Raw genomic sequence first — 121,896 nt, forward strand, 5'->3', positions numbered from 1 at the left:
TTTAATTTGCATTAATAACCTAGATTACATTCACTTATATTTCCACCATAATCTACTTTTTATGTGTATCATTGATACATGAAGAGAGAAGAGAATGCAAAACGCGAGTTTAAACGTCATATGACCCCTTTTACCTAAGTTTAATAACTAATTTGAGAATATCAAAAAGTGTTTACGAAATTGATTCTAATAAAAAAAAGTAATTGTATGGCATAACCCTAATAATTTTCAGTATTCTCTATTACCCCTCAAACAATTAAATCTGTAATCACAAGAAAATCGATGATAATTTAAGTTTGTTCTGTTTTGACCGTTTCACATTATCAATTATTATAACAAGCTAGGTTTGTTTGGTTGTTTAGTTTTTTTTTCTTTTTGTGAAAAAGAGGTCTCTAACATCAAATTAAAAAAAAAACTGCAACTATTTACAGGTACATAACAAAAGTCATATATGACATCAAAAATCATTGATATAATTTTTTGAATAAGAAATTAGGATCATTAACGTTACAGGCATATTGTGCAGCAAATGATTTTGATTCAATTACTAAAATATATATAGTTTTTTAAATTATTATTTTCACAAAATTATAACTGGGTTTCTCTTTTCGTCGTCATCTTCGAAGAAAGTACATTATGCAAATTAGTTTAATTTGTACGATAAAAAACTTAACCCTTTTTTTAACAACGATTGAATAATAAGTTCTATAACTTATATCAATCTCTTTCGTTGGCACGGATGTTAGCGCGATGGTGCCATTGATGTGGGAGGAAGCCTGAGTACCCTGAGAAAAACATCTGTCCAATCGGGCAACAACCATACCCTGTCACATACCACCACTGTCGATCACAAGGATCGAGCTCGGGTAGTAACGATGAAAAGCGACTGCATTGTCCACTGTGCCACTTGGACATCAACATCAGTTATACGATGAAAGTATTAGGTTTCATGAATCAGAGCTCTTTATATTCTTTTGAAAACTGTAAGAAAATATATTTTTCAATGACAAGTAGGTTCCGTTTCAATCGTTTTTCGGAATTTTAAGGCTATGGTTGATGAACTGTAAAGTACTTCTCATATCTCACACCCAAATATTTAACGTCAAGGATAATTGTAGAGATTTTTGGGGGGGTGAAAATTGCTTATTCATTTTACACTAGCTGACTAGCATTATATTTCTGCATGTTTCTCCTCTTGTTAACATTAAACATTGTCGTCATCTACTTTTTTTACGTATTCTGTATAGACCTATACCTTTCGATTTTAGATATTAACCATATAGCTATATTCATAAAGTTATTTGTATTCTGACCATACTAGTTTGTACTTTATAAAAAAAAATGAAAAAAAAGTACATTTTATTACATGTATGACTACTTTTTGGAAAAATTTAATGAAGTGACATTTTTCAATTCTTTTAAGTAAGGTCGAAATTTAAAACAGAAATAATGTTTATTTGATGATCGATCCAAAGAAGTAAAACGATCAGAATGGTTGTTCATTGAATTTATTATTATTTATGTGTGGCCATTTAATTGCTAAATTACATTTAAGACAAACTTCATGCATCTGGAATAAAAGAAAGAAACGAACGTTGCGTTTATATATCACTAATGTTTTAGAAAAATATAGATATGTTTATAAACGTTTTTTTAAATTTTTAGAAGTTAAATATTTTTTTCTTAATATAAAACACAATCTTAAACACTACACAAAAGAACTTTACTTATAAAGACGGGGATATAGTGTCTGGAACATAAAAAAAATGAATTGTTATAAAAAATAAATTCATATCAAAAAAACATTTAAATAACATATATATATTCCACACTGTTTGGTAAAGACCGCTTACATTTTTTAACAGTTAAACACAAACTAAAATGCTCTTTTTGTTATTCAAGTTATATAGAAGGATTGTGCACAGTCATGTACATTAATAAAAGACGTAATGCAAGTAAAATAAAATTAAATCTTTATCACTGGTTTTACGTCTTTTCGTGAGGACAAAAACTAATTTAAAAGCTTGTTTCTAGTATGTTGGTTTGTGACAACCAAATAATGATCAAATTTTTACCCCAAATTGACAGTAATTTAAGGACAAGTTCTTATTTCTAATAATTGTTTGATCAGAATACATGCATCAATTGTTTACAATAGATAATAAGAAAGCGATTATCATAATGATAAGAAAATATATGTAAAAACTCTATGATCTGTTGCTGTTAATGGAAAAGCACCTAATCCTAGACACACCTAGATAAAATTGCGTAATAATAAAGTGAAAAGGCGTTTCTTCTAGGTTTTCTTCCTACATAGATAAAGGTAAAAAGGAGAAAAAATACACAAAATTCAACAACCATATTTCTTTTCTATTTCAAAGACCTTTTTTGTATTGACTGCATAAACGTAACCAAACAAACCAAAACTAAGATCAGTGAATACCAACTAAGGCCTTGTGCTTTTAAATAAATAGTATCATTTTATTCGAACATGTTTAAAATGTAATACTCTTAAACGTGCTATATATATATATATATATATATATATATATATATATATATATATATATATATATATATATATATATATATATATATATATTTAATGTGTATATTTTCTGAAAGTTTTTGACTTCTTTATCAATATGGCTGATTGAAATAAAACCGTTGATCATATACAAATTTAACAGCAGGGACGGACATATCATATAAATTTCACAATTTAGAAGGTTGTTTTTTTTATCAACGATATATTGGTATGGCATTTTTCTACATTTTTTTAACTTTATAGATCAAAATATTATTTTAAGTCATATAGTTACTGTAAACGTATTACATTTGGCTGTGTATTCTAATTAGCGTTTTTGGCGGAATGCCACTTCCGCTTAATCAAGATAGATACATCGAAGAATGCGCTAGTTCAAATCCAAGCTAACCTGTTGAGTGTCATTTTCCGCCAAATATAGCACTCTCAAAATATAACACGTCTACAGTACCTCGTCTCTACATGTACGTCACATTATATTATTTGATCGTTTAGAACTTGTATGCACTTTTCTGTTTATCGTAGTTATTAAAAGTCACATAATGTAAAATCAAATTTGTTAGATTGATGAAGATATATTTACATCTACCGAGTATGGTTCCCTCTATTTCTTACAGACGTTTTAGTTAAATCATAGCTCTATAGAAACAGCCAGACAGGAATCTACACGCTGAGTTTATCTATTGATCGAAACTTAACTGAAACTGACGGGAAATTTGCATAACTGAAATCGTCACGCCCCGTTTTTTAATTGGTCAGAACCTACAGCGACCTGAGAAAAATCACGTACTCCACGAGATAATAAAGATGATGTTAGACTCAAACTCTCATTGGAGACGATTGGAATGTTTCTTTTTACTAACGCACTGTTGTAAATTAATAGTATTCAGTGAATTTCTTTTTACTTTTTACAATCAATTTATACATTTGTTTAAAAAAGATGTAAATATCAATAATAAAATGCTCTCTTTGATGATACATGCTGGTTATGAAAGTCGGGGTCATCGCAGAAAAAATTACACAACCCGCTAACTCGGGTTTTGTATTTTGTCCGCAATATCGTCACCTCCATATCCCGTATGAATCAAACCCCCCTCAAAAAAAAAAAGAACAAAAAAAACATTTTACTGTTTAAATATACACAGGATGAAGCTCTGACATTCAGCAAACTAAAAGTATACTAAATAGAATAGGATTAACGCACGTTAGAACAGTGTACACGCACGATACGATAGGATTGATACACGATACGATATAATAGGATTGTAAAAAATAACGTTGCGGGTACTGTAAAAGCATACTAAATGCTCACTAAAATGTAAATAAATGACAATGTTCTGCTGTTTACATGTAGTCATTTTTCCAGATATTTCAGTTAACACATGTGTGGTATAATATCTCCGGATCCTTTGAGTGGTATTCTTTACAACATTAATAAAAAATTCAATGACTCGTTCATTTCTATTTCAAACGTTTTTGTAAGTTTAAGGACATTAATCATATCTTAATCGTACATTTCCTGTGTTTGATAGATTGTAAAGTGCATGCTATTATCCCACAAACGACTGCATTTCTTGTAGAGTCTCATTTAATTTGAATTTTGAATTTTATGCATAAAGAGAGATCATTTAACTGGTAAAATTGCGCATTTCATTTTTACACTAACTGATAACATTGCTATCATTTAAGACAGTCTGCATGTTTCTTTTCACTATTTCCTTGATCATTTTGTTTGAATTTTTTAAAACAATATATGACTAAAATTATGAATATCGTTCATATACGAGGGTCAATCAAAAAATACGTAGACAATGTGGCTGTCTATCATATATTTTTCATGAAAGTCATACTTAACAGATTAATCTGTGAACCAACACTTAAGTTATTCATATGCGAAGTTTTATTCCATTTGATGAAATGGTATTTTTGTTACCCTTTTTTAAAAACAACATGTTTTGTCACCACGGCGCACGGTAACGTTCAAAACATGACGTCAAGATTACACATGCTTAGTTTATAGATATACCCCATCTTTATATCACGCTTAGTCTCTTGTGCCTTTCTCCTTACAATTTAAAATTGCACTGAACCACTTAACATCTTATTTGCACACATTTGTTCGAGAATCATAAGTTAGTTCTTCAAAGTTTTCATTTTCTAACCGTGTATCTCTTAGTTTACAATAAGGATAACCCTGAATGTCGGTTGACGTTACTTATTTTTTTTTACCAAATATTTACAGATATTCTACTCTCTTTCTGACTGTTTTATATTCAAAATACAATTACCACCACCCCCACAAAATTTATTACAATTAAACACAAAGTTGCAAATAATTGTTGACTTATTATTTGAATCATTGAGCATTTTCACAGCTTGTATCTGCTTTTTCCCGAGTTAAATCCATTTTGTATGTATTTCTCGTTGCGCCGTGACGTCTGGCGACGTCGATGTTTTAGTCAATTCTAAAGAGGACTATCTGTATATAGTTACTAATATCTCTTCGACAAAACAATATATCCCGTCTTTATTTGGAACATAGAATACCAAGACAAAACTTGATCTGAGGTTTCAATATTATTTGGTTTTAAGCCCAATTTAAAGAGATATTACTTTCAACATTATATGATGTATTGTTGACATAACACAAATATTGACCGTGCGCCGTGACCTAATTTTTGTAGAATTAGATTCTAAATAATTCTTAGAAAAAAAGGAATTTATTAACTTTTTTTTGCAAATTGTTTGAAACTATTGCTAAATTATGTCTACCAAATTTAGTAATGATATGACGTTAAGTAACATAGCTATGACAAAAGTCTTCGTATTTTTTTTATTGACCCTCGTAGATGAACAGACTGATTTGCATTGATCGCTATCATACGAGGTCGCACAAGTATATATTATTTAAACTTCTGGGCAAAGGTACATCTTATTTCATGTACTAAAACGTTCTTAAGCTTTTCACTAGATTGAAGTGATAATTATTCTTTTTAAAGCTGTCCAAGAATTACACGTAACTTTTAAAACTTTTATGAAATGATGAAACTCAAAACAATGTTGCTAAAAGACCAGTTTTTCATGATTGAAATAAAAAAGTGCAGAAAAAAAGAATCTCTTGATGTTATCTAAAATCTGTAATCATTTTCCCAAAACGATTTGCTAACAATTGCTTGATTAGATTTAAAATTAAAATATTCCTGTTTCTACATATTTGTGATATGTTAAAAAAGAGAAATGTTTGGAAAAAACCCTAATATCACGTTTCATATATCTATTAGATTAAGCATATTTCCGCTTTCTGCTATCAATGCATACAGTCAAAACAAAAACCAGGAATCAAAATTACTTTTTATTGTTCTTTGATATTATGACATCATTAATATTGCTTTGTTATGCTTTATTCTTCCTAAATAGAGTCTTGAATATCCTATTCAAAGAATTTGACGAACAAAACGATGTCAATATATACATGTATTGATTATGACAAATTTGAAAAGATATTAAAAACATTATGTTAAACGAATAAGATAAATAGATATCATGTTTTGTGAAAGTGGTCAGAGTTTTTGTCAAGCTATAAAACAAAGAAAACCCAATTTCTGAAATATTTGAAATAATTCAGTTGTAAGTGATGTCATTGTAAAATGATTCTATCTGTCCGGTCATTTATCTTCAAGTCTTATAGTAATATGCTGATTTGCTTTAAACATATTATTTAAGGTGGTATGGGACATCCATAGATATTAATGGAGAATAAAGTACATAATTATTGAAATACTTTCACTGGTTTAGATTTTTGAAATTTTACAATATTTAACCAAAAATAGCTTTTTGAGAGGTAAAAATTGTATTTAAAAATTGGTGTTGGATTACCATTGCCGATTAAAAATCTTTTAATATAGACGAATAAATACAATATTTATGCCAAGTCATGGCCAAATTAGACGCCGAGATGACTTTCAAGTTCAGTAATACATGTTCTGTGAATAGTGTTTGAGCTTCAAAAAACATGTACATTATCCTTATACTGATAATAAAATAATTACAACAGTTTAAAGATATTAACGCTATATGGTCTGTAGTTTACTATATGAAAGCACCTAATCTGTGACACACCCATAGACAACCACATTATGCAATATTTTTTTTTAGGGGTGCCGCTTCAAAATTAAAATTAAGAGGCGTTTCTTCAGGGGGTTTCCTTCTATATAAATGATGGCAAAGAAAGAACATTCACTGGAATTTAACTAGTAACTTCTTCATATACTGTGCTCTTGCATTTTTCATTAATGATGAAGACCATTGTAGCCTTGCTAGTATTGACGTTTCTAGCCTTGACGTCTGCTAAGAAATCGTCAATTGTAGATGTTTTACGTACGGTTAGAGACGCTGGTGATGGTGACTTTGAAATCGTTCTGCGAAGAAAACGCAATGTAGACCAATTACCTGGTGTCAAACCGTACTACTTTGGCCACGACAGTCATCGTCACAAAAGATCCGAAGAAGTCAAAGAAGATAGTAATGACAGCGACGAAGATAGTGATGGTGATAGCGATAGCAAAGAAAGCCATGAGTCGCATCAGCACGGACATGGATCTGGTAATCATGGTCGCAATTGCTGCTCGTGTAATTGCTGCAACAATGGGTGTGGACAAGGAGATAGTGAAGAGGGTTCCAATACCAAGGACGGAAGCAACGAAGGTTCTGGGGACAAAAGCAGTGAAGGATCTGGGAACTCAAACGAGGACACAAGCGACGGCAATGACGGATATGGTAGTGGTATGATGGGGAAATAGTCAACAGGAAAAACTGAAGCTCAAATGATGTATGATAATTATATTAAAATCTGCTGTAATAATAGGCTAAATAGTTCCAAAATTATGTATCAAATTCGTCATTGTATTAAATGTGTGTATTTTCTGAACATCGCTTATAAAAGAGAACCTGACAAGCATATGTTTTTTTTATATTTTGTATTTTGATTATATATTTCATTCAATATTCTTTTAAAAGGTTATAAATGGTATACACATGTATATACAATGTAAATGTGAACATTTAAACATTTGTAAAGCGTTTTATAACCGGAACATTTTAATAAAACAATTAGAATCATTCTTGAATTGTTCAGTGTTGCTGTTGGTAGTCGTCGCAGACAATATAAATAGTGCCGGTTTGGGAGGGTAACAGTTTCGCGTCGGTTTACAATGGTTTTGGGGGTTTTCAATTTTAACTCCCCCCCCCCCCCCCCAAAAAAAAAACAAAAACAAAAAAAACTGGCACTATTTATTTTATTATACTAAATGTCTCAATTTTAAAGAAATCTTTACTACATTGTTTGACGTGACCTCACTGCAAACCGTACGCATAATTTACGCGCATGTAATAAGTCGTTGTGTTGTCCGTTGCCATGTGTGTTGCTATGATAAAACGGATTATAAACTGCGTCTAAACTAATCAGATTTTAGTGTTTAACATAATATACATTTTGGATACATGTATTTTACGTGATATGGAAAAAGATACCTTTAATGTAACTAACAAATCGGTGATAGCTGCAGTTACAATTTCCTATTCAAAACACTACTATTTTATATGTGCTTCCTCTTACGTGCGATAAAAAAATGAAAAATGGACTTGTTGACGTCAGAGTTCTCATTGTGAACAGATTAGGAAACAAGAGGCCCAATAGCCACATCGCTCACCTGAGCATCACTGGCTTTATATGGGCGTTCAAAGGATACTGTGCCATGTGGCCCTTCAGTAGATTAACCAAAAATGAATATACGAATTTTACACTTATTTTTGCATATACTTAATCTTGGACATATTTACCTTTATGAAATACCATTTTTACCAAAATTATGATCATATGCAATATCTATACTACTTTATTAAGATAATAGACTCTAACATAAAAAAAACACAGAAACTGCAACTATTTACAGGTACATAACAATAGCCGTATATGACATCAAAAATCATTGACATAATTTTTTGAATAAGAAATTAGGATCATTAACGTTACAGGCATATTGTGCATCAAATGATTTTGATTCAATTACTAATATCTATATAGTTTTTTAAATTATTATTTTCACAAAGATATAACTGGGTTTCTCTTTTCGTCGTCATCTTCGAAGAAATCAAAGTACATTATGCAAATTAGTTTAATTTGTGCGATAAAAAACTTAACCCTTTTTTAACAACGATTGATTAATAAGTTCTATAACTTATATAAATCTCTTTCGTTGACACGGATGTTTGTGCGATGGTGTCATTGATGTGGGAGGAAGCCTGATTACCCTGAGAAAACCATCTGTCCAATCGGGTAACAACCATACCCTGTCACATACCACCACTGTCGATCGAGCTCGGGTAGCAACGATGAAAAGCGAGTGCATTGCCACTGCGCCACTTGGACATCAACATCACTTATACGATGAAAGTATTAGGTTTCATGAATCAGTGATCTTTATATTCTTTTGAAAACTTTTAGAAAATATATTTTTCAATGACAAGTAGGTTCCGTTTCAATCGGTTTTCGGTATGTTAAGGCTATGGTTGATGGACTGTAAAGTACTGCTCATATCTCACACCCAAATATTAAACGTCAAGGATAATTGTAGAGATTTTTTGAGGGGTGAAAAATTGCTTATTCATTTTACACTAGCTGACTAGCATTATATTTCTGCATGTTTCTCCTCTTGTTAACATTAAACATTGTCGTCATCTATTTTTTTTACGTGTTTTGTATAGACCTATACCTTTCGATTTTAGATGTTAACCATATAGCTATATTCATAAAGTTTTTTGTATTTTGACCATACTAGTTTGTACTTTATAAAAAAAATGAAAATAAAAGTACATTTTATTTTGACTACTTTTTGGAAAAATTTAATGAAGTGACATTTTTCAATTCTTTTAAGTAAGGTCGAAATTTAAAACAAAAACAATGTTTATTTGATGATCGATCCGATAAAGTAAAACAATAAGAATGGTTGTTCTTTGAATTTATTTTTATTTATGTGTGGCCATTTAATTGCTCAATTATATTTAAGACAAACTTCATGTATTTAGAATAAAAGAAAGAAACGAGGGTAAACAAACGTTGCGTTTATATATCACTGATGTTTTAGAAAATTATAAATATGTTTATAAACTTTTTTTTTTAATTTTCAAATATTTTTTCTCAATATGAAACACAATCTTAAATGTTACAACAAAAGAATTTTACTTATAAAGACGGGGATATAGTGTCTGGAACATAAAAAATTGAATTGTTATAAAAAATAAATTCATATCAAAAAAACATTTAAATAACTGTGGGCAGATTTAAAATTTACAATATCTAATTATTTACCAAGTTACGCTTGTTCTTGTGCGCAGGTGGATTGAGTTGGTGAACACTTTCTTTACTTTCCTATTGGCCGTTGTTCCCATTGGCTAGTATTATCGAATCAGATCATTTCTATTATTATAAATCCCGGTTACTTTTGATTTTGTTTCACTGTGGGTCCGGCGATTTTGTACACCAACACCTCGCACAAGGTATTTATTGTATTAATTTATATAACATAACTTTTCTTAGTATCTACATAAAGTAAACTAAGATTATAATAAAGTTTAAAGCTTTATTTAAACCGTAACGAATTATTGTGTATAAATTGTATATATATTTATGTGTTTATATTTATTTACAGAATCACCTTTTTGTACATATAAAACATCCTGAACACAGAACCGTGTCTTTATTATTTACTCGGTCACAAATGGCGTCGCCGGTATCTACAGTCAATGGTGATTCTTGTGTGAGGAAGAATGTCTACAAAATCCAGTGAGCAGTCATCGCTGAAAACAACTCACCTGTGAAAAGTAACCGGGATTTATAATAATAGAAATGATCTGATTCGATAATACTAGCCAATGGGAACAACGGCCAATAGGAATTGTAATTGTGATGACAGATGTTTTTACCAAATTCACACAAGCAGTGGCCACCCGTGATCAGAAAGCTTCTACCGTTGCGTTGTGTTTGATTCAACAGTGGTTTCATCACTATGGTGTACCGGATAGAATTCATAGCGATCAGGGAAGAAACTTCGAGTCGGATATTATTAAACAACTCTGCAAAATCTACGACATACAAAAGTCAAGAACAACAGCTTACCATCCCGAAGGCAATGGACAGACGGAACGTTTTAACCGTACACTTCACGATTTACTCAGAACTCTACCACCACAGAAGAAGAAACTCTGGCCAGATCATTTATCCGATGTTACTTTTGCGTACAATGTGTCTCCAAATTCCAGCACTGGTTACAGTCCTTTCTATTTATTTTTCAGTCGTAAACCTAAAATTCCAGTCGATTTTATTGTGTCGTCAACAGTGTCAGATTCTGTCTCGGATAGTGATGTGAATTACGATGAATTCATTCAAGAGCACAGAAATAATGCTAGTGAATTATTCCAGCATGCTAAAAGAAACCTGGAAAAAAAATGCATCACAGAGGAAAGATCGCTTCGACGCAAAAATGGTGGATCATCCGATTGGTGTGGGTGACGAAGTTTTCATAAGAAACAGAGGTTTTACAGGAAGACACAAACTTCAAGACCTTTGGAGTACAACAAGATACCGTGTTCAAACAGCCAAAGACAGTGTGTATACAGTTGTTTCAGACACTGGACAACAGCGTACCCTTAATAGACGTGATATCAAACGCGTACCGCCGAAATATATAAGCAGTGACAATTGCCATGCACGTGACGTTAAGCCATCCTTATCTCTTCGTCGGAGTTTGCGATTACGCGATAAACAGAAGAGTATGTGGGATTAAGAATCATAGACTGTGAATGTGATACGTATATTGAACATTTAATTTATATATGATATTATGTTGATTAGTGTGTGTTTGAATTTTGATTTTTATCGAGACGATAAAATTCAAAGCAGGGGAGTATGTGGGCAGATTTAAAATTTACAATATCTAATTATTTACCAAGTTACGCTTGTTCTTGTGCGCAGGTGGATTGAGTTGGTGAACACTTTCTTTACTTTCCTATTGGCCGTTGTTCCCATTGGCTAGTATTATCGAATCAGATCATTTCTATTATTATAAATCCCGGTTACTTTTGATTTTGTTTCACTGTGGGTCCGGCGATTTTGTACACCAACACCTCGCACAAGGTATTTATTGTATTAATTTATATAACATAACTTTTCTTAGTATCTACATAAAGTAAACTAAGATTATAATAAAGTTTAAAGCTTTATTTAAACCGTAACGAATTATTGTGTATAAATTGTATATATATTTATGTGTTTATATTTATTTACAGAATCACCTTTTTGTACATATAAAACATCCTGAACACAGAACCGTGTCTTTATTATTTACTCGGTCACATAACATATATATATATTCCACACTGTTTGGTAAAGACCGCTTACATTTTTTAACAGTTAAACACAAACTAAAATGCTTTTTTTGTTATTCAAGTTATAAAGAAGGATTGTGCACATGTACATTAATAAATGACGTCACACAAGTAAAATAAAATTAAATCTTTATCACTGGTTTCACGCCTTTTCGTGAGGACAAAAACTAATTTAAAAGCTTGTTTCTAATATGTCGGTTTGTGACAGCCAAATGATGATCACATTTTTCCCCAAGTTGACAGTAATTAAAGGACAATTTCCTTTTTCTAATAATTGTTTGATCCAGAATACATGCATCAATTGTTTACAATAGATAAGAAGAAAGCGATTATCATAATAATAAGGAAATATATGTAAAATCGCTATGATCTGTTGCTGTCAATGGAAAAGCACTTAATCCAAGACACACCTAGAAAAAATTGCGTAATAATAAAGTGAAAAGGCGTTTTTTCTAGGTTTTCCCCCTACATAAATAAAGGTAAAACGGAGAAGAAATACATGAAATTCAACAACCATATTTCTTTTCTATTTCAAAGACCTTTTGTATTGACTGCATACATGTAACCAAACATACCAAAACTATGATCAGTGAATACCAACTATAGCCTTGTGCTTTTAAATAAATAGTATCAATTTATTCGAACATGTTTAAAATGTAATACTTTTAAACATGCTATATATATTTATATATATATAATGTGTATATTTTCTGAAAGTTTTGGACTTCTTTATCAAAATGGCTGATTGAAATAAAACCGTTGATCATATACAAATTTAACACCAGGGACGGATATATCATATAAATATCACAATTTAGATGGTTGTTTTTTTTTCTCAACGAATGAATTGGTATGACATTTTTCTACATTTTTTTAACTTTATAGATCAAAAGATTATTTTAAGTCATATAGTTACTGTAAACGTATTACATTTGGCTGTGTATTCTAATTAGCGTTTTTGGCGGAATGCCACTTCCGCTTAATCAAGATAGATACATCGAAGAATGCGCTAGTTCAAATCCAAGCTAACCTGTTGAGTGTCATTTTCCGCCAAATATAGCACTCTCAAAATATAACACGTCTACAGTACCTCGTCTCCACATGTACGTCACATTATATTATTTGATCGTTTAGAACTTGTATGCACTTTTCTGTTTATCGTAGTTATTAAAAGTCACATAATGTAAAATCTAATTTGTTAGATTGATGAAGATATATTTACATCTACCGAGTATGGTTCCCTCTATTTCTTACAGACGTTTAAGTTAAATCATAGCTCTGTAGAAACAGCCAGACAGAAATCTACACGCGGAGTTTATCTATTGATCGAAACTTAAAGCAACTGAAACTGACGGGAAATTGGCAGAACTGAAATCGTCACGCCCCGTTTTTTAATTGGTCAGAACCTACAGCGACCTGAGAAAAATCACGTACTCCACGAGATAATAAAGATGATGTCAGACTCAAACTCTCATTGGAGACGATTGGAATGTTTCTTTTTACTAACGCACTGTTGTAAATTAATAGTATTTAGTGAATTTCTTTTTACTTTTTATAATCAATTTATACATTTGTTTAAAAAAGATGTAAATATCAATAATAAAATGCTCTCTTTGATGATACATGCTGGTTATGAAGGTTGGGGTTATCGCAGAAAAAATTACACAACCCGCTAACTCGGGTTTTGTATTTTGTCCGCAATATCGTCACCTCCATATCCCGTATGAATCAAACCCCCCTCAAAAAAAAAAAAAAAAAAAAGAACAAACCCCCCCCCCCCCATTTTACTGTTTAAATATACACAGGATGAAGCTCTGACATTCAGCTAACTAAAAGTATACTAAATAGAATAGGATTAACGCACGTTAGAACAGTATACACGCACGATACGATAGGATTGATACACGATACGATAGAATAGGATTGTAAAAAATAACGTTGCGGGTACTGTAAAAGCATACTAAATGCTCACTAAAATGTAAATAAATGACAATGTTCTGCTGTTTACATGTAGTCATTTTTCCAGATATTTCAGTTAACACATGTGTGGTATAATATCTCCGGATCCTTTGAGTGGTATTCTTTACAACATTAATAAAAAATTCAATGACTCGTTCATTTCTATTTCAAAAGTTTTTGTAAGTTTAAGGACATTAATCATATCTTAATCGTACATTTCCTGTGTTTGATATATTGTAAAGTGCATGCTATTATCCCACAAACGACTGCATTTCTTGTAGAGTCTCATTTAATTTGAATTTTGAATTTCATGCATAAAGAGAGATCATTTAACTGGTAAAATTGCGCATTTCATTTTTACACTAACTGATAACATTGCTATCATTTAAGACAGTCTGCATGTTTCTTTTCACTATTTCCTTGATCATTTTGTTTGAATTTTTTTAAAGAATATATGACTAAAATTATGAATATCGTTCAAATAGATGAACAGACTTATTTGCATCGATCGCTATCATACGAGGTTGCACAAGTATATATTATTTAAACTTCTGGGCCAAGGTACATCTTATTTCATATACTAAAACGTTCTTAAGCTTTTCACTAGATCGAAGTGATAATATTCTTTTTAAAGCTGTCCAAGAATTACACGTAACTTTTTAAACTTTTATAAAATGTTGAAACTCAAAACAATGTTGCTAAAAGACCAGTTTTTCATGATTGAAATAAAAAAGTGCAGAAAAAAGAATCTCTTGATGTTATCTAAAATCTGTAATCATTTTCCCAAAACGATTTGCTAGCAATTGCTTGATTAGATTTAAAATTAAAATATTCCTGTTTTTACATATTTGTGATATGTTAAAAAAAGAGAAATGTTTGGAAAAAACCCTAATATCACGTTTCATATATCTATTAGATTAAGCATATTTCCGCTTTCTGCTATCAATGCATACAGTCAAAACAAAAACCAGGAATCAAAATTACTTTTTATTGTTCTTTGATATTATGACATCATTAATATTGCGTTGTTATGCTTTATTCTTCATAAATAGAGTCTTGAATATCATATTCAAAGAAATTGACGAACAAAAACGAAGTCAATATATACATGTATTGATTATGACGTATTTGAAAAGATATTAAAAACATTATATTAAAAGAATAAAATAAATAGATATCATGTTTTGTGAAAGTGGTCAGAGTTTTTTTGTCAAGCTATAACACAAAGAAAACCCAATTTCTGAAATATTGGAAATAATAATTCAATTGTAAGTGATGTCATTGTAAATTGATTCTATCTGTCCGGTCATTTATCTTCAAGTCTTATAGTAATATGTTGATTTGCTTTAAACATATTATTTAAGGTGGTACGGGACATCCGTAGATATCAATGGAGAATAAAGTACATATTTATTGAAATACTTTCACTGGTTTAGATTTTTAAAATTTTACAATATTTAACTAAAAAAAGTTTTTTTAGAGGAAAAAATTGTAAAAAAAAAATTGGTGTCGAACTCACGATTGGATTACAATTGCTGATTAAAGTCTTTTAATATAGACGAATAAATACAATATTAATGCCAAATCACGGCCAAATTAGACGCCGAGTTGACTTTAAAATTCAGAAATAAATGCTCTGCGAATATTGTTTGAGCTTCAAAGTACATGTTCATTATCCTTATATAGATAATTAAAGACTTAGAACAGTTTAAAGATATTAACGCGATATGGTCTGTAGTTAACTATATGAAAGCACCTATTCTGTGACACACCTATATACAACCACATTATGCAATATTTTTTTAGGGGCGCCGCTTCAAAATTAAAATTAAGAGGCGTTTCTTCAGGGGGTTTCCTTCTATATAAATGATAGCAAAGAAAGAACATTCACTGGAATTTAACTAGCAACTTCTTCATATACTGTGCTCTTGCATTTTTCATTAATGATGAAGACCATTGTAGCCTTGCTAGTATTGACGTTTCTAGCCTTGACGTCTGCTAAGAAATTGTCAATTCTAGATGTTTTACGTACGGTTAGAGACGCTGGTGATGGTGACTTTGAAATCGTTCTACGAAGAAAACGCAATGTAGACCAATTACCTGCTGTCAAACCGTACTACTATGACCACGACAGTCATCGTCACAAAAGATCCGAAGAAGTCAAAGAAGATAGTAATGACAGCGACGAAGATAGCGATAGTGATAGCGATAGCAAAAAAAGCCACGAGTCGCATCAGCACGGACATGGAACTGGTAATCATGGTTGCAATTGCTGCTCGTGTAATTGCTGCAACAATGGGTGTGGACAAGGAGATAGTGAAGAGGGTTCCAATACCAAGGACGGAAGCGACGAAGGTTCTGGGGACAAAAGCAGTGAAGGATCTGGGAACTCAAACGAGGACACAAGCGCCGGCAATGAAGGATCTGGTAGTGGCATGATGGGGAAATAGTCAACAGGAAAAACTGAAGCTCAAATGATGTATGATAATTATATTAAAATCTGCTGTAATAATAGGCTAAATAGTTCCAAAATTATGTATCAAATTCGTCATTGTATTAAATGTGTGTATTTTCTGAACATCGCTTATAATAGAGAACCTGACAAGCATATTTTTTTATATTTTGTATTTTGATTTACTATTATATTCAATAGTCCTTTAAAAGATTATAAATGGTATACACATGTATATACAATGTAAATGTGAACATTTAAACATTTGTAAACCGTTTTATAACCGGAACATTTAAATAAAACAATTAGAATCATTCTTCAATTTTTTCAGTGTTGGTGTTGGTAGTCGTCGCAGACAATATAAATAGTGCCGGTTTGGGAGCGTAACAGTTTCGCGTCGGTTTACAATGGTTTTGGGGGGTTTCAATTTTAACTCCCCCCCCCCCCCCCCAAAAAAAAAAAAAAAACAAAAACAAAAAAAAAACTGGCACTATTTATTTTATTATACTAAATGTCTCAATTTTAAAGAAATCTTTACTACATTGTTTGACGTGACCTCACTGCAAACCGTACGCATAATTTACGCGCATGTAACAATTCGTTGTGTTGTCCGTTGTCAAGTGTGTTGCTGTGATAAAATGGATTATAAACTGCATCTAAACTAATCAGATTTTAGTATTTAACATAATATACATTTGGATACATGTATTTTACGTGATATCGAAAAAGATAGCTTTAATGTAACTAACAAATCGGTTATAGCTGCAGTTACAATTTGCTATTTAAAACACTACTATTTTATATGTGCTTCCTCTTACGTGCGATAAAAAAAAATGGAAAATGCATTTGTTGGCGCCAGAGTTCTCATTGTTAACAGATTAGGAAACAAGAGGCCCAATAGCCACATCGCTCACCTGAGCATCACTGGCTTTATATGGGCGTTCAAAGGATACTGTGCCATGTGGCCCTTCAGTAGATTAACCAAAAATGAATATCCGAATTTTACACTTATTTTTGCATATACTTAATCTTGGACATATTTACCTTTATTGAATACCATTTTAACCAAATTTAAGATCATATGCAATATCTATACTACTATATTAAAATAATAGACTCGAATTTTTGGGCTTTAGTACCGAGAAATCGGAAGAGTACTGTCTTTTGTTTTCTATATTTAAAATATCATGGGTACTTGAGGTTACCAATTTGTTTTTATTCTATTTTTAAATCAAGCTTCGCTAATTAATAATCAACGAAAATTCCTTTAAAACTTCGGAACTTATCTGGATTTTTTGGATTTTACAATCTTGCGCATGCGCATTACATTCACGCTTAATCACGGGAGGCTAAGTTTACGTTTCCATAATATCACATTTGCTTGGATAAACTTGAAACGATCCGTGTAAATTTTGATTGAAAATTTGCTATCTATTCTGTTCATCAAAGAAAATACAAGAGATATTTACATGATATTACATGTAAATACGTCAATTTTAATGGAGTTGGAGAAAAACACATGATGTATCGTATAGTGGTTTAAATCTATAACGTCATGGAAAAGTATATATAACGTTACACCTTTATGACGTCATAGTATACTGACAGAGCAATTGCGATTATAGAGATATAATTGCAGCTCCTCCTTATGGGCTAACAGTGGGAAAGAACAATGGAAATGCAAATATAGCGAAGTGACTTTCATTCCCCTGTGACTATATTACATGTTGTAAACTTGACGGATATAACGAATTACGCTTATAACGAAGCAAAATCGCCCGTCCCTGGTGCTTTGTTATAACCGTGTTTTACTGTATTAAGCTCAATTTACTTCACATAAACGGCACAAATATATTTTGGATGTTTCAAATATTCCCTTTGCACATAAACTGTTGCAGAATAACCAAATTAAATTCATTTCCGTTCAACTTCAAGATGTCTGCTTCTACCTCTGGTTTTCGATATATGACATATGACATATCGAGCCCGAAGTTAAACTGATTGACCCCCATTCTCTCTGTCTTATTATTATTTTCGTAAACTACTTAAATTTGAAACAGAGTTAGCCCTTAATTTTTGCAATTTATATTTTCCTTCCCATAAGGATGATTTATGCTAAATTGCGTTGTATTTGGCTCAGTAATTTGGTTGAAATTGGCCAAGCGGTTTTAAAGAAGAAGTTCAAAATGTAAAAAAGTTTAGGGACGGACAGACAGACGGACGGACAGGCGGACGACGGACAAAATGTGATAAGAATAGCTCACTTGTGCTTTCAGCTCAGACTCCGATTTTACAAAAAAAACCTGAAGTTTTTAGCTAAGTTTAATCTCAAATCCTGAGAATTTACTCAGCTGAGATTTTTTCAAACTGCATTTCACAAATCAAACTTAGTCATTTCTCAGCTGAGTTGAATTTTCTACTTAGCTGAGTCAAGAATTTTCATTGTCACAAGTGGCTCCGTATCACTTCTCCTGTTTTGTTTTTATTTATTCTTAATAAAAACAGTCGTCTGCTTATGTTTTCAACAGAGGAAATCGGATTAAATTAACAAAAGTCATAAAATTTTAATCAGTCATGAAATGAACACTTTGTTATGCTAAGTACATTGTATAGATAACATATATACATGATCTTATATATTAAATAGCAAACAAAAGACCACATTAAATACATTATCGTTACCTTAAAATCATTAGAAAGTAGAATCACTACACAGTTATTCCATTTAACACAAACAAATGAATTAGTTCCCTTTGTTTACATTTTTGTCAAGGGAGATAACTCCGCCAAAATTATTATTTTTTAATGAAAAAACTATTTTTCAAACCTGCATGAAATATTGCATATGCGCTTATTATTGAGTGGAATAGACCTAAGAAATGAACATTACAGACAAAATAATACTGTATTAATGATGATGATGACATATTCATATTTGAGATTTGACTTAAGTCTGCTGTGTAGGTAACTTAAGTTTTTTCTCAAATTTAGTAAAAAACACAAATAAGATTTTTTGGTGAAATGCAAAGATTTGAGTATTCTCAAATTTGAGAAAAAAGCTCAAATATTTGAGAAAAAAACTCAGACTTAAGTCTGAGATTTGACTTCAGTTTTTTTTTGTTAAATCTGCGCCAGGTGAGCTAAAAATTATTGGAATAGGGTTATTTATCTTTACGTTTTTATGTCCCCCCCCCCCCCCCCCCCCGCCTGAAATATCCCATTTTCGTTGATTCATACATGTCACATGGTATCAGAGATGATTAAAATTGCTTTTTAATAGAAATATCAAACTTTATGAATAATACATAAAATTTGCATGTTTGCTTATGTGTTTATAGCTTACCATTAACAACAGTAGTCAAGGTAAATTATCATATCTTTTAGAATCATATCATTTAATTTTCTAAAATAAAACATTAATATTATTTAAAATCGTGTTTAGGAACAGCCATTTAAAATTGAACTTTTCTAGTGCTGATTGATTAATCAAACAAACTTCAAATTATTGTGAAACATTTTATACCCGGCCATATCCGGTTTCAAACATATTTAGTAATTAAAAAAACAAACTAATATGCAAAACTCAGTTAAAACTTTTAATATGATTACATGCACTTTTCTATATATTCAAAAACGTTTTCGAAAAGCGGGCATCAAGCATTTTCAGTTTATTCGATGGAAGTACTATGCACCTTAGTCTATTCTTGTTTGCTTCCTAACAGAACATATTCTAGTCAAATGAGCAAAAAATATTTTTAAGGTCTTCCGTTTCCAACGGAAGACCTTTCTATTATTGTGCGGGAAAGATTATTTTTCTTTTTTTTTTTTTTCTTCCTAGACGCGAACTTTGAGGCTTCATATCTTGCTTATTTCTGAACGGTTTTTGCTCAAATTTTCAGGGCTAATGTACTTTACAAAACACTATCTTAAGCAATTCATAAAATTTAGAATTCCCTTTCCGTTAAAGAGTTATTCCCCTTTTAAAATTTGTTAGGGCCTTTTGTTTCCAGACAAAGGCTCCGAGACTATGATAGCAGGGAATGGGAATCCAACGAATTTGAATAACAGAGACATTGTAGTTGTGCACATCTGTTTTTGTTTTTAGATTACGTTTTTTATTTAGGAAAAGGTAGGGGGTCAAAAAACAGGATTCAAAAAAGTGCGAAAATTTAGACATATTTTCCTTTATATCTTTTAAACGAAAAATATTTTGTTAAGACATGTAGAATAAAAGTTGTGCAAAATATAGAGGGCTTTCATTTGACACCAATGAAAAAGGGCTGGCCCCTTAAATTAAGGGCTAATGGCCCCTAAAAAAGTTTGCTTAATAACTCAAAAACGGTTAGGATTTTGATATGGCTGTCGCTGGAAAAGTTGTTTGTTGGGATCTCATAAAGGTCGCTACAATGTTATTTTGTATGTGATTTGTGTAGTATGAGTGTAAAAAGCTTTACATGTTAACATGTACCTGTTTTCATTTGACAAGTTAACGAAAGTCTTTGCGCGTACAACTGGCATAAAGTCACCGCAGAAAGTATGCTGGTTTATACAAACGGCATTAATTCATAAGAATTGTTTTTTTTAGAATATACGTGCTTTTTTTAGGAGTTTAAGTCATTGTTGTTAAGTTCTTATAATGCTCAACCCTTAAAAACGGGATTTGGAAAACAAATCATTGTTTTTCTTTTCTAGTAAACCACAAAATATGGAATTTCAAAAAATCTATGCATTACATTTTAGTTATTAACTCCATACATTTAAAATCTACCTTGAATCAGAGCTGGTGTGTACCATTACGTAAGCTCTCCCTCGCCCGCGGCCGAGAAAATCGGTCACCATGGTCGCGGCTGGACTACCTAGCGGTCAGGGGTTATCTAATACACGAGAGTTGCGTCTCTCATATATGATTTTATTGATCCGCAAACCCAAGAATTGTTTTCGTTTTGATTACACATGTTTTTTTATGGATTAAACGATTGGGTGTCAATTAAGAAATCGTTCAGTTAATTAATAAAAGCAATGTCATTCTCAATCTAAAGCAATAATAGATATAGATAAATTGTGGGTTTTAAGTTTAAAATAAATAACTTCTATTTGATAGAGTAAGGTCATTATACTGCAATTTTCAAGGCTTACTGGGTTCTGAGCTGTGTGGGTCTGTGCGTTGTACCTTTACGTAATCTATCGTTCGCCCACGGCCGAGGATCTCAGCCACGGCTGCACTACATAGCGGTTATTTATACACAAGATTCGCACACCGAGACGCACACTTCCATGCATATGAACGTGTTTGAGTTAATATAGTCGTAAATACAAGAACTGTTTTAATTTTATGTTATAAAAGTTTGTCCATTTTGTATTTATTTAATTAAATTTGAGTGTAAATGAATATTAATGAACGATATTAACCCAAATCGGAAACATCGTCAGACATAAATTAATGGTTGGTTTGTTTATATAAAATATTTTATAAACTGTACAAATAATGTTTTAAATCAACAACAACACCCCCCCCCCCCTAAATATTAAACATTTAAATGATGATCATCCATCGCCCATGGCTGAGGAGATCCGGCACGATTGGACAAGTGATCCGCGGTCGGTTCGTGATCTTGTACCTTATCACGCGTTCATGTTTCATATTTTGGCATTTTGCACGGACACAACTATATTTTATTATGTTTTCAACTATTATTTTGGTTTAAGATGAAAAGATAAATTTATTTTACTTGTACAGTTGATTAAGCATTGGTGTATACGATAGCGTACAAGGTAGTTTAAAAATCAAATCAAATTATAATCAAAGTTCCATGTTACATGTTTGCGGTAGGTGCTAGCACGATAAAAGAATGTCCTGAGTTGAGGCATTCGATGATTATTTAAAAGAATATTCACATGAGTTTTAAACAACTTTAGATTAGATTCTGTCGGTCACATATTAATCACTTCTGTAGTTTTTCTACATGTTCGTTTCATTATGGAAGCGAACTCATTGCTGCCCCCCCCCCCCCCCGCCCCCCTTCTCCCGCCCCGCTGACAGGAGCTCGCGCTGTATTTTTTTTGGGGGGGGGGGGGGGCGAAACGATATCAAGATCTGTCGAAAATCATTTTTGGTGGCTTCTTCTTATGTGTAACATTTTGTTTCACTTTCCCACCCGTGTGTTTATTCGGTCAGTCTGTGTTAATTCAATCGCCACGTGCGACCGAGAATCTTGTGTCGCTTCAGCGCACACAGCTCAGAACATATATAGCCCCGGGTCATCAATTGTTATGTAATTGAGTAACAGTTGGAATGGTGCTTTTACTACATAAAATATAAATGAAAAAATCATCCAGAAAAAATGTTACCGTAACTCAATAGTCAATACCAAAAATAAAAATCCGTATGATTACAAACTGAAATCGGTTTTTCAGTATTCGGCGGGATTTGATTTTTTCTTCTAACATTAGTATTTTTATTGGTTTCAGAGAATACGATGTAAAAATACAAACAGGAAATAAATCTGATATTATTTACATTGATAATGTTGAAAAATATTTAAAATTAAATTAGTCACATTCGTTAGAAAACATTGTTATACAAACATCCGATAATTTTTTTCCTATGTCGTATCATTCGCGTAAATAAATATGTTCTGTACATATCCATGTACCTCAGAAAAAATTCAAATGATTAAACAAAAAAGAAAGTTGTAATTACTATTTCGGATTTTTTTCAAAGTAATTTAACATTGTATTGAAAAGAACAAGAAATAAGAATGATATAAATTTTTGACTCAATCTTCGTATATATTACCGGCGCTCCTTACATGTATAACGGCGTTCAGTGTATATAGATTATCATGATCTATTTGAATTAAGTTCCATTCGTAAAGATTCCCTTAATAATTTATTGCATGACTGTGTACATTGTAGGCAAATCCCTGTGCGTTAATTACGTCTTGTTTTCCGTTAACAGTGGTTTAAGTAATTAAAATAATTACTTGTAAAAATATCTATAATCGGGATTCCAAAGAACTTACTTCCCGCAATTCATAGAAATGATCAGTATGTTTTCTTTCTATGTTTACATTTAATTTTGTTCAAATAATTAATAAATTTTCTATCATTTAAATTGTGTGCTTCATCAGATACTGATTCCAATTACCTTGAAGTCATTAATTTTTCCATTGGCTATTGACAAAAAAAGAGACGCTTGACCATCCAATGAAAACAAATACACAGAGTTTGATTGACAGGTTCAGCCAGGTGCAGGTCTCACCCGATGTCCGAGGTTATGTGTGCCGCGAGTGGTCTCAATAAGAGTTATCGATGTAAATAAATTAAAAAAAGATATATGCTTATCAAAACATGCTCGTGTAAGTTAAAGTTGATTAAGGCTTGTTCCAACAGAAATCATGTTTTGCTAACTGTATTTAATATTTTTTATGTATAGCGAATTTTAATATTGTACAGTCATTTTACCGGTAACGAATCAGTATGCGGTTTCTCGTGCATGCAACTATTATTATCAAAATTCCAAATGTTTTTATTTTTTGTTTAAATCGCGTTTCTTTGTCCTTCTAAACTGTATCAAACTTCCGAAAATATAAAGGATGAATTACGGAGACAGTAATTTCAACACCCCCTCCAGTTTCCTAGTTTCGAATTCGTTTCCCAGTATCGAATTAAGCGCCCTTTATCACTTCTGACCGAATATTTTGAGGCGAATTAATTTCAAAAATATTCTAGAGGTACATGTTAATGGACTTATAAATGAACAAGGAAAAACGATTGTGGGAATATGTCATTTAAACAAATTATATGATCGTTATTTTTATCATACCGTTTTCCGGTCAAATTGAAACTGGACTTGAACAGTTTTCATTTCCGTTACTTTATAATATTGAATTTTCATAAAAACACTTTATAATAGTAATTGATGATAAGTAGTTGCCATTTTCCTTTGTTTTTCCCGTATATCTATCAATTTTTGCAGCCAAATAATACTGCTGTCGCAATGAACCGTAACTAGGAAAACTACACGTGGTTCTATTTGAAGTCGTAATTTCATTCAAAGCTCCATTATTATTTGATATGATGTATTATCTTTTTAAATGAATTATATTTACTAATTATTCACTAAATAGGGATCAATAACAAACTTATTTTCATAGTTAGGCTTAATTGTTTTCACACTTTCGTTTTTTCTGCTTTGAACATCCGGTAGCTCATATCTGGGGCACATTTTTAATTTGTAAACAATTCGGTAAATAATCGTGCAAATGGCAAACAACTTCACGTACTGATATAATATTTATTTCTGTGTTATAATAACCTAGCTAGAATTTTTTAAAACCTCAACTTTGTCTTCCACCAATAATTTTTCTAAAAATTATTCGATACTGGCAAATATTCGTTACCGGTAAAACTGTACCAGTACTGAAACATCGTATAAAAACGTTATATATACATGTACTCTGTAACTAGTCGTCTTTTAATACATATACCTTTCTTTTGTTTGTTAAAAATAAATTCAATTTTGTTAAAAGATAAGTATATCATTTCTTCTAGATTTTTTTTTTCATGAAAATACCTACAAGAGAGTTTTGCCAATCACAAACAGTTTAAAGTACATGTAATGTAAAACACGGGCTCCATTTTGAAACAAATTGTCAGAGAGTTCGGAATGAAATCTGATAAACGTTTCACATGGTTCTCGCACGCTTTGCTCGAAATGATTTAAACGCATTGTCCGAAATTCTGCACGCTTTGTCCGAAACGCTAAACGGTTTACACGAAACGCTTCACGATTCACACGAAACGCTAAACGGTTATTACGAAACGTTTTTCGCACGTAAGTCGCACGCTTTTTTGTTGTTGTATAGTAGTACGTTTCAGGGTCTGTAAACTTTGTCAGCACGCAACAATTCTAAATTGCACATTGTCTTCAAAAATTTACAAATATTTAAATAAAGAAGTTATCTTAGAGAAAAGGTTACGTGTTTTGTAAACGGGTTCGGTTTAAAAAAAAAACACAATTCCTGACATGACACATGAGTACATACTGTTTATTACAATGCTTGCTACCCTCTGAAAATTTAACTCGCCATTAAATATCTCATTTTTTAAATAATGTTTGTTACGATTACATAAACTGTGTGCGACAAATAGTTTTCCTAAAACATTTTCTTATTTTCTTTTTCAAAACACGTTTTATATGCAGGCTTTCAATCACAACACGTTTTTATAACAAAAGCAGAACTGAAAGTTTAGTAATTATAATCGTTTGACACCATATCACATATATTTTCAACTCGCAGGAACAACGGAAGACCTACTCGTGGCTTTGCCACGAGCTCTGCTCTAGTTTTTTCAATGACGCGTTAATTTTTAAATCAAAGTCAAAAGAATTTGAAATATCAAGGACATAGATCAACGGAGTTATTCTTAAAGTACAGTCTTGATGTTTAATGAACCGTAAAGTACGTTTTGAAATCCCACACTCTACTGCAATTCCTTTGGAAGTGCTATTTAACGTAAAGTGTAAACCCTAAAGAGACAATTACAAAAGTCGCTTGTTCATTTAATATCAGCTGACATGAACCCGATTTAAGGATGTCTAATTTTTTTACTCTTCTTACAAAGCTATGTCATTTTTGTTATTTTTTTTGAAAACGTTGATCTAATGAAGAAGGAAAAAAAACACATATTTATGGAGTAATTTAATTGTATTATCACCACACACGTTTGTATTATTTATTCTGGTAAAATTACATAATTATTTATTTGAAAATTAATTTCTGATAATGACAACGTAAATATCAAAATTATATCAAAGATCAAACGGGAGGTTTCGCTAATTATAAGCCATCACAAACCAACTACAATGTATCCAGTCTTTAAAGGGACATGGTCACGATTTTGGTCAAATTTTATTTTACTGCTTTTATTATTTACAATGCTTTAGGAATGCATTTCTAATGGTCAAATGAAATTTGGGTGACAGTCGATGAGTTTTAAGCAAGATACAGGGTTCACAATTCTTCGTCATGTAAACAAGGCTCGTGCCCTGTTTTTGTTTACATAGGTTCAATATACCAGTTAAAATCTTTTCAAGCTGATTTGTCTATCTTCTTATTCATTTTAAGCATAAATAAATAGTTACTAACGATTATCACATTTATTTGAGGTCTAAAACTGGAATTTTCACTTCACCATTCAAAATGTAAACAAACACTTTGTTTACATAGCGAAGAATTGTAAGCTCTGTAACTCGCTTATAACTCAACAAATGACACTCAAATTTTGGTTTCCTAATAAAAATGCCTTACTGAAGCATTGTAAACATTAAAATTGAAAGAAAAAATTTGACCAAAATCGTGACCATGCCCCTTTAAAACTCGTCCGAAATAACAATTATTCCTCTGATAAGAGAGATAACTTCTGTAGAAAATGTTCCAACTTTCTTTCTAATAACTCACAATTATCAAGGCATGTAACAACAAGGGAGACGGTACTCGGCCCCATTTTAGGCAGGAAAAAGGCGACATTTATCTAAATTCAAATTCAAACGGAACGAATTGAACCCCAACTTTTAACAGGGGGGGGGGGCAAAAAGTTAGAACAGTTTTACAAAAAATTATAAGAAACTAATCAAATTGATCAAACTTTTATGAGTTACATTGTAATATCAATATCCCTTCCCCTGTTCACCCATCCCCCAATGCATTGTTGTTGTTGTTTTTTTTTATCAAAAATAACTAAATTATATGTACTAGAACATTACATGACCAATACGTGTTTGATGTTTTGGCCAGAGAATCTTTAGATTGAAAATGTTTATTTATCTCTTAATACATGTAGCTCGTTCACTAAGGTAAATGAATTTAAATTGGGAAAAACATTCTAAAACAATTGAAACTCTAGACTTAATCGTCACCATTTGAACGTTATAACATTCTAAATGTTTAAAGTTAAATCATGTTTTTTTTTTGAAAGATCAAATATGGGAAAACAAAATTAAGATTTTATTCAAGATGATATATTGAAATTATGCAAATTACTGGAAGATCATTCATTTGATCGCCTTTTTGTGTTATAACAAATTGCTTTGGTTTACATTTGTAGCATTCTAAAACATATGGAAACATTGATGGAATCATTGACTATTATCTTATCCAAATTTAAAAAAAACAGAAAACATTTTCTGAAAAATTAGAAACTATGGTATTTTTATCATATTCTGTATGTAAAACCTTTAATAGATCATGATAAAGAAAGATAACTCTTGCTGATTAAATTTTTTTGTTGCAAATCTATACATCAAAGTGTTATTCTGAACTGAAAGAGCAGCGCTTCACTATGTTTTGTAAGATTATTTGACATTGTATGTAGCTATATATTATTTTCATATGTATGTAATATTTTTAATTTTATGCTGCGATGGTAAAATTTTGGGTTTTTTAATCACTATGTCTAATTTTCTTCACATGACGATTACACACATTATCAATGTTTAAGAAATCTAGCAGCGCTTCATCACTTTAACTTTGTTTCATTGGAATCTCTTGGTATTGACTTTGATGAAAGTTAAAACGATTTTTTTTCAAAAAAAAATATAGTAAAATTAATAGCAGAGGGATATTACACCTTAAAATTTCAAATTGATATTTAACACATTCAAATTCTATGTTCAAGTATCTCTGAAATTAATCTTAAGTTCAATAAGTTTTCACCCGAGTCATAGCTAGCTAGCTAGGTAGCTAGCTAGATAGATAGATAGTGGTCAATAAATTCCATAGGGGGGGGGGGGGCGAGACGTTTTGATGGAATACATCGCTTGCAGGGATGATTCAACGATTGTTTACACTGCCTTATTGTCATATGTTAGAACCTGTTGTGTAATATTTAAATCTAAGCTATAATGTTTGGTTTATTCTCGTTTCTCTTTTTTATATTTTCTCTCTCTCTCTCTCTCTCCTCTCTCTCTCTCTCTCTCTCTCTCTCTCTCTCTCTCTCTCTCTCTCTCTCTCTCTCTCTCCATAAATTATATCATCTTTAATAGAATTAAGTATCTTAAAAGCTCTTTCTGACATTATTTCCCCCCGGAAAAGTCATTCAGAAAAAAACATCGCGACTTTTCTTGTCCTTACGGGTCACTTTTCAACATGGTTGCTACACACCTTCCGAGAAATCCCGACAATCGCGGGGCAGAAGAACGAGCTGGGTGATAAATGGTTCCCTACATACCCCCGCATTAAATCGCCCCTAAACTACCTATATATGAGATAACGATTAATTCGTTCAACTGTCACAACACAACTTCGCCACGGTATGCATTTTTCTAATACCGACTACGGGCATAAATCTCTCCCTTGCCAAGACCGGTAACGATCAGAGGTGCGCTTTAAACGGCTGTACAATGTAATGTAAACAAAGTTTTGAACTTTCAAGAAGCATTTATTCGAAAACAATGGATTTACGAATGTTCTTGGTCGTTCTAGGTAGGTAAAATCTGTGTATAGCTTACCGCGTATAACAATTTTTTTTTTCTCGACGTCTTCAACATGTAAATTTCATGCATGGCTTATTCTTACGATTGCATGTCAAATTTAGGTTCAATTAACTATTCAAACTGCAAAGTTACGGAGAGTATTTAAATAGCAGTCTTTTTGTGATATCGATCGAAATATTCCAGAAATTCTTGTTTCAATAAAATGCAGATATGATGCCATTTTTATGAAATTGCATACATTTGGAACTGATTTGATCATATGTTATTGTGACAGTAAACATAATTAGATTAAGCAGCATTCAATCCATATATCAGTGTTCTTCATATTCGTCAACGCATGTCGTGCAAAGGGAAAGAGAAGGCTGCTTTGCAAATATATACATATGAAATGTATAAATTTTGTATGTGCTTGATAATTTTGAATTGTTCCATAGAACTAATATATGCATTGCCAATCTAAAAATAATTTGCAATTATAATGTCGCGTATGTTATTAGACGATTTAGCAAGGAATGAGAAAGAAAACAGCCCACACGAATGCATTAAAATACAAATTACCATAATGATTATAAATGCCGAGTAAATTCCTTCATAACGTGTTTTATTAGTTTAACGACAAAATAGTTGGGAAAAAATACGAAGAGAGGAAGATGGTGTGTCTTGTATCAAAAGTATAGAAGATGGGAATTCGGAGGGATTTGCACTGACACTTAAAAATCTCTCTCTCTCTCTCTCTCTCTCTCTCTCTCTCTCTCTCTCTCTCTCTCTCTCTCTCTCTCTCTGATAAATTATTGTCATTTAATAATTTTGAACTAGTGTAGTGTTCAGTTATCTTGCTTGTGAAATGTTTAGAATGATTCCGAAGGTCAGGGGTATATGTTTCAAAATATTCAATTAACTCAATAATTCACTTCCATTCCCTTTTTTTTTTAGATAAGGAGGGAAACACTAAAGCCCCATCCCTCCAGTTTTCCTATTCCAACACCGATTCAAAATGTACATGTATATATCTGGTAAGAATAGGAATGTGCAATTCCTTTCTTACACATGTTAATCAAAGCATGGTCAGTAATACAATGTACACGTTTAAAAACAGACGTCGAAGAAAGAGGCATGAAACTGGGGGAAATAGAATTGATGCAGAATTAGGGTCAGTATGGTGAGGGGGGTGGGGGGGGGGGCTTGCGATCGAATCGCCGACATTTTGCTACGCACAAAAAAGAGAATTGATGATAAATAAATTATTGTGAATGCATGGACACTTAAGAAATCTTTTAGTCAGTTTCTACACAAATTACCTTTACAAATGAAAACGTTTACGCTAGATATATTAATACGGCACTGTTGACAAATAGATTAACTGTAAATGTTTTTGTAATTATGTTTAAATTTATTCATTTTTAATTGTGTGACATATATTCTGTGGCGTCCTTCTGATTATCTGTACATCCAAACTCGCTTAAAGAGGATGCCAAAACATCTTGATATTTTTGTTCTTGTTCATCCGAAAAATGGAAGCGTTGCCAGAGAAATGTTAAATCGAAATGGGTCTAAATAGGAATGTAGGTTTATTCATCGGTAAAACATGCTTAAGCTGGTGGGACTGTTTGGTGAATGACTCAATGTATGAGAGAGAGAGAGAGAGAGAGAGAGAGAGAGAGAGAGAGAGAGAGAGAGAGAGAGAGAGAGAGAGCATTTAAGGATTTTAGGTTACACTAGAAATTCATTCGAGTTTGAAATCTCCCTTCCAACTCTCTCTCTCTCTCTCTCTCTCTCTCTCTCTCTCTCTCTCTCTCTCTCATGAACGTTTAATTCACCATCGTTCATCTCTTTGTTCTTATATGTTTAATTACAGTGGGTTAATGTCTCCATATAAACGATCGTCTGTATCCTATCTAGCCCCCGGGGGACAGGGCGACAGCAGAATCGCAAGCATACGCCCTTCACCTCTTGAATCTGCACATGAATTCCCAGTATGCGCCTTCGTATTTTCAGTTTGCTTTCAAGATATTTTTTTGACCCCTTGGTCAAAAATATGTTTTGCTTTGCATAAGATGATAAATGGGACCGAACAATGATAATGATACATGTGTATGGGATTGTCTTTGATAACAAAAACTAATAATTCATCATTAAGTCACCTTTTAGTGGCTAATTGGTATATTTTACCAACAGAAAAGTGAACAATGTACTAAAATAAAATCTCTCTCTTTCTCTCTCTCCCCTCCTTAGTTATTGTACTACATTTCTACATTTTCATTGTATGCATTTCAAAATGAAAGAATAAATAGAGTATGCTTTCGAGAAATTATATAATGAAAGAAAATTGTGCATTATTTATTGCTCTATAATACAGTCACAGTGCATCAAAATTAAATCAAAATCGGTTATGCGTTTAAATTAAACAGGTTGTTCAGTCTATCATATCTCCATTTTGTAGGTTTAGTTGCTAGGACATTTGGAATATCGGATCTAGAATTCGCAAAGGAATATAATAGTAAGGAAGGGAGTGTTCGAAGAAAACCGGAACTCAGGCTGGACGAGGCATGGCTGACGATCAACTCTAGCGTTAACTTTAACATCCTGTTGTTCTCTCTAAATGATCAGTGCTGGAAGGTAATAATTTTACAGCAATCAACTTGCTTTTTTATGTATTATACATTGTGGCATATTTCTGCCCCCTACATGCAAGATAAATTATGTCAACATGCAAGATGATTATGTCAACATGCAAGATGAATATGTCTACATGCAAGTTACAAATCTATTAAGGGAGTTTGATTATTATATTGGTAAAATCACTTACTAACGCCCGTATCTGACATCAAAGATGCAAGATGCAACAAAATTACGACAACATGTTTCATCTTATATCTGTGATGTTAGATACAGGCGTTATTAAGTGATTTAATGATTTCATTTCATCAAATATTTACTTAACAGATTTGTAACTTGCATGTCAACATAATTATCTTGCATGTCAACATAACTATCTTGCGTGTATACATGATTATCTTGCATGTTGACATAAATAAGTCGCATGTTAACATAATTTATCTTGCATGTGGGAGGGGGGGGGGGGCAGAAATATGCCATCATAGTGTTATTCAACTGTTGGTTCTTTTATGTACATGAAAGAACCAGACATTAAATAACGCATCCATATAAATGACTCCCACTAAAACACAGAATAAAAAATATAACGGCAAGCGCTGAATTATAACTGTTCAAAATTCTTTATAAAGCACTGAATAGCATATTTATAATCTCTTCCTGATGCCCAAAATGACACAGTTTTATCCTTAAGATTAAAACATATTTGAATTATATATGACATATATGTTCTTTTATAATCAAATTACTTAGTAATGATCATTAAAATATCAACGTTTTATGTTTATTGTAATTTTAATTTCCCCATTAATCCTAAATGATTACCTATTTCCAGTGTGATCCAGTTTTTGTTGACATCATCCCAAGGTATAGTATTTACACGCTAAAAGTAAACACGACATTTGGGACGACTATTTACCTCAAAGAGAACGATCTTACGGGGACACTTGATGAAACATTCTGCACGTAAGTATCGCGTTACGTAGATAACGTATTGATATTTGTCTTAAAGAATCTCTTAGACTAATACAAGTCCTACTAGTCGCAGTTACATAACGGGCCTCGTCCTCGTACAAAAAAGGAATAAAAAAAAACCCAAAAAACAAAACAAAAACAAAGACCAGCAAAGTAAAATTACTCATTGAGGAGGCTGCATAGGCAACAAAATACCTATCAAATCATCCTTGACTTTTTGGTACCATTTCTCCACCCATAAACTAACAAACTGTTTAGAATAACTTCAAACTTTTTACCTTTAATTTTTTTTTAAATCTTGGTTCAGACCTCTTCTTCTTATGAATATTGACTTTGTTTGAATATGATCATAGCCATCCATCCAGCCTTATGTTTGTAAAATTGACCATGACCAAATAAATTTAAACTCTTTTAATGCAAAGATATTATCATTGTCTTTAAGGAGACTATCATTGTGCATCGAAGAAATTGTAGTATCAATACAGTTATGAAATGTTGTAATGGATTTCTACAATCATCTACTTTCAGATTCCACAAGAAATTCACAGAATCTGGCGACTACTGGGTGTTTGTTTCAAACCAAGAATTCATCCACCATGATTGCAAGCTTCTACAAACGAATGACCCACTTCCGGCGGAAATGCGTGAGCGACTTATTTCTTAAATTCGTTATATTTTTCCCCTGAAGCTGCAGAGTATCAACTTTTGTCTTTTAAATTGTAAAAAAAAATTAGCATCATAACTCATGTAACCATATATTGGAACAAGGTAACAACTATATCATTTTGAATTGATTTTTCAAATAACCAATAATGATGATGATGATGATGATGATGATGATGATGATGATAATGATGATGATGATGATGATGTTCAAAAGTAGCGTTTAAGAAGATAGTGATTATAATAATGGTTTTTGTATTCAAATTAGAAGATGAATGGTAATAACTCCAATGTTTTTGTTTTCAGCTATTGTGTATGTGTTTGGCGGACTACTCATTATATGGGTCATCGGAGATATGGTGGTCAGACTGGACAGGTCAGTGTAATCAATCAGATTCTTATATTTACAATTTCATTTCTGGATGAATAGAGTTTTCTGTAAAGAACTACGAAGGACATAGACTTAGAAAATATGATTTGAAAACAAAAAATATCTGAGTTTATCTATAATTTATCTTTTCATTACTGATGATTTAATAAAATCTAGACAATATTTTTTTTAAAGAAAATACAACAAATCCCAGTCTGTGAACATCACGGACCCGGAGAACGCTCCAAGGAATCTACGCATGAAGGTTAATATCAAGATTCATTATCAAAAATACATATTTTATAACAGTGGTATTTTTTAAAAACAGTTAGATTGTATGCACTCATTCATCTTCTAGATATGGTCCACGAAAAGATCATATATATATCTCTCTCTCTCTGTCTGTCTGTCTCTCTCTCTCTCTCTCTCTGTCTGTCTGTCTGTCTGTCTGTCTCTCTCTCTCTCTCTCTCTCTCTCTCTCTCTCTCTCTCTCTCTCTCTCTGTTGTGTTGTTACAGTACATGTAAAGAAAACAAGCAGTTCCTATTCAGGACTACCAACTCTTAATTACTTTATCCAAGAAAATGACGCCAAAAACTATTTAAAGTATGAGTATGCCCATCAGCCGATAGCAGTACAGTGTATTTTAATTTATTTTACTGTAATTCAAATTATCTTAAGAATTCCAGTATTATTAAACTTTCCACGTTTTCTTTCCAATGTGTTTCAGAGTCTTCGACCTACACAGAACGGGTTTTCAGATATCAGCGAAGACAGTGGAACTGCGAATGACAGGAACAACTCTCCACAACAGTATTCTACCCACAACAAGCGAGAAAGGCTGAAATCACTTGATACTTTCAGAGGGTACATCACTGTATTCCTAGAAAAGATATATGTTCAGAGCGTTCAAATTAAGATATATGTTTGTAATAATTTTCATTCATAAAATGATTTAGCTTATTTCAAGAAGGCTGGATGGCCAACACATTAACCATTACGTCTACCTAAAATCTTACATATAGTTTCTAAAGCTATAAACTTATACATGTATTAAGAAAAATCCATGTATTTTACCTTTGAAGTTTGGATATTTTTCTATTTTTCATATAGAGCTCTTATTCTACAGGAGATCAATAGTGTCTTTAAATGGCCACGAACATCACGCCATCTTAATTAACGTGTTGATTAAGATATATTGATTTAATTTGAATTTTGAATGACTGCATTGGTATCATTGATATACAAATTTTCAGCCACAGGATTTTGTTTCGATAGGTTGAGTCTGATGATCATGGTTTTCGTTAATTACGGAGGCGGGGGCTACTGGTTCTTTGATCATCCTCCCTGGAATGGCCTGACTGTCGCCGACCTCGTGTTTCCATGGTAACATATTTAGATTAGTTTTTTTTAATTTAGTGCAAATATATATTTATTTCTTAATTATTCAGAGAGATCCTGGATAGAGTTTAACAGCAATATTGTATGAATGAAATTGCTGTAGCAATGCCCCATGAAGACAAGAATAGTTTTATCTGGGTTTTTTTTTATAATGTATATGCATTATTTACATTTCAAACGTTTTTTATTTGATGAAATTATTACATAAAGCCAAATAATCAAATATGTAACGTTAGTAACACACTCCATATTCAAACATGATTACGCATTATCATTTGCTTAAAACATTATATTGCTAAAATATCATGTATATTTATTATTTTTACTTTTATTCTTTGCACCACTATTTAATAATTAAAGTTTTTTCTTGAACTGATTCAGATAGGGAAAGTATCCTCTAGTAGACTAAGTTTATTTCTCTAATTGGTAGGTTCATCTTTATCATGGGCACGGCAATGAACTACTCGTTTCGTGGGATGATGAAGCGAGGTACTCCCAGATATAGGATGCTGTATAAGGTCCTGAGACGGGCCATTCTTCTATTCTTTATTGGGATTGTCCTCAACACCAACTGGGGACGTGAGTATAGCGGAGACTTCAATTAATTATAAGAAATTTATTAACCCCTCTATGCCGGGCGAATTTAGAAGTCCTTACTATATTTTTTTTTACTCAGTTAAACCCGAAAAAAATAGCTATGCTACAACACTGGCCACCAGTATTGAACAAGTTGTGTTTTATGCACAAATTACAACGATTTATATACATGTACATCTTTTCTCTTCATATTCAATCAATTATGTAGAACGTGAAATACATTTATTAAATAACATTTAAAGAGAAAATTTTTATTTAAGTTGCAGTCATGCTACTTGTCCTATATACGGGTCAGTCTGTTGTGTAATTTATAATTTTACGACGCGTACACTAGAACACACGGAAAACTCTATTCAACAATTTCCCCCAAATTAAGTCCCCTTATTTTTAATCTTCAGTATCATCTTTATGAAGATTATAGTTTTTCCTTTCACAAACTGTAATACTAATTAATGATCTCCTTCATTAAATCATACGTACGCGCGTATACTCCATAAGCCATCATGTCACAAGATGGCGATTTTAAATGTTTTGTTAAACACTGCATATTTTATTGACTTTATTACTTATATACTACTTACTAAATGCATCGTTCAATATAACCTTAATCAAGTATTTTTCTGCGGAGAACCTTTTTCAAGGTGTATTGAGCCACCTTAACATTTATTTGTTTACAGCTGTGAATCTGAAGACGATCCGTATACCCGGCGTGTTACAGAGGTTCAGTCTGACCTACCTGGTCCTGGGTCTGTTTGAGGTCTGTTTTTCTCGGTATGACACACCGGAAAAATATCAGGTACGTTATATAACAGATACCTTGAAACTCTTATTTTGAAATTTTTAAAAACATGGTACACTGTAAATTCCTAATCAATCGCGAATATTAAAGTCCGCGTTACATGTTAATTTTAAGAAGCACATTCTGCGAATTTTAAGTTTTGGGTTTTATTTTTGGCACATGTTAACAAAATGAAATAATGATAAAAAAAATGGCGTCCACGATTTTATATTTTTGTCACGATAAAATGCAAAATAAATGTTAAGAATCTACTGTATATGATGTGTCCTAGCCTGTAATGTACTGCATAATTTTCAGTGTAAGGTTTAAAATGATTACATTTATTAGAAGAAGATTAAGTACTCGCGTAAAATTAAGAATATACAGTATAATTTACAGTGTGAATTAAAATGATTACATTAATTACATTACTAACTTTCAGGTGATATAACTATAGAATTTGAATATAAAGTAAAGAACAAATGTAAGGAATTGCTTTTATCAAGATAAACTACATGTATATTGTGTATTTATAAATTTTCTGACTTTAAATATCGAAGAAAGAAAAATTTTAAGGCTCTTAAAGCATTAATTCCAACACAATCAAGGGGATTATCTACAAGATGGATGTTTTTTCCTTGATTATTATCAAACATGTATTTTTACCTTTGGATTTCTCATGCCCAAATACTTATATATATATATGGTGTTAAATTCTGACAGTTTGAGAGTATTTGTAAAATTAAACCAACATTAAGATCCCACTTACACGTTACATTTTTATGAAATTTAAAAAAAAGTAAAATTTTTTCAATAACATATGATGTTAATATTTACCTTCGTCTTTTGTCTAGACTGTATATCCTACCTATTTCATGTTTTTTTCCAGGGCAGATGCTGGTCTTCATTCAGAGACATCCTGCTGTTCTTACCTCAGTGGTTTCTGGCCCTGGGGATCTTAGCAGCGTATGTCTGCCTGACATTTCTCCTACCCATAGGGCCCTGTCCCACGTAAGTTCTTTTCCTGTCAACTGCATGAATATTCTCTCCTCTCAGAATAAAATATGTACTAAAAGCTGCAATTTTCGTTGATTTTGTTGTAAAGTCGATCCACGAAAATAAAAGTTTTTTGAAGTATAATTTCTAAAAGTACATTGTATTGACTGGATAATTGTTCACGGAATTATTTTGCTTTGAAATAGTGATTTTTATTGAATCCACGAAAAATGACCCCGATATTGACGAAACCACAGAATTATCTTATAAAACTGTAATCATTGTTTTCATTATGTGGATGTCTAGCAACCGTTAAAACTTTTACTTTTGGTTATTGGAGATTAATAATGATAATCAGTAAACTTAATATGTACAAGACACTGGCAACCTTTCCAATTTACTGTATACAGGAAAATATTTGTCCCTGGGCTTTTTTTTCGGCACTTTCGCCATCGTTGTCAGCAGGCAAATTTTAGAACTGGACGAATTCAAATATCTCAAATTATCTCATCAACTTTGTTTCGGCGAATTCAAGACAGAGCAAAACCGCTTGTAAATAAAGAAAGGCAAAATATCACAGGGCGAACTAACACTGTAAAAAATACTGTCATTATATTATTTGTTCAACCCTTGATATTGTCCTCCAGTGGATATATCGGGCCCGGCGGACTACACGACTCCGGTAAATACTACAACTGTACAGCAGGGGCTGCGGCTTACATTGACATCATGGTGCTGGGCAAGAACCACATATACGGCAAACCTACGCCTCACGTAAGTTACTCACATTTCTTATCGTCTTATAAGGAAGCTTGATGGTCAGCGAATCAATTATAGAATCTATCTTAAAAGTTAAAATTTGATATTTTTGATCATAAACTATTTTTAGTAAAGAGTAAATCCAAAGCTCGTGTAGCGACAATAGAAAAATTAGGAGCGGATCGAGGGTCTGATTTTAATCAGATTAAAATCCAAACGTTGTAACTTTAGAATTTGAATATTTAGAATATTTTTACAAAGCTTTCCTTCTTATTAATAACGTAAAAATAATAATAGTATACAAATGTGCACGACCATGCAGCCCTCTTTAATGTTCCTCAGCATTGGAAGATCTTTTATACCAAACCCGACCCTTATATACCAAAATTAACACATAGTCTGAAATAAGTTTGTAAAACACATTTCTTTTTGAAGTATCCAATTTTTTAGATCATCTATCAAACTACCACTCCGCATGACCCAGAGGGAATTCTGGGAACTCTGTCGTCCATATTTCTGTGCTTTTTAGGATTACAGGTGATGTATAAAGATACGTTTGTAACATCGGTGTTAAAACATTCTCTGATTTGTTCTTTTGTTGATATAGATTTTAATATTTGTAATAAATCGACTTTTAACTTGGAAAAATATAGAATCAGTACCAGAATATTCTACCCTTCAGATATATATGTTAAGATAAAATATTTGGCTACTGAATAACTTTCCCAAGAAAAAAAATAGTTAGCAGGTATGTCAAAGCCTTGAAGGTATTTGTGACAAAGTAACATTTTGACCTCTGAGTGGCTCCCAGGCTACTGAACATTAAGATATGTTCATCATACTGACATTTTCTTAGAAACAGACCTTTTGGAAGTTATTTTCTAGGTGTTAGATTTAAGTAGGTTAATTAAGCTGAACGAATTATTATTAGTTTTGCTGCCCATGTATATAACGTAAACAATGGTACTTGTACGTGTACAAGCACTGTATAACTATTCTTACATTTGTACCTGTGTTGTTATAATAATCAATATGTTTTAACAGAGCGGGCGAATTTTGATTTATTACCTCGGTCATGCCAGTCGAGTTGTAAGATGGCTCATATTGGCAATCATAACGGTAAGACCTCAACCTAAAGTGTTATCTAAATGTAATCATTTACAAACCTGTTCCAAAAATAATAGGAAAATTCCTTGCGGCATATATGTATTTTTAAGATTATTTAACAGCAATTTCAGCATTTTTAATTATACATTAGCATCTTGTCTTCAAAATTGTTTGATTTTTTTTCACAAAAGTGAGGAATGTTTAAAACTGTAATCATGATTTATTTTTATTTTTTGCAGGGTGGTATTGGAGGTACTTTGTGCAAGTTTTCCATAAATGATGGTTGGATTCCTTTAAACAAGAATCTATGGTAAATGTGTAATTGATTAAACACTTTAAACCTAAAACAATCTGCTAGATTTAATTTCAAAAGACTTTCAAATCAGATGTACTGGAGTTGTTCTTTTTTAATAAATCGACTATGCTATCTCCTTTCTAGCTAGATATCTAACATTTAATATAAAAACCAGCATCACAGTTTTAGTAAGTGAGTGACAGTTAATTATGTTAAAGTAAGTGTTGTTAACGCAATCAAAATTCAAAATTCAAAGTTAGTACACATGCAATAATTACATTGCCTAAATAACGCGATTCCATTAGGAAAATAGCGTATTAAATGCGTATTTATATTATATCGTTTGCATGCACATATTTCTATAAAAATGACGTACGTTAAATATCAGTTAACAATGGAAAATGTATGTAATCTTGTTTCTTTGGGCGTTAGAGTTAGTTATATCTTATTTCATATATTAAATGGATCAATCATATGGAATAGTCTAATTTAAAACAAAATTATGTCGTCTGTTTTTTTTTCAGGTCTGTGTCATTTATCATGGTAACTGCTTGTTTCGCCTTCATCTTACTTACCATATTGTATCTAATCATTGACGTTGCCAAGATTTGGAACGGGACACCATTCATATTTCCAGGTACGCCAGTCTGTCTTATATGTACTTATAAATTCATTCAAGAAAATGCGCTTAAAAACATGCTAACCTTTAAATTACTAGAAACGAAACTGAAACCGCTATAAGCCTGCATTTTGTATATTTTCGATGTATCTATAATTTACTGAGTTAACTTGAGTTATGGTGAAAAAAAAAGTGAAAAATCAATAAATCAAAATAAGCTGTATTTTTATTTTCTACGATAGGGATGAATTCCCTGGTAGTGTACGTCTGTCACGATGTTTTCTATCGGTTCTTTCCCGTGAATTGGTACATGGAGAACCCAATGCACTGGCACCTGCTGCTGAAGGCTGTTTGGGACACAGCTATCTGGGTTGTGTTGGCCTACATCCTCTACAGAAAGAGGATCTTCATTGCATTATAGATATCATATTATTCTATGTTTTTGAACAACGTGAACAGTTCCCAAACATTAAGACTATCATGAACATTATTGGATGAATGTTCAAGAAAATCTGAAAAAATTTTACATGGTGCTTTTTATTATTTACTTTCTAATCTATTCGTTTATTGATTGTTGTTTAGTTTGTAATTATTTAATAATTTTCAAACTTTTCTTGCCATGATATTAACAATTGAAACATTTTGTTTAACATTAGAAATAGAGAGACACATATCAATTTTAATGATTGCATTTTTTCAATATCTACATTTATATGTATTTTTATATAAAAAAAATGTAATATTGTATTATTAATTAATTAAACGTGAATACATGTACGTTTCGTTTTAAATTTCTTTCAAATGTTTTATTCAGCGATTTGCTGGTTTAAATCAGAACATTGTGTCTGTGTTTATAAAAGATTATTAATGATTACATTGCAGCCTTGTATATTAGAATCAAAATAGTTATATTTCTTATCAAATATCGAAATTAAAATAATAAATTTTATAACATTTTATTTCAAATTTACAAGAAGTTGGGAATTAAATTTTTATTAGCAAACTAAAAAAAGATTTTATGCATAGATTAATTTCGTAAATATTGATATGAAAAAAAATTCTCAAAAAAAAAATTGAGGCACATTAACCAGTAATATTCTATGTAGGAACATTTTTGTGCACGTTATATTCTTTATCGTTTAGGTATGACTTCAAAAACAAAATTGAACGACGTTTTGTTTCTTATTTTGTTTTAGCGTCTAATCTGCGACCAGAGAGAGAGAGAGAGAGAGAGAGAGAGAGAGAGACCGTGTGTCTTTCTCGTCAATCAAATTAAAATGATATAATTGCACAATTTCTGAGCTCCTGATAACGGTTTTTTTTTACTTATGACTATTCACCATCTAAATTGATAATAAAAGTGGTTTTTTTTCAAAATTCTAAAAGGGGATATACAGAACAGGTGTGCAAGAGTTTCAAACATTTAAAAAAGAATTAAAAATAGCAATAAACACTGTGCCGGATAATTATGTCAGTGTCAACGTTGCAATTTTGCACCCGTCTAAGTTGCATGTATCGAAAATTTCAAATATGCCATATGATAGACCATTGCTTACAGAGTTAACAACCACCTTTGATATCATTGTCTCTTACCTGTCAGGTGAGAAATTTACTTTTTTCAAAATAAATTCCTACAGGAAAATAATGTTTCCCATAAAAAAAATATTCCTTTAGGAAATTTTGAAATTTTGTATCGGAATACTAGGATTTCCTATAGAAATTTTAATTCCGATACTAAGTAGAATTTGATAGAATCTTTATGGAAGTTTGATTTTCCTGTAAGAAAACTACCTGCCTGAATTAAATTCCTACAGGGAATACTATTCTCCTATAGGAACTATAATCCCTATAGGATTTTTAGAAAATCCTATTGGATTGTCAGTATTCCATGTAGGAGAATCCTATCTCCTATGGAAATTATTATTTTCCTATAGGATATTAATTTGTAAAGGTAAATATCTCGCCTGTCAGGTAAAACATACTAAAAACAAAAGTGATTATATACTCTCTACATAATAGTCTATCATTTGGTATTTATGGCTATTTCCAAAACTGCATCTGAAGCGGGTGAAAAAAGGTCACCTCGGCACTGGCATAATTATCCGGTACAGTGTTAATACATGTAGATCTATTACTGATTAGCACGATGTAGTTTTTCTTTCTTTGAGCTGTATATGCGATTTTTTTTTCGATTTGTTTTGATACACTTCTTTATAGCTCACCTGAACCGAAGGTTCAAGTGAGCTTTTCTGATCACCCGTTGTCCGTCCGTCCGTCCGTCCGTCCGTCCGTCCGTCTGTCTGCCTGTCTGTCTGTCTGTCTGTCTGTCTGTCTGTCTGTCTGTCTGTCTGTCTGTCTGTCTGTCTGTCTGTCTGTCCGTCTGTCTGTAAACTTTTCACATTTTTGACTTCTTCTCAAAAACCACTGCGCCAAATTTAACCAAAATTGATACAAAGCATCCTCATGGAAAGGGGATTATAAATTGTATAAAAAAAAAAGGGGACAGCCCTTTTCAAAAGGGAGATAATTGCAAAACAGTGAGTATAGGGTGCGTGTCTTTAAAAATCTTCTGCCTAAGAACCACTGCACCAGAAAGACCAATTTTTACGTAAAAGATTGTATATATAGTGAAGATTCTAAAATGTAAAAATCGTTCAAAGTTTAACATAGAAATACGTACGAAAAATACTTTAAAAATATTCTTCTCAAGAACCACTGCACCAGAAATGCCAATATTAATACACAAGCTTGTATATATAGTGAAGATTCTAAATTGTAAAAATCGTGACCCTCGGACGAAAACTGGGGTCCCAGGCGGGGTTCAAAGTTTAACATAGAAATACATAGGAAAAATGTTTACATGACTTTTGTTCCATATATTCAACTAAATTGTGCACCAAAAAACCAAACTGTGTCTCCCTGATTAATGACAACTCATTGCATAAGTATATAAGGTTGTTTAATCAAGAAATGACGGATGAATACGATAAGGTGTAAAAATTCATTAAATGTAATTTTAGTTTATCGCTTACATTTTATTTGGATACCGTGCTCGATAAAAATAAAAATTAATATGTAAATTTATTTGTTATCGGGCACGGTCTCCAAAATAAATGTAAGCGATAAATTTATCTAACTTGTGATTTTGTTGCAATATTGCAGCTAGTTTGGTTGAGCATTATAGATACAGCAGATCAACGCACGTGGTGTGGATTTATTTGTAAACAACCATCTCAAAGATAATCTTGTTTTACACGGGAATTGAATAAATAAAAGTATGTTTTATTATAATTAGGGAAACACTGTTAATGTTTTTCCTTCGTTTACAAATGATGAACCCGTAAAATTTGTTCAAAGAGTGTTTAAAACAGAAAGAAGATAATTTTTTTTTGAACTTTGAAATTTCTTCGATTTTTGTAACCATGATGAGTTATAATTAGTTTTATTACAAATGTATCACTACGTATTTTATAAGGAAATATACTGTTGTGATATTTATGGACTTATTGTACGTACGACCTAACCCAGACAGCGCGTGCAGGGATCTCTATCTCGCGGGCTCCCTGGTCGAGGACGGGTGTGTCCTGGTGCATGGCGAGGGCTATTGTGAACTTTTGTTGATGAACCTATGTTTTATGTGTATTTGTATGTTGTCTGCTTGGCAATAAATATTATAATATGTACGAATTTAGTTACACAAAATATTTGATATTCGACTATTGGTACAGAAATTTAAATTAATGATACCTATATTTAAGAAAATGTCAAATTGAGGCCTTTGTGGGCGTTCCGGCCTTTGTTATGTATAGTGAAGATTCTAAATTGTAGAAATCGTGACCCTCGGACCAAAACTGGAGCCCAAGGCGGGGTTCAAAGTTTAACATAGAACTATATAGGAAAATGGTTAAAAAGTTTCTTCTCAAGAACGAATGCACCAAAAATGTCAATATTTACACAAAAGATTGTATACATAGTGAAGATTCTAAATTGTAAAAATCGTGATCCCCGGACAAAAAGGGGGGCCCCAGGAGGAGTTTTAATTTTACCATATATAGGAAAAATGTTTTAAAATCTTCTTTTCAAGAACTATAATGCAACAGTTCGGGATATTACTATGCATACATGTACATCCTATAATAATGTATATTCTTATTTGTAAATCGTGACTCCCGGACAAATAATGGGGCACCAAGAGGGGTTCAAAATTTAAAATTTTTAAAAAATATAAAGGACAGTTTAAAAATTTCCTTCTCAAGAACTACCATGTTATAGTTTGTGGAAATATTATGCATGCATCCCTGGCTTATGTAGACTCTTAATTGGTAAAATAGTGACCTCCGGACCAATACTGGGGCCCCAAGAGGGGGTCAAAGTTTATTATAGAAATATAAAGGTAACATGCTAAATAATCTTCTTCTCGAGAACTGCAATGCTGCAATTTGTGAGATTACTATTATGCATACAACCTTGGATAATGTAGGTTCGATAGTTTTAAAATAGTGACCCCTCGACTAATACTTGGGACCCAAGATGGGTTAATAGTTAAAGGTAGACGTATATATAGAAAATGTTTAAAAATCTTCTTCTCGAGAACTACAATTCTTCAATTTGTCAGATAACTACGTAAGCATTCCTCACATAGCGAGGATTCGAAATTATAAAAGCCGTGACCCTCGATCTAATACTGTGGCCCCAAGAGGTGTTCAAAGTTAAGCATAGAAATAACGAGGGAAAATGATTAAAAAATCTTTTTCTAGGGAACTATAATGCTTCAGCTTGTGAGATTACTATGCAAACATCCTTAGATAATGTAGATTCCAAATAAATAAAGCTTTGGCCCTGGACTAATACTGGGGTCCCAAGCTGGAATTCAAAGTTTAACATAGAAAGATATATTGAAAATGTTTTTAAAAAGTTTTTTCTCGAGAACTATAATGCTACAGTTTGTGAGATTACTATGCAAGGATCCTCAAATTGTGTAAACTCTAATGTAGTGGAACCAAGAGTTATCTTTCTTGATGTTGTTCTGTACAGTCTGAGAGGTATACCTCTTGATGTGGAACTCTTCTACGTTCAGTTTTTCAGGCTGTGTACGTGCGGTCCCGCCGCAGTGCTACACATTTTCATTCCTATGTTACTATTTATGTTGTTAAAGCCAACCATAAACCTTGGACCCATTAAGGGGTTCAATGTTTAAAATAGAAAAAGCATATGCTACGAAATAGAATGTTACAAGGAACCGCTGTTCAGGTGAGCGATGTGGCCCATGGGCCTCTTGTTTAAAATGATATAACTTTGTCTGACGGTTTGAAGACATGTCAGGTAACAAATACATGTACGAACAACTGTAAAGAAACGATGCGCAAAAATTCAATATCAATTTAGAGGACATACTTATGATCCTCAGAATTTTTTTAATACCGATGTTGTATAGCAGTTTTTCCCCCCGGAAAACCTACTATATAGTAGCCTTTCCCCCCGGGGGAAAAATCTACTATATAGTAGCTTTTCCCCCATAGTAGGGTTTCTCCCTCACGTTTTTGGTTCAGATTTTATAACAAATTTTTATGGAAATCCAGTAAGGATTAAAATCAATGTATCTACACTCCCAGGTTGCATACATTTATATCTGCATTCATCTGTACAGGTAAAGTTTCGTTTTGCCGATTTATTATTTTTATAGACAATGCTGCAAGTTCAACATGTGTGTAATGGAACTACACATAGAACTTAATTTATATTAGGTAATTTATTGAAAAAAGTTTTACAAGTTATACACTTATATGCATTATTCTGTGTTCTGAAATTGTATTAAACGAGAATGTTTTAAGATTTTTTTTTATAAATCTATCAATCTGTCTGTCTGTTTGTGAAAATTTCATCCAGGCTAAACCTCTGTTTTAGAGAAACTTTGTTTCCGATGTTTCAGAGCCCGATGTTTAAAATCCTATTATAATGATTTTAGTGCATATTCTTAAGGGTCCAATTTATCATAAACTAGAGCAGACCATATCACCATATTTTTATAGTGGCAGTGGTTTACCACTTGAAAATGATTCTGAAAATTTCAGCCCTCAGGGTAGGGGCCCTTGATGTTTCAGGGCGCGATGATTAAAACCCCATTATAATGACTGAATAGTGTTCTATAAGTGGGGACCCGAATCTCAAATTCTAGAGATGACCAATTAACCATATTTTCACAGTGATCGTGGTATACCACTTGTAGATGACACCGATAATTTAAGCCCCCATGCAGGGTAGGAGCCTTTGTTGTTTTTGAGCCCGATGTTTGAAATCCAATTATAAAGAAAATGTATTTTTAGGGCCCCATATCTCAAAAACTATAGATGACCACATGAACATATTTTTACGGTCATTTAAAAGTAAAAACATCATTTAAAAATACACAATCACTCATTTATATCTTTATCAAAATGATTGAAAATTACGTTTAATTCTGCTGCTTTTTTTTTTTAATTTACCAACAAAACGTTTTAAAAAGGTACGCGCGTAAAATTCATTATTTTTCAAAACATTTAATCAATTCATAAGATGACTAATGACATAATAAATAACTAGATAAATAAATCAATGAACTTTTATTCATAAAAGGAGAAACTGAAAATCAAAAATAAATAACCAACCTAAGCGCATATACGACTTTTTTACTTGTTAGTTGATAAGAAGAACATGCTTATATTTTTAAAAAAGTTAGCTCATCACAATATATGTGTTTGTTGTTTTTTGTTTTTTTTTAATTACCCTTGTTTAATTGTATGAAGAAATAATATGGTACACAAGTAAATCTTTATTGCAAAAATAAGAAACAAATAGTATAATTTTTTTAGGTAATGGAATCGTATATCCTGATTTATATAGCATCGTTTTCAAAATTGTATATTTATAAATCACGTTGCAAACTTAAAAAGGGAAAAATTAGCAAATAGTGAGTGACAATATAAACATAAAGTTAGTTCAGGCTCCATTTCACATTTTCCAAAGTAACCAGCAAAGATACCGACATTGTTCTGGTTGTGAAGACATTTCATTGTTTTTTAGATAGTTTACATGTACATCATAATATCTCGCGTTTCGTAGAAATGTGCTTAAAATATGAATATGCGTAACTTAAAAACAAAATGGTAAACACTAAATTTACACATGCTTTTAATACATAATTAAAATACCCTTTAACCATGACTAAGAACCCCATATCAATCAAAGTAAAACTAAAACATTTCAGTTTCTCATCATATCATGGCATCCTGTCTCCCGTTTGATATTTAGAAGAAGAAATATATACTAGTAATTGTTTTTGAGATCGTCAATTCTAGCTGTATTAATTTGAAAATTGATGGCCTTTTGGACGAAGGGAGTAATACATTTCAATTTTTTCTTCCCTTCCTCGATAAAATTAAGTCAAGATTGGTCAGTTAGTTCCCTGGGAGAAGCTTTCACATTGATGGTAATACATTGGAAAATTAAATTTTCAAACCGGCGTATTTTCACTCAAATGTGTTCTTATGTGTTCATAACGTCGAAGTCAAAACTGTAGATAAGCATTGATTAGATGAAAAAGATTCGAGGTATTCCGAAATCCGTGTAAAAGGTGTTCCAAAAAGGGGTGAGAAGAGGTGAAATAAACGATGATGACACTTGCATGTTATGAAGGCGCATGCCTTAGTTCATATTTGGGGTTGAAAAACCATATATTTTATTCTAGATATTAATAAATGCCATAATTATCCTTTTTTGTGAGAAATTACTATCATATCAGTTATTGGAAATTATTGTCACATATGGTCCGCAATTAACATGGCCGGAAAGTAAAAATGGGAGAAGATCCCCTATATAGTAGGTTTTCCGTGGGGGTAATCTGGCTATGAAAAAGGGGAAAGCCCACTATATAGTCAGCTTTCCGTGGGGGAAAAACTGCTATATAGCCATTTTTCCGGGGGGAAGAACTGCTATATAGCCATTTTTCCGGGGGGAAGAACTGCTATATAGCCATTTTTCCGGGGGGAAAGATGGCTAAGGGGAAAAGGCACTATATAACACCGGTAGTAAAACATGCAGGTAATAAAAAAATTGCAGCACTGAACGAAAAAAAGAATGCTTTTTGTTTCTTATTACATGTATTCAAATAACTACATACGCTATTCAAGCCGTTATAACTGTCCTTTTTAATTCAAGTAAATGTTTTCTTATGTGTCGACGGCATGCGAGACGAGGTTATTTTCTGTGCCTTCTTAGTGTAAACTAGTCTTGAAGAGAAAGGACCCCCGCTGTAAACAAGAATAGAAATGGGTTACCCCGTATCTGACTTTGAAATTACTTGATTTTTTCAATAACAATAACAAAACCCCCCAAAAACTCGAAAGAAAAAAACCAAAAAAACCCACACATTCATACCCAATTGGTAATAAACATTCTCTCTCAGAGGAAATTGTTTGTGATAATTAACGAACAATAATCACGGAAGAATAATTGTTGTATAAATATAAGCAATATTCATTGGTGAATAAATTGTCAGTCAAAGAATGACATATATTTTCGTAAAATAGACTAAGGAGGCAGTTAAGAAAGGAATATGAATACTTCTTATTTACATTTCTCGGGGAAAGTGAATTTAAAGGGAAAAAAAACATTTTACGTTCGTTCTGTGTTCTTCTACGTAATGCATACATACATCGATACTCTAATTATGTGTTGTAATGTTGTTTATGTATTACTGTGATCTGGCTAGGATTGATAGAAAATCATAAAACATGGTTGTGTGTATATACTGCCATTTATTTTTGATAATAAGAAAAATTAGGCAATAAGGGGAGGTGTTCAAACAGTCATAATATCAATTACCAGACACTGAATGTTAGTTATAAAAGGTGAGCAAATGACCTCCCCCATATTAAACAAAGATATATACAATATCAACATGTACCAAATATACATACGACAAAAATATTGTTGAACAAAAACACCCACCAAAAGCAAACAGCAGGTTTGCACAAAACATGTATTTGTGATCATGACTATAACTTTACTTTTTCAGAGCAATTGTGTGAAGAGTACCTGACTATAGTAAATCTGAAATAGATAATAAACACTGATCAAATATAAGAAAAAGAGATTTTTTTTCTAAATGTGCTGATAAGGTAAAAAATAAAATCATTTACAGATTGTTAGCATTAAAGATTTTATTCTTTACGTTAATTTAGTGCATCTGTGATTACCATGTAGGAACGGACTGAATTATAATGGGTAAAAAAATACCTTATACAGAGTTCTTCACAAGGTTGGTGGTCAAAAAGCTAACCTTCAGATATCGTTTCAACTTAAATTTACATGTAGCTTTAAAATTAAGTAGTTTCCTATATCTTTATACAGAGGTTTTCTTCTTACGTAATTGTAGCCATGACAATCAAGCCCTCTTAATACTTCGATTCAAGGTTCCTTGACACACAAATATTTTATTTGATGGAAAAATAAAGAATCTTTTTTTAATATGCATAATTGCACAAAACAGAGACTAATACCGGCTCTGAATTATTTTATGTCAAAATTCATGTATTTTTTTAAGTGAAACGGAAAAAAATGTTTTGATTGCGAATAAGGTATTTTAGATTTGATAAAGTCATCTGAATAACAATTACACCAGGTTGATGCTACCACCCACTAACAGCAGCCACTAATCCCTAGAAGATAACAGCCGATAAGGACAATCATCAAAGTACTGAGAGTGCTCGAACAGAAATTTATATTTTACTTTATCAAAAGCATTATTAATAAATATCAAGATGATCAATGCATCCATAAATTGTAAGAGCATCGACAACTTCGGAGACAGTAAGGCTCGCCTGCATAAGAATTATAAATGCATTTGTGTTTATTGCAAATCAATATTGATATATGTCTATAAGGGGTCATAAGTTATGAAAATAATGTTAACTAAAGTGTAGCCTTATTTTTAAAAAATGGGAAACAATCAACGCGTCTAATGAAGCAATATGAAACTGTATGATAATATATCAGACATGATCAAGTAATTTAAAAGGCGTATGCGGTCATTCTTGTAGGTTTTTCAACAATATACGGTGTGTTTTCTTACACAATCACAAATCTTTAGATATACTTTGTGAATTTAATGAGAACATTTTGGAGAAAAAAAATCCTGACAGACTTAAAAAAAAATGCTTACTTCACATTTCATTAGCCCTCTCCTTAAAAAACAAACAAACAAATACAAAAACCAAACAAACAAATACTCTATCAAACACAAAAAAGACAGACATACCAAAAGAAAAAAGAAAACCCGTCCCATCCAGTGTGGCAAGATAGTTTTTAACATCAAAGGTAAACATGTTTGTGTTTAAAAATTTATGCTCAAGTCTTTTCACTTCCTCGGAAACAACATGTATCAAATATCAAAAACATTTCGTAAATATAACATTTGTGATTTTATTCTAATGAAATATTAGCCAGTCAAAAACGGCGAAAATATTAATGCTAAGTTTAAATTGGGATATTTATGTCCCAGCCATGGTTTGATGTGAAGCTTCGAGGAAATTCAATCATGCCAATAAAAAAAATCCAATTTGCTCACCCGAAGTTTGTCATTTATAGCATTTTACAATGATATAGGAATGAAAAGTGACTGTGTATTTATGTCCCTGAATACAATAAATAACAGGTCAGTGTAGGGGACATATCGGCCTATTATTTCCCGGTTTCAAATCTGTGCTGTAGGGTACCACTAGGTAGTCCTTATGTGTTTGGGCTCATTTTATGTGTTTATAGCTCCCTTGGTTTTGATCACAAGAACTTAGAAAAACTAAGGCTAAGAAGAGGAACTTTCTAAATATTTATAACAATGATGGCTTTTATCATATCTAAATATGTCCATTTAGCTTGCTTGTAATAAATGGTGGACTGTGATCTCCCTTTTGTTTAAAGTATACTTCAAACGAATTACAGGGCAGTATAGAAGACCTATAGTGATATTATTTCAAGGTCTCAAATTAGGGATGTACGGGTACCAGCAGGTGGTTCCAAGAGGTTTATATTTGATTTGATTTTGATCACAAGACGCATTTATGTTTCTTATCCAGGCGATTTTTACTGCCTCCGAAGTTGTCAAAGCTCCAACAAATTGTTGATGAATTAATCATCTTGATAGCGAGCGCAGCTCGCCGGCGCGCAGCGCCGGCGCGAAGCGAGCTCTACCGGCAAGGCGTGTGTGAATAGAAAATTCGGACTAGTTGCACATTCATTCAACGGATTTTTTTTGGCGTCAGTAAATCGGACCAGTAATGCATCGTTTTAATCGTCCCAGTAGTTCCCTGTAATCATGGCAATTTTTATCACTTCACACTCTCACGAGAATCAGCAAGACAAATTTAGACAGTAAAAACAATAACGATGTAAGCGACATACAGTCAATGTTACCTCTAAAGTTCACCTCAGTACACTTTCAATCAAAAATAATCGTGTGACGTCACAAACGTTTACACATTGATCCGATATATTTTTTCGGAGTCAGTAAATTTTGACCCACAATTCATAGTACCAATGGTTTCCAACCTCACGTTCCAACATCACGTTCTCCCGAGAATCGAAGTAAAACCTTTGAAAAGCTTATAAGATGTGTAATTTTAAGAACATCATGCTTTTTAAGTAAATAAAACAGTATACTTCGCATACGTTTATTTCTCAAGGGAATTTTAAAGAGTAAGACGACACTTAACCAACGTCAGCTTTGACGTCACAATAAGCACTGATAAGGGGAAATTACTCTAATTGAAGTTATTGTAAATCTGCTGAAATGACCAAAATCCTCTCAAAATCTTGCAAAGGCTAAGATAAAGAACAGCTGACGAATAAGGACATTTCTTCAGATACAGGAAACAGTTGTAAATTGCACTTATTTGGATGAATGCTCACAAATATTTTATTCACTATAATTACGGTAATTTCCTGAAACGTAACATTATACATTATATATTTTTAAAAGGGGTGGGTGGGTGGATGGCAGCCTCATCCAAAAAATCTTTGCAAGCAAAAAGAAAAATAAATCATGAAAATTTTAATCCTTCAGCTCTTTAGCAGTTCAATGGTTCTTTATTTTCACTTCCATTTATTACATGCAGGGGGGGGGGGGGGGGACAACACCATGTTCTTTTAACATGATAAGCAAATATTTTTAAGCGTAAACTAAAAATAAAATTAAACATTAATCATTCTTTTTTAAGTGGAGGGGCAAATCCATGGTAAGTCGATTTTCTATGTATAAATTGACAAAAATGAAAAAAAAATTAGCATGGGGGGAGCTCTATGATGAGTCAAGTTTGATATGTAAGTTTAAGAAAAAATGTCTACTGCAAAAAAAAGGGGGAAATCAATCAATCAATCATAATCACAATCACTTTAAAAGAGGAGATGCAGTGCAATGAATATTTATATATTAAAATCTTTATTATTTAACAACATTGTATCTGAGATTAAACTATTGTTCTACATATAAATAAATAAATTATAACAAATCTTATAAACTATGAATAATGAAAATTTACTGAAAAATAGGTATGTTTTATTTTTTGGCATTCAAATTTCACGTTGTTAATTTTATTTTATTAATTTATTATAATTCATTGTTTGATCACATGCTGTGCTCGCCCTAACGGTCGCACCGTAAAACATATTATTAATTAAAGAATATCGATAATAAAGTAAAATATATTTTCTTTTCGAGTACTCTCAGTACTTTGACGATTTTCCTTGTTGGCCGTAAGCTTACTGGCTTAAGGTGGAATAACACATCATCACAAAATGGCTGACTGCTGATCAAAACGATATTTCGTTTTATTAAAATGATGTAATGGACTGAAGCATATAACTTACTCCATAGTCATTTGGATAAAGTATTGGACTTGTGATCTGTACATCCAGAGTTCGAATCCCGAAGGAGCTTTTGTTGTTACTTACAGCAATCATTTTTTTCGATATTCATTTTTATCCCCAAACTGCAAATTTTTCGCTTATTTGACATTTGTACAGTTTATTTACCATTATATCTTTCATTAATTTCCTGTTAATTTGAGTGACTTTCTTGGTGTGTTATTCCACCTTAATGGCAGCTATTTGTGACTTCTAGCCTCTGCATAGTTATAATGCCTTACAATGGAGTAAACTTTTCATAATTTTGGGTTCGTCAATCATTATGGGCGATGAACTTGCATACCAAGTAGTTTGTAGTAGGGGAAAATCGTCAGTGCAACCTTTATAATTTATGAACAATATCGAGTGTACTCTTTCATTGCCCTAAAACAGTAGTTTGTTTTTTAGTGTCTTGTATCTCGAAATAATTTAAATGTGCCTGCAATTGTTGTTTGCATGTGTATTTATATAATAATTTTAATCCCGACCTTAACTTGACTTAATATTCAAAAAAGATGTTTTGTTTTTTTATGGTAACTTTTATTCTATTAATAGATTTGAGCTTCAGTCATTGTAACTTGAATTCAAGGTCCCTTTTTTAGAATGTTTTAGTTTTTGCAATTCATAAAGTGTGTTTACTTGGATCAATTAAATCGACAGGTTTTTTGGATATTATGGTTCATCATTACGACTCAATGGCATTTAAAACGTTTTTAACTTTATTGAATTGTCAAAACAAGGTATGGTAAAAGCATTTTATTTTTTTCCTAAAACATTTTAAAAGTAATATAATAACGACGCTGAATAATGATTATCAGTTATAATCAAGTGTTACATTGCCACATAAAACAAATAGTACAAATGCATTAATTTTAAATTCTTTGCAAATACATCAATGTGCCTTTCGTCTAATCACAGTCACTTTCACTTTAAAATTGCACGGGATGAACTTCTGCTATTAAGTTACCTATAATGTGACTGAACGGTAACTGAAAGGTGACTGCATATCAATGCCATTCAATCACCTTTCAAGATCATTCATTTAACATTCAATTGACTGAATGGCAGATGTTCATCCTGTGTTTAACACCATATTCTCATCCACATTTTGCCTAAGAAATGATGTAAATATAGAACTCAGCAATCGATATTAATGTAATTAATGTATGTTGAACTATACGCCTTATATTTCTTCCCAAATTTTAACGCTTTTAATATTTCTTGTCTTTCAATTTTAACCATTGTATGATTGTTACACTTGACAACATAACTTATGCATGCTTTTTGGTGGCATTTTTTTTATCAGATAATATTTTGATATTTACATTCAGTGTATATTCACCCTTATGTTTGCATTGACAATCTGTGATGTTTAATTTCCTGAAAAAACACGGAACCTATTTACGACGCGTGGACACAAAAAAAAACGTCTTTGGGTGTTTTGAATATATCTATTATTGAAAGATTAATTAAAAATTCAAACTAACATGATAAATTGTACTTGTAAAAACTAATCACTAAATCATATCTATTCGTATTTTTTACAAAAATATTTTTATCTGCAAAGTTTTTGGCACTACATTTTTCGTTGTGGAAGCAAACTAAACAACATGAAAATATTACTGTTCGATGCTTGTTTCATGTAGCTGAGTAAGAGCGTATATATAATGGCTTTAAAGCGACAATACACAAAATTCATACAAATAAACATCAATATGAATATAAACATAAGGATTGAGTGCCTTTTTTATGTCGTTGGTCCTAGAACACACCAAGTATGTGCAGACGAATTATCATAAAGAGCTAACGCGTGGTATTCAATTTGTCTGCACAAAGTATAACTTTTTACACTCTAAGAGTACCCAATAAAACTTTTTGTAACTAAGTTTTACTGTACACTAAACTCTGTCCAAAGATACCATTGAATCACATTTTACTTCATAACTTGATATTCAAAAATACGTCAGGGTTTAAACGATGTTAATTCAAAAGTATGAACAATTTAAAAGAATTCTTTTTTAAATTGCCCCCCTGTAGCTTCAATACACGGCTAAAAATAAAGAAAAAAAATCTACTGGGCTCTGCATTAAACAATACCCGGATGGCAACGTTGAAAAATTGTGAAAGGTATTCCGAGACACTTACTCACTTTTTATGGAAAAAAAGATGTCCCATTATAAATCTCTGTTAGAAATATGTTTAAGTTCCTGTTTTAATGAGGATATCTTGTGTATTTCTACTTTTACCTATTTCAATTGCATTTCTGTCACAAGTATGTGTATGTTTACAAAAAAATGTTCAAACATGTTGCATATATATCTTTGGACAGACTATAATTTTTTTTTTCTTCCCACGGACTAAAATGTCGAACAACCACTTGGTTTAAACTGCCGGATAACTCTCTTTGTCCATCCTGTGAGATTAATATTCGGCAATATGACAGACTCTTTGCCAACTCACCGCTTAAAAATATTTGGAGTAGTTGTTGTGTGGGGTGTTTGTGTATAAACTGGTAACACTAAAACTCACAAAAACAATTCAAATCATCTGCACTTGTTTTTTCTTTAGAATTTGAACAATATTATCATGTTTTTTCTCAATAGCAGTTGTCATTGGGGAGGATCCATCAGTTGTACATAATTTGACATCGGCACCATTGTTCAGTAAAAGTTTCACGATGCTGAAATGTCCATATTGACAAGCTATACAGAGAAGGTTGGCTCCAATATCAGTACATAAATTAATACCTTCACCATGGTTCAGTAAAAGTTTCATAATTGTGTAATATCCCTTTGTACAGGCAATGATAAGAGGACTTGTGTCACTCTTGCTACTTAAATTGATATCTGCATTGTTGTACAGCAAACGTTTTACAATGCTCTGATGTCCGTATTGACAAGCTATATAGAGAGGACTTTTTCCACAATTGGTGCATAAATTGATATCTGCATTGTTGCGCAGCAACAGTTCTGCAGTGCTCTTATGTCCGTATTGACAAGCTACATAGAGAGGACTTGTTTCCCAATTGGTGCATAAATTGACGTCTGCTTTATTATCAAGCAAAAGTTCCACAATGCTCTGATGTCCGAATTGACAAGCTACAAATAGAGGACTGGTTCCAGTCTTGGTACATAAGTTTATATCTGCACCGTTAAGCAGTAACATGTGCACGGTATCCTGATGTCCGTCCTGACAAGCTATGTAGAGAGGAGTGACTCCACTATCATTACATAAATTGATCTTTGCACCTTTTTCCAGTAAAAGCTTCACGGTGTCCTGATGTCCTTCCTGACAAGCTATGTAGAGAGGACTGTTTCCAATATTATTACGTAAATTAACATCTGCACCTTTGACCAATAGATATTGTACACATTCGTTATATCCTTTGTGGCAAGATATAGAAAGCGGGCCAAGTCCGTCTTGGTCAAGTTTATTTACTTCCCCACCATCATCTAATAAAAATTGTATCATACTGTCTTGTCCATTTTCACAAGCGATTCTGAGAGGAGATAGTGCAGACTCTTCTTGTGTTTCTCTGTTATTCTCCTTATCATATTTTTTTGACTCGCTTAACTGCTCTGTTATATTTTCTTCTTTCACTGAAAGAAGATATATATAAGTAGATATGCAAGCATGAAAATGTACTATATCGTTATTTCGTGTAATTTTTTCTCAGGGGCGTTCAAGGTGAATATAAAATTACAAATACATGTGTTCTTCATGTAATTTGACAAATAACATATTATAGTTAATACGGATCTTAACAAATATCAAAAAATTCAATCTCGAACAAATAGATATAAAACAAAACCGGTAACAGTTTTTTTCTCGAGATACATCTAAAAGGTTATTATTATGTATTACGCCGACTTAGAAACTGATATCGTAAGACTTAATGTGAAATTACGTGTAAATTTGAGCATTGTTAACAAATTGAAAATTTAAAAATGCAAAATTTAATAAAGTGTTCTGTGTAAATTGTAAATGTTTAAAAAAAACTTTAACTTGAACGTCAAAGAACCGGTAGTCTAACGTTGGTCTTTCAGTCTCTTCAAGACGACCTTTTAATGCAATAATCAGCCATGGGATCCACGATTAGCAAAACCCATTGCGCATGCACCATCATCAAACACGTACGACCTATTTTGACTGAGACTTCAGATACTTTTTAAACCACATGAGTGTGTAATTTTTTTTTCAAATAGCAAAAGGTTATTCGCTAAAGCATTGAGTTCGTAGCAGTTAATTGACAATATGTTTTACACAATACTCTAGCAGAAGTGTTCATCCTTAAAATATCGACCTGTGCTGTACAATAATTTACACTTATGTTCCAGAAATTCAGAATATCAAATATCGATAAACAAAAAAAATATTTTGTAAAAACCGATTTATTGAACAGAAGCTGCATAAAAAAATATTAGTAGAACGATAAACAGCCCTTGTAAGGAAATAAAGTGTTGGCTCCATAAAGGTTGTCTGTCCAAATAACTGAAAAGTATTAATTACTGTCTTTTAATTTGAAAATTAAAAGAAATCAAGTGTGGTATAAAAACGAGCTAGTCATTTCAAAAAGGGATCTGCGGGAATATTGGATTTATAGTTCTTTCACTCCTATAACATTACATTGTAAAACCCTCAGACAAAAGAACAAATGACGAAACCCTGAATTTGTGTGCAAGATTCAAACTTTTTCTCAACAAATTGTTGTTGATAGGACACCAATGAACCTCCTTCAGATTTTTTCAGATTTGTAAATCTTCAAAATAATTCTGTAGCTGCGCAGTTCGACAGCTGTTTTAAGTGATTGAAAAGGCATTTTCCTGTTATTGTATGCACATATAGCATACAACACATCATGTAGATTTTCATATTGATTGCTTTTATATCTTTTGGCAACATTTTTGGTCTGTTTTGAGCAGAAACAAGCCAATTTAAGAATTGTTTAAATTCTTATCCTCAAATGTACAAATGGCCGCACACCCTCCCTAAGGTTGGCGCTAAGGGTACAGAGAAAACCCTGAGTGACCCTGAGAAAACTTTTGAAGTAAAACAATATTTGGCTTTGTCATATATCTGCTTCAATTTTAATCATTGTTTAAATAGTATTAAACCAAAACCAAATCGTCATTAAAAATTAATATACAGGAGATGTCTATCACACAAATCTTGATATCAGTCATCTTTGTTTAATAGCTGTTCATTTATGATGTCATTAAAATGGGCAAATTATCGTCATTTTGGAAATAAATAAAAGTATTGTCAATTGTCCTTCATATTTTGCCTTTGATAATATAGAGCCAAGGTCTGTTTTAGAACAATTATTATAAATGGTTTTTTATCTTATAATTTTATGCATCATTGTTTAAACTGTTACTAAAGCAAACATTTGCTCGAGGTTTCCTTGTCAAAATGCTTTGGAAAACACCTATTTTTTTCTGAAAAATTTCATTTTTAAAATTACTTTGATATTTTGAAAAAAAATTCTGGTATATGGTTCGGAATAGAAATCTTACCCTCCGGCAGTAAAATTAAAATTAAAGTTCCGACCAATACAAGACAAAGAACACGTCAAGATCTCTGGATCTAGTATATCAGGTAGCAAAGGAAGTCAAATGTGTATATCTTGATTTAAAAATATTGCAAACAAAAAACTTAAAAAAAATGCAATTTCTTTTTTAAGTTTATATCTAATGCCCTTTATGGAAGGAGTCTTCTTGTTATTAAGGTCTTCCGTTTCCAACGGAAGACCTTATAGTTTTCGTACTGTTTCTTATTATTAAGGTCTTCCGTTTCCAACGGAAGACCTTATTGTTTTCGTACTGTTTATTATTATTTTTTTTCTCCAAATTTTGTGCACGCGATTTCTCGAAAACTACTCAACCGATCTGAACAATTTTTTCACAGATGATGGGAAATTATCTGAATTTTATAAGTTCTTGAACTTTTTGTCGTCGTCACTTCCGGTCCGGATTTACGGTCGATTTTGTAATTTTTTACGACCAATTTTGTGCAGAGTTGATCTCAGAAACTATAAGAGATATGACTTTGAAATTTTCAGGATAGGTAGAGCATGGTTTGAAGTTGTGCACTATTGAGTTGTTTTGCACCAGTGGCGCTATTCCTTGGAACTCGCTTAGGCACAAAAATGGGGTACAGATTTCGAATCAAAATTTCCATATGTTTTGATCAGTATCTTTTTATCAGTTGATATTTTGACAAGACATATAGAACAAAAGTAGTAGAGAATCAAAAGTTCTATCCAATAAAATCAAGAAAAAGGGGCTGGTCCCTTTAATTAGGGACCAAGAGACTCGTAAATTCTATTACAAATAACTTGAAAACGATAAATATTTTGTTATGCATTATAAAAATCAAAGTTGTTGATATCTACATTATCGGTTTGAAAGAGTCATCGTCAGGCCCATGTCTGACGTAATTAGGGTTTTTATTCTTTTTCTTCAAATTTTTTTTTTTGGGGGGGGAGGTAATTTTGAAATTGTATCGATATCTCATGGTATCATTTTATCTCAAAAAAAAAATCGGAAGGAAGACCTACTCGTTACTCGTAACGAGGTCGTATCTAGTTATTATTATTTTTTTCCACGAATTTTGTGCACGCGATTTCTCGAAAATTATTCAGCCGATTTCGACCATTTTTTCACAGATGATTGCCAGTGGTCATAATTCTAGAAGTTTTTTGAAATTTAGAAATCGTCACTTCCGGTTCCGATTTACGGCCGATTTTGTAAGTTTTTACGACAAACTTTGTGCAGACATAAACTCAGAGACTATCAGAGATGTGAATATAAAATTTTCAGGATAGGTAGACCATAGTTTGAAGTTGTGCACAATGCAATTTTTTTACGCCAGTAGCGCCATTTCTTTGAGCTCGTCTAGGCTCGAAAATTGGGTACGATTTTCGAATCAAAATTTTCTTACGTTTTGATCTGTATCTTTTTATGAGTTGATATTTTATTAAAACATATATAAATAAAAGTAGTAGATAATCAAAAGTCCTTTCCAACAAAATCAAAAAATGGGGCTGGCCCCTAAAATTAGGGGCCAAGACACTCGTAAATTCTATTACAAATAACATAAAAACGATAAAAATTTTGTAATGCATTATAGAAGCAGAGTTGTTAATCCTAACAATATCTATCAGGTAAAATCATTGCCACGCCCATTTATTACAAAAATCAGGGATTTTGAGGGGCCAAAGAACTTAAACTTTGACGCAATATATCTAGATAAGTAGACATATTTTGTTAAGCATTGTAGAAGAGAAAATGTTTGCATTGATGATTCTAATCAATTCCATTAATCAAAATAACAATGTATGTCCCCATTAAGGATATAGAGGGCTGGCCCCTAAAATATTCAATCATTTGTATCTCAAAAATGATCAACAGTTTTAGATGGGTGTAAGAAAAAAAAATGTTAGAATTCTTAAGACATTTTCAAAGAAATCAAGAAATAGGGGCTGGCCCCTTAAATAAGGGGCCAAGACACTCGTAAACTCTATTACAGATAACTTAAAAACGATAAAGATTTTGTAATGCATTATAGAAGCAAAGTTGTTGATCGTTACAATAGCTATTAGGTAAAATCATTGCCACGCCCATTTATTACAAAAATTAGGGATTTTTAGGGGCCAAAGTACTTAAACTTTGATGCAATATGTTTGGAAAAGGAGACATATTTTGTTAAGCATTGTAGAAGAGAAAATGTTTGCATTGGTGATTCTAATCGATTCCGTTAATCAAAACACCAATGCCTGTTCCCATTAGGGATCTAGAAGGCTGGCCCCTAAAATATCCAATCATTTGTATCTAAAACATGAATAACAATTCTAGTGTAAGAACAAACAATGTTAGTATTTGTGAGACCTTTCGAATGAACTCATAAAAAAAGGGCTGGCCCCTTAAATTAGGCAAAAAGAGATTTTGCAATGCATTATAGAAACCAAGTTGTTGATCTTAACATTATCAGTTTGTAAAACTCATTTCAAAACCCATTGATGACGTAATTAGGGATTTTAGGGGAATAAAATCTTAAATCTTTAATGTGCTGTATGTGAAAAAGCAAAACTCTTTGTTAAGCATTTTAAAGGATATTGACGATGGTATATAATATCTGAAATGGAGTGGTTATCTCAAATGTCATTGGTATTTTAATCGTATCAGTTAAAAATTGAACGGAAGACCTACTCGTTACTCGTAACGAGATCGTATCTAGTTAGACATACTTCTTATATTAAGAAATTCATGAACATTTTACAAATTTAAACCAGATGATTGTATCAGTTTAATCAAATTTGACCATCTTGCTATCACATTAAGGTCCGGTCAAGGTCCCTACCTTTTTTTTCTTAACTAAAGAGATGACAAAACTAGATGTAGTTATCTGCAATTATGTAGACATCTGTTTAAGATATAAATATATTATTCTTCAATGAAGTTAAAGAATATCAGAAATTATATCAGCTTGTACTACTAGAGTGAAATAGAAATTTAAACTGAAATTGACATTTCTTAGCCTGCATTTCCTCTAATTTACTAAATGTTGTAGATAATTTCTATGCGTCAAAAATAAAATGTTCCTAATTTTCTACGTATTATGAAGAGTCTTCACAAAATGTGATCTGATCGACAGATAATGTTTTAAAAAGATGTTCTTAGACCAAAGTATCTAATTATTAGTTCTCATTAGTTGAAAAAAAAAATCAAAAAGTAATTGATTTAAAACTGCTTAATATACTAATGAATCTACAGCAATTCTGAACTTCAGAAACATGAGATATTTTCCTACGCCAATGTCCCATTAAAAATATAGTCCTTGTTAGATTCTAAACTTTGATTACTATTTTTATGCTAAGTTGTATAATAGTACAAAAGAAAGAAAATAGGATATTGTAATTTCCTTTTATCTTGATTTAAGGGACAGTTAACGATTTTTACTTTAATCAATTCGAAAACCAGTAAAGACTTCTTCCTTAACACGCTTTTTTAATTACTTATCGCTGATTCTTGATTAGATTCTATATTTCCAATTAAGATTGCTTTTTGTTAACTTTCAGAATGTTTTTTATTATTCTAACGGCTTTCGAAAAAAACAAATGAACCTGGTACGACATAGCTCTAACTAATCACATTTCAAACTATTTATTTTTGACACAATAGAAGAAAAACAATTTTTAAAAGCCAATATTTTCGACAGACAGACAGTGGCTGATCTATGAAAATTAAAAGTATAATTACAAAAATTGAGAAAAAAATCATATAGAAATACCAAAGATAGTAGGATTCGAACCAATCATGATTCTTATGAAATCGAACTATAAAAATGAAATCAGTTTGTACCTACATTTATATGTATACATGTTTTATGAAGCGAATTATCTAAAATTAATTTCTAAGTAATATTTTGATTGCAGCTCTTCCTTACTCTTTAATTCACCTCCATAAATATAGATAGATCATTGATAAAATGGTGAAAACTTTCATTTAATTTCATATACAAGTAATTTCAAAGTATGGTGAAGTTATAGGATATAACACAAAAACATTACAATTTGTAACAATTTAATATCCTTGAACTACACTTTATATAGATCAAATATATTGAGTACGACTTTAAAATATCTCCAAGCTTACTTAAAAAGTCGCAGTTTTATACTCAGCTTGAGTACGAGTTTGTTTGGTTTTTTTTATTAAACTCAATACCCTGAATACGAGTACAATTTGGAACATGGAGTACTACTTTGAATATGACATCGTACTCAGGACAGTTTTATAACATCGGAGCCGGAGTAAACGTTTATGTAACTATATACAACTTAATTAAAGCCCTTTTACTGCATATGCCCTATATCAAACATTCTGTCTAATTCTGCTGATCATGCCAAGATACATTTGAAAGACATTACCCCTGCCCCTGGTGTCATCCCAAACAAACGACCAAGTATCTTTAAAAAGCATTGCATCATGTATATGTTTCGTTCCTTATGTATTAGGATGCATCAAATGTTCTATAGGACTTGACCTTATGAGGTTGTTCTGGGGAAAACTCAGAAATCTTGAAAGCTGTTGAAATCCCTACAAAACAATCTATACCATTTGGACTGGGTTTCCGTGCGCGCCGAATCTGCTCAACAGATGAGGGATGTTTCAAACAACGAGAGAAATTTAAAACTAATTCACGCAAATGTGGATATTCCAACAAGGAGGTCGAGAATCAACTCAACCGCTCTGATTTATTGGACTACAGAAAATATAACAAAAAGTGTAACCGTGTTCCGTTTGTGTTAAATTATTCCAGAGGACTACCAAAAATTCATCAAATATTAAAGAAACTTCAAAAAATCGAATACTTCGAAAATTCTGACAGCCTGAAACTTGCGTTTCATCACACATCTGTAGTGGCATTCAGTAGAGACAAAAGCTTGAAAGACATATTTGTCCATAAGAAACATAATAACCTCTTCTTTAAGAAAGAACACTTATGCGAGCCGTGTGGTGCAAAAAATGTGTTATGTGTAAATATATTATTTGTTCTGGCCAAATTCAAGATTCTAAGGGCAAAACGCATCAAGTTAAAAATCATATCGATTGCAAGTATGGAGGGTAATCGTGTTCAAAAATCCAGACATGTAAACTTGTAAATCCGAATATGCAATCGTGTTGATGTGTGAGCCTGAGCATGAATATGTGTAATTCTGATCGTGTAACCTATAAAACTCGGGCATAAACACGTGTAAGATTTGACTCAGTTCCTTCGCATGATGCACATTTTGCAACTTTATTGTTTACATTAGTTAATTAAACCTTCAACGTTGCACACTTTCAATCCGTAGTTTCTGCATTTGTAACTTCGGGCTCGGCAATAGCACATCTGACATAATACAAATTAACAAATGTAAAGTCTACAAGTTTGTCGAATTTTGACATGACCTTATATGGAAACAGTGACGTCACTGATAGAAAAAGCTAGCTGCGGGTAAAGGCATGCCGTAATCGCCGGAATAGGGACGGAATAAAAAAATAATATTATTTAGGTAAGCCTATAATCATATTATCTCTAGATAACATTTCATAGAGTATTATTTTTCGGAAAATTAAATTATGAGATTGGTGTACATTTTATCAAGAGAATGTATAAAAGATGCGAGTAAAGAATTCGATCGGCTTCAGATATCCTCTTAGAACTGAAAAAAAAATATATTTTTAATGACTTTGTTTGAATACACGTGTATAAAGATATATACGCATTTTTATTCATAGGCGTCTGAACCGGGAGGGGGGGGCTAGGGGGGTGGGACTTAGCCCCCCCCCACTTTTTTGCCAAGTTAGACCTAACCATTAGGAACATAGCAACAGGGAGGATTCATCCCCCCCTTACTTTTTCCTCGCAACAAACAAAATTGTTCCTTAAAAGACCTTTAAGAGATATTAATAAGAAATATTAATAGCTGTAGCTCCCTGTCTGAAAATACAGATGGACGATCTTTGAGCTACAGTGCCTCCCATAGTAAAACTTCAATTTAAGGCGCACAAAAAATATGCACTAGTTTTTTTTAATTATTATTGAAGATTGTGTTATTATTTATCTTTCACTTACACAACAACAAAAAGTATGAATACATGTAAAGTAACATAAAATTTTCCGCGAAAAATTACCAAATCCTTGCAGGTCGTTTATTCTAACTAATTCAGAAAAATAACAAGAGTAAAAATGTGGTACTCTAAATGCAATGTTTTTGCCCAAAAATGACTAAGTTCAACAGCTGATATTTTTATAAATTATCAGAAATCAAAATCCTAGCAATTTGCATACTTCTGATGTATATGTATAAATGATCTGCAAAAGAACAACTTCCTATCTTGAAAACTGTTCGAGGAGTTAAGGGTACCTTTTTGACAGCCACTCGCCCGTCTGCAATTTTTACTATTTCAATAAACGGAAACCCGGTTAAAAATTCACTCTCAAAATTCTTAGAATTCAGAAGCAATGGGGTTACATTGGACCTCACGGTGGTCTTCGAACCCCATGCCGCTTAAAATATATTTACCTCTTAGGAAATTTCTTGATCTGTCTCATTTCTAGAAAAGAGTACGCATTTACTTATATTCCAGTTTAAATTACATGTCAAATTTTTTTTAGAGATATAAGATATTAGGCATTTCCTTTTATAATACCATGAGAATTATATTACGGAAATTAGCGCATTCGTCACATCGGCAACGATTTTTTTTCTACATGAACCTCTTCCTGTTTGGTCCAGTTTCAATCATACCTCAATTTTTTTTCTAAAAATAATACCGGTGTTTTCGATAGAAAAGGTGTCGTTCATTAAAAGCTTATTGCAACAGTTTAGCTGAATATTATGTTTATTTTTCGTTCATTCCGGTCCGGCGGTTACGGCATGCCTTTTCCCGCAGCAAGGCAGTTGCCATATAAGGTCATGTCAAAATTCGACAAACTTGTAGACTTTACATTTGTCAATCTGTATCATGTCAGATGTGCTATTGCCGAGCCTGAAGTTACAAACGCAGAAACTACGGATTGAAAGTGTGCAAAGTTGAATGTTTAATTAACTAATGTAAACAATAAAGTTGCAAAATGTGCATCATGCGAAGGAACTGAGTCAAATCTTACACGTGTTTATGCCCTAGTTTTATAGGTTACACGATCAGAATTACACATATTCATCATATGGCTCACACATCAACACGATTGCATATTCAGATTTACAAGTTTACATGTCTGGATTTTTGAACACGATTACCCTCCATATGCAAGTGAAGTAATGTTGTTTATGGAACTTTTGTTTTGTAAAAAGTGTAAAATATTGTATATGTTGAGGAAACGGGGGCGACTTCATATCAAAGACATGTTTTAAATTTATCACTGATAAGGAGAGAAACTAACGACCCTTTAGCTATGCATTTTATATATATATATATATATATATATATATATATATATATATATATATATATATATATATATATATATATTCGTTTCTAATGTATTTTGAATCATCAAATGGTATAATTTTAGTACATGACCCCAGGAGTTGTTTTTTAACCGACCCTCCCATCCCCATCGGAGATAGGAAATGATAATATATTTTGCAAACGGTTGAGATCTCCTGAGATTCTTCCTCTGTATGTCATTAAGCATCAAATTATTTATAGGCTATGCCCCAATTGAGACACACTGACTTTCCTGAACTTGAAATAATCGAGTACATTTAGTTTTTGATCCATGTTGATACTTCCTGGCCCAAAATGATGCCTGTTTTGTTTATTAAATTGTATAATTGACCCAATTACATATAACATTTTGTTTAATGTAAAGTTTAAAAAGCAATTTCCAAAACCTTTATTTACAAATAGAAAAATATACCAACCAAGAAATAATTGTTTTGCTGTTTAAATATTAAAATGTAATAGGAGACTCGACTGAATCTTTAGAACCAAATTTGATTTGATTGGAGGATGAACATTATTCTTTTAATTTTAATTATCAGGATTTTTTTATTTCGTTTTACTACGAATAAGATGGAACATCAGCTTCAGCATTTAGAATAGAGAAGCATTTCCGTAATTTACTTATCTGTAATTGTCTCACAAATGATTGTTTGTTATAGCCTCATTATAATTTAATCCTGTTGTGGAATATATACAATTTTTTACACTTGATACATTTATCTGTTTAATGAATTCCATTCAAAGATCATATGTTAGAAAATGGTCTCAATCTTATAAAATAAGAACCAACATTTTGTTTAAATACTACATGTATGTCCGCTTAACTTATTTAAATAAGTATTTTTTTTCAAGTATGAAGTTTAAAAGGATCAATCAGCTAAGCACATTACATGATATTTCGTAAATGTCACTATGTTCTGCAAAATGTATAAACCTGCACTATCTACGAACAAACGAGCATTTTTTTAAAGTAGCGTTTATAACAGAGAAAACAAAACAGAAGAAATAAAAAATACCTCTACGCCTTTGCAGTTCTGGTAGAACCTGTATGCACAAAGAAACTTGCACATGTACTTGCATAATAATCATGCTGTCTTATTTTTTTTTCCAGATTAGTCATAAATTGAAAATATCACTTATTTTGATAAAAGTAAGTTATAATACTTACCCAGCATATTTTGTTGTCGACATGATGTTTTTTGCCTAATCCACAATTTGGGCAACTAAGTTCTGTAACAGGAAATTTTGTTTGTTTTATGTAAAAAGTATCTTCCTCGTCATATAACATTCCATTCTTGCACTTATATCCTATTTCATAAGAGTCCTGTCTTTCGCTTAATGTTTTTTCGACAGATCCTTGTATGTAACTAAGAAGCTCTGGGTTAATATCTGCATTTTCTTTCGGAATCCATACTTGCAATTGTATCTGGAATTTACAGAGACACACTACAACAATACAATTCTCATAGGTAAAACATGCTACATTTTCATACCAGCAGTTTTCCCCTTTTTCCTTTAAAACTGACCACCCATCGAATTTTAGGCATTTCACAACTAAGCAGTAAAAACTATGAAATGGTAGTTGACCATGTTCTTCGAAATGAAAACAGAGAATTGATGATTTTGTAATTTCATTCTCTCGGTTTTTAAACTTTCTTGTATTCATGCTAGGAACATAATATGAGGTCAACTGTCCTTTCAGTGTGTCACATATTGCCAACAATCCTAGTTTTTCCATATATAACAGTATGTCTTTTTTGTGAGCAATAAATGTTTGTCCTTCATTGCTTTTTTCCCAAATTTTAGTTAGGTTTTTGTCTGTTATTTCTCCCGTTGTTTGAAATCGTACAGTTTCACAGTAAGTAGTTGCTTTATTCCCGTCTTTTCTGATTATACATTTAAATGCATCTACAAACCACTGGACATCAAGTATTATTGTTTCTCTCAACGTACCCTCGTCAAAGTATAACAAATTGCCAACTCTATGGAAAAATATTAACATTTTCGTAATGCTGTCGTCATTTAATCGAAAGTCCTTGCTTAATTCGTTGTTATAATCTAATAACGTTTTCCTAGAAATTATTTTTTGTTCCTTTTCCTCTTGCATAATATGTTCAAATATTCCCCAGACTGGTTGAATTTCATAAGAAAACCTCCGATCTTTTACAATGTCAGCAATACAGGTTTTGATTTCTTTTAAATCAGCTAGTTTGGATTCTTCTTTCGGAAATCCAATCGCAAACCATCGGTCTTCTCGCAAATGTTTTTGAATGTTGGGATTTTGTCCAAACGAGGCAGTAAATTTCTTAAAGAATATTTTACATTCCTGTAAAAGAAAAAAAAAGTAATTCTGAAAGAAAAAAAACCAAGCGCTAAAAAGAAACAAGAATTCAAGGCTCCAAATCATTCACCTGTGGAACAGTAGCTATAATTCTGGTAAAATAAGCTCTATATTACTAAATAGAAAATATCTTGACATTTCAGGTTTTTAAAATCTTGGTTTATAATACTAAATAGTACCCATTAATATTTATGTATTGTTTAAGTCTTAGAGAAAATGTACAGTAATTTCTCTGAGTATAACCGATATTCTTATTTAAAACCAAACTCTCCTCGTAACTCCTCCTTATCACAATGGTTTAAAATTTTAACAACATGAAATTACACACGTTTCCACCGACTGCCTAGCAAGAATATTATTTTTGAGATTTTTTGACTTCTAATTAATTAGATATGCAAATCCCTTTGTGGTTCTACCCTACCCCTGAGTAGCAATACTTTAACAACATTAGAGACTAAAGTACCCAACTACACGATGCTTTCACGAACATGTCTGTTATTTTTGGCAAATGATTTTTAATTTTTTTCTTAAATGCAAACCAAGTTTTAACATCAAAATTTAGATATCATTTTCTTCCAAAAGAGGGCATGGCTCTTTAAGGTAGCTCTATATTCGTAAAATTCTCTGATGAAAGTTAAAAAACCGAACTGATATCAATTTAATAGACTTAAATTTCATCAATTGTTAGAAAAAATATACATGTTATCACATTTTTTGAGATGCCAGATAAACATAAACTAAAGCATATTTTTGCATCAGAAAACCAGTTTTTTTTTGGCTAAAAGTTAAATTTTTGTAGGCAGAGATTTGTTTATCTTGTTTAATTTTATTGTCAACCTTATCAGAAAACTAAAACTACAAAAACGTTTTAAAATTAATCGTTGGGATAAGAAAAATTATAGTATTTAGACATAAAACTTAGAGAAAAGTTAAAAAAAAGAGTTATTTCCGCTTAGCATAGATAAAGTGTATTAAAAATTTGAAATTTAGGATAACATTAAGCTGCAAAAATATATTGAACTTAACAGTAATCTAATTACATCCACGTGATTATATTCACATACAATAAATAAAACAATCTTGCACAAATTTTAAAGAATTCAAAATTTTATAAAAAAAAGTATGATATCTCAGAACACTGGATCTACTTTAATTTAACAAACCTTGAATTGATATCATTCACCATAGAATGCTGAAAGACCGCTATATTACTTTTAATTTTTTAGCGTCAAAAAATCAGTGAAAAGTACAACACGATTAAACGCTTATTAAATTATTATTAGTATTAGATCTTTGCTTTAAACTTTATGATAATTGAATGCGTTTTACATGTAACTTATCTGAACAATTAGAATGCTAGTTTGTATTTAAACGGTTAAAAACATTAAAACTCATTTGTTGACTGGTTCTTTTAAAACTTCTTATTGAAAACAATATAATAATACTTAAATATATATCATTATTTATTGTAGGATATTTTGAAAAAAAAGGAAACGTTTTTAGCATTTTACTTTCATTTGCCATATTTTAAATCCCTGTTTAAGATTAAAAGTAATCGTTTAAACAATTTATGAATAAATCTTAACTATCTTTTAATATCAAACATATAACTTTTACCTGTCATGATCAACAGGTGTTAATATGAACAATATACATGACGTTTATTAATTAAAAAGTAGTCATAAAATTGTTTGTTTCCAGATGCAATAAAAGTTGCAAGTAAATAAAACTCTCGGTTTGGAGCACCATCGTAATTGGTAGTTTATCGTTAGCAAAAGTTTATTCTCATTAAACCAACAATAGCAAATTGTCCAAAATTTATCCCCATGATGATCAAAGTGTATACATTTTTTGCAGGCCAGTGAGTAACCGGTACTTGAATTAACGTTGTTTCCATCGGACTAAAATGTCGTACTTAATTGGTTTAAACAAAGCGCGTGTCTGTCTGATATATCTCTATATCCGTTTTTATCGGTAATAAGACCGTCATTGGCCGACGCTTTGCCTACTCATTTTGACATTTCATATTATCTAATATAGAAACCGAATAACGCAAGATCTTAAAATAATTGGAGAAACTGCCCTTTCATTTTTTTTAAAATTAAGAGTAAGTGGCCTTTAAATATTGCTGTCACATTCATGTGTCTGGAGCAAAAAAATAATATGGTAGGATCAATGTTTACTAAAATCTATGCAGAATGAAGAAAGAATAAAATTGAATAGCAAAAATTCATTCTAAGTAAACATGGGTAAAGCAAAGATTTTCAAAGTATTTGAAAGGTTCGATTGATAATTTTGAGGAGTTTCAAGGAGTTGAACTGGACGATGTAAAGCAACTTGTACAAGGGTTTGCGTAAAAAATAACTTCACTTCGAATAAATGCGGCACTTGATAGTCCCAAAGAAAAAAACCTGTTTGTTAATGACTAACAACATAAATACCGGATGGATCAATCTCATAGATCTAAATCCTTTGTAAAGTAATTATTTTGTGTATAGTATTCTTTAAAAAAATCAAAAATATTACATGTTCATCAATATTGAGATATGAAGCTGGAGAAAAGAAATTCGTCATAGTCTTCAAAGGTTTGTCAACGAAAATACAAGAACGTTATCAATTCCATAACAGATGAAAGAAGTTTAATGCAGACTGCATACATTTTTAGCAAAATAATATATTAAGTAATGCCAATCAATTTGATCCGATGGGCTGTCTTGAAACTTTTGTTTTAACATTTGAATCAGATACTCGCCTGATTCCTTAAAAAACCCCTGCCATACTGTACAAAGGAGGGTACATGCAGCTATATGAATGATGAAAAAGATATCTACGTTTTTTAAGTTGTTTTTACCTGACTGTACGATCATATGCAGTGTGTGCTCTTTAATCATCTTCAGTCGTGTTCAATAGGTTTGATGAAAAAAATGTATTTAGTTTATATCAAGTGCAATCTTCATCTTAGTTGAAATCAGTCGAATAGTTGTCGAGAAATCACGTGCACAACATTTGTGGAAAATATAAAAGAACAAGAAACAGTACGAAAATTAAAAAAAAAATTGTACTTAAGAAGTAAGAAACTTGTTCATATGAAATGCTGATTGGTGATAGATTGATAATTATGACTCTTTACGGGGTGATCACTGAATTCTATAGAGGTAAAAAATAGTCATTCTCATTAGTTTGATTGAGAATGCGTTAGTATTGATGTTTGTTTGGGAATCCATTACTGTCTATAGTACATGAGCTCGTGAGCTGTGTTGATTTTCACAAATTCCGAACATTTTTGTTTATTCGAAAAACAGCATATCTTTAGTTTAAAAAGGCGCGTATTTATAGTAATATACATGAAATCGCTTCTAAAGATTCTATAACATGTTTTGTTGGTATTTGTAGGTGGTGATCTGTTTAACCTACATTTAATAAATGTAATGAACGGCATGTTATCTGCAAAATTTATTTTTCAAATTCTGATTTAAAACAGCTGGATCTCAAATGAAACTTTAGAATTTAAAAATAACCTGCAAATCAATAGTCTTATTTAAATTGAAGTATGGTATAGGGATGTACAATTTTGTTAAGTCATATGCAGGTACATATGTAGCTGGGATATAGAAACAACCGTTGTATGGGTAAAATGAACATAAATTTAAGTATGACCATTGTTCTATATCTGGTAAATGATTTTGTCAAACACAGAAATATTTATGTAAATTTTACAAACGAAGAGATATGATATTTATATGTATATAAACTCAACAAAACTGAGGGTAAAAGAGTCTATAATAATTCTTAACAAACGACGATACAATTTTTTGGTATTGCAGTCCACATGAAGTGTAAAATTAAAAATCGAACTGTGTATATTGGCAATCTTCTAAAGCTCTAATGCAAAACAGAGCACTGAGTTATTATCTATAATACAGAACAGTTTTGTGTGCAGCGATATTACAATGAATTGTTGGTTAAAATACCTGTCCAGTATTCAAAGTAAATCCCTGTTGAATATCACATGAAATGATGAGAACTATGTTCAATGAAAAGTAAATTGCAATTAAAAAGAAAAGTTATTAAAGTCTTTAAGGTAACATTGTAAAAAATGCAAACCATAATTTTAGTACGTGTATACAATGTCCCTATAACAAAGAAGTAATCATCTTCAAATTAACTATTCGTTTAGTAACTAGATTAATCAACTACCAATTTGATATGAATTTTTGTAATCCACGCCAAAATTTGGCCTTTATCATTCATGTTATTTAAGAAAATGATCTTTCCCCCTCTCGGGAAACACACTGTATGCGCAATATCTTATTATTTTTTCTTGATGTAATTGCTCAGTTAATGATTTAGTTTTAGCCTTTCTCGATAAGGTGATCAACACTGAAAAATCTTGTCAGTAACTTCTGGAAATTCAATTTACTTTTGATTTTTAAATTTACATGTATTCCATGTAATTTTGGTATCATTGTTGTTGACAACATTGATGAAATATTTCAAAATATGAACTAAAGTCACAAGGCTAAACGATTAATTTGCCTAAAAAGATGGTACATATGCGGAGGATCGAATTGAACTTAAAATTGATTCTAACCTGTTAAATTTTGTGCTGGAAGATAATAGTGTATATCAAGTATTTTTTGCTATTAATTAATTTACGCTTTATTGGCAGAAATTATATCCAGTTTTGTTTGCTATAAGCACTTGTTAAGTTAAAGCACTTTTTGAATTACAGAAATTTGACCGACACTAGCAAAAGCAGTTACACATTTTTTTTTCAATTTTCGCAAAAGAGCACTTGTATATAACAAAGAGGTGACCTATAAGGTATTACTTTGAAATTTTCAGGATAGGTAATTTGAAGTTTTTCACTATTTCACGCTAGCTGCAGGTCTGTAGCTCCCGGTCTGAAAAAAAATGGATGGACAACCTGGGAGCTACAGTGCCTCCCAAAGTAAAAAAGGCTGTTTACGGCGTCCAAAAATGCGCTCGGTTTGGACCCATGAACCGTTTTTGCAGACAAACTCTATAAAAACAATTAGTACTATTATATTCATCAGGCAATATACTACTGGTATTGTCAATTTACTTGCCTCACTTTCTCTTAAACATGATAACCGATTTGGAAAATGAAGTATATAAATTCACGTCCAGATCAATTTACAGGGCTGGTGATAGTGTTTAAAAGACTATCAGAGGCAAATGAAGTAATGATATCTGTAGTAAAATATCCGAGGATTTTTTTGGGATCAAATATTTGTACAGAATGTGTTCATAAATGAGAATAGTCATTCAAAAACTAGCGCATTTTTTGTGCGCCGTAAATTGCAGATTTTTACTATGGGAGGCACTATAGCTCCAAGGTCGTCCATTCGAATTTTTTCAGACCGGGAGCTACAGACATGCAGCTAGTTCAAAGCGAGTGGCGCAATTTTCGAAAAATAAATCTCTGATTTCAAATTTTTTTTTTACAGATAATTGCTAGTGATCTAGACTTATTTTGTTTATCATATTTTTCCATCGTCACTATCGGTGTCGATTTATAGCTACCTTTTAGTACCTATTTCGTGCAAACTTTATCTCGGAAATTATTAGAGATATGAATATAAAATTTTCAGGATAGATAGATCATAGTTTGTAGTTGTGCAAATTGGTTATTCGTTAGAGACTGCAATGGATAGAAAATTGGGTACGGATTTTAACCCTCCACAAGATTTCTAAGATATGGCTCGATATATTTTCTTGAAATTTTTAGGAATGATAGAAAATAAAAATATCTTGTGGTATGTTTCTCAAAATTTAATCCTGTCGCCCGTTTCCTGCCCCGCGACAAAAAGCTTGTGAAATCAAGATCTTAAAAATGAGAAGGACTTGAGTATTCAGATTTTGTAGGTTTATAGACCAATAGCATGATCTGTGTTTAAACTATTCTGTTTTATTCGTCATAAGTGTCGGTCGTCATCGGAAGCACTTCAACAATCATATCTTTTCATTTTAATCATATAACTATAAATCCTAACACATGGCATCTATCCGATGTTAAATAAACAAAAAATTCAACTTCCGGGGAGATATCTTAAATATTTCAGACAACTTTTTTAAAACATGTGTTTAACCCGCGGAATCTGAGAGTAAGTCATGAAAACACAAAAACTGTATTTCTTTGACAATAAATTTGATAAACAATAAAGTTTAGCTGTCTAATGTTTAAAAATACTAACTTTTATTTTTACTGAGCGATTACTTTTGTCCGTTTCCTGTCCCGAAACAAAAACATTGACTCAACCAGATCCCAAAAACGGTGTCGATTTGAAAAACCAAACTTTGTGGGATGATCACCCTATATAAGTATATGTGTTTACATGTTTTGTTTTTTATTCGACGTGACTTTCTGTCACACCAGAAACACTTCCAAAATAATATTTTTTCTTCTATCATTTATCTATTTGGAATGAAAATATCAGTATCCAATCTTCTATATGTAATCTATACAATGCTCAATAAGCAAACATATTCTACTTCCGGTGAGGTAAATCAAATATCTGAGGTAGTTTTCCTTTTTTGCAAATTTGATACCCACTATATTTTAGTCGCTGTAAGTGATTTTATTAAATGATAATTATGTTATTGAAGATGTGTTAACAGGGTTTCATTTTGACGACCGTCACACCCGGTCCACAAAGGAAAGGTTCAAATAGTTCATATTTAGTCAAGTTTAACATATATTCTTGGGTGTTTCATCTAGCCTGAATAACAGTGATGTACACTAGGCAAATGTACAAGCAATACCAGCTTTTATTTTTATTGATCATTTTCGTTCGTCCGCTCCAATTTCGATACAAAAAAACCTAGTTTCAACATGGTTTCAGACAGATTTGGGGTAATGCTAAATGTAATGGTAATGCATTGCAATGCATATCATGCTTTCAAAGTAATACTAGTAATGTGTAATGCCACAAATCTAGCATTACAAGTAATGCTAATGTAATGCATTACTTTCCAAAATTAAGCGTAATGCTGGCATTACATGGCATTGCTTTGCATTACTTTGCTTTTCTATGCATGTTCATTTTTAAAAATTTGGATAAATTGAATATAATTGAAATTGTATTTGATTAAATATTTTTTTAAAGAAGAAAAAATATTCTTGAGATTAAGATATTTTGGTTGTATGATTAAAACAAATAAAAATCTATTTTTAAATTGTCAGTATAACTAGCTGTAACAACACAATTTCATAACATTTTAAGAGTGTTGTTATTAAGAATTTTATATCATTTGAAAAATCAACTTCAATTGGTTGTGCATTCAATTATTTTTTTACTGTGATGAATGTGTCAACAACACACAATGCCTAAAGGACAATCTAAGCGGTATCAAAACATTCTAAAATTGTTTTAAGAGGTGCTTAATATCCTGATCCCGCCCTTCTCTTAACACATACATCCTTAAAAACCCTCTGAAAGCTTAACAATTTCTTTTACACACGTACTCTCTCTCTCTCTCTCTCTCTCTCTCTCTCTCTCTTTGTGTGTTGTGTATGAAGTACAATAGTTTGGACTAATAGAAAATACAAGATTCATATATTTTCATATATTTTCTTCTATTATTGCCTGGACACTTATATCTTAGATTTTTAAACCCAATACTGTAGGATGCAGTTAAAAGATGAAACCTTTGAAACTTCAATGATCATAAAGTGACACAGCATTCTTGTTCAAGTCATTAAATTCGAACCTGATAGTGTCAATAAACCTGTAAAAATGTTTAAGCGTGTTTAATATTTTAAAACATTTGCAAAATCTTTTTAATCAGCTTTTAAATTACTTTTTTCAAAAAGTTATTGTCAACTTTTCACAAAGTAATGGTAATGTAATGTATTACTTCCAGACAATTAAGTAATGGTAATGGTAATTTAATGCCCAAATTCACGAAGTAATGGTAATGTAATGCATTACTTTTCAATGTAATTTGATTTGCACCAAACATGGTCTCAGATTTGATAGAGAGTATCGACATTTCATCGTATCAGCTAAAACAATTTGGACCAAAGACCTACTCGTTACTCATAAACGAGATGGTATCTAGTTATACGAGGGTCAATCAAAAAATACGAAGACAATGAGGCTGTCTCTCACATATTTTTCATATTAGTCATAGCTAACACAATAATTTATGCACCACTATTTATTTTATTGTTATACGAAATTTTAATTTATATGATAAAAAGATATTTTTGGTACCCGATTTTAAAAACAACATGTTTCGTCACAACAGCGCACGGTTCGTTGAAAACATGAAGTCAAAATGACGCACGCACAGTTTATAGAAATTACCCATCTTTATATCACCCTGAGCATATTGTGCTTTTCACCATATTATTGAAATCAGCACTATATCACTCGATATCTTATTTATTCACATTTGTTCGAGAATTATCTGTTTTCCTCGAATTTTTATTTTTTTACCGCATGTCTCTTCCATCATGTAAGAAAACCCTGAACGTCGAAGATGTTGTTTATTCTTTTGACCAAATATTTAAGATATTCTACTCTCTTTTTTACTTTTAATGTTTAAATTACATATAACACCTCCCCGTAAAAAATGAATAGAGTTACTTTTGACTTATTTTTTTCACCTCTGAGCATTTTCACAGTTTGTATCGGCTTTTTCCCGAATGACATTCATAGTATTACTGTTTATACTTTTCTTTGCACCGTCCGGCGACGTAAATGATTTCAGTCAAATTTAAATAGGACAATCTGAGTTTTAGTTTTTCAGGTCTGTTCAAAAAAACTTTATAACTCGTGGTTATTTTGTACATAGAATATCCTCACAATTCTCAGTCCGCGGTTTTAATATTATTTGGTTTTAAGCCTAATTTATAGATATATAACTTTAACCATAATATGGTTTATTGTTGACATAACACAAATTTTGACCGTGCGCCTTGACCTCATTTTTGCAGAATCTGATTCAAAAAAATATCTTAAAAATAACAATATATAAACTTTTTTGATTTCATATTGTTTGAAACGTTTGCCAAATTGTGTCTACTAGGTTTAATAGTAATATGACATTAAGTAACATAGCTAAGGCAGAACTCTTCGTATTTTTCTATTGACCCTCGTATATCTCGTTGGTTAGGATGTTTTTACGCGATGTGGTCCTTATTGTGGAAGGATAACTCAAATTCGGCGTTTGCTTCCAAAACGTGCATGATATCTTTGGAAGCAAATATCGACATGGCGATTAAGTTTATTAACCCGTTCTTTTACAACTTATAGGGCCATGGCGCTCACTTGAGTAACAATGACTATATATCGGCGTTCAATGGATGTTGTACCATATGACCCCTCAGTAGAATAACAAAAAAAATAGTAAAGTATTCGAATTTTACTCTTAATGTTACATACACGTAATCTTTGACATTGTACCTTTCTGGAATACCATTTTTACGGAAAACAAGAGGCTCAATCGGCCACACCGCTCACCTGAGCATCACTTGCTTTATATGAGCATTCAAAGGATATTTTGCCATGTGGCCCCTCAGGAGTTTAGCCAAAAATAAATATCCGAATTTTACACTTATGATTGCATATACTTAATCTTTGATACATTTACCTTTAGAGAATACCATTTTTACCAAAAATAAGATCCTGTGCAAATTATAAATAACAAAATTTTCAGTTGGTTTTAACGTTTAACTTCAAGTTCCCTTTATTTTAGCCCCCCCCCCCCCCCCCCCCATCACTTTATAAAACGATTGAAATACATGAGAGCACAAAGGTACATTTTCTAACTCCAGTACTTAATATTTATTGTATTTCATTATTAAAAATCCTATATGTGAAAGAAGAAAAGTGTATCTCAATGCACCGGAATAAATGCGCTCAATTCCTTAAATAAAAAACATTGAAAATTAAATTAGCCTTCTCCATTATAAACAAATGTCTATTACTAGGCATAAATTCATTTCATATGACGTTTCATACATATCCTTACTGACTTGATTGAAGAATAAACTTAACTGAACATTTTTGTCACGTATGTTAAAGAGCTATAATTCAAATTAATGTATTGGCAGACATGGCGCTCTATTGTACCAATTATTTCATCTTTATTACAAAACAAACAAATGTCCAAAAACAAAGATGATTTTCCGTTGCAATAATTTTTTTAAGAACATCGATAATGCTTTTATCCTCATAATAACAATGTGTCAGGACTATGGAAACTGTTTAATAGACGTCCTTTTCATTTACTTGTGTTCGAAAAACTATCAACACTGTGTGTAAATTTTATGCAATTCATCGTTGAAGAAGGGGCACCAGAAAGTGGTAACAGCATATCATCCTTTTAGCAAGACATTTCTATTGATCAACCAAAATTTCAGAGTGAATTGTAGAATTTAAAGCAAGGTACGTAAATTGGTTTGAGTCATGTTTTTGTTCACACGAGTTTATTACATTCAACTAAGATTTTTACACTTGGTATTTCCTATTCAGTATAGCCGCATTTTAAATATAAACGAACTAAAGTATGACCTCAGCTTTGTTTACAAACATACAGTAGCATTGTGCGCAAAGCTCTGTATCTTGCTTATAACTCGAAGCTTGACTCTCAGGTTAGTAAATAGAAATTTGTAAACAATCAAAACAAGAGAAAAATGCACTAAAACAAAGAAAAAACTCAATTTATTTTTCATCATATATATACTAAAATATTTCTAGCAGCGAGAATAATCTCCGTTTAGATTGAAAATGCTGAGCATCTTAATAAAACATGTTGCATTAATCAACCATTACGTCGAGATCGTACCGAATTACATGTACTACCATAATGAATAATATTCTATAATATGTTGTAAGTGCATCAGATTATGCGCAGGTACATGTAAACAATCAGCTGTCTAATTTACCGTTCTACACGTAAACATTTTAAATTCTAAAATAAAGACGATGTTTCCTCTCGAGTTAAAATACTAGACATGCTAAACACAAGCTAAACCTATCGTCACAATTGAAAATGTCAACGCATTGAGATATTTAACCTCAATTTACTTCACATAAATGGCACAAATATAGTTTGGATGCTTCAAATAGTCCCTTCGCACTAAACTGTTGCACAACAACCAAATTAAATTCATCTCCGTCCCACTTCAAAATGACTGCTTCTAACATTGTCTGGTCCTCTAAACTGGTTTTCGATATTAGAAATATCGAGCCCGAAGGTAAACTGATTGACCCCCATTCTCTCTGTCTTATTATTGTTTTCGTGAATTTTTCAATTTTGAAACAGAATTAGCCCTTTATTTTTGCAATTTATTTTTCATCATAAGGATGATTTATGCTGAATTACGTTGAATTTGATTCAGTAGTTCTTGAGAAGAAGATTTTTAAAAATGCACCCCCTTTTTCTACAGTTTCGATGTTTTCTCCGCTTTGAATAAAGATCGGCCTTTCATATCTGCAATTTATATTTGCCTTTCCATAAGGATGCTTTGTGCCAAATTTGGTTGAAATTGGCCAAGCGGTTTAGAGAAAATGTTCAAAATGTAAAAAGTTTACAAACGGACAGACGGACGACGGACAAAATGTGATCAGAATAGCTCACTTGAGCTTCAGTTCAGGTGAGCTAATAAGAAGGTCCTATGCAAGGTAAAAAAAACCTACTGTTAACCTGAAATTCCCGATAATTTCGTTCTGCCCTCCCCCCTCCTTCCCCCATTTTATAAAGCTATTAAAATATTTGAAAGCATATAGGTACATTATCTTCCTCAACTACTTACTAGTTATTATATTTTTAAAATTAGATATTATAGATAAGTATTGTATTTTATGAAAAAATAAATATATAGTTGAGAAGAGTAAATTTTTGCCTGAATGCGCTCGATTTCTCAAATTATAAACAATTAAAAATTTAATGGATCTTCCCCATTATAAACGCTTGTTGTCTACCTGGCGTGAAACTCGTATGACTTTTTAACCTTACTCACTTAAATGATTAAACCCTCGAATAAAAAAAATGTTGGCACAGGTCATGTTAGAAAGCTATTATAGTCAATCTATTTTCTCAGGCTCATCCACTATTTTTGTCTTTATTGAAAAAACAACAGATGGCTACAAACCAAGAAGATTTTCCGCTGTAATATTTTCTTAGGAATAGCGATAATGCCTTTACACCCGTAACAAAACTTGTCGGAAATATGGAAACTGTTCTAACAGTATCGTTTTTATTCACTCGGAATTTAATATGAAATATTAAGTTTCTTCTTAAGTCAACAAACTCGGAAAATGTCGACCAGGGTTTGCCTTCCTATAACAACTTATCAACAATCGTCAATAATTTCCAAAATACGCTTTGTTGTGCATCAATATTTGCGGTAAATACAGATACACCGGCCCTTAACATATCCTGAAAAATCCAATGATATTGGTTATTATTATCGACGTAAATTGAAAAATCTCGATCAGCCCCGGCTTTTATTTTGTCCCGGGCCGGGTTTGCCTACCCATTTTACCAAAACTCAATTTATATTTCCTTTCCATAAGGATTATCTGTGCTAACTTACGTTGAATGAGTTCTTGAGAAGATTTTTAAAAATGCACCCATTTTCTACATTTTCAAGCTTTCCTCCGCATTGAAAAAAAGATGCTTTGTGCCAAATTTAGTAGGAATTGGCCAAGCGGTTTTAGAGCAGAAGTTCAAAATGTAAAGATTTTACGAACGGACGGACAGACGGACGACGGACAAAATTTGATAAGATAAGCTCACTTGAGCTTTCAGCTCAGTTTAGCTAAAATCCAACTACTGTGTGCTATAGACCTTTCATGGAAGTGTTATTCTTCACTTTCAAAAAGTCAAGTTTAAAGGAATATATTGTAATATAAAGCAAATATTCAATACATTTTTTTAAGTTTGTATGCAGTTTATATTGAACAAATTTTTTTAAGAAATATGTATTCAACTTACGTCTTCCGACAAATTTTCAGCATGAGTTCCCACAAGTATTACTTCGGCGTCTTCGTCACTGTAACAGTCGACTGATTTAAGCCAATATGTATAGTAATCTAAAAAAACAGATGTTTTGTCAATCTTTATACTTTGTTATTCGCTAATCTAAAGCATAAGATTTTTTCATACCTTCATATGTCCAAGATTTGAATAAACTGCAGCATTTATCGTCTGTTTTAGTCACCATATCACCAAGATTTTTTGTCATATCCACAACCAAGATGTAACATGTTTTTGGACTGAAATAAATTTGATGAAAAGCATAGTACATGCTTTGCCCTGCAAAATCTAGGAAAGTTACCCTTGGACAAATATGATTTTCCATTGATAAATCTTTAACTGCATCCGTTAGTTTTGAACAATTAATCTGTTTTCTCTTGTAAGGCTGGGTTTTAATGTTTGCTCTTTTTTCTGCAACTGTCGGATTGGTTTTCTCTTCTTTTTCATATTGCTTGCAGCTTGGGACAAACTGTATCGATTCGTCTTGTTTTGTAGTCTCGTTGCATACATTAGATACTGTTTCGACAACTTCATCCACGTTTTTCAAGTTACTGATTAATGATTCTGTTTGAAAAGAGTACATATCAATTACATATATCTGACACAACAAAATACAATTAGACAACAGAAATGTATAAACTGATTAAAGGGAATCTTATGCAAAAAATAACCTCTTTCACTGAGATCATCATCTTTAAAAACATATTGTCCACTTTCTTCAGTCAGTTGTTCATTTGTGAATGATGTTTCGTCTATTTGCGTCGTTGCATTATTTTTCTTTAATAGATCTGCTGGAAATGTAATTGCTGGTAATTTGCTATCGGCGTTGGTACCTGAAATAATATACTATCATGTTTAGTTACAGTATGAAATTTAAGAAACATTTATTTATGAAATACTTATTACAATATTTAGTTTACACTATGAAATTTAAGAAACACTTATTTATGAAATACGTAATATAACTGGATACAAACATTTGCGAGCAAATGGTAAAACTACTGTTTTAATCTGATATCATGTCGTAGATATAGCCTAGGACTGACAGTAACGTAGATTTATATCGGATCAATAGAAAATATGATACTTTAAACATTTCAATCCTGTACTTGTAAAAGAAAAATATTATATGATTTTAAACTCTATAATGCATTAACACCAACTAGCCATATGCATTAAAATGTACATGCGACTTGTTTTTGAATTATCTTTTCATGCTTACAAAAAATATTGTAGATTGTAGGGGTTCTTTATGTTGTCCGACACCTAATTGCATATACATTTAAATGTATTATATTCTTTATAGACTGATTTTTTAAACTGAAGATGCTTATGTTATAATTTTCTTTCTTTTAAAAGATAAATAGGAACTAAAGACGAGCTCGTCGCAAGCAACGATTAGGTCTTCCGTAGTAGCTGCGTCATACTTGTGACGTAATACAAAAACGGATACCTGTCCATGGTACAATATTAGATATATAAACACTGAGTAAAAGAAACAAAGTACATGTACTATACTACATAAATTATATATATAAGCAAATACAGATCTTTTAAAGTTGTCTATAGTTTGATTCGCCGCATGTTGTTTTTTGTATGTGCAGTTTGTTTTGAGAAATTTTTCTTATCATCAAAATTGACTCAATATAGACAGAATATGGACGACGAATATATTCACACAGTGGGTATGCCCGGTATGAAGCTAAAAGACCAAACATTTTACACGCATTTTTTATCGAACGCAAACACCAATGAATCGTTTAGTGTATACATGTATGCGGAGATCCTGGAAATTTTACTAGCCAGGGGCTTTTGAAGAATAGTTTTGTTTTTTGAGGAAGGGGAGCATGCGCGGATCAGAAAAATTTTCCGGAATAGGGGCTGAGTGTCTGACGATTATTTGAGTTTGCCAGGGGATGTCTGAGGCATATTTTTGTAATTTTATAATGTACATGTAATTGAAAAAAAATTGCGGGGTGGGGTTGGGGTGGGGTCTGGAACCCTTCCCTTTTTCCTCTAGATCCGCGCATGGGGAAGACCGATGCCGGTAATCTTACGGTAATTTTAACCATTTTTATTTAATTAATCATTTTCAAAATTATAGGAATTCCAATCGTACCTTTAAACGCAGTTAAAACTTAAAATACGATCCATTTAGTTTCGGTGAGTATTCGGCCAACATGCGTCCGCGTACAAAAGAAATGGCAATATTCAAGAAATTGGGATGAACGATCAGGGTCGTAGGTTGTCCATACGGTTCTTTTTTAGACTAAGAGCTACAGACCTGCAGTAAGAGCTTGTCAAACTCTTATTGGATTATGTCAATTTATTTTGTCTCAAAGAATCAGTTTTTATATAAATAAAGTTTTACCTTAAAAAAGAAAGAAATCGGGCATAATTTTCAATGTTAGCATTTTACAATTTAAAGGTCTAATAAAATTTTGAATGAAGTTTCAAGATACTATTCTTCATTGCTTTATCCGAAATATTGCATGGAAAAAAGATTTACATTGCATTTTTTTTAAATTACAAAATGATATGCAAAATGAACTTAGATTAATCGCTAACAAACAAGCATAAAGAGAGACTGAGAACTTATTTCTTCTTTTTTTTTTTACATCAAGATGAATTCAAGAAAAACTCTAAAAAATTTCCTTTATATGCGTTAATGAAAACGTTGATCAGCAAGGGGTTTTATGTCGTGCAAGCACCTACATAATAGATTGTTACACGGGTCTACAACGATGACCAATATCGAAAAGGCAATAATGTGGGTGAAGGATGAATGTGTACTTTGTTTTTTAGGTTTATTTTTTTATAATTATATTTATTTGGATCAATTTTGTTTGTTGGTTTGTTTTGTTTATTGAAAAGGGGAATAAAAAAAATGAGTAATTTCCGAAATGAAGTCAAGCATATATTTTCATATTATCATTGACTTTAAAATGTTGGAAAAAAGAAATATTGTGTCAAGCAGTTAGTTATTATGCGCAGATCATGCATTCCTCTATGGTTATCACAATTACGTGTATCAGTTACTACACGTACTTACTTACGGAGAAAAAAATTTCCAAAGAGATGATATCGGTAACATACATGTATAGTTAACAGTAAAGTTCCAGATTGGCCTCTGCACATTCAAGCACGTGTGTAATCCTGATTTAAAAATAAGTATAATGGCCGGGGTGGGGGGGGGGAGGTAATTAATAATTTATGTTGAATTATTATTAACAAACAAAATCATAAATTTATAATAACATGCAGTTAACTGGAAGAACTAAAATGCCAGGGAGTTTTATTTTCTCTCTCTTCTGGACGCCATTCCATTCGTCTTAAATCAATAGGGTGTAAGGATGCCCGCCTACTGAATACACATGCTCACGCGTCAACCGATTAAAAAAGACTGTATTTTGGATTTATAAATCGTTCTAAAACATCAGATCTGATATATCGTTCTTAACAATTCAAAACTTTAAACTATTAAATTTGTTTTTATACCTACCCCTACCCCCGATTCATTCTTACCAATGGAAATTTCATTTACAATACTCCGCGCCAGATTGTCTCATTCATTAATTTTTCGAAGTTATAGTGGACGAGTCCAAAATAGGAAATTTTGAGACACATCATACAAAGTAAATATATACCGTGAATGCCGTTTACTTTGCGTCTTTTTTCTCATTTTGAGAGTCCTTTTTATCATGGCTTGGTCAATTGAAATGACGGAAAGCCCTTGAATATTGTTATCTTAATGTCATAAAACATGTGAAACTGTTTTCATTCCACCAACAAACTTTAAATAATAATTTCCTGACGTCATGACAATGCATATTTAATGTGTCAACATTTATATTCATTGATGAAAAAACGTATATGGGATGTAAAAAGCAACAATGAGCAAGAGTTTTCAAGTAAACGGGCTTTTCACCATGCATGTGTGTAATCCTGATTTAAGAATAGATTGCCATATTTGAACGTTCAAAAAGAGGGGGTGTCAACGCAACAAGACGATACACATTGTCTTTCACGGTACAATGTAAGTAATAGTTGGTATTGGATTATCATGATCATTAACAAAGAATCATCAATTTGGATTAATTAAAACAAATATATATTCATATAATTGGAATATTTACTGGAGAAGCTACGTACAAGTAATTCGCCGAAGTGGGCTGTGACCCGATTTTCGATCAACTGGGCGATTTCATTCATCGGGAAAAAAGTTTCACTCGCGTGTCGTACTAAATACACATCAAACAATGGCTAGTCAATTAAGTGTGTATGTTAATTCGATCGATTTCTTCTAAAACATTCAATCCAAAGTATAATACATGTAGTTCTAAGTTGACACTCTCCCTATGTATCTATGCCGATGGATTTATCTGAGATCTCAGCTGTTGCGTGACTACGCGCCATAATACATTGTATGTCTCATTCATAATTTTTGCTCGCTGATTTTTTGGCGAGTCCAAGTGGGGCCAGAGCACATGGTGTGTAGGTGGTCTTACCCATTTTTTTCGCTGCAGACATTTTCTTTACTAACCATATAATAAATAGAGATATGGATCTTCCACTTTTGTTGGAGCATGTAATAAATGAAACCAAAAAATAAGTAATTCTAATTGATTTAAATTGAAGTTAAAATGTAAATGACCCCCCCCCCCCCCCAAAACCAACGAAATAAGATTTTCAGAATTCCCCATTTTTTAAATTGCTTGTCAAGTTTTTGGATGAAGCTGCCCCCCCCCCCCCCCCACACACACACTTTCAAAAACGATGCCACATGTTCGTGCTTGACAACATGCCTTTGATTTTCCATCTAACATAACAAATTCAATTTTTAATTTGGGTGTTTGAGATTATTTGATACATGTGCATTCCTAAAATAATTTCAAATAATGAAATGATTTAATTTCTAGTGATATACATAAATTCATGTATATGCACTAGATCGAAGAAAAATATTGAAATTGCCTCTTTAATCTGCACGTTCAGTTTAATAATTTACGATCCGCAGACAAAATTAAAAAAAACATTTCTTATAAGATAACTTGATACATATGCATCTTCCATTGAATGAATTTAGGTAATGAGGCAAGCTTTTTTAGAAAGTTATTGCTTGTATAACATTAAGGTCAGATGCAACCTATATGTAACTTCCATTTTTTCCCATCTCCACAATGTGAATATTTCCACTTCGTTATTTCATAATTATATTTTTATGTAATATGATTCTTTTTTTGTTTGGATATAAAGTGTTCAAATGAAAATATATAGTATAACTTTACTTATAAGCATTCAAATGCATTTTGCGTGCTACTTAAAGGAAAATTTGAAATATTCTAGTTCCGAAACGAGCCTGGTAATGTACTCTGATTTTTTTGGTATTAACAGGTTTAAATGTTAGTAAATAAGGAATGAATTATCAAGGAAAATTATATAAAATTGAGGAACGTCTCGTCGGTCCTTAATGAAAATGATAAAAATAGACGTAATAAATCCCATATCAAACGAGATATTGGGACTTGAATCTGCGCGTCTTTTTAATAAATTGATGAACAGCGGCAAATTCTAAGGTAATGTTAGTCTGTATAGCCCTTTATGAAAAAATTCGGATGGTAATCAACATATATGCAGCTAAGGTAACTACTAAATAAATGCTTCAGATGAAATACTTTGTTTAGTGCTGCAAGGTTTTAAATGAGCAATACTTATTATTTAAAAAAAAATAACACCCGAATACTTTGTCTTACATTCGCTATTTGTAGAACAAGCAGAACTAGTATCAGTCCGACCCTTACGGTATACATTGTTCGAATTAATAGCCCTAGCATTGCATTGCTTTACATGTACACACTATCTTTTAAAAATTCAACACTCATATTATTAATCTATATGTACACATAGCGTACACACGTGATTCAAAATACCCCAAAAGGAAAACGGTAAAGAACTCACACATTGAGTCTACATTTTATCGAGTTTGTCTGCGGGTCTGAATGTTTGTTAATGTGTCAATCTATCAATATACAGTTTGTTAATTATTTTCGATTGCTACGGCTATAGCGTATTTGATGAACATTGAACAACATTTTTTCCATGCAATGTTTTCCACGGAAGATAGCGAGTACAATTATAAAGCACAATTTATTTAATTATCTCTTTAAAATTATGTGTATGTAATAAATAAATTATAAACTGTTGCTGAAGGTTGTTTGAGATTTTCGTTTGTAGATGTTTTGCAAATAAAAAATGCGAAATGCGGGACAAGTCATTATTAATATCTCTAATGATCGTAATATGAAGGGGCATGGTCATGATTTTGGTCAAATTTTATTTTTATGTTTTTATAATTTACAATGCTTTAGAAATGAATTTCTAATGATCAAATTAAATTTGAGAGTCATTAGTAGAGTTATAAGCATGATACAGGGCTCACAATTCTTTGTCATGTAAATAAGGCTCGTGCCCTGTTTTTGTTTACATAGGTTCAATATACCTGTAAAAAAATCTTTTTCCAGCTTATTTGTCTATCTAATTACTTATTTTAAGCATAGATAAACAGTTCCTAACGTTTAACACATTCGTTTTAGGTTTAAAACCGAAATTTTTACTTCAACGTTCAAAATGTAAACAAACGCTTTGTTTACATAGCGAAGAATTTCAAGCTCTGTAACTCGCTTATAACTCAACAAATAACACTCAAATTTCGGTTGCCTATTAAAAATACCTTAATGAGGGGTTCCGGTCACGTGATGAAAGCTGACTGACGGTTTTTTAGACGGCTCCGCAAAAATTGCTCTTTTTTGTCTCTTTAAAACTTTAAAGGCTTACTAAAAGCGCTGAATCCATAAAGGAACAGTAGGAAATCCGGCTGTTGCTGTATTTTGTGTTCTTTAAAGATATTATATTGTGAACTGTGAAGTTAAAATATTCGTAGTGAGTACCTACTCATCGGACTGTTTTGTGTTGGAATATGTCGCTGGTTATGGAGGGAAAACAAAAACAAGAAAAAAAGAACGAGAAAACAACAGACAAAAGGTTAGTACAATTGAGTCTGCATTCCGCCCCATCGTCTGTAAAAAACTCAACTGTATCTGACAAAAGACCGTCAAAATTACAGCGCACGAGTAGTTCAGATACGGAGGGCCACGCCACTGATATTTCCGATGAATTGAAACTCATACACCAAAGTTTGTCAGAAATCAGAACATCAATGGTAAAAAACGACGATATTTAAAGCATTGTTACGACGATTGTGTCCGAAATCAAGGGAGAAATAAAAAATGAAATCATCAAAGAAGTAAAAGAAGCGCTTACAGAGGAACTCACGTCTACCGTTACGGCCAAGGTGAGAAACGAGTTTGATAGTAAGATCGACACAAAAGCTAAAGAATTTGAATCTTGCACCAAAGACATTTCAGAGGGAATGAATATGGATCTAGACGCATTGAAAGAGAAATTCCACGAACATCTGAAAGAACTGCGATCTTTAAAAGATAATTTGAAGCGGTATCAAACTTTAACAGAAACTGCATATACATTAGCGAATCAAAACCAGCAGTATTCCCAAAAGAACAATATTAAGTTCATAGGATGGAAGGAGAAAGGACAGGAAAATCTCCGAGAGGATCTCTGCGCAATTTTGAAAGACACAGTAGGAGTGATCATCGACCCTGCCGACATCTTGGAAATCCATCGGATCCCGGGGGAACGTGGAAAAACTCGGCCTGTCATCGCCAAATTCAAAAACACAGAGGCAAAAGTTAATTTGATTAAACACAGATCAAATCAAGAAGTAAAAAAGAACTTTATTATGTTTGATCATATCACTCAACAAAATTCACAACTTCTTCGGCGATTAAACGACGACCAGCGAATTGACAGAGCCTGGTACTTCAACGGGAAAACGTTTGCACTGGACCACCAAGGAGTTCGGCACAAATTCGATCTACTGGATTCGGTGGACTTGAAGCTAAAATAACTCTAAATCCGATAATGCGGGAGCAACAATTCGATCGGGATCGAGGACAAAGAACAGTGAATTGATCGGGATCGCCATACCAAATAAATGAACGATAGGTGTGCTTTGTGGTGTGAATGTCTATGTGTGTGTGTGTTTTTGTCAAATAATGGGCTGGTAAGTGGTTACTTGCTGAAATCTAAGTCATTCTCTATTATGTTATTTTGCACTGTTTTTTATTTCATTACTTTCCACGATGCCACAGTCAGATAATATTACAATAGCTACGGTGAACTGTCAGGGGCTTGCAACTCTAAATAAACGTAAAGATGTCATAAATTACTACAAACAAAAACAATACTCGATAATTTGTCTTCAAGATACGCATTTTATACCTGAGCATGAACCATTCATTGAATCTCAGTGGGGATATAAATGTTTCTTTAACTCATACATGTCAAATTCAAGAGGTGTTTGTATACTTTTTAATAACAACTTTGAATTCAAAGTCCTCAGAGAAAGGAAAGACACAGATGGTAACTTACTTGCATTGGATCTAATCATTGAAGAAAACAAGGTAACACTTATAAATATATATGGGCCTAATATGGACACCCCTAGTTTTTATGAAAATATTAGGGATATTTTTCTAGATTTTGATAATGATTATTTTATACTATGTGGTGATTTTAATTTAACTCTAAATCCTTCTCTTGACACTTTTAATTACACAGGAGTTAATAACCCTAAGGCTCGTAGTAAAGTTTTAGAAATTATGGAAGATTTGCAACTTATCGATTATTATAGAGTTCTGAATCCAGATAAAAAAGTCTACACTTGGCGCAAGAAAAATCCATTGAAACAAGGCCGCCTTGATATTTTTCTTATTTCTAATAGTTTGTCAAATTTAGTTGAAAACTGCTCTATTAAACCGGGTTACAGGTCTGATCACTCCATTGTTTTGCTTGAGTTAAAATTTAATCCTTTCACCAAAGGACGTGGGCTTTGGAAGTTTAATAATACTCTTTTGTCGGACAAAGAATATGTGGTAAAAGTAAAAGATATTATTCAGTCAGTCAGTAGCCAATATCTAGACAATGTAGAGAGTGGTAATTTTCAATGTAAAAGTGGTATTGACGAAAGTCTTTTCTTTGAGGTGTTAATGATGGAAATAAGGGGGGCAACTATTTCTTATTCAACATATAGAAAAAAGGTCAGAAACAACACTGAAGAAAAGCTTATTCAGGAGATAGAGTATATTGAATCAAATTCTACTGTTGATATTAATACTTTGGATGAAAAAAAAGTGCTTTGGAAAAACTACGCAAGGAAAAGTTACTTGGGCATATGGTTAGGTCTCGTGCCCAATGGTTGGAGGAAGGCGAAAAACCTTCAAAATATTTTTGCAATTTGGAATCTAGAAATTATTTAAATAAAACAATAAAAAAAATTGAAGCTGAGGATATTGGAACGCTGCATGAACAAGGAGAAATACTAGATTATGTTAAGAAGTACTATGAAAAATTATATGCAAGTGTGGATACAAATTTGGTAAAGATTGATTTAGATAATATTATTTCTAATTACAATTCACTCAAGTTAGAAAAGAAGTTGTCAAATGGTTTAGAAGAGGCTTTCTTAGAAAAAGAGGTATTGAATGTCATAAAACATATGAAGAACAACAAATCTCCTGGAAGTGATGGGTACACTGCTGAATTTTTTAAAGTTTTTTGGAAAGATATTAAAAATTTTGTTGTACGAGCCATTAACTGTATATTTCTGAGGAAGGAACTCCCCATCTCACAGAGGCTTGGAATTATTTCATGCTTGCCTAAAGGTGATAAACCTAGACAGTTTTTAAAAAACTGGCGACCAATCACTCTTTTGAATGTTTTGTATAAGATTATTTCAGGGTGTGTTAGTTTCAGAATCAGGAAAGTTTTGGATTATTTAATATCTGATACACAGTCTGGATTTATCAAGGGAAGGTACATTGGAGAGAATACTAGATTTATATTTGACCTTTTATCTTATACTGAGTTCAAAAACATACCTGGTCTTTTAGTACTTATAGATTTTGAAAAGGCGTTTGATTCTATGTCGTGGTCATTCATATACCAAGTCCTTAAATATTTTGGCTTCGGGGAGAATATTATTCAGTGGATTAAGATTTTAAATACAAACTTCCATGCTGCTATTTTACAGTGCGGCCATTTATCACAACAGTTTGTTGTACAAAGGGGATGTAGGCAAGGAGACCCTGTTGCTCCATATTTATTTATCATGTGTGCAGAAATCCTAGCAATAATGATTAAACAAAACAAAGACATTAAAGGTATATTTATTAACGATAATGAACATAAGATATCACAATATGCAGATGACACTTCACTAGCCCTTGATGGTTCACCCAAATCTCTTTTTGCAGCTCTAGAAACCATAGAATTTTTTTCTAGTTTTTCTGGTCTTAAAATAAATACATCTAAGACAAAGATTATTTGGATTGGATCAAAAAAATTTTCAGATCAGGTCTATCATCACACAAGATGGAAATTGGATTGGGGGTCAACAACATTTAACGCTTTAGGAATTCAGTTCTCGGTAGATCTTCATAATATTGTCGATATTAATTATAATTTACTAATTCCAAAATTTATAGCTATGGTCCAGCAATGGAAACGACGAGTTCTTACTCCCATTGGTAGAATTACTGTTATTAAAAGTTTGCTCATTCCAAAACTAAATCATTTATTCATATCACTACCAAATCCAAAGAAAGAAACAATTTCATACCTTAACAAAACTATTTTTGAATTTTTGTGGAAATCTAAGATTGATAAAGTTAAGAGGTCAGTCATTACTCAGGACTATTCGTCAGGAGGGTTAAAAATGGTTGACATTAACAATTTTATAACATCTCTTAAGTGTTCTTGGATTAAAAGGCTTACAAAAGCACACAAACCTTGGATGGATTTTTTATTTACCATTTATGGAAATGATTTTTTACAGAAATTGTTTGATTTTGGTGATAGTTTTGTAATTGAATGCTTACACAAGGTAAACAATGATTTTTGGAAAGATGTGTTAAATTCATGGTTATGTTTTATTACTACCTATAAGAATCACCCAAAGGTAAAAGATAATTTTTTAAATACTCCAGTGTGGTATAACTCAAATATACACATAGCAAATAAATATGTTTTTATTAAAGCCTGGTACAAGACCGGTGTAAAGGTTATTCAAGATTTTTATGATGAAAATTGTAATTTTTTAGATATTGAGGAATTTAAATGTAAATACAGTCTCAAGGTTCTATGTAAAATGCAATACAATAGTGTAAAAACAGCAATTTTTAAGTTTTTCAAAATGTCTAATATTGACAGGACTTCTGTTAAAAGAAATCCTAATCCATGTATACCATTTTTTTTCCAAACAGTTATACCCCATGAAAAGTGTACAAAAATTATTTATAATGTTTTGAATGAAAATGTAGTTGTTCCAATTGCTGTAACCAAATGGAAAACAGATCTAACGGATTATAATGTTGAAGATCTTACTATATGTGACATTTTTAAGATTTGTTTTAATACTACCAAAGATTCTTCTGTACAATGGCTTCAATTTAGAATTTTACACAAAATTCTTCCAGTTGGTTTCTACCTTAAAAAAATTAATGTCAAAACTACTGACATATGTGGGTTCTGTAAAAGTAATGTTGAAACTATTATACATGTTTTTATTTCTTGTGAGAAAATACATACCCTGTGGAGTGAACTTAGTTTATACATTTACAGAAAGACCTCTGAAAGAGTCGGATTTAATATGTCTAATATTATACTTGGCCAACTTCCATTGTCGTTTCATAACAAAGTCATTAATTTTATAATTCTTTATATGAAACAATATATATTTTGTTGTCTTATGTCAAATAAGATTCCATGTTTAATTGGTTTCCTTTGTCATTTAAAACTAAAATACAATATTGAAAGATATGCTGCAGTACAAACTTGTAAATTACAATATTTTGAAAAATTATGGGATAGTTGGAAATGTATCTTTGATGCTGACATCTAATCTATTTTCATTATGACTATTTTTTCTATTTCTGTTTTGTCACTTAAACTTTCTTTTTTTTCTTTTTTCTTTTTATGTAGGCAAGTAACCACTAAATAATACATTTAGGTGTTTTTTCATAAGTGTGGGTGTGTATGTGTGTGTGACTGAATGTCTTTTCTGTATGTTTGTTCCTTGAAAAAGAAATAAATTATAAAAAAAAAAAAATACCTTAATGAAGCATTGTAAATATTAAAATCGGAAAAATAATTTTTGACCAAAATCGTGACCATGCCCCTTTAAAAATATGCGGCTTTGAATTCAAATATTATCGTATACGAATATTAAGTTCACTTTTAAAATCATCTCTATGATGATAATATCATCTGCATCGTAAATCAGTATTTTGTTTTGCTTTAAAAGAAATGTTCTATCGGAAGCAATCCCCGGTTCGTTTAAATTGCCGGCGTACGTTTGCCATAGCAGTAATACACATTATTCTTTATATGACGGCCGTGTATTGTAGAAAACCATGCATTGGAACCATTTTATTAACACATATCTCAGTACTAAAACAATTCAAGATGTCTTCGTTACAGTAAAACAGTGGGGCGTTAAACATGTGTACGTCAAGCTCTACAAGCACATGCACTGTCGTCTGGGCGACGGCCTAAAAACAGCTAGCGACTCTGCTATCGATCTGTTACCCGAGTCTTGTAATGCATCTAAATATAGAGAGGGGCACAGTTTTGAAACAAACAACAAGTATTCCTTTTAAAGGAATGATCGGCAATAATGATATATAGATAGCTAGAAGCAATCACCATGATCAGTTTGATGTTAGATAATTTAAAAATACTGTATTTTTACAAAATATAGAATATTCTGAATCTGTACACCATAATCTTATTATTATAAACCGTCAACAAATTTAATTTTGAAATAAAAGGGAAAGCAGTTCGTAAACTCCTTGTCTTGTTTTAAAAGTTTAAGGTAATTATTAAATGTTAATGTATTTTCTTCTTCTTCAGAATACTAGGAAGGGCTCTTCAAATAGCATTGAAAGAGTTGTATTATAATAATTTAATGCGACTGTTAACATTGAATGCCATCATAACTTTCTATTGTGGTCGCATTATAACTTATCAAGCCGTCTTCCTAGCTACTATTATTACTTATTAGGTTAGTTACTGACTCACTACGGAAATATATTGGGTTGATCAATCTCATAGATGGCGAGGCGAAGCCGAGCCGTCTATGAGATTGATCAACCCAAAATATTTCCGTAGTGAGTCAGTAACTAACCTAATAAGTGTTTTGTTTTCCCGAGGACTATCAAGCGACATATTTATTCACAAATAGCGATGATCTACGCAAAGCCGTGTACAAGATGCCTAACATCTCGTCCAATTTAACTCATTTAAACTCTTCAAAATTTTCAATCTCACCTTTCAAATATACTCTTTACAAATCTTTGCTTCACCCATGTTTACCTACATTGTGTTGTTGCTATTCAATTTTAAATGTTTTCTCCCCTACAAAAATGGACCGACCAAAAATGTTTCTGCAAATACTGACTATTAATTACGAAACCATCAAATTGAATACTACGGACGGATTTGTTATAAAACTCTTTACAACTTTGCTTCAATAATGCATTAGAAATGTTTATTCCTTTACAAGTTATTGACAAAAAACTGTTGACGCCCCTTTTTCTGTATACCGAATGAAAGGTCACTGTTGGACCAAAAACTTTTAAAATACATCTTTTAACAAATTTTTATCATGTGAATAACTATAACGAAAAATACGTGAATTTTGTTTGCATTTTTTTCTTTCCTTTGGTTCAACACCTATACAACTCCTTTTATTTGCATTTATATAGCAAATGAAATATGTCTTGAGGATTTTCATCAAGTAAATTATGAAACGACAACATCGCGAGGCATGTTATCAGACCTGAAAATTTCCAATCAATCGGTGAACAAACGAGCGAGATATTAAGGATCAAAGTTGGCGTCTAGAAGAAAAAAAAAATAAGAAATCTGAAAAAAAATTTCAGAGTAATAGTAAGGTCTTCCGCTTTTGAGCGAAAGACCTTAATAATCTTGAAATGTTTAACTGAAAAACATTAATGAACAAATGAAAATTGAATTAATCAATATGTATTTATTATTTCGTTAATTAAAACATTTTTTAAAGAAAATACGCAGTGTAGATTGATTCTTTTTAAAGCTACAGCATTGGTTTTAGATTTCAACACTGAGAAAATAGTCGCCGGTCGTTTGTTTTCTTAAAGCAACAAGCTAGTTCCATGATATAAATGGTGGGTTTTATTACAGTGACAAATTAAAAAGGCTATCAAAATTATTGGTCTGGCAGAACAAACACAATATTTTATATCCTTAGGATACCGAATATGATTAGCTACAACCTTTTTTAATAATGAAATAATTTATAAATGCTGACCATCAATATAGCAGCAGCACTCAAGTACCTTCTGTAATAATTGCTTTTGTCTATATAAAAATAAAAACTTTACTTTGAATTGTGTTTTCATTTTCCAATACGTCGAAGATGTTTACATGGACGTCAACCAGCTCTGTCACTTTGATTTTCTTCAGATCCTTAAAATTTGCATTTTGCAATCTTCTTAAAAGTGTCGTTTTTCCTGCACCGCCGCATCCCAGTATTATGCATCTAACATGGCGGACAGTCATCTCCCCTTTGCTGACCAAATCTTTTAGTTTCTGAAGATCCATTTGTTTTGTTTTACCTTTAAATATAATGGATTTCTCATGAAAGCCCTTTCTTTTCTTGTTGAACATACGATACCATTGCCCTTGTATAGAAAGATTAGGCAACAAATATCGTACGCACACTTGAGGCTCACATGTGAATTTAAGTAATCCGAAAAAAGAGTAGTATAGTATAGATCCTTTTATTAGCACGTTTGAGATAAGCGTATTTAGCTGTCTACAGCGTAATTGATTTTAAGAAATAAACGACCATTTAAAAAAAATCCATATATTTAAAAATCTTACAGAAAATCATTCTTTACTTAATGAAGTACAAAACACCCGTATTGTTTTTTTTCAAACATGATCTCAAAAACACAAAAAATACATGTAGCTATTTATCATGTTAAAGTTTATTCTAATCAATTATCTAAAAACAATATAATTCATACCCATAAATTACTCAAGGCTGAAAAAATTGAGGTACAAAGTATTTGCAATTGGTATTTTAGAAACCTGCAATCACATGGTTTCCGTTTGATTATTGTACAATTAATTCTTGTACCATTTATAGTTATGTAACTTGTGTTTTATCCATGTTTATATAAGGTACAAGAATCATGTTTATATTCATAGATTAATCATTGAATTGTGTCCCCCCCCCAACAACATATCTAGTTAACTTTTCAAAAGCTAACATTCTAATCAATTGTTTAGAATTGCGTTTGTCGATTTCAAGAATATAATTTGCCGAGTTTAAAGTTAATATTATTCGTTGTGTAGATGTACAAAATATCTTAAGTGATTCAAGAAATTATAGAAATGCATGAACTTTCCTAGTTACGGTGGCTGCCATAGGACATAAGCTTGAGATTTTTTTTTTTAATTCGTGGCCACGAATTAAAAGTTGTTGCCATGAAATAGAAGTCGTGGCCACGAAATAAAAGTCGTGGCCACAAAAAAAAGTCGTGGCCACAAAATAAAAGTCGTGGCCACGAATTAAAATTCGTTCCCACGAATTAAAAGTCATTCCCACGAAATAAAAGTCATTCCCACGAAATAAAAGTCGTGGCCACGAAAAAAAGGTCGTGGCCACGAAATAAAAGTCGTCGCCACGAATAAAATCGTTCCAACGAAATAAAAGTCGTTCCCACGAATTTTTGTTGTTGTAACTAAATGAGAATGGAATGGGTTTAACAAGTTCTGTGTAATATACTACTTTTAATGTATTTCAGCATTTTAGATGGTCAATATACAAGTTAACTCTTTCTATGAACCAGCTTATTCTTTGTTTATTACGACTTGTATTTATTACTGTTAGAACATCAGATAGGAAAATATATCGAAAAAATCCCTCGTTTTATCCATTGACGAATCCATATCTGATATGACCCGTAAAACACATCAAAAATTAATTTTTTTCATTTTTTAGCCCAGTTGACTTTATCAAATCAATATGCATCCTGCTGAAAAGTGCTATATAAAATGTAAAATATAGACAAGGCTGTAAAATGTTACAGTAACTGAAATTATTAGCACAACTGGTTCATGTTTATTTGGCTATTACCTACTGTTAATTCCGCGGAATTTGATAATAAAAATCAAAGGTTCTGTTTTTGTAACAATATGTTGCCTCTATAGATACAATGTTTATTTTGAAGGAATTATGAAATATCAAAGATGAACTTTTTGATATATTATTCGATAAACTTCTTCAATTGTAGTTTCATTTCAAATTATATATTACGTGGAAACTAAATTGTTTTCGTGGGAACGAATTTTATTTCGTGAGAACGACTTTTATTTCGTGGCCACGACTTTTATTTCGTCGCTACGAATTTTATTTCGGAGGAACGACTTTTATTTCGTGGCCACGACTTTTATTTTGTGGGAACGACTTTTATTTCGTGGCCACGAATTTAAAAAAAAATATCTCAAGCATATGTCCTATGGCAGCCACCGTACAAAATGTACCTCGTTATTCTGTTTCTTGAAAAAGTTATATTTTGCATTTGCTAATGAAAAAGCTTCATTTATCATTTCAAGAAAGTGACTTTGAAACTGATCCATGTTACAACGAATATAGTTTCGTAAATATATACACATTTTAAGAACATTATATTTAGGAACTACTCATTAATAAGTTCCAAATACTAAATGTCAATGTAATTAATGATATCTAATTTTTTATTATTTGTTATATCTTAGAATAAAATATGCACGTAAAGGACTATGTGCGGTATGGTCAAATATCTGCCCCCGATTTCAACCAATTTTTAAATAGTATCGTATAAAAATGAAATCTTCACAAATCACTGTAAAGAGGATGCCTATAAGTTTAATAATGATTTTAGTCATCATTGCTCACTCCCTGTTTATCTATGACGTCACCTAAATGAGCTAATTCCCGCAAATTTGCAAACAAATGAATATATTCCCATTTTTGCTCTATATTTTGCATTCGGAAGTATAGAGCGCAGGTCTGCTCAAGTGCGATTTTAACATATATTTTTTATTCAGATAGTTATACATATTATACTAAATAATGGTACTTGAGCAAGCCTGCGCTCGATGTTTCCCAGACGAATAACCATCGGAAAACACCCATATTTTGCTACAAAACATCAATTTATCAAAATAATGCAATATTCATGACGTCATTTCTACATTATGACGTCACTGTGGTGATAACCTTTTACACCTTTATTTCCAATATGATTTTAACTATCTTTCACCTAATTTTAAAGCTCTTTCTAAAACTTTGATTTTGGGGGGGGGGGGGGAAATTGCATAAAACCGCACTTAGTCCTTTGTCATTAAACTTCATATAGCAAGAAAAAGTAGGACGTTGTTTCTTTCTAAACATATCCGATCTGTAAGCCAGAACGGTGACAACAAAGATGAAATATACTTGTATTTTAGAAGACATTATAGTATTGATTATTGAAGAATATATTGAGTAATATTTTTCTATTGTCACGTACACGTATTACATATCTAATTTTTTTTAGGTAATTGAAATGTGTTTGCCGGAATTGAAACATGTAACTGTGTAGGTCAAGTTGCTTTAACTCTCATTTTTTTTATAATTTACACAATAAGAAGAGAAATAATGATTTAACCGTGTGCACACACACACACACACACACACACACACACACACACACACACACACACACACACACACACACACACACACACACACACACACACACACACACACACACACACACACACACACTCTCTCTCTCTCTCTCTCTCTCTCTCTCTTATAACTAATACAGGATAAAACCAACAATTAAAGAGGAGAAAATAATGTAGTTACAAACTGTTTCAAATTTACCTTTATACATTTTTTGTCTCCAGAGAAAAAATCCCATAATCCCAATCAGCATTAATACATATACAGGGACACATATACCAAAAATGATGATCTGTTTCATGTTTGAGGGTGTTTGCGACGTATTTGTCTCAATCACAAATGGAGAACCACCACTTTTAGAATTATTCCAGCGCATTTCAATAGTCTTGGTATTCCATGGTCTACAATGAATAATGGACAACCCATATATATATATATATATATATATATATATATATATATATATATATATATATATATATATATATATTTATTTATTTATTTACATCCACCGACACAAGCCTCACCTATTGAGTCACACACATTTATGGATTTATGAAATTTTAAAAGTGTTACTTGACTTTAAGGATTTACGTTAACTATACAGTATTCCAGTACAGTTATGTAATTGGAAAAAAAACCCATCAAAACCGAATACATAAATTTTGATATGGTTCTTGGACAACCTAATGCTCATAGCTAGATTTGAGACAAAATATTTTTACAATCAATCTGTTTTAAAAGTTACAAAAATAACTCTCTAGGAACTCTGACATGATAAAATTATTGAGTACTGATATATTTTTGTTAACATTAATGTTGTAAAATTTATAGAGATACATTTTTCTTTATACATTACCTGGTTCTTTAAACGTACAAAAATTACTCCAAACAATTATTTCGAAGATTTTGAAGTAGATCATACTATTACTTATTAGGTTAGTTACTGACTCACTACGGAAATATATTGGGTTGACCAATCTCATAGATGGCGAGGCGAAGCCAAGCCGTCTATGAGATTGATCAACCCAATATATTTCCGTACTGAGTCAGTAACTAACCTTATAAGTATTTTGTTTTCCCGAGGACTATCAAGCGACATATTTATTCACAAATAGCAATGATCTACGTAAAGCCATGTACAAGATGCCTAAAATCTCGTCCAATTTAACTCATTTAAACTCTTCAAAATTTTCAATCTCACCTTTCAAATATTCTTTAAAAATCCTTGCTTCACCCATGTTTATTTACAATGTTTTGTTGCTATTCAATTTTAAATGTTTTCTCCCTTTCCTCTGCAGAGATTTGAGCAAATTTCGACGCTGCCATTTTGTTCTGCTCCAGACAAACAATGTGACGTCAATATTCTAAGGGCAACTACTCTAATTTTAAAGAATTTCAATGGGCAACTACTCCAAATACTTTAAGAACTTACGGCATGCGGTTTATGTATTAAATACTATGAAATGTCAAAATGAGTAAGCGAAGCGTCGACCGATGACAGCCATATTGCCTAATATTATTTCTCACAGAACAAATAAAGAGATATATGAGGCAATCACGTGCTACGTTTAAACGAATGAAAATGTGACATTTCAGTCCAAGGGAAAACAAATTCAAATGCCTGCCTGTTACAACTATCTTTGTTACCCAAGGGTTTTTTCTGTTCATTTTGTTTCCTATATAATGGGCAGCCGAGTGGACCGAAAGACCTTGGCTAGCGAAATAAGTTACAACGCGGGTTTGATAAGGCAACTCTAAGCAATCGACTGAGTAAAAATTCCTCTGATCGATATGACGTCACTATAAGCAGCATGATTTAATATTTCAATCAAAAACATGCCAATTATTCGGCATGATGTACCAAAATGTAATATTGTATTTTGTCAACTTGCAAAGTGTTAAAATTTAATCTGTGATTAGAGCAACTAGAATGATATAAATATGTTGACCTTTTTGTGCAATTTGTATCAGCAACGAAGCAGTTTAAATTTCTGCTGATGGATAAACATGCTGGATCTGTAAATACGGAAACAAAATTAGGCATTGTTTTTGAAAAATAAAACAAATTTGATACATTGTGTATTTATATAACTAACAGTTATTTAATTTTAGCACATTTATATCGTAGGCAAACTATGAAAATTGATAGCGAATAAAGACGATACCCATTATGTCAAAACTATCTAAAAGGCTGGGTGTCATCAAATTACCATTTAGATCTACTTTAAAATTCATTTTAACTGTAAATATTTAGCTATTAACCGTCATTTAGTAAATAAAAGTTCATTATTTTGTTGAAAAGATTTAAAGTGGCTCGAAACACAAATGCATCATTTGATGGATCGATGCATAATTACCTTTGAGAAATAATTTTACAAAATTGTCAACAATATCAAGTTCCTGTTTTTATATGATTGTATATCTTAATAGAAACCTAAATAATAAATTTTACTGCAAACGGGATATCTTAGAGCTTAAAACTTGGTATCAATGAATGCACAATACAAAAATCAAAGACAGCTTTATAAATGTTATGGTATTTTTGTAAAAAAAAACTGTGAATATGAAAAACAGGAGTTTAAAATATTTTTTTTAATCTAAAGATAAAACTGAAAATAAACTTTTACTCGCATTAACAATTGCTGTACAACCATATTTTAGCGAAAAATTGAAACAGAAAAGTAAAAAAAAAAAAATAGAAGAATCTTAAAATCAGAACAATTCTAATAGTAATTAAACTGAACCACAACAAAATCTTACATTACCTACAAACCAGATGCACCAGAGGCTGTTATAGTGAAATTTGTCCGCATGGAGGACCGAAATATGATCTTAAACCTAGCAAGATTCAAAACCTTACCAAAGGGCTACGCTGTTCGAACAGATCTACCGGTGCATTTGAAGAAGAAGAGGGGGGAATTGGCTCGAAAGGCATATGAACTCAGGAAATCGGGAAGGAAGACCAGAATCCGTGAAACAAAAGATGATGTTATTCTGGAATATCGTCCAAGAGATGGAAAAGAATGGCTCACATACAAGGCTTCTGTTTAGTTACGCAAAACGTGATAATTTTGTGATGTAATATTTCGGTGTTCATGGATGTGAGTAGAGAATACCAAATAATTTCAGAGAAGAAATCTTTTGCAAGTGCGTTATTCATTATAACGATGTATACTCTTTGTCCTGTGCCTCAAAGAATGAATTTACAGATGTAATATTCCGGTGTTCATGGATGTGATATGTAGTATGAAACAAGACATAGGGACTTACATTTGTTTTTTCCTGTGCCCCGAAGTATGATTGTTTAAAATAATGGTTACAGGTATACATTTTGATATGTAGTAATGACGCATAGGGACTTACACTTGTGTTTTTTTTCTGTCCCCCGTGTATGAGTTTATATAAGCAATTACACAGTTTACAAGTCCCAAGGTATTGGTTATTAAACTAAGATTTACAGGTATTCTCTTTGATATGTAGTATAATGTAACTAAACATAGGGACTTACACTTGTTATTATTTTTTTCTGTGCCCTGAAGTTTGCTTAAAATAAAGGTGACATACCCTTTGATATGTAGTAACGACGCATGGGGACTTACATTTGTTTTTTTTTTTTTTTGTTTTTTTTTTTTTTTTTTTTTTTTTTTTCTGTCCCCCTGTGTATGAGTTTATATAAGTAATTACATGGTTTTCTCATTTCAATGTATTTAAGATAAGGTTTACTATCTTAATTAGAATTTCATAACATACTTTAAATTAGCGAGACCCAAATCTGTACATTATATAGTTTTCCATGACATGTTTTGTTACATTACCATACAGGAAGTATTTGTCTTTTTTGACGCATGTGTGAAAGGGTTGAGTGAATGTATCATGCATAGGTGCTTACTTGCAATACAGTTTACAATTTATCAATGACTAAGTGTAAAATAGCTTCTGTAAACTGCAGAGGGTTACATGATCCCATGAAAAGAAAAGATGTTCTTAACTATTTGAGAAGTCATAAATCATCCATCTATTGTTTACAAGACACTCACTGTACGGAATTAGATAAAAACTCAGTTTATGCTCAATGGGGTAATGAGATGCTTATAAGCCCGGGTAAATCGGATGCAAGAGGAACATTAACCTTATTTAATAACACAAATGAAATAAATATTTTAAAAGTTTTTAGCAATAATGAAGGAAATTTCATTATATCAAATATAATGATAGATAACAAGTACTCAATTACGCTAGTCAATTTATACGGGCCCAATAGGGATAATCCTAATTTTTATTCTGAGTTGAGTGATAAAATAAATGACTTTTTTGATACTGACTTTATAATTATGTGTGGGGATTGGAATGTTGTGCAAGATTACCAATTAGATTGTTTTAATTATCTAAGAGAAAATAATCCAAAAAATAAAATTGAAATAGAAAAACTAAAATCAAAGTTCAATCTAGTAGATCCCTGGAGAATCAAAAACCCAAATGTTAGAAAATATACATGGAGTAGAAAAAATCCTGTAAAGCAAGCTCGACTTGACTTTTTCCTTGTGTCAGAGGAACTCCTATCAATTATTGATAATGTACACATACTACCCGGTTATAGGACTGACCATTCTATTATTGAATTAGACATCACTATAAATGACTTTAAAAAGGGAAAGGGATTCTGGCGTTTTAATAATTCACTACTCAAGAATAAAGACTTTGTAACAAATGTTAAAAAAATTATTAAAGAAACTGATAATGAATACCGTATTAATGAATCAACACTGGAAATTCCAGACAACTTATTTTTAGATGTTTTATTGATGAAAATAAGGGATATGGCAATACAAATGTCGTCAAAATTAACACGAGAAAGGAGAGAACATAAAGTAAATATAAGTAATAATTTAAAAATTTTACATGATATGTATTCTGATAACCATTTGCCACTATATTTAGATATGATAAACGACCTTGAGAGAGATCTGGAAGAAATAAGAAAATATGAACTAAAGGGGCTTTTGCTAAGAAGTCATTGTACGTGGATAGAAGATGGAGAAAAACCTACAAAATATTTTTGTGCTTTAGAAAAACGAAATTATGTTAACAAAAATATTAGCAAATTGGATATCGAGGGTAAACATATAAATAAACAAGAAGAAATATTACAAGAAGTAAAAAAGTTTTATAAACAACTGTATGCAAATAAAGATCAAGATCTTGATGATGTAAACCTAAAAGATTTACTACAAAACGTAGAGGTCCCTAAAATAAATAATAAAATAAAAGAAATTTTAGATGCAGAAATTACAAAACAAGAGGTGCTTCAAGCCCTCAAAAATTTTAAGAATGACAAAACACCTGGAACAGATGGCTTTACTGCAGAATTTTTTAAATTCTTTTGGAGGGATATTGATTCTTATATTCTCAAATCTTTTAATTATAGTTATGAAATGGGACAGTTATCTTATAATCAAAAGCTAGGAATTATATCTATTCTCCCAAAAGGCAATAAGCCAAGGGAATCTCTAAAAAACTGGCGACCAATCACCTTATTGAATATTACATATAAACTGCTTTCTAGTGTCTTGGCGAATCGAATGAAACCAACTTTAACGAAAATAATTCATGAAAATCAAAAGGGCTTTCTTGCTGGTAGATACATAGGAGAAAACTCTAGATTATTGTATGACATTATGCACTATTGTAAGGAATATAATAATCCTGGTCTTATTCTTCTGGTCGATTTTGAAAAAGCATTTGATTCTATCTCTTGGAAATTTATTTACAAAGTATTGCATTTTTTTAACTTTGGTGAAAATTTTATAAAGTGGATAAAGATTTTGTTTAAAGAGCCTAAATTATGTGTTATTCAAAATGGTATTTTTTCTGATTTTTTTCATATGGGACGAGGTTGTAGACAAGGGGACCCAATTTCACCATACTTGTTCTTACTTTGCGCAGAAATAATGGGTATAATGATTAGAAATAATAATCTAATTAAGGGAATTGTTATTGAAGATAAGGAATACAAATTATTACAATATGCTGATGACACTGTCTTATTCATGGATGGGTCAGAGGACTCCATCAGGTCAACTTTATCTTTAGTCAACCAGTATTCCAAATTTTCTGGATTGAAACCAAACTATGATAAAACACAATGTATAAAGATTGGATCTACTGCTTATACTGGCAATGATTTATGTGAAAAATACAAAAACCTAATGTGGTCACAGGAACCATTTACAGTCTTAGGTGTTACATATTGCATAGACTTAGATACAAATACTATGTTTGATTTAAATTTTTTGCCAAAAATTGAATTAGTTAAGAAATTAATATCATCATGGTCAAGAAGGATTTTAACTACTGCAGGCCGCATAACAGTAGTAAAGACTTTGCTTATACCCAAATTCAGTCATTTATTGATGACGCTACCAAGCCCACCTAAAGAAAAACTCAAAGAAATTGAGAACTTATTGTTTAATTATATATGGAATAACAAAACAGCAAGGGTAGCTAAAAACATTATATGCCAAAGTTATGAATACAGCGGCATGAGAATGACATGTCTTGACTCTTTTTGTAAAAGTTTAAAAATCACATGGATTCGCAGATATTTTGATAATTCCTGTAGTTCACAATGGAAGCATTTAATAAAGGATTTAATTCCAGATATAAGTTATCTAGCTATATATGGTGTAGATTTTTATAGAAAGTTTAAGAAAGATGTCAAGAATGCTTTTTGGATTGATGTTTTCTTAGCTTTATCAGACTTAAGGCTATGCATTGATAATCTGACATCTGTTTTAAGTCCAGTATGGTATAATCAAGATATATGTATAAACAGCAAAAGTGTCTGTTATAGATCATGGTTAAAAAAGGGTATTCAGTTTGTTTTTGATTTTTACAATACGGACGGAACCTTGCTAGGATATCATGAATTTTGTACAAAATTTGATTTAAAAACACCATTTACATTATTTTTTGGAGTAATTGATTGTATTAGAAAATTACATTTGAATTATGACTATGATAATATTCAAAGAAGTCAACCTTTTTTCCCAAAATTCTTACAATTGATTACAAAAAGCAAACAAGGTGGTAGAGATTTCTATGATGTTTTTATTAATCAGAAGTACAGAAAGCCAAAAAGTGAAATCAAATGGGAAAATATTTTAAACTTAAATGTTGACAACTCTTGGTGGAAAAAACAAAATATTTTGTTTTTTAAGATAACCAATGATATACAATTAAGATGGTTCAATTATAGAATTATACATAGAATCTTAGCAACGAATACATTCTTATGTAAAATTGGCATTACCAATACAAATTTATGTAGTTTTTGTAAGATATATCCAGAAACACTGTGTCATCTTTTCTGGGAATGTGAATTTGTTGAAAATATTTGGGAAAATGCATTGATTTGGTTCAAAGAACAGTTTGGAATAGATATATCTCTAAACAAAGTTGATGTTTTGTTAGGAAAATACTATAAGTATTACAATATATTTAATTTAATAATATGCATAATTAAAAAACATATTTATAGAAGTAGGAGCAAGAATTGTAAACCCTCATTTGAAAGGGTTAAAGAGGAAATTGTTTATTACTTTCAATGTGAGAAACATATTTATAAAAAAAATGGTGACATGGAAAGTTTTAACAAGCGATGGAACCTGATAATGTTTTAAGAAAAAGGATCATTATTTTTTATGCAGTTACAGATGATGTAATACAATTATCTATTGCAAAAGCAAGATTAACGTAAAATTATAGTTGTCTACATATTTTCATATGCATGTGTTTGGATGAATGATGTATAAATGTTAAAGAGAAAAACCTCTCACGAAAGTGTACAAGTTTATATATTTATATATAACTGTATGTAACTTAGTACTTGGTGATCCCAGGGCCCCAACCCTGGCACCAAATATATTGCTTTATATTAAGTGATGGGACAATAAAAGGTTTAAAAAAAAAAAAAAAAAAAATCTTACATATGTAAAAAGTTAGAATGTATCACAATTTTGCAAAAATATTCGGGTTGCTTAACTATATCAATTTTCCTTTGAAATATAATTGTTTAGAAAGTATCTTTTAAAAACGAAATACAGTTTATGAATGGCAGTGACACTAAACAGACACAAAGCATTTAGTTTTCATTCACATTTCTTATGAATATTCCAGTCCGAATTTCCTCTATCATTTTTCAAATTCCTACCCTTTTTTGATTCAATTTTACAAAAAAATGTATGATGATAATCCTAAAACATTTATAGCATTAATCTAGGTATATTGACCTTACTCTGCAGGCATAAAAGTTATATAAGGTCAATGATCAAAATTTGGAGATATGGTGTCTTTTATCATTTTTAAGCATTTTTCAATATTTTTGTAGTGGGTGCCATTCAAATATCTAAACGAAAAAGTGAGATAAAAACAACATAAGACATGTAAATTTATGTTGACTAACAAATATAATCTTAACTTTGAATAATACAGTACTACCAAAATATTTCAGTGAAAACAAAATCCGAAAATTTTAGTCCGAATTTCCTCTGTTTTGCTAAAAGTCCACCTTTGTTTAAGCCTAATTCCATAATATAGTAAAAATATCGAATGGTTTGTAAATAATAATTCATATCATAAATAATTTTAGTATTTAGAACAAATTTTACTCATGACATTGAACTTAAAAGTTTATAACAATCCGAATTTGAGAACTCAAACTATGTGTAAACAACGTCCTTAAGAAGATTCTATATTGATCCAAAATATATCGTTGGTACGACAGCAACAGAAATCATTCCTTTAGTTGAGAAATGAGAGTCTAATGATCCATAACATAACAGGTTGGTGTAGCAATTTATCTTGAGGGGGTATGCGGCCATCTTATACATTTGAGAATAAAAATGTAAGCATTTCGTGAATTTGCTTGCTTCTCCCCTAACGATCCATTACTGTTGTCAAAAGATAAAAAAGCAATAAATATGAGGTTCTACATGTTGTTTTGAATGCAAATTACGCAGAAAAGAACGAAACAATGCCAATTTAATCACTAAGAACAGCTGTTGAATTGCCCAACTGCAATTGTATTTAGAAAGCTTTAAAAAATAAAACAAAAATAAAAAGGGGTTCATTAGTTCTTTCAGCAACCATTTGTTGAAAAAAAAATGAATCTTGCATAATTTAAAGTAACTTTGCCTCAAAATAAGTTGCCTTATTTTCATCGGCATTGGATCTATTTTTGAAGAAAAATCCAATCTATACTTAAAACTCCTGTGTCTATGGAGGTGAATTGACGTTATATTTTCATTGAAAAAAACAAAAATGATGTCAATTTAAACTAATCTTTGTTGAATGTAACAAACATCTCTATACCGATTTCTAGGACTTTTAAAAGTTTTATAAGTATGAATAACACTTCTTTTTTCTCTGAACTATCTTAGGGGAAAAAAGTTAATCGTCTTAAAGAGGTTCGTTCTTCTGTTTTTGGGTAGCCATTTTAGGTCACCTCTGTTCTAGAAATTATGCATCATATAATGATTCTACTGATAAATTCAAATTTTATAATGCCAATAAAACTGTCTTAGATAAAATAGAAATGGAAAAATTACATATTTTACAGAGTTTAGTGTTGGACTATATTTTGTGGCGGAACGCTTTTAAAAAATAATTGAACATTTTTCATAACTCAGTTGTTTTAGAGTACCGAAACTTAAGCTTCCTTATTTTCAGTGCAAACAAAATTTCCAGATAGTTTGTGCGTTAGGATATTTTCATTTTGTTACAAAAAACATAATTTTACAATTTTTCAATATTTCTATCAACACATATAGAGAAATTTAACTGATATTTCATAATATTCAAGGAAAAATGAATCCCAATATTTTGCTTATTTCATGCCATATCTCAAATTTTGCTTAATAGACCCACACCTTTTGTTTTTTTTTCTGAAATTTTAAGATTTTTTCTGACAGTTGAATCATTATTTGAAAAAAAGGTTTGAGACTTTCAAATAATTTCATTACATGTTGAATGGCAATGGATAAAAATAGCGTTTTATCAGTCCAAAAAGGTCAAAATATTAATTAGGTGAAGAAATTGTAACATTTTTCTTTATGATAATTTTAATTCAATTTATTCTAAATAGTATGAATTTGTATTTAATGTCATGGTTCATTCCGATAATAAAATATAAAGGGAAAAGCGATTTATGTGCAATCTGTACTTTCAGTGCAGAAAGGTCATATTAAATACACTGCAGTGCCAAATAAAGCATATAGACCCCAACATTTTGTTTTGAATTTTGGTAAAGCTATTTGTGTAGATTTTTATAAAATACTTCAGAAAAAAACTTTAAGACTTTTGATAGCAGGATCCAACGTCCTTAAATGAAAAATGTACTTTTTTAATGAATATATTAATTGAAAATATCTCGTGATAGTTCTAAGACCCATTTTAGGGATAAATTATCCTGTTGTGAGACAAACCTACAACTTAAAAAGCAAGCTTAGACCTTTTTTTTCTCAATATAAGGTTGTAAAATGAACACAAATAACCGCTTTTAACAATGTCTAAATTTTCAAATCTAAAATTTAGGTCTTCATGTGCGCAGTTCTAAGTGGAAGAATAGGCATTATTCTGTTCTTTGATGCGGAATTTGCATAACAAAAAACATTTAGAACGTCACATTTATTTAATTTTTATCTTTTGACAACAGTTTAGTCAGTTTGGGGCAGAAACAAACAAGCCAGTTCAAGAAATGTGTACATTTGTGTGCTCAAATGTACAAGATGACTACACATTCCCCTTAAACAATTAAGTTATATGGGAACTTATGCATAAAAAAAAAAATATTAGCTAGAAACTTGAATATGACTCATAGATTGAATATATGTAGAATACTTTTTTTTTTTTACATTTAACAGCAAGTCTACCCAGTGATACGTATGTAAGGTAATGTGAGAAAAAAAACGAAAACAAATTGTCATTGATAAAAAAAAACCCAAACTGAATATAACTTACACTTATAAATCGCATCGTCGTAATAAGCCGTAGATGGACAACCACTGCTGAATTCACTGCAATCATAATGATTCAGGTAACCAGTTCCCTCCAGTCGTACACATTTATCTGTCAGTTTAATTTAATTTGATCATTCCAGTAAAGTAGAATGGTTTTAAATGAAATAGAATATTATAAAGATTACGGTCCCTCAATCGTAAATAGTTTTAATTTAAAGTTGCACTTTTATTCTTAGTAGGAAAATGTGTCCACAGTCGTTGCCCACAACAAAACGATCATATTTTAGTGATATTACATGATAAAGTTAAAATGTTAGATTCATCGATGGCGACGGCTGTGGATGACTCCTGCACAGTTTAAAGAAAATTGTGGGAAAATACCATGTTTAAGACGTCATAATTACAATTATTGTGAAAGTCTGATCAAGTTTCTATATTTAGATTCTTGATTTCTAGGTCTTCTGTAAATAAATTATACATTTTTTTTTGGGGGGGGGGGGTTATATTTTTAAAAATCATTACAAAACAGGGCAAAATATAAACTGTACCTATTATAACTTATCAAAGTACAATAAAACATACCTGGTCCTAACAGAGATCTTTTGATGTCTGTACAGAATTCTATAAGATTGGACAAGTTTCTATCTGGAGCACACAGGTATCGCGTGTCTCGGGGACAATTCATTCTTATCGCTGCCTCTTCAAACTCACTTATGTTCATGGGGCATTTGTCCACTGGGTATACTTCAAATCGGTAAGAAGTTCTAGCATTCTAGATTTTAAAAATACGAGAAAATTCTCCTTTGAACTCAAAATTAAAGATTATGTTTAAAAAGTCCATCGTTTAGACATACATATATTAGTAAATATTATTATTATCATATACATGTTTCGTACTATATATTTCAATCCTTCCTACACGTAGGTTTATAAACGTTAACACTTGTTTGATGTAAACATATTTTGTCAGCTTTTATATGGCACAATGCATGAGTCAAGATTGAGTTTGCAAAATGACCAAACTATGTACAAGGTGAAAGTCTAATAGTATCTACAAGGATTTCAACAATGATTAATTAAATACATTTCTCTTGCATTGAAACCAATATATTTCATCAAATAATTTCATGTTTTTCTCCTTTTATTGACTTTGATCATGTTCACCTGTTTTGTTATTGGCATTTCAAATGTCATAAATTCGCTGTGCAGATTTTTTTTCTCGGTCTAATACATCGTCATATACATTTAAGATAGGAACGTTTTCTAATGAAAGACAAATGTTAATGAACTACTGTACGGCGGCGTGGAAGGGCCTGATACAAAAAATAATCTTATTTTTTTAAAACACATTAGGACATGTTCGGGCGAATAAGTTATTTGATCGGACAAATTACGATTTGTTCGGACGAATTGGCTATTTGATAGGACGAATTACGATTTGTTCGGACGAATTTATTTCAATTTGTTCGGACGAATAAGTTATTTGTTCGGACGAATTAAGATTTGTTCGGATGAATTAGGATTTGTTCGGACAAATAAGCTATTTGTTCAAACGGTTAAGATATTTGTTCGGACAAATAAGGATTCATCTAGAATTATAACTATTTGTTCGGACGAATAAGTTATATTAGGATATTTGTATATTTTTTGGATGAATTTTTCATGGGTAATTAAAAGGTTGTTGGAAGCTCTCTCTCTCTCTCTCTCTCTCTTTCTCTCTCTCTCTCTGTTATAAAATTTAACTTATTAACACAAAAAAACTTATTTGTCCGAACAAATTGCTAATTCGTCCGTACAAATTGCTAATTCGCCCGAACAAATCGTAGTTCGTCCAAACAAATAACTTTTACGTCCGAACATTTTTTAATTTCTTTCATCTGGCCCTTCCACACCGCTGTACTATATATAAATAAACTACAGCACTCTAACAAAATTAATGATGTTGAGATAAATGTATTTTTAGAGAATTGTTCTTACCGAAGCATCCGTTGGTTGTCCAAATGCATTGAAGATAAGGAACACTTGAAGCAATGCAAACATCATGTTATTTCTCTCTATTTCTGAAAAATAATATCTATTCCTTTATATAAATGTTAAATAATGAACCTTTTGTAAAGCTCGCCAAAACGTGTTATTTTAGTTTAAAAATGAAACACGTCATTGTTTTTAAAGAAAAAAGATATATATTCCGAAAACTAGCGTTGTTGTCCAAACAATGATAAAATTTACACTGTCCACGGCAGTTACCAGACACCATTTTAGTATGTGAGTTTGTTTAGACTAAAAAATGTGTTTGTTAAACATGAAAGTGGTTAATTCATGTCAAATGCTCTTATTTCGGCATGAGATTAATATTTATATTTCAGTAAATATGAAGATTTGTGAATATCTCTCCAAGTATTGCACATTAGTGACATCATAATAAAAAAAGCAACGTTTCGGTCTCTGTAGAATTTTGACAGGCAAATGCTTCATGTGTATTTGGAATATACAAGGAGTGGGAATTACAAGCAGAAAGATACTTAGACAAAAGACGGGTTCCTTCTTCACATTTCAATGCTTAAAGAAAGCCCCTATAGCAAACTACGAGTAAACCCAGAAGAAATCCAGAATACACTCAAAGTAAACCCCAACTAGACACAAATTTCCAAAAGTAATCCCGGAGAAAACCCGTAGTAAATCCCGAAGGTAAACCATTGGGCAAAATGAGTAAACCTTTAAACCATTGACTGGCCATACAAGTGAAAAAAAAAATCAGCTAAAAGCTAAGGATAAAACATACTACAGCATCCCTCATTTTGAACAGAGAATCGAACATGAGTCATCTTATAACCAACATTTATCCTCTAAAAACCAACATGCATCATCTAATCACCAACATGTATCCTTTAATAACCAATATGATTACTCCATAAAGACCTTGTATAATCCAATAACCAACATTTATCATTTAATAACCAACAATTACCATCCAATAACCATCGTGTTTCCTCAAATAACCAAATAGTATTATCCAATAACCAACATGTATAATCCAATTACCATCATATATCATATATCCTCCAATAACCAACTTGTATAATCCAATAACCAACATGTATTATCAAACAACCGACATTTATCATCCAATAACCAACATGTATCACTCAACATGTATCATCCAACAACCACCATGTATCATATATCCTCTAATAACCAACTTGTATAATACAATAACTATCATGTTTGTTTTAATAACCAACTTTTATAATCCAATAACCAACAGGTGTCATCCAATAACATTTATCATACATTAACCTATGCAAAACCATGTAAGCATACATTTTTAGATAAGTTTATTATGAATATTGTTGTTTATTGAACGTGAAACAAAATATTTTTTAACATATCTAAAAGTAAAAGCCTTATTGATTCAAGAGATTCAATCAAGGATTAATTGACTCTCTGAATATCGAAGGTCTTTAATTAAATGGAGTTCAAAAGTATTGTCATCGACCAAAACGATCTTAACATTCGTCTGTAAAACATATAAATAAATGTCAAAAATCCAGTATGAATGTACACCCGCTTGTTTGTTCTAGGACTGTCCTAAACCAAACCAGTGGACGTACTTTTGTACTGAATGTTTGTTTTCGTTTTGTTTGCGATAAGGCATGTGAGGTTACATCAGAGTTGTATCTGTCTTGACATGTATAAATAAGACTTAGTATCATGAAAATGGTTTCTAAATGTCTTAAACAATGAAATGATTATTTCTGTTTAGTTCATGTGATAATGTATTGGATTCATCAATTCATGTTATGCTTGAATGACTAGTAATTCAATTTTTCATAGAACTGAACAATAGCACATGTACACAAAAAGAAGAAATTTATGCGCAATTAAATTTTATAATTACAAAAACTAATGTTTTTTGTTGCAAACATCAACTCTTTATTTAGCTACCTACATAGTCTTGTTTTGCGTAAACACACACATATTCTCGTTTTACGTAAATGTGCAGTTGAATTGCAAACAAAAAGAGGTGATTTAATCTTCAGACAGACGGTTCAGAAAAATCGATATGTCACGTCCTTTGAAAACTTTATTCGTACACTGCTGAACACGTGAACAATGTTATTCGATGCCTTTATCTACACTACTGTATTATCTAGAATTGCTTCTATTTTGAGGTAGATTGTTATCATAACTGGAACACTTCTTACTAAATTTTTGACAATTTGTTTTGTTTGCAATTATGCACTGAAAGTCACATTTGAGTTGAACCTCAGTATATACCTTTGGTATCTTGGAATGGTTTCTAAATACCTAAAATAATAAAATGATGATATCTGGACAATTCATGTGATTTCAGGGAACACACTTTTTCTTGTTGAAACATCTTGCACGCACGGGTCAAAGTCTTGTAGTTTTAAAATGGAACACGTCCGCCATGTATCATCCAATAACCATCATATATCCTCCAGTATTCAACATGTATCATACAATGACCAACATTATCATCCATTAACCTATCCAAAACCATGTAACTATACATTGTTAAATATGTTTTTTTATGAATATTATTGTTTATTGAACGTGAAACAAAATATTTTTTAGCATATCTAAAAGCGAAAGCTTTATTGATTCAAGAGATTCAATCAAGGATAAACTGACTTTCTAAATATCGAAGGTCTTTAATTAAATGGAGTTCAAAAGTTATGTTATCGACCAAAACGATCTTAACATTCGTCTGTAAAACATATAAATAAATGTCAAAAATCCAGTATGAATGTACACCCGCTTGTTTGTTCTAGGACTGTCCTAAACCAAACCAGCGGACGTTCTTTTGTACTGGATTTTTGTTTTCGTTTTGTTTGCGATAAGGCATGTGGGGTTACATCAGAGTTGTATCTGTCTCGACATGTATAAATAAGACTTAGTATCATGAAAATGGTTTCTAAATGTCTTAAACATTGAAATGATTATTTCTGTTTGGTTCATGTAATAATGTATCGGATTCATCAAACCTTGTTATGTATGAATGACTAGTAATTCAATCATTCACAGAACTGAACAAAAGCACATGTACACAAAAAAATAAGAAATATATGCGAAATTAAGTTTTAAAATTACAAAAGCTAATGATTTTTGTGGCAAATATCAACACTTAATTCAGCTTTCTACATAGTCTCGTTCTGCGTAAATGTGCAGTTGAATTGCAAAATTCTACTAGGAATTCAATCATTCACAGAACTGAACAAAAGCCAATATGCACAAAAATAACAAATATATGCAAAATTATATTTTATAATTACCAAAAATTAAGATTTTTGTCCAAAGCATCAACATTTCATTTCGCTACCCACATATTCTTTCACGTCTTTTGACAACTTTATTTGTACACTGCTGAATTCGTGAACATTGTTATTCGATGCCTTTATCTACACCACCGTACGAGTTATGACTGCTTTTTATTTTCAGGTAGATTTCATCATAACTGGAAGACTTAGAATAATAATACGGGTGTACGTTTGTACTAAATTTTTACCAATTTGTTTTGTTTGCAATTGTGCATTGAAGGTCACATTTGAGTTGTGTCTCAATTTATGTGATTTCAGAGAACATACTTTTTCCAGTTGAAACATCGTTCATGCACGGGTCAAAGTCTAGTAGTTTTAAAATGGAACACGTCTTTCTTTTTTTTTTATATAATTTATTGTTGTTGTTCCACACATACTAGTACTTATGTTGACAATAATCAATTCAGTTTTTATAAATTTTATACACATGCATACTCACTCACACACAAGTATATTTACATACATTTTTCAATATTAGTGGTAAATGGTTACTTTGCTTCAGCATATTTTTCTACATGATATTTTAATCTTAAATGACTGAGTAATCCAAGAAAATTTGGCATTTTATTTTGCATTAAGAATATAAAAATATATTGTTTAACATATAGAATTATGAAGTTGATAACCCTGTTAGTGTTTGACAATGGTAGCTCACCAAGAATAACATTTGAAACATTAAAACCAACTCTTTCAGAAGTCTTTCTGTATAAATGTAGACTTAAATCACTCCAGAGTGTTTGTACTTTATCACAAACAATGAAAACATGTATTATTGTTTCAACATTTCCATACAAAAACCACAACAATCAGAAGTTTTAATGTTAATTTTCTTAAGGTATTTTCAAACAGGAACAATTCTATACAAGATTCGAAATTGTAACCACTGGGCAGAAGAATCACTAGTGGTTTTATAACAAATTTTAAAAACATCTTGCATTGATATTGTGTCTTCTCCATAAAGGCATAAGCTCTGCCTCCCACTTGCTGATTGAGGTTGGAATAGCCTAATTTTTATTCAAAAAATTATAAAAGATTTTTGAACATTTTTCAGAAGATATGAGAGGTTAAAAAAATAAAGGTACATATGGATTAGGAAGTCTTTTTAAAGAACAATGGTTTCAAATATTTTGAAATAGCTGAAACAATACTATTGTATTGCATCACACATCTGTCAGATAGATTGTATGTGTTTTTAAGAACTCCAAAGTCTAAAAGATTACAATCATCATCAAAAAAATCTTGCACAACCTTTACTCCCTTTTCATACCAGGATTTAAAAAACACTGGTTTGTTGTTAACTTTTATATTAGAGTTATACCACACTGGAATATAATGAAATTTGTTTTTAAAATTCGGAGAGTAAGTCAAAGATTTCATATAACATGAAGCAATCAAAACATCTTTCCAAAAGGCGTTATTTTCTTTTAACAAACAATCAAACACAAAACTATCTCCAAAATCATACAATTTCTGTAAAATATCATCTCCATTGAGAGCATAGAAAATATCCATCCATGGTTTATGTGAACAAGTTAACCTTTTAATCCATGTACATTTGAGAGATGTAATAAAACTTCTAACATCTACCATTTTCATACCACCTGACAAGTAGTCTTGTGTTATAAGAGAGAGAGAGACCTTCATCAAATTCAGCAAAGTCTGACAGAAATAAGAGAGTCCGTGGTGAAAAAATCGGATGCCAAGATCTTGGTTTCGGAAATATTGTTAGAATTGAAAAATGAATTAAAAAAGTGAAATAAAACAAGAAATTGTCGATGAAATGAAAAAAGATTTTGAAGAAAGTATCAAAAACAAAGTCAAGAAAGAGTTTGAAAATAAAATCGACGAAAAGTGTAAAGAGTTCGAAACACAAACAAAAGAAATATCTGAGGGTTTTAATCTCGATTTCGACACTCTGAGAGAAAAATCCCAAGCCAGTGAACTGAGATCTCTCAACGACAAGCTCAAACAATGCGAATCTGCGGCACAATCAGCAATGACACTCGCCAATCAAAATCAACAATACTCGCAGAAAGCCAATATTAAATTTCTAAATTGGGCCGAGGAGAAAAACGAAAACCTCAGGTGTAAATTGTGTACAATTCTCAAGGAGGCAGTGAAAATGAACCTTGACCCCTCGGATGTTCTTGCGATTCATCGGATTCCTGGGGGAGATGGGAAAGGACCACGCCCTGTGATCGCCAAATTCCGTAACACGGAGGTCAAGATCGCGGTCATTAAAAATCGATCGAATGACAAACTCAAAAAATGTTTTACCATGCATGACCACCTAACATATTTCAACGCAAAACTTTTGCGCAATCTTAATGGTGACCCTCGAATCCAGTCTGCCTGGTACTACAATGGCAAGATTTTTGCGCTGGACGACAACGTCATTCTTTTTAAAGAAAAATGATATCGATTTCAAAAACTAGCTTATAGAGTTGTTCACCAAAAAATGAATACACTGTTAAAGTAAAAAAAAATTATAAATGAGAACGAAACAATTATTGTTTCAGTTTAAAAAAAATGTAATAGGAATATAACATAATTGAAAAAAAAACTCGATCGAAAAACAATATGGAAATTATAATAATCACTTTATCAATCATATAAGAATATCGCATTTGTTGTTGTATCATGTGGATTTATTATGAGAGTATAAAGTTTTACGGATTCATAGGCAGCTTTTATTAGTTTTATATGTTCAGTTTAAAATCTTTGTGATCAGACATCGACGAAATATGAAACGTGAAAAGAAAACACAACTAACGTCCGTAACTTGAAAATTATTTTCGTATTTCTATATGTTTTTTTTCGTTAAAAAAATAAACACTTCTGTTAGTAAACTTTAGAAGCCATAAATAATTAAACGTTGTAAGTTTAAGCTGTATTGTGTAACGTAAAATGTCCTCAGTAACTGCATAGTTATACTTTTTCCGAATCGTCAATGTGTGGGTGCAGATAGCACCATGTCAGAACCTGGATCCAGCATGTGCTTGAAATACATCACGGAGCAAAAAATACTACATATACAAGTCAATGGAGATGTAGGGCGGTGATTTTTATCTAGCAGAGAAATTCTACCAAAAAATACAGAACTAATGGACATAGTGTGAAAAATCTTACGAAACGTATGTAAACACACTTCAATTTAAAGGGTATGGTCACAATTTTGGTCAATTTTTTCCTGTTTTTATTTTTCACAATGCCTTAGAAAAGCATTTCAATGAACAAATGAAATTGGAGAGTCAGTAGTGAAGTTATAAGCAAGATACAGGGCACTCAATTCTTTGTCATGTAAACAAGGCTTGTGTCCCGTTTTTGGTTACATTAGTTCAATACACCAGTATAGTTCTTTTTCAAGCTGTGGTTTTCATTTAATAAACAAGTTTGTGATTTAATTTCATTTATTACCTGCGCCGATACCATATAATCAGACAATATGATATGTTAGAAACGCACATCACGTGACAACGATATGCATATGACGTCACAAAAATGCATCAAGTATTATGATTGACATCGTTGTCAGTATATGATATAAAAATTTTAAGAAATACTTCCGGTCAAGCTATTTTTTTTAGTTGATATGAAAAAAAACTGTTTTACAGCTGTATTTTTGCTCTGGGACACCTTAAAACTGCTATATGCAGGCCTATTTAAAATGCCTTACTGAAGCATTGTAAACTTTGATAGATGAAATTCTAAATTCTGAGTTCAGTGTGTTACGTCAGTCCAGCAAATTGTAAACAACGTTAACATAACTCAAACATACAACGTAGTGTAACTTACTAGTGTACACAGCATCGCTAACATTCAAAATACTTAAGCTAATTTTATGCTACGATTAGGTAGCAAGGGACGACGCATATATGAGATAACGAAAACAATAAGATTAAAAGTTGGAATAAATGACAGATTTGAATTCTGTACAAGAACAGGCAAATGAAACTTTATACACAATTACAGAGGTTCAACAGAAAAAAAAAATTGAACAAGAGATGGCAATGTTAAGAGACTTCGTCGTTCGGCTAGTATCCGAAGTAAACACCCAAAATTCTCAGATCCTAGAATTACAATCAAGACCGGGGAAAAACAATGTTATAGTAAACAAAGCAGAAGAGAGGTCTCCCGAAAAAAACAATCCTGCGAAACCATCATTGATTTTAAAAAATGTATTTATACAAGGCATGGGAATGGACGAAACTATTGTGAATAGTCTACCGATCGACAAACTGCAAGAATGGGAAGCTTTGATTCACGCAGAAAATTCCCCAGACCTAATTTGATTCATTTTGCCGACAGATAAAGTAAGGATACAGTTATGAAAACCATAAAAGTTCTGAAGCAAAACAAATCAAGTGTATGTGTTGCACAGCAACTTCCTGAAGAAATGCGCGAAGGAAGGAAACAGCTTTATACCATACAACAACAGTATGCAGAGCGCAACATAGACACCAGAATAAAAGAAGACAAATTAGTTTTCACCCAGAGTAACTCGGTATATAGAGACAAACTTGGACCTAGACCCATCGACGACGAAATAATTACAAGGGAAGAGGTAAAGAAGTGTTCAGTACAGGCAACTCCAATAACGATATCGGGAACCGCTTCACCGGTCACGCCACCGCCGCCGTATCGTTTAAGCAGGTCAAACGATTATTGGTCGAAGACTGGAATGAGTACTAAGTGCTACCCCTACGTGTTCGCCAACAGATTGGAAGGACCATATGGCGCGATTAACGAAGGTTCGAACGATGATGGGGACCACGGAGCAAGTTGATTAAGAATATTGTTCGAAAATTGAACGAAATTATATACGAGTTAGCGGTAGTATCGAGATGGTACAGTGGAAACAAAATTGAACCCTTTCGTTTCTCTCTCATATGCGATGTTTGACTTAATACTGCGAAAAACTTGCTCAACAAAGGTTGAATATAACCTGAAACGTGATACGTTCAATGTTTTTGCCCCTATGTATAGCGTTAAATCATTCCAAGTTGAACGGTTAATTTATCTTAAACTTTATATTTACATGTTGAATCTTTATAAAAAGGTAATTTCTTAGTGCACGGAAACTTCAACAGATTCCTATAAATGAATTGTAGGTTCTGTGGAAGGTAACTTTCCTTATATTGTTTCTTTTTCACACGAAACATGGTGAGGGGCTGTATGAATCTCTTAGATGTCATTTTTTTTCTCGTTCTCCTGTACATGTTTTTCATCCAAGAAATCACAAATTTCTGCTGTAATTATCCTGAGTTTAGTTCTACACGAAAGAAGCATTTTCAAAAAAGGAATCTTGCAGTGAGTTGAATAATATATTTTTTTTTTATTTTAGACGAGTGATCATGCTTATGGCATCACCTTCACTTTAACTCAGTCTAGTCGTTATGTCATGATATTTTATTCCAAATTTATTACTATGATACAAGTCTATATATCAATATCTTTGGTTATTCTCTACGCCAATTTCTCACCAAGACATGCCTGCACATTACATAGTTCCATAGTACTTTACTTTAGTTTATATCTTCTTCTTCTTTATCTACCACGGTGGGCCAATGATAATAGTTAAATTTAATGGACAACAAAACACTTGAGGAAAATAAGTTAAAAGTATTAACAGTAAGCTGCCAAAGGTTCAATGATTTTACTACAATATCTTGTACAAGATACACGGTTTAATGAAATAGAAAAAATATTAACACAATCACAATGGAGATCAAAGCTTTGATTTAATTCTTACAAAATAAATTCAACAGGGTTAGCATTTCTCTTAAAATATAAGGAACATAATATACATAAAGACGATAGTGGCAATTTTCTTATACCAGATACCATTATTGAAAATATGAACCTTTTACTTGAAAATATATGTAGCCCAAATTTAGATACACCCAATTTCTATTCCGAAATAATAGGAAGGAATGACTCTTGTCCTAATACCAAGCATGTTTTAATTTTAGGTGTTTTAATTTAGTAATGTATAAAGATTCAGACTCTATGAACTATAAGAACTTGAACAACCCAAAATCGAAAATTAAAGTTTTGAAATTAATAGTGACATTTGATAGAGACAAATACAGTGGGATCTCAGATATCTGGACGCCAGATAACCGGACGCTTCAGTTCACGGAAGATTTTATTTGAGAACAGACTTTTTATGCGTTATTTTGTCTCATTTATCCGGAATTCCGCGTTCCGGATCCGGACGGTATGTTTTTACTACAAAACACTGATTTACTACTAATCTTGCTTCATTTAACCGGACAGTACGAAAGATTAC

At 31.8% G+C, this 121,896-nt stretch overlaps 4 protein-coding genes across 4 annotated transcripts; 2 read left to right on the forward strand and 2 right to left on the reverse strand.

Moving 5' to 3' along the window:
- The first annotated feature begins 28,715 nt into the window (after positions 1–28,715).
- Positions 28,716–40,810, forward strand: LOC128163234 (heparan-alpha-glucosaminide N-acetyltransferase-like). Its single transcript, XM_052826779.1, has 17 exons — positions 28,716–28,882; positions 31,334–31,509; positions 32,342–32,472; positions 33,010–33,125; positions 33,451–33,520; positions 33,710–33,779; positions 34,244–34,380; positions 34,792–34,899; positions 35,345–35,493; positions 36,189–36,307; positions 37,179–37,300; positions 37,933–38,059; positions 38,495–38,581; positions 39,089–39,163; positions 39,391–39,461; positions 39,971–40,083; positions 40,308–40,810. Exons 1-17 carry the CDS (start codon positions 28,852–28,854, stop codon positions 40,484–40,486), a joined length of 1,881 nt encoding a protein of 626 aa, XP_052682739.1. The 5' UTR covers positions 28,716–28,851; the 3' UTR covers positions 40,487–40,810.
- A 13,634-nt stretch (positions 40,811–54,444) lies between these two features.
- LOC128163241 (uncharacterized) lies at positions 54,445–99,611 on the reverse strand. Its single transcript, XM_052826784.1, has 8 exons — positions 99,446–99,611; positions 95,907–96,140; positions 82,020–82,181; positions 81,478–81,912; positions 81,307–81,404; positions 67,162–68,319; positions 67,010–67,037; positions 54,445–56,597 (listed from the first exon to the last, which is right to left on the reverse strand). The coding sequence occupies exons 1-8, from the start codon at positions 99,543–99,545 to the stop codon at positions 55,537–55,539; spliced, it is 3,276 nt and encodes a 1,091-aa protein (XP_052682744.1). The 5' UTR covers positions 99,546–99,611; the 3' UTR covers positions 54,445–55,536.
- A 156-nt stretch (positions 99,612–99,767) lies between these two features.
- On the reverse strand, positions 99,768–112,316 carry LOC128163341 (uncharacterized). Its single transcript, XM_052826914.1, has 5 exons — positions 112,240–112,316; positions 110,845–111,034; positions 110,264–110,371; positions 101,197–101,263; positions 99,768–99,771 (listed from the first exon to the last, which is right to left on the reverse strand). Exons 1-5 carry the CDS (start codon positions 112,303–112,305, stop codon positions 99,768–99,770), a joined length of 435 nt encoding a protein of 144 aa, XP_052682874.1. The 5' UTR covers positions 112,306–112,316.
- Positions 112,317–120,000: 7,684 nt separating this feature from the next.
- LOC128163344 (uncharacterized) lies at positions 120,001–120,390 on the forward strand. The gene has a single exon (XM_052826916.1). The coding sequence runs from the start codon at positions 120,001–120,003 to the stop codon at positions 120,388–120,390; it is 390 nt and encodes a 129-aa protein (XP_052682876.1).
- The last annotated feature ends 1,506 nt before the right edge of the window (positions 120,391–121,896 follow it).

This window comes from Crassostrea angulata, chromosome 9 (assembly GCF_025612915.1).
Source record: "Crassostrea angulata isolate pt1a10 chromosome 9, ASM2561291v2, whole genome shotgun sequence".
Taxonomy (NCBI): domain Eukaryota; kingdom Metazoa; phylum Mollusca; class Bivalvia; order Ostreida; family Ostreidae; genus Magallana; species Magallana angulata.

What these genes read in the sequence shown, in the direction of transcription:
- LOC128163234 (XM_052826779.1), top strand. Translation starts at nt 28,852, where the DNA reads ATGGATTTACGAATGTTCTTGGTCGTTCTAG. An exon ending in CCCACTTCCGGCGGAAATGC is followed by an intron (nt 33,126 to 33,450) that starts GTGAGCGACTTA and finishes TTTTGTTTTCAG; the next exon opens with CTATTGTGTATGTGTTTGGC. An exon ending in GACACCATTCATATTTCCAG is followed by an intron (nt 40,084 to 40,307) that starts GTACGCCAGTCT and finishes TTTCTACGATAG; the next exon opens with GGATGAATTCCCTGGTAGTG.
- LOC128163241 (XM_052826784.1), bottom strand. Translation starts at nt 99,545, where the DNA reads ATGAAACAGATCATCATTTTTGGTATATGTGTCCCTGTATATGTATTA. An exon ending in GAGACAAAAAATGTATAAAG is followed by an intron (nt 96,141 to 99,445) that starts GTAAATTTGAAA and finishes TTATATTTAAAG; the next exon opens with GTAAAACAAAACAAATGGAT. An exon ending in CTGAAAATTTGTCGGAAGAC is followed by an intron (nt 68,320 to 81,306) that starts GTAAGTTGAATA and finishes TTTCTTTTACAG; the next exon opens with GAATGTAAAATATTCTTTAA.
- LOC128163341 (XM_052826914.1), bottom strand. Translation starts at nt 112,305, where the DNA reads ATGATGTTTGCATTGCTTCAAGTGTTCCTTATCTTCAATGCATTTGGA. An exon ending in GACAACCAACGGATGCTTCG is followed by an intron (nt 111,035 to 112,239) that starts GTAAGAACAATT and finishes TTTAAAATCTAG; the next exon opens with AATGCTAGAACTTCTTACCG. An exon ending in AAGATCTCTGTTAGGACCAG is followed by an intron (nt 110,372 to 110,844) that starts GTATGTTTTATT and finishes TTAAACTGACAG; the next exon opens with ATAAATGTGTACGACTGGAG.
- LOC128163344 (XM_052826916.1), top strand. Translation starts at nt 120,001, where the DNA reads ATGCGCGAAGGAAGGAAACAGCTTTATACCATACAACAACAGTATGCA.